Here is a 120304-nt window from a genome sequence, read left to right on the forward strand (position 1 = left end):
GGAGAAACAGGCCTCCCACGAAGCAGGGAGCCCGATGCGATGTGGGGCTGGATCCCAGGACCCTGGGATTGTGACCCAAGCCAAAGGCAGTCACTTAACCGACTGAGCCACCCAGGCGCCCCAACATATTTTTACTCTTGAAAAAAAGAGAAAGTATTAAATTCAATCCCCTTTATTTTGCTTTTAAACTAAATGCAGAACAGAATCAGAATATATTTATTGCTGGAACTGTGGCCTAATCTGGTTGTTTCAGGGGGAAAACTACTACTTCCTATGGAGATGTATAATAGCCTATGATAAACACACAAATTTTTTTTTCCCTAAACAATTTGAAAATAAGTTGCAGACACCATGCTCCTTTACTTTTACATAGTTAAACATGCATCTCCTAAGGATAAGGGCACCCCCTGCTCAACTACAATTACTACTGCTTATGAAAATTAACAATAATTTCATAAAATCTAATATTCGAAACACATTTGAACCCTAAGTTGTTTCCCCACATACCTTTTTTTCCAACCAGGATCCAATTAAGTTTCATGTATTTCATTTGGTTATTATGTCTCATTAGTCTCTTTTAATTAGAGCCAGTTTTCTTGTAGAAGGTTCCACATTTTGCATTTAAATTATTAGTATATATACTGTTTATTTAATCCCCTCCATGACATAGACTTAATTAAAATTTTTTTTTATGAACAGTTTTTTATTGTGGTAAAATATAACCTAAAAGTTAGCTTTTCAACCATTTTTAATTATATACTTCAGTGGCATTAAGTACATTCACATTGTCATGTAGCGATCACCATCATACATCTCCAGAACTTTTTTGTCTTCCCAAAATGAAACTCTATACTTATTAAACAATCACTCTCCACTTTCTCGTCCCTCGGCCCCTGGTAATCACTATTCTACTTTCTCCCTCTCTGAATTTGACCTCTCTAGGGACCTCATATAGACAGAATAACACACTGTTACCTCCTTTTGCAACTGGCTTGTTTCACATACTATAATAGCTTCAAGATCTGTCCATGTTGTAGATGATGTATCAGAGTTTCCTTTCTTTTTAGGATGAATAATATTCCATTGTATGTATGTACCATCTTTTATTGTCATCAGACAATGGACAGTTGGGTTGTTTTCACCTTGTGACTTACTATGAACATTTTAAGACATACCTAAAGGTAGAGAAAATTGTACAATAATAACATTCGATTAAACAATCATCAGGATTTTTGGATTTAACCCCAATGCAAAGTATTCATTGTTTAAAAAATTTTTAAAGGACATTTTCTTACAAATTCTCAATGCCATTTTCATGTTTACCAAAATAACAATTCTTTGGTTAGTTGGTATCATGTAATACCTGGTACATAATCTAATTTCCCTGATTGTTTCAAAAAGTGTCTTTTATAGTTGGTTGGTTTGAACCATTAAACAAGATCCACACACATTGCATTTGGTTGCTTTTTAGATTCGTGCAGTCCGCGCTCACTTCCATTTTTTAAGATGCCGTTATCTTACTGCGTAACAGACTCAATTATATTTGCATGTATTTACAGGGGACTCCCCTCCCCCCCATTTTAAAAGAACCAAACACTGTATTTTGAGGTTCTTGAACCGGTTTTTTACAGAAATACTTTTTTTTTTTTAAGATTTTATTTATTTATTTGAAGGAGAGAGAATGAGAGAGAGAGCATGAGAGGGGGGAGGGTCAGAGGGAGAAGCAGGCTCCTCGCTGAGCAGGGAGCCCGATGTGGGACTTGATCCCGGGACTCCAGGATCATGACCTGAGCCGAAGGCAGTCGCCCGACCAACTGAGCCACCCAGGCGCCCCTTATGGAAATATTTCAAGTGGTTATAAAAACACACTATTTCTAAATTCATATAAACCTCATACAGTAACGCGTAGCTCCATCCTTGTCGTAACGACCACATTACAATTTCGCAAACCGCAATTTTGGTCCCGGTAGATGCAGCTTCTACAGCAGAGGGCGGAATTACCTCTCCTAGAAGCCAAGAGCCGAGAAGCCTCTTCCCTCGGTAAACCGAGAGACTGGTTTTCAAGTGAAAAAGAAAACCAGAAGTTTCCTCTGAATAGAGACAAGGTGAATTCCCGGAGAACGTGGTGTTGAAACATTAGTGACTTAAATAATACAGACTAGAGATTCGGGTTGAAAGAGCAATCAGATTTGGATTAAATGAGGGGCAGAGTTATTGGAGGACATCGATGGAGTGATGGTGGGCAACTAGGGGACTAGGGTGAAGGGTCGGAAAAACAGCCTCTAAAGAACTGAAACCTGCTCAGGCACTGCCGCAGGAGAAAAAACCAAAAACCGACACCCGGGGGAAAGCCGTTAGGGTTACTGGAGTTGAGCGAAAGACGGGAGCAAATCACAGGGAGTAATTCCGAGGGTCTAAAAGGTAGTACTGGAGCCGGTTTTTCGAGAGACTGGAGAAATCCGATAAAAGGTACTGAGCACAGAGCAGGTGAACAAACCACTCCCGTCTACCTCTCCGCACCTAGGGCAAGACCGGCCCCAGCCGGCCTGCGCCTCTACCAGGTAACGATAACGCAGGTGGCGTGACGTATAGACGCGTCACCACCCATGCCTCCGCCGCGGGAAGTAGTTCCCATCGCGCCGGCTCCGAAGGGAGCTGGATGAGGGAGCCTCGAGCCGCTCAGGACGTGAGTTCCGGAAGCGACGAGCGCGCAGCCAATCTCTGGGGAGGAGGGAGGGGCTATCTTGGCCCCGCAGATCCCTCCGCCCGTGCTTGCTTGTGCTGAGGCTGAGGGAGCCGCCATTTTGGGTGCTGAGCTTTTAAGTGCCAAGTTCCTTTCACCCGTTTTCACGCCTGGACTCAGCCAGGTGAGTGTGGCAGTCTTAACGTCAAGGGTCTTTGTTTTTCTCCTCGCACTGCGCTCCGGATTTAGAAGTCCCAGTCTGGGGTTCAGACGACCCTGAGGTGGCAAGTGAGGAGAAAGGGAAGGATCCTGGGTTTGGGGTCGGGCCGGTGGTCAAGCCGGAGGTCAGGCCGGAGGTCCGCGGTGTGGGAGGCCGCTTGAGGCCGGGGTTGGGGGCGTGGCAGGGCCGAGAGCCGCTTGGATACCGCTGGACCTGGCTACCTGAGGCGGCGAAACTTTCCCGTTGTCCTTCCTGCCTCGAGGACTCTCCCCCGAGGCGGAAACGCCGCGGCCTCGGCTCCGGCTTCTGTTGGTGACAGGGTTTGGCCTGCGGTATCGGTAACACCCCTGTGCGGTTTCCCCTGGTCCAGAGAGACTTCGGGAGGTCGGGGTCTGCATTGACCGCGAGAGCCTGATCGCCTGTACCTGGCGGGGCGGCCTCCTGAGGTGGTGCCCCGTTTGGCCGGAGGAAATTGCCTTTCTCTTTAGCTTAAGCGAGCAGCGTCTTCTCCCCTTTCGCAGATTCCCCCGTGTCTTATGCGAGACCTTGTGAAGAGCCCGAGGCCCGGTCCTTGCCTTTCTCCTCTTTGTGTTCTCAGCGCTCCTCTTCCGCGGTGCTGGAGCTGAGGACTTGAAACGGCGGCGTAAACTTTTGCCAGGATCGGGATCCACGGGGGGTCCGTTTACAATCAGGCAGTAGGAAAGACGCAGCCGCTTTCATTCTCTGCAGTAGTAAAATTAAAAGCCGCTCGGGCGCCTGGGTGGCTCAGTCGGTTAAGCGACTGCCTTCGGCTCAGGTCATGATCCTGGAGTCCCGGGATCGAGTCCCGCATCGGGCTCCCTGCTCGGCGGGGGGTCTGCTTCTCCCTCTGACCCTCCTCCCTCTCATGCTCTCTGTCTCTCATTCTCTCTCTCTCTCAAATAAATAAATAAAATCTTAAAAAAAAAAATTAAAAGCCGCTCATAAATAGCTCTTCTCGGGGATTGTAATTTTTTGTTTTGCGTTATGCTTTTAACTTTTTTTTTTTTTTAAAGATTTTATTTATTTGACAGAGACACAGCGAGAGAGGGAACACAAGCAGGGGGAGTGGGAGAGGGAGAAGCAGGCTTCCCGCTGAGCAGGGAGCCCGATGCGGGGCTCGATCCCAGGACCCTGAGACCATGACCTGAGCCGAAGGCAGACGCTTAACGACTGAGCCACCCAGGCGCCCCTGCTTTTAATTTCTTACTAAAATTTCATACTGACTGAAGAGTATAATGAATTCCTTCCTCATCTCGCATCAACAGCGTTCAGTTCAGGGCCAGTTTTCTCTCTCTCTCTCTCCTTGTGCATGTATTTAACAAAATAGTAGTCGAGGTGTATGTGAGTGGGTGCGTATACACGTAGAAGCCTTTTGACTCCCTTACCTGCAATCCAGTAGTCCGTGGGAAATTTTGTTTTTACAGCTTTCTCAGAATCCCATCTTCTGGGAATAAAAGACTTGGTAATATCCTTTTCTTAGAAGATAAAAGAGTGTTTTGAAACGTGAATGTTAGCATTGCATTTTAAAGTCACCCAGTTTTCTAAATCCTCTCATTTTTAAAGTACTGTTACGGTTTTGTCCAAATGATTTGTTTTTACTCTCTGTGCCTTTGGTCTTTTAAGTGATCAGGAGCCTCCAGAAACCCCAACTTTAGTCCTACTTAAGTTCTCATTCCTTTAAAATTAGATTCAAGTCCCAGCTGTATGTAGTTTATTCTGATTTAAAAGATAAAACTAGAAAATAGGGTGTAGTCTAATGAAATAATTTCAAATGCAGGAAAAGTAGTATGCATATGAATACTAATTTCAGCATTATATGACAGATGTCAGAAAGTTGGAGAAATAATTTAAAAATTACTATGGAATATTAGGCAGCCATTAAAATAAAGCTAAAGACTAACAACAGATACTATGTCACGTGTTAAAAGGACTCAGTGTCAGAGTCCATGATTACAGTTCTATAAAAATATGAGGAAAACTCGTGGTAAATGTATACCGAGTGGCTTTTCTGTAATTTTTTATATTAATTTTATTGAAACAAGACAAAAATACTTTCATAATGTGTACACAGTTCAGTAGTTATAGCTTCTTCCAGGATATCTGATGGTCTCTGCTTTCTGTAGTCTGTATTTGTGAGTCTACACATGATGCTACTGGTCTTGTGGCCCTTCATTTTATTAACTTTTTAATCTTGGATTAATTTAGTCAGTGAAGATTTGATAACGGTTAGCAGTGTGAAAATACAGGATAGTTGACATTATAAATCAGAGGTTTTAAGGATTGGACTATATTAATTTGGAAATGCTCTCTAGCTTGTTTGTACTCTTATGTCACCTCTTCATAGCTTCATTACAGTGGTCATACCTAAATCTGTTCATATCATTTATTTTATAAGGAAGAAGTATTCAAGATAAGTAAAATAATACATTTCACATACAAAAGTTTTTCTTGATACTGCATAATATCATCCCGTCACTACTGACTTTGCTGCCTCCCTTCCCCACTTGGCACTTTTGGAGCTACGTACTCTAAAGCTTGTCTCTTAGGACTTCAGGATCTTTTTTTGCTTTCTCTTTTTTTTAATTAAAGATTTTATTTATTTATTAGAGAGGGAGAGCACAGGAGAGAGGGAGAAGCAGACTCCCTGCTGAGCAGAGAGCTGAGATCACAACCTAAGCCGAAGGCAGACACTTAACTGACTGAGCCAACCAGGTGCCCCCTCCTTTTTTTTTCTTTTTTTTCCTATTTTTAACTATAAATAGAGCTTTCAGGATTACTTCTGCTGGACAGCTTCATGATTTTGGGCAGCAGGTGTGAGCTGCAGCAGTCTCACCTTTCTCCCCCAAATAATATGAGGAATGACTCAATCCATGGTTTTATACCTTCCCTTATTCAGAATAAGGAGATCCTTCTTTGAAAGGCTCCTAAAAAAAAAAAAAAAAAAAGAAAGAAAGAAAAGACTGCTGGAACTGAATGATAAAAGAGGGACTAGATGGATTTGTTGTTCCAAAGTTAAGGATTGGGATGAAATGAGTTGGGAAGAGCCAAGAAGGGCACGTGGTGGTATGCCAATAAAAATAGATCATTACAGGCGTACCCTGGAGATATTGTGGGTTTGGTTCCAGACCACCACAATAAAGTGAGTCAAATGACTCTTTCCTTTTTTTTTTAAGATTTTGTTTATTTGAGATAGAAAGAGCACAAGCAGAGGGAGCCACAGAGGGAGATGGAGGAGCAGCCTCCCTTCAGAGCAGGGAGCCTGATGCACGCTCGATCCCAGGACTCTGGGATTATGACCTGAGCCGAAGGCAGACGCTTAACCCACAGCCACCCAGGCGCCCCTGAAATTTTTTGTTTTCAAAGTGCATATATTTAATGTTTAAACTACATTTTAGTCTGTTAGTGTGCAGTAGCATTATATCTGATAAAATAACGTGCATATCTTAATTTAAAAATATTGCTAAAAAAAGACTAACCATCATCTGAACTTTCAGCAGGTTGTAACTTTTTTGCTGGTCGAGGGTCTTCCCTCCATGTTGGTGGAGTGATCTGGGTGAAGCTGAACCTGTGACAATTTCTTAAAATGAGGAAATCGTGGAGTTTTTGCATCAGTTGACTTCTTTCATGAGTAGTTTCTCAGTATATGATATTGTTTGATAACATTTTATGCATCATAGAACTTTCTTTAAAAATTTGAGTCAATCCTCTCAAACCCTTCTGCTGCTTTATCAGCTAAGTTTATGTAATATTCTAAATTCTTCATTGTCATTTCACCAATCTTCACAGCATCTTCACCAGGAGTAGAATTCATCTCAAGAAACCACTTTCTTTGCTCATTCATTCATAAGAAACAGCTTCTCATCAAGGTTTTATCATGCAATTCAATCACATCTTCAGGCTCCACTTCTAAATTTAGTTATTTTACTATTTATATATTTATAGTTACTTCCTCCTCTGAAGTCTTGAACCCCTCAGAGTCATTCATGAAGATTGGAATTAACTTTTTCCAAACTCCTGTTATTGTTGGTATTTTGCCCTCTTGACATGAATCAGATGTTCTTAATGGCATCTAGAATGGTGAACCCTTTCCAGAAGGTTTTCAGTTGACTTTGCCCTAATCCATCAGAGGAATCACTGTCTATGGCATCTCTGACTATGTAAGATATATTTCTTTTTATTTATTTATTTGACAGAGACAGCGAGAGAGGAAGCACAAGCAGGGGGAGTGGGAAAGGGAGAAGCAGGCTTTCCTGATGAGCAGGGAGCTGGATGCCGGGCTTGATCCCAGGACTCTGGGATCATGACCCGAGCCGAAGGGAGGCGCTTAACGACTGAGCCACCCAGGCGCCCCATAAGATATATTTCTTAATAAGACTTGAAGGTTGAAATTACTCCTTGATCCATGGGTTGCAGAATGGATATTTTGTTAGTGGGCATGAAAACGTTAATCTCAGGCGCCTGGGTGACTCAGTCGTTAAGCGTCTGCCTTTGGCTCAGGTCAGGATCCCAGGGTCCTGGGATCGAGTCCCACATCGGGCTCCCTCCTCGGCGGGAAGCCTGCTCTCCCTCTCCCACTCCTGCTGCTTGTGTTCCTGCTCTTGCTATCTCTGTCTCTGTCAAATAAATAAATGAAATCTTAAAAAAAGAAAAGTTAATCTCATACCTCTCCAACAGAGCTCTTGGGTGACCAGGTGTGTTGTCAATGAACAGTAAAAGGAATCTTTTTTTTTTTTCTGAGTATTAGGTCTCAGTGGTGAGCTTAAAATATTCAGTAAACCATATTCTAAACAGATGTGCTGTCATTCAGGCTTTGTTTCATTTATAGAGCACAGGCAGAATAGATTTAGCATAATTCTTAAGGGCTCTAGGATTTTCAGAATGGTAAATGAGCATTGACTTCAACTTAAAGTCACAGGCTGCATTAGCCCCTAACAAGAGAGTTAGCCTGTCCTTTGAAACTTTGAATCCAGGCATTGACTTCTCTCCAGCTATGGAAGTCCTGGGTGGCGTCTCCTTTCAGTGTAAGGCTGTTTCATCTACATTTAAAATCTGTTGTTTAGGGGGTGCCTGGATGGCTCAGTCGGTTAAGCATCTGACTCTTGATCTCAGCTCAGATCTTGATGGCATGTGAGTTCAAGCCCCACGTTGGGCTCTGTGTTGAGCATGGAGCCCTTAAAAAAAAAAATCCGTTGTTTGGTATAGCCGCCTTTATTAATTATCTTAGCTTTACCTTCTGGATAATTTGTTACAGCTTCTGCATCAGTACTTGCTTTACCTTGCACTTGTATGCTCTGGAAAATGGCTTTTTTTTTTTTTTTTTTTTTAAAGATTTTATTTACTTATTTGACAGAGAGAGACACAGCGAGAGAGGGAACACAAGCAGGGGGAGAGGGAGAAGCAGGCTTCCCGTTGAGCAGGGAGCCCGATGTGGGGCTCAATCCCAGGACCCTGGGACCATGACCTGAGCCAAAGGCAGTTGCCCAACGACTGAGCCACCCAGGCACCCCAAATGGCTTCTTTCTTTAAACCTCATAAATCAACCTCTGCTAGCTTCAAGCTTTTCTTTTGCAGCTTCCTCTCCTCTCTCAATTAGTAGAATCGAAGAGTGTTAGGACCTTGATCTGGATTAGGTTTTGGCTTAGGGAAATTTGTGGCTGGTTTGATCTTTTATCCAGACCACTAAAATGTTCATATCAGCAATAAGGCTGTTTCACTTTCTTACCATCTGTTCACTGCGGGAGCCCTTTTCATTTCCTTCAAGAACTTTCCCTTGCATTCACAACTTGGCTAACTGATGCGAGAAGCCTAGCTTTTGGCCTCTCTCAGCTTTTGACAAGTTTTCCTAACTGAGTTTAATCATTTGTAGCTTTTGATATACAGTGAGAGACGTGTGACTCTTCTTTTCCTTGAATACTTCGAGGCCATTGTAGGGTTATTGATTGGCCTAATTTCAGTATTGTTTCTTAGGGAATAGGGATGCCCAAGCAGAGGGAGAGAGATGAGGGGAATGGCTGGTTGGTGGAGCAATCAGAACATACACATTTCTCAACAAAGTTCATTGTCTTACATTGGAGTCATTGGTGGCACCCTAGTTAAAATTGTACAATAGTAACATCAAAGGTCACTGATCACAGATCACCATAACATATATAATAATAATGAAGAAGTTTGAAATATTGTGAGAATCAGCAAAATGTGACAGATGTGGAGTGAGCAAATGCTTTTGGAAATATGGTGCTGATAAACTTGCTTTGCAGGGTTGCAAACCTTCATGTAAAAACAAAACAAAACAGTATCTGAAGTGCAATAAAAAGAGGTATGCATATATATAAACTAGAGAGAATACTGTAAGAACTAGTTTTGTAATCACTAGTTCATAATCATTTCATAGGGTTTTTGTTATAGTTGTTTACGTGTCTTACTTTTTTTTATGTCATTCTCATTAGATTGTGAACTCTTTGAAGCTTTAGGGTGAGGTCTTAAATGTCTGTGGTGGCTTAGCACAGTGCCTGATAGAAGAGCACTTAACAAACATTTGGTGAGTGAGTGCATGACCGTAAACGTGTTGAGGCATAACATCTTGGAATAACCTCTGAATCATAAAAGGAATTTTAAATGAGTTACTGAACAATATTAGTATGTGGTATGTATATATGTATTCATATATACCTACATTCATATGTTTGTTTTATGTATATAGATGTTTGTGTATGTATAAAACAGGAACTTGACCAGAATATTTTATTAACGTTCAGATTAATATTCTTAATCATGCCAGGTACAAAGGTTATGGTATTTAACTTTGGAAACAGGTTCAAGTCCTGAAATGGTAATTAAGTTGATACTTTGTATTAGACTCGTTTGGGGTCTAATGATTTATTTCATATATTGATAATTATTTAGGATAGATCTTTAGTTATTACCTTTGTGGTTTAATGTCATTGTCTTAAAATTTTTTTAATTTTTAAATTTTTTTTATTTTTAAGAGATTTTATTTATTGGTCAGAGAGAGAGCACAGGCAGGGGCAGTGGCAGGCAGAGGGAGAAGCAAACTCCCTGCTGAGCAAGGAGCCCATGTGGAACTTGATCCCAGGAACCTGGGAACATGACCTGAGCCGAAGGCAGACGCTTAACCGACTGAACCACTCAGGCATCCCTAATTTTTTTTATTTTTTTGAAGATTTTATTTATTTGAGAGAGAGCAAGCACAAGCAGTAGGGAGAAGCAGACTCCCTGCTGAGCAGGAAGGTGGATGTGGGGCTCTATCCCAGGACCCTGGGATCATGACCTGAACTGAAGGCCGATAAGGCCCTTCACCGACTCAGCCATCCAGGTGCCCCATGTCATTGTCTTTAATTATTCATTTTTTTTTGTAGAATAGGAATCTAATTTCTGAAAGTTGAAAATCCTCGAAACTTAGGTGTGCCTGACTGGGTCAGTCAGAAGAGCATGCGACTCTTGGTCTCTGGGTTGGGCGTATGAGCCCCAGGTTGGGTGTAGAGATTACTAAAAACATAAATTTAAAAACTTAATTGGGGCACCTGGGTGGCTCAGTCGTTAAGCGTCTGCCTTTGGCTCAGGTCATGATCCCAGGGTCCTGGGATCAAGCCCGGCATCCAGCTCCCTGCTCATCAGGAAAGCCTGCTTCTCCTGCTCCCACTCCCCTGCTTGTGTTCCCTCTCTGGCTGTCTCTCTCTCTCTGTCAAATAAATAAAATCTTAAAAAAAAAATTAAAAACCCTTAAATCTTAACAAAATACTTTGGCAAATTATTTCCTTAAATTTAAAACAAAACTAAATTATGTAAGTCAGTGGAATTAAAAAAGAATGTTACTTTTATTTTTCTTTTTCCTTTGGGATGGATTTTAATTTTAGATTCAATTTTTGTTATATATGTGGGGTAATTACATTTTCTATTTCTTTGTGTCAGTTTTGGTAAGTTGAGTTTAAGAGATTTGTCCATTCTTGTTTGGATATATAGGTGTAAGTTGATAATGTCCCCTTTTAATTAATGTCTCTAAGATCTGTAATGATATTTCCCTCTTCATTCCTGATAGTTTGTGTTCCCCCCCCCCTTTTTTTTGGCCAGTTTTCTATAGACTTACGAGTTTTTTAAAGTAATCTTTACGTACATCATGGGGCTTGAACTCACCACCCTGAGATCAAGTGTCATATGCTCTACTGACTGAGCCAGTTGCCGCAAGATTTGTCAATTTTTTAAAAGATTTTGACAGAGCACATGAGTGGGGGGAGGGGCAGAGAGAGAGAAGCAGGTTCCCCACCGAGCAGGGAGCCTGATGTGGGGCTCTAAATCTTGGGGTGCCATGGTGGCTCAGTCGGTTAAGCATCTTGCTTCAGCTCAGGTCATGATCTTCGGGTCCCAGGATCGAGCCCTGTGTTGGGCTCCCTGCTCAGTGGAGAGCCTATTCTCTCTCTGCCCCTCCCTCCTGCTCTGCTCTCTCTCTCGCAATCTCTCTCTTTGTCAAATAAATAAGTAATTAAAAGAAATTTTTTTTTCTAGATAACCAGCATTTGGTTTTGTTGATTTTTCTGTAGTTTTCCTCTTCAATTTTATTGATTTTTTGCCTTGTTTTTATTGTTTCCTCCTGCTTGCTTTGGGTTATAATAATTCTTTTTACAGTTCATTATGGTGGAAGCTTAGATTACTAACTTGAGACCTTTTCTTCTAATATAAGCATTTGGTGTTGTAAATTTCCCCTTAAGTACTGCTTATTTATTTATTTATTTTTTAAAGATTTTATTTATGTGAGAGAGAGAGAGAGAGAGAGAGAAAGAGAGAGCATGAGAGGGGAGGGTCAGAAGGAGAAGCAGAGTCCCTGCTGAGCAGGGAGCCCCATGTGGGACTTGATCCTGGGACCCCAGGATCATGACCTGAGCCGAAGGCAGTCGCTTAACCAACTGAGCCACCCAGGTGTCCCTTAAGTACTGCTTTTTAAACTACACCCACATATTACAATACTTTCATTTTCTTGCAGTTCAAACCTTTAAAACATGTTTTTCCTGCTTACAACTTCCTCTTTGTCCCATGGATTATGTAGAAGTGTGTTTAATTTTCAAGTGTTGGGAGATTTTCTGCTATCTTGTTCACTGATTTCTAGTTCATTTCCTATGGTTACAGATCATACTCTGTGTGACTTCCGTTCTGTTTTGTTAAGATTATTTTGTACCCTGGGATATGGTCTATATTCAAGTATGTTCCATGTGTGTTACTGTGTTGGGTGGAGTGTTCTGTAACTGAGGTACAGTCGGTTGTTTGTGGTGTTCAGTTCTTGTATATCCTTGCTGATACTCTTATCAGTTTGAGCAGTTACTGGTGAAGGCATGTTGAAGTCTCCAGCTATAAATAGGGATTTGTTAATTTCTCCTTTCCTATCTGTCACTACTTGCCTCATGTATTTTGAAGCTCTGTTTGTTAGGTGCATTCACTGATAGGATTGTTGTATTTCCTTGGTGAATTCACTTTTATCATTATATAATTACAGCAGTATATAATACTCCTTTTTTATCCCTGGTTTTCTGTGTTCTGAAATCTACTTTGTCTAGCATTAGTATAGCCCCTCCAATTAACTTTAACTTTCTTTTTTAAAATTGAGTTATAGGGTGCCTGGGTGGCTCAGTCAGTTAAGCATCTGCCTTCAGCTCAGGTCATGATCTCAGGGTCCTGGGATCGAGTCCCACATCAGGCTCCCTGCTCAGCAGTGAGCCTGCTTCTCCCTCTGCCATTCCCACTGCTTGTGCTCTCTCTCTTTGTCAAATAAATAAATAAAATCTTTAAAAAATAAAATAAAATTGAGTTATAATCGACATAAAACATACTAGTTTCAGATATACAGTGTAATGATTAGATGTTTGTGTATATTGTGAAATGATTGCCACAGTAAGACTAATAAACATCCATCACCATACATAGTTAACAAAATTTTTTTCTTGTGATAAGAACTTTTGTGTGTGTGTGTGTGTGATAAGAACTTTAAGATCTACTCTCAGCAGTGAAAGTGTACAGTATGATTAATTTGTACATTTACATCCACATGACTTACTTACTTTATAACTGGAAGCTTGTACTGAAATGGGTGGAGGCGTGCAAAAAATGTAAACTTCCAACTTCCTTTTGGTGAGTGTGTGATAGACCTTTTTCATCCTTTTAAAAAAAGTCTTGGGCGCCTGGGTGGCTCAGTTGGTTAAGCGACTGCCTTTGGCTCAGGTCATGATCCTGGAGTCCCTGGATCGAGTCCCGCATCGGGCTCCCTGCTCGGCAGGGAGTCTGCTTCTCCCTCTGACCCTCCCCCCTCTCATGTGCTCTCTCTCATTCTCTCCCTCAAATAAATAAATAAAATCTTTAAACAAAAAAAAAAAGTCTTATTAGAGAGTGCGTGTTCATGCACAAATGGGGGGGGGCAGAGGGAGAGGAACAAGCAGACTCTCCACTGAGCAGGGAGCCTAATGCGGGCCGATCCCAGGACCCTGGAATCATGACCTGAGCCAAAGGCAGATGCTTAACCGATTGAGCCACCCAGGCGCCCCAACTTGCTTTTTGTTAAAGCTTTCATTTATTTATTTATTTTTAAAGATTTTATTATTTGAGACAGAGAGCACAAGCAGGGAGGATGGTCAGCGGGAGAAGCAGGGAGCCTGATGTGGGGCTCAGTCCCAGGATCCCGAGATCATGACTCAAGCTGAAGGCAGCCATTTAACTGACTGAGCCACCCATGCACCCCTTAAGATTTTACTGATTTGTTTGAGAGAGAGAGAGAGAGGGAGCGTGTGAGTGATGGGAGGAGCAGAGGAAGAGGGACAAGCAGATTCCGTGTTGAGTGCAGAGCCCAGTGCAGTGCTTGATCTCATGACCCTGAGCTCATGACCTGAGCCAAAATCAAGAGTAGGATGCCTAACACACTGAGCCACCCAGGCATCCCTCATCCTTTTACTTTTAACATACTCATTTTATCATATCAAAGTGAGTTTCTTGTTGATAGTATATAGATGGACCCTTTTTTGGACAGTCTCTTGTCTTTAAATTGTTTTTAGACCATTTCTATATAATTTTTTTATGTAATTATTATATTTGAATTTAGGTCCACCATTTTATTATGTTTCCTGTTTTTTCCTCTGTTTTTCATTTCTGTTTCTGCTTTTGCCTTCTTTTGGGTTATTTGAACACTAGTATTCTAGTTTAAATTCTGGTTTTTGGTTTTGTTTTTTATAATATGTTTTACAGGTCACTGTAGGGATTATAATGGATGTACTTTCACAGTGTACCTAGAGTCAGTATTTTACCCCTTCCCCCCCCCTTTTTTTTTAAGATTTTATTTGACACAGAGACAGTGAGGGAAGGAACACAAGCAGGGGGAATGGGAGAGGGAGAAGCAGGCTTCCTGCCGAGCAGGGAGCCTGATGTGGGGCTCAGTCTCAGGACCCTGGGATCATGACCTGAGCCGAAGGCAGACACCTAACAACTGAGCCACCCAGGCACCCCAGTATTTTACCACTTCCTGTGGAATATAGAGACATCCTATAGATCACTTTACCCTGCTCCCTTTTTTCCATTATGTTTATCTTATGTATATACATTGAAAACCCCATTAGACAATGTTACTAGTTTTGCTTTTAACTATAAGAAATGCATTTAAAGACACTCAAGAGGAGTCCTCTATTACATTTCCCAGATGTTTGTATCTGTAATGTAAGTTATAGATATTTTCCATTTTTTCCTTTTTTTTAATATTCCAGATTTCCTTCTGGTATCGCTTCTGCTTGGAAAACTTTTTTTTAAAGATTTTATTTATTTGAGAGAGAGAAAGAGCATGAGAGGGGGGAAGGTCAGAGGGAGAAGCAGACTCCCTGGCTGAGCAGGGAGCCTGATGAGGACTCGATCCTGGGACTCCAGGATCATGACCTGAACTGAAGGCAGTTGCTTAACCAACTGAGCCACCCAGGCACCCCTGCCTGGAAAACTTCTTAAGAGGTTTGTTGGTGACAAATTCTTTTATTAGTTTTCCCTCATCTGAGAATGACTTTATTTCACCTTCATTTTTGAAGGATATTTTCGGTGGATATAGAATTCCTGCTTAACAGTTCTTTCAGCAATTTAGAAATACTGTTCCAGAGGTGCCTGGGTGGCTCAGTTGTTTGAGCGTCTGCCTTCGGCTCAGGTCATGATCCCGGGATCCTGGGATCGAGCCCTGCATCAGGCTCTCTGCTCCGCGGGAGGCCTGCTTCTCCCACTCCCACTGCCCCCTGCTTGTGTTCCTGCTCTCCCTGTGTCTCTGTCAAATAAATAAAATCTTAAAAAAAAAAAAAAGAAATACTGTTCCACTTCTCTTGAGCCTCTATGATTTCTGATGTGAAATTCATAGTCATTTGAATAGGTCATCTATAAGTAATGGATTTTTCTCTGGCTCCTTTCAGTATTTTATAAATTTATCTTTAGTTTTCAGCAGTTTGATGATGATAAGTCTGGGCATACATTTCTTTGGGTTTATTCTGTTTGGAATTCCCTAAGCTTTTCCAGTCTGTACACTTATGCCATTTGCTAAATTTGGGAAGTTTTCAGCCTATAGTTTGCTCTTTTTAAAGATTTATTTTATAGAGAGTGTGTGTGCAAGCTGGGGGAAGGGGAAAAGGGAGAGAGGGAGAGAATCTCAAGTAGACTCCCAGCTGAGTGTGGAGCCCTATGTAGGGCTCAATATCATGACCCTGAGATTGTGACCTGAGCCAAAATCAAGAGTTGGATGCTTGACTGGCAGCCAGCCACCCAGGTGCCCCCTCAGCCTATAGTTTTTCACTATTTTTTGGTACCACACTTCTGGGACTCTGAGGACACAGATATTAGATCCTTTACTATTGCCCTACAGATCTCTGAGACTTTGTTCACTTTTTCAATCTTTTTTTAATCTCTTTTTCAAATTTGATACTTTTTATTGATCTATCTTCAGGTGCCCTGGCTCTTTCCTCTGTCATTTCCATTCTGCTATTGAGCCCATTAGTGAGTTTATTACCTTGGTTATTGTTTTTTTCAATTCTAAAGTTTTATTTGTTTTTGTATCTTTTATTTCTTATTTCTTTTTTTTTTTTTTAAAGATTTGTGAGAGCACGACTGCGGGTGGGGGAGGGGCTGAGGGAGAGAATCTTCAAGGAGATACCCCACTGAGCATGGAGCCCGCCGAGAGGTGCGATCTCCCCACCCAAGAGATCATGACCTCAGCCGAAACCAAGAGTTGGACACTGAATTGAATGAGCCGCCCAGGCACTCCTTGCTTGTTTTTTAAGGACTACACATGTTGCTCTAAGTATAGCTAGTTCATTAATTCTGACTGCTGTGTAGTAGTCTGTTGTATTATTTGTCCTCTTGTAATGGACACATAGTATTCTGCCACCTCCTTACTACCATAGGATCCTTTTTTTTTTTTTTTTTTTTTAAAGATTATTTATTTGACAGTGAGAGACACAGCAAGAGAAGGAACACAAGCAGGGGGAGTGGGAGAGGGAGAAGCAGGCTTCCCGTGGAGCAGGGAGCCCGATGTGGGGCTCGATCCTAGGACCCTGGGATCATGATCTGAGCCGAAGGCAGATGCTTAATGACTGAGCCATCCAGGCGCCCCACCATAGGATTCTTACACATGTGTCTTCATGGCCCTTTCTACAAATTTCTTTGAGGGTATATGTTCAGGAATGGGATTGCCAGCTACTAAGGTATACATTTACTTTACACATTAAGGCATACATTTTATCAAATACTACTAGACAAATAGAGTATTATTCACCCTTGTAAAGGAAGGAAATCCTGTCACACGCTACAACATGGACTCAGACTTTACTAATACTCTTATATATGTCAGGATACATAAATATAAACAGCATGTTTTATTTATCCATTCATCTGTCAGTGAACATTTGGGTTACTTTCACCTCTTGACTATAGTGGATAATGCTGCTAGGAACATGGGTGTGCAAATATCTCTTTGAAATTTTATTTTCAGTTCTTTTGGATATATACTCAGAAGTGGGATTGCTGGATCATAAGGTCATTCTATTTTCAGTTTTTTAAGGAACTACCATACTGTTTTCCATGGTGGTACTCCACTTTACAGTCTCACCAACAGTGGTACACAGGGGCCCCAGTTTTTTCCATATCCTTTCAAACACTTTTTTTTCCTTTTTTTTTAAGGTTTTATTTATTTGACAGAGTACAAATGCGGGGGGAGCAGGAGAGGGAGCTACAGAGGAGGAAGAAGCAGGCTTCCCACTGATTAGGGAGCCCGATGTGGGACTCAATCCCAGGATGCTGGGATCATGACCTGAGCCAAAGGCAGACATTTAACTGACTGAGCCACTGAGGCGCCCTTACCTTTTTTTAAAAAAAGATTTATTTATTTTAGAGGTAGCACACAAGTTGGGGTGGACAGAGGGAGAGGGGGAGCAGACTTTGAGTGTGGAGCCCCACACTGGGGTCAATCCTGTGACCCTGAGATCATGACCCCACCTGAAACAAAGAGTTGGTTGCTCTACCGACTGAACCACCTGGGTGCCCCAGTTTTCTTTTTTTAGGCTATTCATTTAACTTCAGTTTTCTGGTCTGGTTAGCCGAAATCTTAACTACAGTGTAAATCTGGGGTTGCTTTGTTAGATCTAGGTTCCTTCTTGTTTGGTCTTGTGTGTGTGTGCGCGTGTGTGTGTGTAACCTTTATGCTTGATAACTTCTCCAGAGCCACATAGCATCATTCCTCTGATGTATGTCCCTGGAGGCTCACTCTTGTACACTGTGTCTCTGGGCCCCTTTACTTTCTGCCTTCCAGTTGGGGGTAGATGGGAGGTACCAGGAGACCAGAGGGCAGGAGGAATGAGGGCTAGCTATTTATTTCCCTTCTCCTTTCCTGCCAGGTTGCTGCAAATTGTCTGCATGCCTCTACCAATGACCTTGATTCCTGTCTGGAGACCCTCTTCATATAGCTACTCATGCGAGGTGTCAGTTCCTCTTCTTTCCCTTTGAGGCCTGGATGTTAGTGGTTCTGGGGCAATACACTATCCTTTGTTGGTTTCTCTAAACCTTAGCCACACCTTTGTACATAGTCTATTAAATTCTTCTCAGGTTACCCAGGTTGTGGATGCTAATCTGTTTTCAGCTGGAATCCTGATTGTTAGAGTCCCTGAACAGGCCCTGTGATTTTACTTGTTGTTCTAGATTTAAACAAAAAAATGTTATTACTGAATGATAAGATTAGTAATTTGGGTTTATTTTTATCTGCCTTCCACAGGTTTACAGTAGGCTTTTGGAGTTTCTCTTTCCCAAATATCCCCAGCTAAAAGATGAAGAGTGAAATATAAACAACTTTGCCACACTTCAGTATTTTCAACTTCCTTCACAGAATTGGATTTCTGTTAGCAGTATAAAACATTTGTTAAGCACCCCTTTCAGGGAATTTTAGCACTTTTCTTCTTCAAAGTCCCTTTTCTTATGATTTGGGATCTTTTCCTTCCCAGGCTGTTTCAGCAGTCCTAAACTAGCATTTGTGGACACTGGCCATCTTAGGCAAATATGTGAAATAAAGATGTCTTTACACCCTCTAGCATTTCATGTTGCTAAAACCACTCCTTTGTTACCCATTTCCTCTGTTAACATGTGTCTTTCAGTGTCTGGCTCACTTTACCTATTCTGATGAATTAATTTTTTTGGTAAACTTAATTTTCCTAAATATGTATTAATGTATTAATCAGCTCTACTCTTTTCTTTTCATGTCCTCATTAACTTTTGCTTTTTTTTGAGATGGGGAGATGTATTGTGTTTGCTTTGACTTTTTTTTTTTAAAGATTTTGTCAGAGAGTACAAGCAGGGGGAGCGGCAGGCAGAGGGAGAAGCAGGCTCCCTGCTGAGCAAGGAGCCTGATGGGACTTGATCCCAGGACCCCGGGATCATGACCTGAGCCAAAGGCAGCCGCTTAAATGACAGAGCCACCCAGGTGTCCCTTTATTTTATTTTATTTTTTAAGATTTTATTTATTTTTTTGTCAGAGCAAGAACACAAGCATGGGTAGTGGCAGGCAGAGGGAGAAGCAGGCTCCCTTCTGATCAGGGAGCCCGATGCAGGACTCGATCCCAGGACCCTGGGATCATGACCTAAGCTGAACCTACTTAACCTACTGAGCCACCCAGGTGTCCCTCCTTTGACTTTTAAAGAAAGTTTCTTGGGGCGCCTGGGTGGCTCACTTGGTTAAGCGACTGCCTTCGGCTCAGGTCATGATCCTGGAGTCCCAGGATTGAGTCCCACATCGGGCTCCCTGCTCAGCGGGGGGTCTGCTTCTCCCTCTGCCCTCTTCCCTCTCGTGCTCTCTGCCTCTCATTCTCTCTCTCAAATAAATAAATAAAATCTTAAAAAAAAAAAAAAAGTTTCTTGTTCCTGACAGAACTCTCCCTTTGCCCCTTTTCCCCTTCAGCATAGTTTTCTAAAGGGCTCCTCTCCCTTCCTTCTAAAATTCTTCTCCCCCAGGCATTCCCTTTCCAAGACTTCATTTGTGCATTTCAAATGCACTTTAGTGTTCCTTCTTAGGAGTCTGGGCATTTGTCTCTGGCCGTAAAAAGCTAGGGGACTTTTTATTTCTGGTTGTGGTTTTACATCCATAGTAGACGTGTTGCTAGTTTTTCTCTTTTGTCCTCCACAAACTGTGTTGCCTCTTTTGCTTTCTGCTAAGGCATGTGGCTGTTGCTTTGTGCATAGGAGAGTGCCTGATAGGAATTGTTAGTTTGTTCTTATGTTTGTTTAGTTGTATTTGCTATTGTCTTCATCTTAAAGGTAAGGAAAATGATGCTCAGAGTAGTTAAATGGCATGGGCAAAGGCTATTAAGAACAGAAGTTAGGATTGATAATCAAGCCTCTGTTAACCTTTGCTGCATTGCTTGTCTATAGAGTCCTCTTTACACTGAAAGCCTAGTGCACATCCCTTCTCTTCTTGGAAGCTTCCCAGAGCTCCATGGCAGAATGGATGTTCTCCTTCATAGCTCTCCCCTTGCGCTGGCCCTCGATGGAAGAGCATCTGAGTTAGGAGGGTTATCAAGACCATGTTTACATTTTTAATCACAGTTGTAATATTTTTGCTAAGTGGTCACCCTGTGTGGGTAATGTTGCATTTGGGCTTTGAACCCAGATCTTGCCACTCATCTGTGGTGAGACAGATGAGCTGATGGATATGAAGGCCAGGACCTGGCACGCAGTGAGATTTCTCCTCTGTGCTCCTTTTCTTGCATTAGCTCTTCATCATAGGCCTTGCACACAGTGTGCATGTACTTTCTTTTTATTGTTTGTTTATTTGTCAAAGGAGATGGTCATAAATTACTGGACAATTGTAAGCACTTTTTTGGTGCTCAGGAATGCACCATACTTATTTTTCTTTGTAGTTTTTGACATTCTCTGCCACCCACCTCTGGCAACCACCAGTCTGTTCTCTGTATCTATGAGCGTGTGGGTGGTTTTTTTTTTTTCAGATTCCACATATATTCCACTTACGATAAGGTGATCTTGGTTATTGTTTTCTGATGAGTTAATACTTTGTTTTTCTAAGGAGGCAATGAATTTATATGATTATTTGTCTTTTTTTTTTTTTAAGATTTTATTTTATTTATTTGACAGAGACACAGCGAGAGAGGGAACACAAGCAGGGGGGAGTGAGAGAGCGAGAAGCAGGCTTCCTGCCGAGCAGGGAGCCCGATGTGGGGCTCGATCCCAGGACCCTGGGATCATGACCTGAGCTGAAGGCAGACGCTTAATGACTGAGCCACCCAGGCGCCCCTATTATTTGTCTTTTAATAGAAATTCTAAATTGTTTGCTTTCTGAGGTGGGTTTGGTTTTTAATATTAGCTCTCCTGTTAGTCTTAACTCACTGGGTTTGGAAAGAGTTTACGTACAGTAATAATTAAATCTTTTTTCTTTTTAGTCCAGCCTTTGTTTATATGTATATTTGCTTTTTTAAACTCAGAATTGGGGTCATACTTCATATATGTAGTCCTGCCTTTTCAACTAATATCATTGATATATTTTCACATCAGTAAATACTTTTTAAATATTTAATGGCTACATAAAATTCCATCACAAATATACTATAGTTTAATAAGCAATATTTCATTATTCTAATTTTTTGGTCTTAAAATGTGCTGATAAATATTTTTATATAAAAGTCTGAATGAAGTTCTGTTTCTTTAGGCTAAGTTCCTAGGAGTAGAATTAATAGGTCAAAATGTATATGTTCTTAAGCCTTTTGAAAATATTTATAATACTGAAGTTTAGTTCTCATATATATTGATGCATCACAAAATCAATGCTTATAGATTAGTTAAGAACCACAGAGAAATCATGACATTTTTCTGTCATACCTTGTGACTCTACAGTAACCCCTGATTTTGTTGTCTTTTATCTTCGAAACAGTATCCAAGTAAATGGCCAAAGAAGTTAACCCCTTATAATAAACTCCAGAGCAACACTTATTTACTTACTTGTTATTTTATAGTTACTGAGGTGATAGTTTTCTCTAACTAGACTGTGAACTCCATGAGGGCAATAACCATGTCTGTTTTTCAGTGCCAGTGTATCTAGCTCCTGTCACAGTATTGTAGACAATCAATGAATATTTGTTGAAAGGGATTGAAAAATATATAGTATAATTTTTTGTGCTGAAATGCTATAGGAGCATATGATTAAGATTGTTTACTTGGGTTTTGAGTTTAGATTCACTTAGATTTTATTCTTCATTCTGCCACTTAGTTGCTGGTTGATCCTGGGCCAGTGCCTGGTACGGCAAATGATAGTACTAATTACTGTTTTTCTGGTTGTCCGATCCATCTCTGGTTATGAAGGCCTTGAAAACAAGGATATTGTCTGGATCTAGTTAGCACCAGAACCTACCACAGCACCTGTTCTCTTATAAATAATTGTCAAATTGAAGTTTTGAATTTATGATTGTGAGAGATGTTACGGCATGAACTGTAGTTAATGCCATTCTTCACCTGTACTGAACTTGTGTTCTTCTGAAAGTTTCTTGTTCTCTCTGGTACCTGGAGTTTAGATACAGCACTTCCTCTGCCTGGGGTAGTCACATCCTCTTTTTACCTTATACTTAATTTGTTTGTCCTTTAGGACCCAACTTAGACTTTCCTTCTCCTGGAAAGTATTCTGTAATGTCTCTAAGATTGGGTGTCTTTTCTCTAGAATTAGGTTTTTTAATCTTGGCACTACTGACATTTGGGCTGGATAATTTTTTTGTTGTGGGGGACTGTCCTGTTGATTGTAGGATGTTTAGCAGCAGTATTCCTGGCATCTACCCACCAGATGCCAGTAGCATCCCTTCCAATCGTGACAACCCAGCATGTCTCCAGTCATTGCCAAATGTCCCATATGGGACAAAGTCTCTTTCAGTTGAGAACCACTCTAAAATTACACTTTTTACCAAATAGTATTATAGTTGCCAGATTTTCTTAAGCTGTTTTTTTCCAATAGAATATAAGTTCCTTTGAGGGCAAGGACTGTACTTTTTTTTTTTGTAAATCTTCAGCATTTAGCTATTGTTTGATGTAGAAATATTCGGTATTTGTTGAGTGGGTTGAATATAATTCAGTGTAATGGTTCCCAGATATTTCATGACATACAAGCCCCGTTGTAAACTGAGACTTAGGTTAATTATTAAATATATAAAGGCTTCTGGAGGTTATTAGTGGTTTATGCACAAGCGGACAAATATCCCTAGTGTTTTTCCTTACATTGGATATCTTTTTTGGTTTCTGTTTATTGATTAGTTTATTAGACCTAGCTTTTGTTTGGATGTTGTATGTTTTGAAGTTCAAGTCGAGAATTCATTGGGAGACATAGAATTTGCACTGTCTCAATATGAAATGCACAATGGTATATACCCCCTTGTGGGTGGAAGGGAGTAGTTTTGTTGACTATAACTTTGCTGTTCATTCAGAGTCTTGGTAAATAGCCTTCTGTTGTTAAATTTTATAGAGCAGTTTTTTTCTTGGATTTTTCATCCCTTTGTATATTTCTTTGCAAGTCAGTAAATATTAATATTTTTGTGATCTTGGGCACTGGCTTTTTCCCACAGGCTGAGACTTAGTAGGAGGACTTGAGGAACTAATGGGAGACTATTTTTGAATTTGGTTCTAAATATGATAGTCTTTCCTCATCACTGCCCTGATGAGATTTTTGGGACAGGTAGGAGTCCTTCCTGCTGCTGCTTTGTCTTTTTATCAACCCACTCCTTTTTTTTTTTTTTTTAAGATTTTATTTATTTATTTGAGAGAGAGAGAATGAGAGAGAGAGAGAGCACATGAGACGGGGAGGGTCAGAGGGAGAAGCAGACTCCCTGCCGAGCAGGGAGCCCGACGTGGGACTCGATCCCGGGACTCCAGGATCATGACCTGAGCCGAAGGCAGTCGCTTAACCAACTGAGCCACCCAGGCGCCCCTATCAACCCACTCCTACACCAATATATAGATACTCATTTTATCCATTACCAGATTCTTTTAGCTCTGCCTTCAAGCTAGATCTCAAATCAAGTCATGCTACCCTAGTCTAAGGTATTTCCATCTCGTCTGGACTATAGTAATAGCCTTCTCTCCTTGGTCCTCTTGCTTCTGTTATTACCCTCCCCCAATCAGTTCTCTACGCAAACCAAAATGATCTTCAAGAAATGTGAATCAGATCATGTTGTTTTGCCTGTATTAGGAAGCCATTCTGGTTTATACTGTCAGCTAATCCACCCTCTAACTGGAATAATTTCAGCTTGAAAGTAGTAACTGTGCTTATCTTTTTCCAGGAGGAACAGCACAGCATGCTGGGCTCTGGATTTAAAGCTGAGCGTTTACGAGTCAATTTGCGATTAGTCATAAACCGTCTTAAACTATTGGAGAAAAAAAAAAGTGAGTAATGCATGATTGCCGTATATTTTCTTTCCCAAAATCACTGGGGTCTCCCATCCTAATATTAGCTCTGTGAGGCTAGTACTGTGAAGTCTTAGGGATCCCATATCCTTTAAGCTTTAGATAATTACTGCTGCTCTTTGTGACAAGTTAGATTGAATCATTCTGTTGCAGGGAATTGGTAACATGACTCCTGAGGTAAATTTGTGGCTATAACAGCAATATTCTCACCTAGACAAAGGAGCAAATTCTGGAGACTAGATGAGTTGGGACTAGATTTGGTAAAAGACAAGTGAGCTAGGCATGTACTAGAAACACCCAGTTCACTCCTGGGGTAGAAGTCTCCTGCAGGCCAGGGCCCAGTGTATTGCTGCTGTGTGAGTGGACGGGATTTGTGCCTTAGCGGAACTGGCCCAGAAAGCAAGGAAAGAGATTGCTGACTATCTGGCTGCTGGGAAGGATGAACGAGCTCGGATCCGGGTGGAGCACATTATCCGAGAAGACTACCTTGTGGAGGCCATGGAAATTCTGGAGCTGTATTGTGATCTGCTGCTGGCTCGGTTTGGTCTCATCCAGTCTATGAAGTAAGATAATTTTGTCTTTTTTTTTTAAACTTAATTTAGGTATGATTTATAGAGAAAAACTGTATATATGTATACAGTTTGATGAGTTTGGACATATGCATACGCCTGCATACCATCACCACAATCAAGGTAATAAACATTTGTTACCTCTAGAAGTTTCCTTGTGTCCCCCACACACATCTTTTTTGATAAGAACACATGACATCAGATTCCTACCCTCTTAACATTTTTTTTTTTTAAGATTTTATTTATTTGACAGCACAAGCAGGGGGAGCAGCAGGCAGAGGGAGAGGGAGAAGCAGGCTCCCCGCTGAGCAAGGAGCCCAATGCAGGACTCGTTCCCAGGACCCTGGGACCATGACCTGAGCCAAAGGCACTTAACTGACTGAGCCACCCAGGCATCCCCCTCTTAACATTTTTTTAAAAGATTTATTTATTTATTTTAGAGAGAAAGAGCACGCATGCACCAGGAGGGGAGGGGGTGGAGGAGCAGAGGGAAAGAATCCCAAGCAGACTCCGCGCTAAGCGTGGAGCCTGACAGGGGCCTTGATCTCACAACCGTGAGATCATGACCTGAGCCGAAACCAAGTGTCAGACATTTAACCAGCTGAGCCACCCAGGCGCCCCTCTACTCTCTTAACATTTTTAAGTGCCTAGTATAGTATTGTTAACTGTATGCACAGTGTAGTTCGGTAGGTTTCTAGAACTTCATCTTGTATAACTGTAATGAAATGAAATAAGATATTTTGAAGACCTAGATCAAATCACCTTTTTGAGAAAGGGATTTTGAGAAGGGAGTAATAACCGGTCTACTGCATGTGGGGGGCTAGAACTAGGGGACTACTTCACATAGCCAAGGACCTTTTTCCTAATACCTTTGCTGGAAGGACTGATCTCCATGTAAACAACTGAAAAGAAAATAAAGACTCTGAAATCAGAAGGTCTAAGTTTGGGGCGCCTGGGTGGCTCAGATGGTTAGGTGTCTGCCTTCAGCTCAGGTCATGATGCCAGGGTCCTGGGATCGAGTCCCACGTCGGGCTCCTGGCTTGGCGGGGAGCCTGCTTCTCCCTCTCCCTCTGTCTCCCCCCCCCCGCTCATGCTCTCTCTCTCTTTCTGTATCTCTGTGTCTCAAATGAATAAATAAAAAAAATCTTAAAAAAAAAAAAAAGTCTAAGTTTGAGTCTTGGCTCTACCATTTCCTGACTTTGTGACCTTGGCCTTGTCAGAGATTCCCCAGAAGTAAAATAGGATGATGAAAATGGCTAGAAGCCCTAGAATTATTTGTGAGAATCCAGTGAGATTTGTGAAAGAACTTGAGAGGCTATCAAACATATGATACAAATTCTGGGGTTTTGTTGGTTTGTTTTAAAGAATTTTTTTTTTTAAAGATTTTATTTAGGTGTGCCTGGGTGGCTCAGTCGGTTAAGTGTCTGCCTTCAGCTCAGGTTATGATCCCAGGGTCCTGGGATTGAGTCTGATATCAGGCTCCCTGCTCAGTGGGGAGTCTCTTTCTCCCTCTGCCTCTCCCCACTGGCTTGTGCTCTCTTTGGCTTACTGTCTCAAATAAATAAAATCTTTAAAAAATTTTTTATTTATTAGAGAGAGCACGAGCAGGGGAGGAGCAGAGGGAGAGGGAGAAGCAGACTCCCCACCGAGCAGGGAGCCCAATACAGAGCTTAATCCTGGAACTCTGGGACCATGACCTGAGCCACCCAGATGCCCCTGTTTTCTTTTAAAGAATATTAAATTTTATTAATTTTTTTCCTTAATTAGGGAACTAGATTCTGGTCTGGCTGAATCCGTGTCTACACTGATATGGGCTGCTCCTCGGCTCCAGTCAGAAGTGGCTGAGTTGAAAATAGTGAGTACAGTGAGTTTCAGTGATGTCTGAGGTTTGTCATATTTTTAGGTTGGTTAACAAAATTCACTTCTGCTTATTTGACCAGATATTTTGTACCCTTTTCATGGTATCTTTGAAACAGGCTTTATAAATTTGTCTCTACCTCCTTTTCAGGCCTTGTATAATGCAACAGAACAGTGTTTTCAAACTTAAATAATTTTTTTTAAGGAGCAAAGTTTTGTGTATCTCCAGTTTTGTCTTGTTTTTATTGTAATGTTAAGTATATTCAAATAGAAAAGTTCTTAAGCAACTGTAAACCAGTAAAGTTAAAATAACATTAACTTAAGGTGACAGATGTTTTGCTTCATTCATTAATTTCACAAATACTCATCGGGTGTATGTTACAAGTTAGGTGGGCACTGAGGGTACAGTAATGAGCAAAATATGACACCAACCCTACTCTTGTAGGTTTAAAATCTAGCAGAAGAGATAGACGTTAAAAACTTCCCCATCACAACATGGATATGGCACTGACTGCTAGGATACAAATTCAGTTGAGTTGTTCCCTCCTATTTTCTGCATCTTTGCCTTTTTTGTTTTATTCTCTAGATTGTCTCAGTCATCTCCTGACCCATCTTTTGAGATTTCCTGGTCTTCTGTATGTTTTTATTATTAAGAGCTCTTTCTAATTCTTTATTTGAATACTTCATAGTCTGTTGCTTTTGTTTCATAGCTGCATTAATGTCTTTTAACTGAGAATTAGTTTCTTATTAACTTTTCTTCCTTTTTTTTTTTTTTTTTAAGATTGTATTTATTTGCGAGAGAGAGAATGAGAGACCGCATGAGAGGGAGGAGGGTCAGAGGGAGAAGCAGACTCCCTGCTGAGCAGGGACCCTGATGTGGGACTCGATCCCGGGACTCCAGGATCACGACCTGAGCCGAAGGCAGTCGCTTAACCAACTGAGCCACCCAGGCGCCCTCTTGTTCCATTTTCTTGTTCTATTTCTTTGTTTTAGACTATTTTGTAGTAGAGGCTTTTCACAAGTTTGGTGACCCTTGATTGTTGGTTTATATTTGAAAGTGAGGCATTTAAAAAGCGGCTTGGAACCTCTTGTGTGCCTGAGTGGGGCTTATTGCCAGATGCCTTCACTGTTGAATGATCTAAGCCCTTTCTTAAGGGAACTCCAGAGTATCAGGAACTAGTTTTTTTCCTCGGTATGGTCATTTCCTTCAGAGAGGAATCCTCTTTTTTTACCTTGAGGTTATAAGCTGGCAGAATTTCTGAGAACCAGAGGAGAAGGAAGCCAAAGGTCTCATTCTTCTCTTTTAGAAGACTTATACGTAATTTTTCTGTTGTCATTATGTGTCTCTGCTCTCTGCTATGCTTGGAGTTCAGAATCCCTTTAGTCTAACCTCACCAGAGAGTAAGCCTCCTGTATTCTGATCTGGTAGGGCTGGGAGTCTGAGTTGTGTAAATAGAGGAATGGTGGGAGAGTAGAGGCAACTGCTCCTCCTTGTAGCTCACGACCCTGAGATCAAGAGTCCCATACTCTACTGACTGAGCCAGCGAGGTGCCTCAGAGGCAGCTGCTGCTTATATAGACTTTTAACCTCAGTCTCTGTCTCTCTTTTTTTTTAAGTTTTTATTTAAGTAATTTCTACACCCAATGTGGGGCTTGAACTCGACCCTAGATCGAGAGTTGCATGCTCCTCCAGCTGAGCCAGCCGGGCATCCCAACCTCAGTTTCGTTGTAACCTCTCCTGTATTTTTCCTTTATATTAAAATTTATTGAAGATGAAACACATTTACATGATTTTAAAAAGGTGAACTCATAAAGGAACTAGAAGAAAACTAGGCAGATTTAAAAAAATGATCTCATAGGGCGCCTGGGTGGCTCAGTTGGTTAAGCGACTGCCTTCAGCTCAGGTCATGATCCTGGAGTCCAGGGATCGAGTCCCGCATCGGGCTCCCTGCTCAGCAGGGAGTTTGCTTCTCCCTCTGACCCTCCCCCTTCTCATGCTCTATCTCATTCTCTCTCTCAAATAAATAAATAAAATCTTTAAAAAAAAAAAATGATCTCATAGTGGAAAAGTCCATAAAACCCAAAAGCCATAAACAAAGAGCAATAAATTAAGAAAAATAAAAAATTCCTGCATAATATAAAGCAACCAAGAACTGTTATTTAAAAGACAAATGACAACCTTAAGTCGTAAGTACCAGGTCTACATACTGAACAATGAGTGCCTCCTTACTGAACTCTCAGATGTTGGGGCCACTCTGGTTCAATGCCTGCCTGGATTTTTTTAATCTTCTTCCTACACATACTTTGGTTTCTTTTAGTCTATTCAGCTTAGGGTTTTGTTCAGAACACAGATCTGATTCTGTCACTACCCCTTGCTTTAAAGCCCTTTAGTAGCTGCTGTTTTTATGATGGAAACAATTCCTAATATGGCCTACATAGTTCCGCATTGTGTGGCCCCTGTGTGCCTTTCTTTCTTCATTTCTTTTTGTGTGTGTGTGTGTGTGTTTTTTTTTTTAAAGATTTATTTATTTATTTGACAGAGAGACAGCTAGAGAGGGAACACAAATAGGGGGAGTGGGAGAGGGAGAAGCAGACTCCTGGCTGAGCAGGGAGCCCGACGTGGGGCTCGATCCCAGGACCCTGAGATCATGACCTGAGCCGAAGGCAGACGCTTAACGACTGAGCCACCCAGGCGCCCTCTTTCTTCATTTCCTATCACACTTCTCCCTGGGGCTCAACACTGACTTTATTTCAGCTTGAGGATTGACCCAGTTTTTCTACCTGAGGCCTTTGCACATGCTGTTTTCTTTTCCTAGAATGTTCTTCCCTTCCTCTTAACTCCTAGTCATCCTTTACATCTCAGTGAAGCATCATCCCTTTCTTCAGGAAGCCTTACTTTTTTTTTTTTTTTAAGATTTTATTTGAGAGAGAGCGTGAACAAGTGGGAGGGGCAGAGGGAAGGGAGAGGAAGAGAGGATCTCGAACAGACTCTGTGCTGGGCAAGGAGCCCAGTTCGGGGCTTGTTCCCACAACCCTGAGATCATGACCTGAGCTGAAACCAAGAGTTGGACGCTTAACCGACTAAGCCACCCAGGCTCCCCCTTACATGACTTTTTTGATCAGATCTGATTTCACTGTTGTAAGTTATTGACAGTGTATGTACTTTCACTTGGTGATACTTAACTGCGGCTACATTTGTATCTTTATTTGTGTGACTGAGTAATGACTGGTTTCCTCAGAGATTCTAAGACTTTAAGAGTAGGAACAATGTCTGTTTTTGTTTATTGTATTTAGAGCATATGTCATAATGTCTGTGAGAGAATTTGGCACATAGTTACAGCTCGATGGATGGATAAACAAATATGAACTAACAATGTATCCCTTAAAAGTTTTACAGGCCTGGGGTTTTTTGAAATCCTGTAATAGAAGCATGGTTACTGTTGATAGGAAGCTTGAAGCAGTCTGTAAGAATGGTTTCCACTTTCATTTACTGTTCTTTTTTCTCTATAGGTTGCTGATCAGCTCTGTGCCAAGTATAGCAAGGAATACGGCAAGTTATGTAGGACCAACCAGATTGGAACTGTGAATGACAGGGTAATGAACATACTTAACATGATGCAGTAGACAGGGTGTGGGCATGTTATCTTGGCTTGATTGTAGTGGGTCCTACTGTATGGCTGAGTTAATCTAGGGTTGCATATTTTATAGTGAGGGTGAGAAAGCTCTCTGGCTGGCTGTGCAGTCTACTCCTTACCCTTCCCTAAACCTCTGATTGTGAGGCCCCCAGTCCTTTGTGCCCCTTCTGATTTGTGCATGTAGAAGCAAGGTGATGAAGAGTGGGTGAATTCAAATGTGGAAGGCAGCATTATCAGTCTTACCAACAGCTGGGTCATGTGTAACCAGAGACCATGAGAGGGGCATGGGTTTGAATAATGCTTTGTGACTGAAAAAAAAAATGATTTAACCGGTCAGAACCTCCTTTTTCCTCAATTTACCTGTAAAATAAGAGGAACAAAGTTTAAGAGTGAGTCAGGTTAGGCTGATTGGCATAGATTTTTTTTTTTTTTTTAAAGATTTTATTTATTTATTTGAGAGAGAATGAGAGAGAGCACATGAGAGTGGGGAGGGTCAGAGGGAGAAGCAGACTCCCCGCCGAGCAGGGAGCCCGATGCGGGACTCGATCCAGGGACTCTAGGATCATGACCTGAGCCGAAGGCAGTCGCTTAACCAACTGAGCCACCCAGGCGCCCTGATTGGCATAGATTTTAACCCTGGGTCTTTTACTTACAGCTAATGCACAAACTGAGTGTGGAAGCCCCACCCAAAATCCTGGTGGAGAGATACCTGATTGAAATTGCTAAGAACTACAATGTGCCCTATGAGCCTGACTCTGTGGTCATGGTGAGTAGAGAGTCTTTCAGAGTACAGAGGGGGAAATGAGTCTCTGGATATCATTTTCTTAAAAAATAATCCTATCCTTTGCACTAAAGTTTGTATGTGGGAGATTAAGCCTTTGTCCAATTAGTGCCTTTTTGGGTAATGATAAATATGCCTGCATTTCTCAAAGAGTATTTAAGGATCAGATGAGATGAATGACTGGAAGGCACTTAGAAAAGGTACAAACCTTGATGCAAATACAGAATGGCACTATTGCTGCTTTTTGATGAAGTTCAAGGAATTGAAGCAAGAAATGCCCCAAGACCCCGAATGGATTCTAAAACTATTAGGTGCCTGCCGTGTGTTAGACAGTGCACTGAGACCTGAGAATACAGAGATAAAAACAAGTTCCCTGTCCTGAAGAGGTTTACAGTGTAAGGGGGGCAAATATGCAAATAGTAATCCTTCAATTAAGGTCAGTGGGGTGTAGTGGGTTCTTTGCTGTGCTGCTTAGACAACACTCCCCCATCCCAGATATACACACCTAAGGATAAAAGCATTTATTTCCCCACCTCTTGAGAGTATTGATGACTGGTGGCTCCTAACACTCCAGCAATGGCCCTCAGAAGAAAGCTGCTTCATCCACAGTCTTTTCTGCAGGACAGCCTGTATTCAGTAACTGGGTTTTAAAGACTCTGTCCCAGTCGGGGGTACATGTTGCAGGCCCATTCCAGCTCAGAGCTCCTTAAGGAATCGACTGAGCAGTTGTTGTGACTGTATAGCAGCCTAGCCCGGCTTCCTTCACTTCCCCACGGGTCTTTATCCCAAGGGACCACGCCAGTACCTTCCTCCACACTGGTCTCCATCTCAGAGTCTGCTTCTGGGGGAACCTGGCCTGCAATGTGGGTTAATGATACGGGTTTCTCTCTCCTTCTCAGGCAGAAGCTCCTCCTGGGGTAGAGACAGATCTTATTGATGTTGGATTCACAGATGATGTGAAGAAAGGGGGTCCTGGAAGAGGAGGAGGGGGTGGTTTTGCAACACCAGTTGGTGGGCCTGATGGAACAGTGCCAGTGCCTATGCCCATGCCCATGCCCTCTCCAAGTACTCCGTTCTCCTACCCACTTCCAAAGGGACCAGTAAGTATACATAGAAGTGTGGGTGTAAACTGTAGAAAATGTAACAAGATGACACATTGGATGTATGAATACACAGGAGTTGTAGGTTGTTAAGATTCTGCAGTAAGAACATTTGGTATTAGGGATCATATTGTGGAAAAAATACTGGGATTTGGAGAAAGTGTTTTGTTAATGATGTGGGAAAATATACAGAGATCGTGCTAGAGAAACTTTTTCTTGTAGCTTTACTGAATACCTTTGGGACCTGTAGCAGGCAAACTAGTAGTTCTTTCCAAAAATGAGTACAACTTATTACCAGGTAGAAAAACCTCTTTTGTAGACAAAAAGGTGAAGGTCATTACTAGTAATAGGAAAGTCTGATTAGAATCTTCCCCTGTAGACATCCAGGCAGTTGATTAGTAATTTGAAGACTAGCCTTTGGCTTTAGATCTTTAAAAATCTGGGATCCTTCTGGGCATTTTTTTTCTTTGGGAGCTCTTGAATATATATACATATTGAATATATTTCTTGAATATTCACACTGAATACGTGTAGGTATTGCTCCCTTACCATACACAAACCTCAGAAACTGCAAAACGGGGCCGTGTCTCTGATGTCGCCTTTCTTCTCTTGCAGTCGGATTTCAATGGATTGCCAGTGGGGACTTATCAGGCTTTTCCCAATATTCATCCACCTCAGATACCAGCAACTCCCCCATCGTATGAATCTGTAAGTGCTTGAGCCTCTTTTGTAAGCAGCAGGAGAGTGAATCCCATGAAGAGAGAGAAATAATGGCCACAGGGAAGGCAAAGTTCTGATCATTTCCTAGTTACCAGCATTGCTCTTGCTTTGGATTTTTGTGTTGCTTCAACATTGCCCTGGCAGTGGGGTGGTGGGGCGGCATCACGGGTGGCAGGGCTTTGTTTGCAGTTAAGCCAGGAATCAGGAAGGAGCTGCAGGTCTCCTAGAAAGTTCTAGTAGGGCACTCACCTAGTCTTTTGGGGGGGTTTTTGGTGGTTTTTGTTTTTTTTTAACTAGGCAGAGAATGGTATTGAGGTGGTGTAGTCTTACTGCTAGAATATCGTAATTAAAATACCAGATTTTTATGTTAAACAGAAGTGTCCAGTTAGTAAACTTCAGCCTATAACATTACTTTTACATTTTCATCTTATAGATGAAACTCGTTATAAATATGGTAACCGTGCCTTGAATTGAATTGTTGGTGATTGCATAGCTTTGATTCAGGATTAGAGGGCTCCTTTTCTGTCAGCCTTGTTTCCTCAGCTGGTATATGCCTTTTGAGACCTATTTCCATCTGATGCATTACAGTCGGTAGGGCGTTTGCTGCGAGATCGCCCTGTTCCTGAACTTGCTTAGTGTTCTTTCCTTTGGTTTTCTCTTGGGCCTGGGTTTTCTTACGTTTCGGTCTTGCATGCATTGAAGCATTGCCCACAACTGTTTCTAGGAATGAGGTAGAAGATCTTCAGTATTAGAGGACTTGGTTCTTGGAGATGAATTCAGTGGGTTAGTGCTTTCTCTCTGCCCAGAAGGTGAAGGTATCAAAGAATTTTCTTTTTCTCTGCTTGGTGGTTGAGTTTAACATGTTATCTGATTGGAAGATCAGGAAGGAGTATAGGGGGTGGAGGGGCAGTTTCTTTGGAGGAGGTTGTGTTGCTTCTGCTGAGCAGCTTAGCTTTGGGAAAACACAGGGGCTTATACCAATATTAGTACTTTGTCCAGTAATGCCATTGCTTTCTCCCCTAGTAACAATCTTTGTGTTTCAGGTTGATGACCTTAATGCTGATAAGAATGTCTCTTCTGCACAGATTGTTGGTGAGTGTAATCAGAAACCCTCAGTGCTTGAACCCTTTGCTGTTTTCTCATTACCGCTCCTGCCTCAGAGATAGTGTTCATGTTTGTGGCATTTTACCCACATGCCCTGTCTTCTCCCAGAGTGTAGTAGGATGAAAATAGAACTTCGGATTTCTCTCATCCAAAAAGAAAATACCTTTCTTGGTTGCAGAGAATCTCCCAAGTTCCTTGTTGCTGTTAGTGGTATCATCATTCTTTCAATCTCAAGTTCTTTATGGTCCTGCTGCTTCAACTTCCGTTGTACCTAGAAATAGCAAAAGAGATCAGTCTAGCTATTTTTCTATCTAGATATAGATAACATATTTTTAAGCTTGAGCATTAAAGAGGGGGCAGTAGATAAAACCATAAATGAATAGCTCAGTGACTTTTCATAAAGCACGCATGATCGTGTGATCATCTGCTCAGAAAGTAAAACACTACCAGCACTATGGAAACCAGAGGGAGGGGGATACTTTTTAAATTGGAGATCGTTTTATTGAGGTATATTTTGATGATACTTCAGTAAAACTGGTGTAGAACATTTCCATCACCCCAGAAAGTTCTCTTATGTTCCTTTCAAGTCCATCAATCCACTCTCTACTTTGGAGGCAAACACTGTTTTCTTTTTCTTTTAAGATTTTATTTTTACAGAAAGAGAACATGAGCGTGCATGGGGTAGGGGGAGGGAAAGAATCTCAATCAGACTTCTCTCAGCGTGGAGCCTGACATGGGGCTCAGTCCCATGACCCCGAGATCGTGACCAGAGCTGAAACCAAGAGTCGGATGCTCAACTGACTGAGCCACTCAGGCACCCCACTATTCTTACTTTCTAAAAGTAGTTGAGGTTTGCCTTTTCTAGAACTTAGATACAAATGGAAACGTACAGTAAGTAGAGACAGGGATGATTTTAACTTATAAAATACAAAATGGCAGACTGGTAATTCAGATCCTACTACATCAAACAATAAGGACGTTAACATTCCTCATAAAAAAATTTTTCCCCCTGAGCCTTAAAGAGGGGCTCATTCCAACAGAATTTTAGTACCACCCCTTGGACTTTGTCGTGATAGGAGCAGACCTCTGTGAAAGGGGACAGTCTGAGTGCATGCTCTGTGTACCTAGTCCCAGGTATCACACTTTGAATTTCCCTTAATCTTTTTTCTCACCATAGTAAAGTAAAACAGATAGGAGTCAGCTGTATTAAGGAAATGTAGATTTGGGCACCTGGGTGGCTCAGATGGTTAAGCGTCTGCTTTGGCTCAGGTCATGATCCCAGGATCCTGGGATCTAGTCCCGCATCGGGCTCTCTGCTCCTTGGGAGCCTGCTTCTCCCTCTGCCTCTGTCTCTCATGAATAAATAAATAAAAATCTTTAAAAAAAAAAAAAAAAAAAGAAATGTAGGTTAAATTGTCCTGAAAATTTTTATTGACTTTTAGAATTATTTTTTAAAAACCAGTGTTTTCTCCTGTATTTTTGTTTCTGTCAAAGGGGAGTTTGTAACACTGTGCTCCTTACCCTAATTGAATTAGGTCCTGGGCCCAAGCCGGAAGCCTCTGCAAAGCCCCCTTCCCGACCCGTGGATACCTACAACAACTTTGTACTGCCGGAGTTGCCGTCTGTGCCAGACACACTACCAACTGCATCTGCTGGTGCCAGCGCCTCAGCATCTGAGGACATTGACTTTGATGATCTTTCCCGGAGATTTGAAGAGTTGAAAAAGAAAACCTAGTTCTCTTCAACCAGGCAACCTCCAGGCTCTGAGATTTGAGACTGAGCTTTTTCTCCTTGTAACAAAGAATCTCCATGAAATTCGTTTTCATCTCTTAACCATCACTGAGCACACTCTTCCTCTGGGTTCTCTTTCTGCTCTAAATTCTGCTGCTTTCCAGTTCTCTGTTGCTCCTAAGAAACTAATGATTAGAGACTATGAGGCCAGAGCAGCTGACCCTGGGCAGCCGAGCTTGTCCATTTCCCTTGAGTGTGAGCCCAGGTTCTCCCATCACCTGTCCTGTTCCTCCACAGGGGAGTGGAAAGGTGAAAGCATTATGGGGAGAGCTGCCAAAGATGGCTGGACACGGAGAAGAATACTTCATGAAGTCTCTCAGCCCTGTGCTGAAGTCCTAGACTTCGAAACAAACCCCTCTGTCCAGAGGGGTTTGTAGTGAGCAAAGGTGTGCCATGAATGGGAGAGACGGACTCTGGAAGCCCCTTTAACAGTTCTTGGAAGCTGGGTGCTCTCATTGGCTTATACACTACTCACTGCAGGCACTGTTCCACCTGGATCCAGTTGCAGAGTTAATTGGGAAAGTTGAAGGCTTCTCTTGGATCTACTGGATTCTCAGGGAGCCCTCCGTGGCCTTTTGCTTTGAGTGCTGTGTTCCCCTCTTACCAGAGGGCAGCACTGCATAAACTCCTGTTTCCCCCAGGGCATGTTCTGTTGGACTGCATTTACTGGTGAACGAAGGACAGGTCACACACTGGGCAGAAGTCACCAAGGCTAGGGTGGGCTTCCAGTTGCCTTAACAGAAGTACTCAAGTTTCTTGGGTAGTGAGCTGGAATGCCTACAGGGGAAGTGGCGTTCCTGTTTTCATTTGAAAACTTTATGATTAAGAGAACCTTTAAAAACTGATTTCACATAAGTTTTGGGTGCCCATAAAAAATGTGGCTGCAGTTGTTGACTACTTTCCTAGGTGGATGAGACTCTTTACTATTGTAACTTAACAGTGTTCCTTTAACCCCTAGCTGAGGCCATCCTTCCCCAGAGGGATGGCTTTGGGATCAGAAGATAGGACTCTGGCTTCTGTGTAGTGTAAATATACACACCTGTTTCAAGCAACTTAAATGTTTTTGATTGGTTTGTATCTCCTAGCTCAGTAGCTGATAATAAAGTTAAAAATTCTGTGCCCTGCTTTTTCCACTGGTTTGGTCAAGTGATGAAGTGCAAATTGGATTTTAGTGGAGAGTATTTTAAGCAAGTGACCCATGCTGGGCACAAGCCAGACCTTACCTTTGGTTCCTTGGGTAACGTGGATGCCTGGAGCAGCGAGGAGTCCATTTCTATTTCTGTATTTAAGCCTAGATAGCCTTTGGGAGTTTGCTTCGTTAGTCCTCTGGGACAGGGCTCCCCATTAGCCAAACCTCATGCTTATATCTTTGATTTTAATAAGCTGCATGAGCTCACCTCTGACTCATACATACTTCCCACAGCCATGCTGAATATATTGGTGGTAGGTGTTTGGCAGCAGAGCTGGTTTATCCTGTATCACTCTAGTAGTGTTAACCCTTTCTTGACAGTGATCCATAAACCTAAGAACTTACTGCCACGGGGATTTTGATTCCTCAGTGATTTACAAAATTAATGGTGTATTATAAACCGGTAATTTTCTAAACTATACCATGCAAAGATAATCTTTTAATTTTTAAAAGTATTTGAGAGAGCACAGAGGGAGAAGCAGGCTCCCCACTGAGCAGGGAGCCCAACATGGGGCTGGATCCCAGGACCCTGGGATCATGACTTGAGACACTTAACCGACTGAATCACCCAGGTGCCCCCAAATAGCTCATCTTTTAAAGCCTTAGTGTTACTGCCCACTGCTGTCATGGCTGTTTGCTCACGTGTTCCGGTGCCACTGGATTCCTAGCAAACTGGAGAGCTTCTGTGGCACCACATCTGTCAGTGCATCTTCTTTCAGAGTCTATTCAAAGACAAAAGGAGAAAAGTTAGGGAATTAAAATTGATGCTAATGTTGGAGGGGAAGACTGCCAACAGATTAAAAAACTAGTGTAAACACTGTTTCCTTTAATGATTTACTGTCAGGCATTGGAGTGTTTCTGCTACTTAATAGTTGAGGACCAGCTATTTATAGGACTGCAGATGTCCTCTAAACTGGGTGTCCGATGAAAATGGTTGCCAGAGCTATGGAGACTAATAAAGGGACTACGCTGCTACTGTGCATTATGTCCATCTGTAATCTGAAGAGCAGCAACAGTTGAGTTTTTCTAATGATAAAATGATGGCAAGTTTATATTTCAGTTACTGAGTCGGAGTTACTTACCTTAAGGGACGTTCGTTCTTTACCAGAGGCCATGAGAATGACGGAAACAAAAAGGTTAATGATCACAGGTACCATCAAGAAGACACTGGTGAGAATCAGAAAGGATCCCAGGACTGGGTCTAAATCAATAACCTGGAAAGAGACAAAATATTTTGATTTTAAACACTGACAGTTTAACTTCTACTTTAAAATGTAAGTTATATGCTAATGTTTAGGATATACTCACATAAAATATTTGATGGAAATTAGGGAGAGAAGCAAAACTATTAAAAAGGAAAATGCTTTTGAGTGGACAGAAGAACATGAATGACAGGCTTGATGGGTATAAAAATAGTTGACTTCAGGGCTTTCACAAGAAAACCGGTAAGTCACAGTGGCACTAAATCACTAAAATGATTTAAAGCCCATGTGATTTGACACCTCTAGAAAATATAAGCACAGAAGCTTGAAAGTAGCAAAAGCATATGGAAAGAATAAACATCAGAAATCATAAAAATTGTTTCTGCCATTCTAAGAACCTCTATAAACCGGAGCATTCCAATAAAATTTAACAAGTTAACCATAAAAAAACTGGCTTTTACTTTGTTTTTTGGGGGTTTTTTTGGTGTTACCTTTTCAAAGTAAGTACTGATTTTTGCCATTCTTTACTTTTCAGCATGAAGAGATCATTCTCAAATACAGGACCTAGGGTGGTTTCCGTAAGAGTAGTTTACATGTTCATTTTAACAAATGATGTTTATTTTCCCTTGGTATTGGCTCATTCACTGTTGCCATTAGGGTACTGTTAAAAAACAAAACCAAACCAAAAACCAGCAACAGCCCAACAACTTAGAGGAGGAATGCTTAAAATAAGTATCACTGATGGAAATCTGTATGACCAGATATTGCTTAATTATAACTACTCTAGGTCAACCAAGTAATTTGCACCATTTTTCTTATACTAGTATACTCCATTTTCCTTCTCATTGTATTATGATTAGAGGTTTTTTTAAGTCAAAAAGGAGGTGTTAGCAAAAGCTCATTGTTCTGTTACTTCCTTAAGTGTCTTAGTATATAAAGTGTTCCAAGGGTGAAGACTTCATTCCCTAATTGAACCTAGAACTGTAACAAGTCTTTTTCAGATCTTAGGAAGGTGAGAACTTTCCACGTTAGAAACTATGTTAAGAAACTATGTAAACTTGCCCATTTTAATTACTAACATTTGAGGTCTAGATTTTCAAAAGGTTAGACTTCATGAAAATCTTAACAATTTCACTAATTTGAATTGTAGTTTTTTCTGTCCTGATCAAATCTATATATGCTAGGGCCCCAAATCCTCATCTGGGTTTCCTATTTAATATAGAAGAGAGATTTGTGTTGGTAGTTCTTGGGGGAGAACAACAGCCTCTCTGAAATAAGCATTGATTAACTATGAACAGAAATATTGCCCTTCTTTCTGGAATTGTACCGCCCTAATTTTTTTTAAAAGGCATTTTCATTGTACACTTCAAAGGGCCACTGAGAAAGAAGCAGCAAATAATACTAATCTGGCCAGGTTATGAGAGCATAAATTCAGGCCGAGCATCCTGAAAATAAGACTAAGAAGTGAGGAAATTGGGACTAGGTGCTTGAAAAGGGGACACATTTCTGAAAGTAATAGCCCCTCAAGTTGTATGCAGATAGCACAGGTGTGCAGTGGTACAGACGGGGCTGCTGTTGTAAGCAATTCTCACCTTGTAAACAAAATAGAATCCTGCAGGGAAGCCAGGATGGGGTTTTCACCTCCTCGTGATGAGAGATTCCCATTAGGAGACCAACAACAGTCACTGTTGAGCTGAAGAAAGTCCGGTAGTCAGAGACGCTCCAGCCGAACAGCAGGTTAAACTGAAAAGGAGAAATAGTAATTAGAGGGTAGAGAGCAGTAAGGCTGAAGTCACCTCTTTCCCTCCTGGCTAGATAAGGAGGCCAACACAGGACCAAAGGGGCTGGAAATCAAAGAAATGCCTTACTGGCCATTCAAGTCACTATGCCTTAAAAAAAAAAAATTCCTTTGTAATTACATAGCATTTTCCTATCAATTTATTTGACCTTCACATCACCCTGTGAGCTAAATTTGAGGAGATGAGACAGATGTCTGCGTTTAAGTCGTACTGCTGGTTAAGTATGGAACTACAACTAAAAACCAGCTTTCTTACTCCACTGTTTTTTCCAAAACTCACTGCCCACTTGAACTGATGGTTTTCCGTATATAGTGCTTTCTTGGGAAGCAATGTGATTCCAAGGCCACAGCATTTGGGAAAAGACACTGGGAATGAGGGCTTACAGCAATGGCGTAGCCTGTGAGCAGGATCAGGATGACCAGCAAGAAGCCCACCACCTCGTCCCAGGCTTTGCTGAGTGTTCTACCGATGACCTGCAGCCTGGGGTGATGGTGCAGCAGGTTCCACAGCTGAACAATTGCCAACAGAACCAGGAAGCCGATGAGGTGAACGACTGCTGAGTTGACTTTTATTACCTCATAGAAGCTGATGAACCTGTACCAAGGAAGGCCGACAGTTACTCAGCTGGTGTCTGCCATCCATTTCTCCAGTGCTTCCCCTGCTCAAGTGTAGCAGCTCTGTGAGTCCCATTAGGTCAAATACTTGTTGATGCAAGAACTCTCCTTTCCAGTGTGGCCTCCAGTACTTGTGGATGTGAGAGCATTGGCCAGAGGCCATGTATTTGGTTGGGAGATCTTAAGAAACCCTGAAATACAACCCCCAGCAGATTACTCAAAATTCATTCTGCAAATCAAGGCCAGCCTCCTCCGCTACTCTGGTTTGAGTTAAATGCCCAGTCTCGAGAGGAGTTAGCCTCATGAGATGTGCCATTATGCTAGTCTGTTTTCTGTAGCACTCTAATCTTGTATTCTCTGGGGATAATTGATCTCATAGGTGTAAGAGTGCTAAAAGTAGAAAGATGATTGATAGGGACGCCTGGGTGGCTCAGTCGGTCCTGGGATGGAGTCCTGCATCAGGCTCCTTGCTCAACACGGAGCCTGCTTCTCCCTCTGCCTGCCACTTCCCCTGCTTGCGCTTGGTCTGACAGACAAAAATTTTTTTTTTTTTCAAGATTTTTTTATTTATTTGACAGAGACACAGCGAGAGAGGGAACACAAGCAGGGGGAGTGGGAGAGGGAGAAGCAGGATCCCCACGGAGCAGGGAGCCAAATGCGGGGCTCGATCCCAGGACCCCGGGACCATGACCTGAGCTGAAGGCAGACACTCAACGACTGAGCCACCCAGGCACCCTGACAAATAAAATCTTAAAAAAAAAAAAGACTGATAAACTAGAAGTGAGTGTTATGTGTGAAACATATTCATAATCTTGTGTTGCAGCAACTAGGTTACGTGGAAAGACGCCCACAGGTAGAGCAAATTGGCACTTGATCACAACTGCTTTAGTGTCTAAGACCTAGGCAGTGCCATATGGCAAGATGGACCTCAACTGTCAACATCATTTAAACTGCACACACTGTCCCTGCATAAATGGCCCTCTGTAAGGATGACCTGGGGTATTTTCTCATTATGCAGATCAGCAGTCCAGACTACTGGCCACTGAAAAAATAAAGTACCACGTGGCAATACTTGGTCTGGGAAATAGATGCTCTTCCCCATGGGAAAGACCACAGAAGGTGTCCAAAGGGGCACCAGAATGTCTCTTAAGTATGGATAAGCTAATGGATGGACATCCCTACCCAGAAAGCAACCCCCTTTGGTTTTAAAAAATGCACTGGGTTGTGGTTTTATTTAAAGGATGATCATTTGTCATGCCTCAGCCTTTAGTCTTTGGCCAGGGTGCAAAATAGGACTAATTCCAGGTCCTTGCTGTATGAAATTTAAATGCATTACCCTTGACAAGCACATACCTAAGTATTATGAAGGCAGAAGAGATTTTTCAATGTGATAAGCAGTATAAACAGTTTCTTAATTATTTTCTCAGTTGTGGACATTCATCTGAGTTCTCTATTTAACTCTGGTATTATACAATATAGGTCTGATAGAGCAGTGGAAGAGGAAGGAGAGTTTGAAAGAATACTTGTTTGTAATCAGGAGACTTTAGACATTGAACAGGAAAAGACTGTGCTCCTCAGGCCCCCTCTTACCTGTCCTGGGCATAGTGGTATTGTGCCATGTTTTTCTCATGCAGAGAAGTAAGCTTCATGTCAGGACCCAGGAGGACAAAGCTAATGAGGATTATGCTCGTGTCCAGAGTGTTTCTTTTCCTAGTGAAGAACCTCCACCTCTGCTGTTTCCGCCGATGACCCTAAACAGAGACCCCACAGTCACTACTGCTTGCCTTAAAGATTAGCCAGGTCTTTCCCTAATGAAGTATTTTAACACTGGCAAAACACTAAGCTGGGGATCTGTCAAATCTAACTTGGACACAATGGGTTATGGTCTTGGTTCTGTACGATAGTCACTCAGCTGCTGCTTATAGAAAAGCTGGCTTTCTCTAATACAACTTGCATTGGATATACTCATTATTTCATTCTTGTTGCTTAAATTTAAAAAGGTTATCAAATTACTTATCAAGCCTGAAAATAAGATATGTTGTCCTAAGATACAGATTCTTTTATTTAAAAGAAAAAAAAATTTTTTTTAAGATAGATTCTGTTTTGGTGCCATTACCTGTACTTTTGAGTACTTGCTCTGTTCATCATATTTTCAATTCTTGCTGTTACCTTATGTAGGGATAATACAACTGTACAAAAAAAGTAATATTCTTTTTACAGCCTTAATTCCTTAACTCTTGAAAACTGGAAGAGGTACTTGGTGGAAAGCCAGTCAGCCTTTAGCTGAATTCAGGCTCTGGAAAGGACCAAAGTCATAGCCATAATTCTTGTAATAGCTCATTGTGGAGCTCCCCTGATGACACGGGAAATCTTGAGAATTTCTTACATCTGACGCTTTCAATTCACCTGTACAAAGGCACAGTAACAGACTAGTAGGTAATAGATGACTTGTGAGATGAGAGACCAAGCAAAGTCCTTCTTTGATGCCTGAAGGGAAGTTAAAGTGTCCAGTCTCAGCGAGGGGAAGAACGCACCTGAGAACAACAAAGAACACCTAGAGTCAAGAGTCTTCAAAGCTTGTGCCCTCTTCCTTTCAAGTTCTGTCTTTGAAATCAGTGCAACTGTTCCTGGATTATCTCTCTCTTTTTTTAGATTTTATTTATTTGAGCGAGAGAGCATGTGTGGGGGAAAGGGCAGAGGGAGAGGGAGAGAATCCCAAACAGACTGTGCTGAACATGGAGCCTGATGTAGGGCACAGTCTCACAACCCTGAGATCATGACCTGAGCCAAAAGCAAGAGCCAGTCACTTAACCGACTGAGCCACCCAGCTGCCCCACGTGGATTATCTATTTCAACTGTTCCGGAATCTCTACACTTCACTTGGTATTTCCTCTAGAGCTCTCATGGATATTAACTGAGATCACACATGCATAACTATTGGAGAAATGCACTGTTTGCACTAGTCAGTAGAGGGGAAGGATATACTTGCGATCCTACCTCGAGGGTACTGTCTGTGACTTCAGAGCTGTTAACAGGTGTTGCCCTTGCCAAGCGAGAACAGGTGCAGAGATGCACCGACTAGTTGTACTCTTGCCATATGATGTTTGGTAGAGAACTGATGACTGCAATGTAAAGTGTGGGGAGAATGGAATTTAAAGCTCTTTAAAATTAGTATGACGAAAGTGCTCTGAGCCATTTCAAATTTAGTTACTTTTTAAAAGTAACTGAAGTAATATCCCATGAATACTAATAGTATCCTGGGGATACTCAGACATTTATATAAGAGTAGACTAAAAAGGCTCAGATTCTACCTAGAAGGACAGTGAGTTGTTTATAAAATCATGAAAGGTCTTGTGAATATAAACTTTCATAAAGCCCCAAAATATTAGAATTAAGATGTGTCCCTTATAGTAGAAAGTACATTTAAGAATAAAAGGAATTCCTACTTCACATTTTTAGCTCTTAAGACTGGGACTTTCCCATGTTTACTTCAGCCCTCTTTGTTTTTTTGTTTTGTTTTTCGGTAGTTACTAACAATAAAAAACCCTATGAAGACCCACAGGAAGCCTTCATGCTTCATTTAGAAGTGTAGAAGTCTACTCAAAGTATACAACTCCTGATCAGAAGTAACACCTGGTGGTAAATGGAAGGATACTAGTGGGCAAATTCTGGGGAAGAGAAGACAAAGGAAGTTTGATTAGGAAAGACTTCCTGTTAAAGGTAGGAGAATTGAATATACGAGCTTCCCTCTAATCTCATAAAATGCCACTCTAATGATAGTGACAGGATAAAAAAACAACCCAAAGAAAAAGGAGGGTAGATGACAGCAACAAACTACTGGAAGCTGGAAAACAGAAGAATGACACGGACAGCAGATTCAAGAAAGCTAAAGGCAAAGTCAGCTGTATAGAAAACGCAGAAGCAAACCCAGAAAGGCTGGAAAATTGCCGGCATTAGGTACTTCTGAATGTAAGGTCGGATGAAACTGAAAATATAACTGATTGCAAGTGTGAACATAAACAATTAGATCCCAGATTGCCTCCCTCACCATTCACAACTAAGTATTTGCTATTCATCCTGCCTTCCACCACACTAAAACTAAAGGTTTATTACCTATTGTTGAACTAGAGAGAATCTGAAGTCAGGAGCACCAGGTCTATTTGCAAGTAGTGGTCTACTAGGAAAGAATTCCGAGAAAGCTTTTTATTTTTATTTTGAGAGAGAAGAGAGAAACAGAGTGCTCACATGAGCAGGGGAGGGGCAGAGGGAGGAGGAGAGAGGAGAGAATCCTAAGCAGGCTCCCAGCTCAGTGCATAGCCCAACTCAGGGCTCTATCTTAGACCCTGAGACCATGACCTGAGCTGAAATCAAGAGTCAGACACTTAACCGACTGAGCCACCCAGGCGCCCCTAAGAACAAGTTTTTATACTGCATGGTGAGATGCCTCCCAGCCCCTTTTCTCAACAGGCTCTGAGAGGTCTAAAAGGCAGACATCCTCAAAGCAGGAGTTTGGAGGGTCCCTCATTGTGAAAACTGTCCGAAAGACATTGATAACAGTCGACAAGCTCTTTCCATGAACAAAGAGCTTCTAACTAGTATTTATTTGCTTTTTACTGTCTCTGTCTTCAATATGAAAAGACAGCCACATACTGAACCTCAACACTAAAACTGGAGACCAAATAAAAAAAAAAAATAAAAGAAGTTCAGAGGCATTAGAGAAAGTGAAAGAGCAGGAGGAAAAAAAAAAAAAGCCTGTAACATTCTCAGACAGTTAAAAGAGGATACCGTGTCCATAAAAGAACAGGATACTATGAAAAAAATATTGTGAGGACAAACACAATTCTTGAAAATTAAATTATCAAGATGAATACTTCAAATTTCAAACCACTTATTGAATTTGTCTCCCAGAAACTAGAAGAAAAAGATGGAAAAGCAAAAATAAGAAAAATCAAAGGATCAGTCCAGGCATCCCAGTGTCAAAATGTCAGGAATACCAGAAAAAGAGAACAGAGAAAATGGAGAAGAAATTAATAGAAATCTGTGAGAAAATTTCTCAGAACCTAAGGACACATTTCCAGGTTAAAGGACTCACTATGAGGAGAGAGAAAGTTCTAAAAACTTTTGGGAGTTGGGGCATCATCATCTTTTTTTTGACAAAGAGAGCACAAGTAGGCAGAGCGGCAGGCAGAGGGAGAAGGAGAAGCAGGCTTCCCAATGAGCAGGGAGCCCGATGGGGCTCAGTCCCAGGACCGCAAGATCGTGAGCCGAGCCAAAAGCAGACACTTAACCAACTGAGCCACCCAGGCGCCCCCCCCATCATACTTCTTAACAACAACATGAGAAGCTAGAAGGCAATGGAGCTATACTTTTCAAAATTCTGTAAAAACAACGGTATCCAGAATAATTAGCAATCAAGTATGATGGCAGGTAAGAACATTTTTGGACCTTGAAGGCTTAAAAAAATTTACTTCTTCTGCACCCTTGTAGTAATTTCCTGGGGGATATGCTCCAGCCAAATGAGAAAGTAAACCCAGAGAGGAAAACATGGGATTCAGGAGAAAGAAGATCCAACAGAGGAGAGATGTCAGGATAATCCCCAGGATGATAGGGAGAATCCAGGATGAGCGTTGTACAGCAGACCCAAAGAATAACCAATCTGAATTGTACCAAAAGGATGGAGGGCCCCAGAGAGGGCCTTTTATCTTTTAAAAGATAAAATAATAGGTTGCTTGATACTTTTTGAACAGAATGAGATTTTTACTTCTAGGAGGAGTTTGCAAACCAATGCAAAACCAAGCAAATGAAATAAAGGTAATTATAAACTCTAAGGAAAATGTTGTAGAAAAAAAGAAATTGTAATACATTACATGGCTCATCTTTGAGAAATCATTTAGATAATCACAATAATGGAAATAAATATTAAACTAACCATAAATTATTACTATATTGGGAGAACAAGGTAAGAGAAAAGTGTGTGTGTGTTATGTGTGGGTTTAAGAAAGTTAAATACTCATCATCATAGGAAGAAATAGATAATATCTAAAACTGAAAATTCATGAAATAAGTAATAACCATGTTAATTTTTAAATTTCAAAGAACCCATTAAAAAAGCTGGAGGTAACTGTCTCTAGGGAAGGGGAGTGAGGTGGGGAGGAAGAGAGGACTGCTAGTTTTTGCCTTGAACTACTTAACTTTTTAAATTATATTTAATACTTTAATTAAAATATTCTTTTAATGGTATAAAATAAAGAAACTGAGCCTTCTCCAGAAATACCCAGGTCAGAGAGAGAAGACAGAAGAGACCTTCGTACCCACATTGTTGGACTCCAAAATCAGGGTCACTACACAGAACAGGTTCATATTAGCACTGAACACCACAAATTCCACAAAGAGGCTTTTGGTACAATGGTCAAGCCAGTGGCTCTGTTCAAGATGCTGCAGAACTCTAGGAAAACAGAAGGACAGGGTCAGCTACTTTCTCCATTCAATCCTGCAAAGGAGAAAAATGCCCTGGCATTTCCAGTATCACATACCAGTTGCAAAGCTACATTTCCAAATATTGTTTGCCTAAGAAGTATTATTACTAATGCCCAAACTTTCACTAGTGTTAGTTAACACAAATATAAATTTAGAAGACTATAAAGATGAAAGTTCATAATAGCATTCACATCAGGGTTATATGTTCAAGAAAACGTATTTGGCGTTTAACATCTAGGGTAGAATTATTTTATGTCAGCTATCTCTATTACTCTACTTCTACTTCTTTTTTTTTTTTTTTAAAGATTTTATTTATTTATTTGATGGGGCGCCTGGGTGGCTCAGTTGGTTAAGCGACTGCCTTTGGCTCAGGTCATGATCCTGGAGTCCTGGGATCGAGTCCCGCATCGGGCTCCCTGCTCGGCAGGGAGTCTGCTTCTCCCTCTCACCTTCCTCCCTCTCATGTGCTCTCTCTCATTCTCTCTCTCAAATAAATAAATAAAGTCTTTAAAAAAAAAAAGATTTTATTTATTTATTTGAGAGAGACAATGAGAGAGAGAGAGCGAGCATGAGAGGGGGGAGGGTCAGAGGGAAAAGCAGACTCCCTGCCAAGCAGGGAGCCCGATGAGGAACTCGATCCTGTGACTCCAGGATCATGACCTGAGCTGAAGGCAGTCGCTTAACCAACTGAGCCACCCAGGCGCCCTCTACTTTTACTTCTAAATGTTAAATGCCACTCTTTATTTATTTTTTAAGATTTTATTTATTTGATAGAGCATGAGAAAGCACAAGCAGGGGGAGCTGCAGAGGGAGAGGGAGAAGACGACTCCCCATGTTTTTGAGTAAATTCTTGCTATAAATTTAAATGAAGAGATAATTTAAGCCTTTTCATATACAATGATTAAAATTCTTATCACATACACATACAAAAACACTCTAAACTCTCTGGAAATTTGACTATGAATTTTGGACTGATTATGGTTCATGAAGGGCAATGCATCCTCTTAAATTTGAAGATACAGTTTGTCTAAACTAGAGATACCTGAGTTGAAACTGCTAGGTGTTTTCCCAGACGAGGAAAAAAAAAAAAAATGAGTTTTGGCAAATTGCCAAACCAAAAACATACCTGTGGTTTGAGGTTGAACAAGGAATTTTTAAACTAAAAGATACATTTCCTTAAAAGTCTAAGAAGTGTCACAGACAAGGGCGAGTAGCATTATGGCAGGTGTAACTGTCCTAAGAAGGGACACACCCTGGTTCTCTTGTCCAGGGCTCAGGCTTGCTCACCTGATTGCAGTACGCGAGCTTCTTCCAAGTCTCACAACATACCCTCCTCCTGAGTAAGTGGCAAATTCCCCTTGGATAGGATAGCCACCCAGCATCTCTTGATTCTGATAATGCCAAATGCTGTCTGATTTTGTGATGTTTGTATCAGAGGGGCCCCAGTTTACTCCATAGTTCTCTGTATCCTCCTGATCTTGGGGAGATGGCTTTGCTTGTTCTTGGGGAGACACTCCAGTTGGAAGGAATAGGGCACTGGGAATGCGAATCTGACGAAGCAGAACATTGCCCAAAAGAAAGGAGTTCCCATCAGTAATAAACCCTAACAAAAAGAGTACAAGAAACCGTTTTTATAAATGCTTCATTAAGTTAGTAACAAAATGCACATTTTCACCACTATTTTAAAAAATATATTTGGAATTTCTAGCTAATGCAACCAGGTAAGAAAAAGAAATAAGAGGCATAAAAATAAGGAAGTGAAATGATTGTAATTTCTAAATGATACATAGATGATCTAGATAAATCATGAGAATCAACTGAAAGGCATCAGCAATGTGGTGAAATAGGAGGTGCCCTGCTTGCATCTCCTCTCGGCAACAGTAATTTGGCAGCCATCCACAGACTAAAGTGCCTCTGTGGGAGCCTTGGGATCAAGGGGATTGTGAAACCCCGGTGGAGTCCAAGACTGACAAAGGCCATTCTGAGACGGCAGGTCCATGCCCAGATGGCTGACTCACCAACTGTGGTCCTGACAACAGACCCAGAAATAGTTCTGTCCCCCTGTGGACTTGGCTACAGCACCTTTTGGTCTTGGTCCTGCCAGCAGCACCATAAAGCAAGGGACCCAGGAGTCACTTCTGCCTGTGTCTCAGATAACAGGCCTGCAGACCTTAGTTCTGAGTGCTAGTCCCTCTCAGCCACAGTCCAAAAGTCCCTGGAGGCAAGCTCACCAAACTCTGTCTGTAGATCCTGAAATAGCCCTTAACTGGACTCCAGCTCCTCTTGGTTATGTAAATGAGCAGACCAGCTAGTCCAGAGACTTGTCAGTGCTCCTGGAGACAAGCCTACCAACCCTGTCTGACTTCAGATCCTGAAACTTCTAACTTGGCTCCAGGCCATCCCAGCCATGGTCAGGGAGCAGTCCTGGTTGGGGACACACTTATCCATCCCTCCAGAACCAGGTCTGTAGACACTGGTCCTGGCTGTGGATCCTGAAGAGCCTGGAGACTCAGTTCTAGTCCTTCTCAGCCACAGTCTAGGGCTCATCCTACCTGCCCAGGGACCTACCCAGTGACCCAGCAGGAGCCCTCTCAGAAATCTGGTGGGAGCCACACTCATTCTTGCAGCTGGTAATAGGCCTGCTCTACTCCAACCCTCGTCCCAATGCCAGCCCCACTGAACAAGGTTCTGCAGTCAATCCTGTCCACCCAGAGACCAGACCAGATCCACAGCCATCTGAGCCCCTGGTAACAGGCCTACAAATTGTGGACCCCATTGTGGACGTAACAACTGCCACATGACCTGGCTGCATCCCAGATCAATTTAGATTCTGGAGGTAATCTCATGAGCCTGGGGAACTGACAGGAGAAGGTTTTTACTTGCCAAAACCAGTCTGTAAAGACTGGAAAGGGTGTTTGCTCCTTCAAATGCAAAAAACACCAATGAAAGACTATATGGATCACAAAGAATCAAACATGACACCATCAAAGGAAACTAATCAAGTTCCACTAAATGACTCCAAAGATATGGAGCTCTGGGGACTGCCTCAGAATTCAAAATAATCTTTTTTTTTTTTTTTTAAAGATTTTATTTATTTATTTGAGACAGAGAGAATGAGAGACAGAGAGCATGAGAGGGAGGAGGGTCAGAGGGAGAAGCAGACTCCCCGCCGAGCAGGGAGCCCGATGCAGGACTCGATCCAGGGACTCCAGGATCATGACCTGAGCCGAAGGCAGTCACTTAACCAACTGAGCCACCCAGGCGCCCTCAAAATAATCTTCTTAAAGAAACGCAGTGAAATGCATGAGAACACAAATAAATGAAATCAGGGAGACAATGCAGGAACAAAATGGTAATTTTAATAAATAAAAACCATAAACAACTGAACAGAAAATCTGGAGCTGAATAATTCAATGATAGAACTGAAAAATTCAATACAAAGCTTCAACAGTAGACTTGATCATGCAGAAGAAAGAACCAGTGAAGTTGAGGATAGGTCATTTGAAATTAGCCAGTTCAAGGAACAATGACAAAGAGTGAAGAAAGCCTATATCGATTCTGGACACTGTCAAAAGAACAAATATACCTATCAGGGGAGTCCCAGAGGAGGAGGAGAGAGAAAGAGGCAGAAAGCTTATTTAAATAAACAACAGTTGAAAACTTCCCAAATTTTGTAAAGATATAAACATCTAGGTACATGAAGCTCAAAGGATCCCAAGTCAGATCAACCCAAAGAAGAGTACTCTGAGATACATTACTGTTTATCAAATTGTTAAAAGTCAAAGTCAGAGGATTCTGAGAAAAACAAGAAAAAAACAAAACAAAACAACTTTACACACACAGAGAAAACCTCCCAGGCTATCAGATTTCTCAGCAGAAATCTTGCAGGCCAGAGGGAGTAGAATGATATATTCAGAGTGCTGAAAGAAAAAAAAAAAAAACCCAACCCAAACTACTATAACCAACAAAACTGTCCTTCAGAAGTGAAGGAGAGATAAAAAACATTCCCAGACAAACAAAAGATTAGGGAGTTCATCACCACCAGATCTGTCTTACAAGAGATGCTAGAGGGAATTCTTATAGCTGAAAGGAAAGGATGCTATGTAACAACATGAAAATATAAAAGTCACTGGTAAAGATAAATAGTCTAATTCAGAATTTGGTAATACTGTAATGGTGTGTAAGTCACTTTTATCTTTAGTATAAAAGTTAAAGACAAGAGTGTTAAAAATTACCACTACAATAATATGTTAATGGATGACAGCATAAAAAGAAAGGCATCAATTACATAAAGCACAGGGAAAGGAGAAGTGTAGAGTTTTGTTTTTTAATGTACAGGCAGCACAATCTTGTTTATTTTTATTTTTTTTTAAGTAATCTCTATGCCCAATGTGCTTGAACTCACAACCCTGAGATCAAGAGTTGCATACTACTGACTGAGCCAATCAGGCACCTCAAAGTGCAGAGTTTTTGTATGTGATTAACAGTAAGCTGTTTTCAGCTTAAAACAGACTGTTGTAAGATATTTTACATAAGCCTTATGAGAACACTAATGCAAAATCTTTAATAAATGCAAAAAAGATGAAGGGAAGAGAATTAAAGCATACCACTACAAAAAGTAAATCACAAAAAAAGGTAGCAAGAGAATAAAAGAGGAACAAAGGAACTGCAAAACAATCAGAAAATAAAGTGCCAAAAGTAAGTTCTTATCAATAATTAAATGTCAACAGATTAAATTCTTCAATAAAAAGACAGAATGACTGAATGGTAAAAATACAAGATCCAATAATATACTGCCTATAAGAGACCCACTTTAATTTTAAGTACACACACAGGCTGAAACTGAAGGCATGGGAAAAAAATATTCCATGCAAATGGCAACCAAGAAAGAGCAGAAGTAGCTCTAACTTTTAACAGATAAAATAGAATTTCAGCTAAACTCAGTCACAACAGACAAGGAAGGTCATTTGTGGTAAAGTGATACAGGGCTCACTTCATAAAGAGGACAAGACAATTGTAAGTATATATGCACTCAACACTGGAACATCTAAATATGTAAAGTAAATGTTACCTCATCGAAGAAATAGATAGCAATACAGTAATAGTAGGGGACTTCAATACCCTACTTTCAACAATGGATAGATTGTCTAGACAAAATCAATAAGGAAATGGCAGACTTGTTAACACTATGGGCCAGATGGACCTAAAAGATATATACAGAACACTCCATTCAACCAGAATACACATTCTTCTCAAGCGCACATGGAACATTCTCCAGGATAGGTCCTACGTTGGGCCACAAAGCAAGTCTTAAATTTAAGGAGACTGAAACCATATATATCAGGTATCTTTTCTGACCACAATGGTGTTAAATTAGAAATCAGTAACAGGACACAAATTGGAAAATTCACAAACACATGGAAATTCAACAACACACTTCTGAACAATCAATGGGTTTAATTAGGAAATTAAAAAGTACCTCTTGAGACAAACAAAAATGGAAGTAAAACGTCATATCAAACTTATGGGATGCAGCAAAAGCAGTTTAAAGAGGGAATTTTATAGCAATAAACACCTATTTTATGAAAAAAGATCTCAAATAAACAAGCTAACTTTGGTCTTCAAGGAACTAGTAAAAGAAGAACAAACTAAGCCCAAAGTTAGCAGAGGGAAGGAAATAATAAATATCAGAGCAGAAATAAATGAAATAAAGACTAAATAGAAAATACAAAAATAAAAATGTTTTGAAAGATAAACAAAACCGATACACCTTTAGACTAAACCAAGAAAAAGAGGACTCAAATAAAATTACTAATTAAAGGGTAGACATTAACACTGGTAACACAAAAACAAAGGATTATAAGAGACTACCATGAACAATTGTACACCAACAAACTAGACAACTTAGAAGAAATGGATAAATTCCTAGAAACACACAACTTATTAAGTCTAAATAATGACAAAATAGAAAATCTGAACAGACTAATAACAAGTATGGAGACTGTAATAAAAAACTTCCCAACAAAGATAAGACCAGGACCAGATAGCTTCATGGGTGAATTCTACCAAACGTTTAAAGAAGAATTAATATCCATCCTCAAACTCTTCCAAAAAATTAAAAAGGAGGAAACTGTTCAAAATTCATTTTATGAGGCCAACATTATCCTCATACCAAAACATACAAGAAAAGAAAATCACAGGCCAATATCCCTGATGAGCACAAATGCAAAAATCCTCAACAAAATGCTAACACATGAAGTTCAAAAGTATGTTTAAAAAGATCATACGCTGTAACCAAGTGGGATTTATCCCTGAGTTGCAAGGATGATTCAACATACACAATTCAATAAACATGATACACCACATTAGCAGAATGAAGGATTAAATTATATGATGATCTCAAAAGATACACAAAGAATATCTGACAAAATTCAACATCCTTCCATGATAAAAACTGTCAACAAATTAGGCACAGAAGGAATGCTCCTTAACATAATAAAGACCATGTATGTCAAGCTAACATCATAATTGTGAGAAGCTTAAAATCTTTTCCTCTAAGATCAGGAATAAGACAAGGGTACCTACTCTGGCCACTTCTATTCAACATACTATTGGAAATCATAGCCAAAGAAATTAGATAAGAAAAAGAAGTAAAAGGAATCCAAATCAGAAAGGAGAAACTAAATTGTCTGTTTACAGATAACATGATCTTATATACAGAAAACCCTATAGACCACCAAAACAAACAAAAAAAAAGACAAACCCGTGAGAACCAATAAATGAGTTTAGTAAAGTTGCAGGATATAAAATCAGTACACAAAAATCAGCTGCATTTTGTTACAATGACAATGAACTACCAATGAAAAATAAAGAAAATAATCTCGTTTACAAGAGCATCAAAAAGAATAAAATACTTAGGAGTAGATTTAACTGAGAAAGTGAAAGATCTGTAGAATGAAAACTGTAAGACACTGATGAAAGAAATGAAGACATGAATAACTGGAAATATCCCATGTTTATGGGTTGAAAGAATATTGTTAAAATGTCCATACCATCCAAAGTCATCTACAAATTCAGGGCAATCCCCATCAAAATTCAATGGCATTTTTTTTCCCCCACAGAAATAGAAGAACAATCCTAAAATTTGTATGAACCCCACCCAATACGCCAAATGGACGAAGTAATCTTGAGAAAGAAAAAGATGGAGGCATCACACTTCCTAATGTCAAACTATACTATGAAAGCTACAGTAATCAAAACTGTATGGTATTGGCATAAAAACAGATACACAGAATGGTGGAACTAAATACAGAGCCCAGAATTAACTCATGCATATACGGCCAACTAATCTATGACAAGGGTCCCAAGTAGATACAATAGGGAAAGACAGTCTCTTCAACAAATGGTGCTGGAAAAATTGGATACCTGTATGCAAAAGAATGAAACTGGACCCTTTCCTTATGTGACATACGACCATCAATTCCAGATGGATTACCAACTTAACTATAAGACCTGAAACTTTAAAACTCCTAGAAGAAAACAGGAGCAAAGCTCCTTGACATTGGTCTTGGCAGCCCTTTGGAGAGGACATCAAAAGCAAAAATTAACCAAATGAGACTACAACCACTAAAAACTTTCTGCACAGTGAAGGAAACCAACAAATCAAAAAGGCAAACTATTAAATGGGAGAAAATATTTGCAAATCATGCATCTAATAAGGGGTCAATATCCAAAATACATAAGGAACTCACAAAACTGAATACCACACAAATGAACCCAAATAACCGATTTAAAAACGGGCAAAGGACCTGAATATACATTTTTTTAAAGACGAAAAATGGCCAACAGTATATGTAAAAATCACTAACCATTAGGGAAAAGCAAATCAAAACCACAACGAGGTATCACCTCACACCATTCTCTGGGATCATGACCTGAGCCGAAGGCAGATGCTTAAAGAGTGAGCCATCCAGGCGCCCCAAGGGTCTGCAATTTTAAGTATGATGGGAATCTATCGGGAGGTTTTGAACAGGGGAAGAATACAGATTTATGTTTGAAAACAATAGTACAGGGAGGATGGAATGAAGAAGGCAAAAGCAGAGGCAAGGTTTGCCCAAATGAGAGGTGGAAAATGGTGCCTTCCTCTAGTTTTGACTTGCATTTTCTCATGAAGGCACTTGCAAAGCCTTTCATCTATTCCATAGCTCGGGTATTGTTTGAAAACACCGGTTTTCACTGGGCTTTGGGGGATGTGGGTAGACTCAGACATTGCTCATGGGAGTGTTAAATGGTATAATAAGGAGAAGACTGGAAATACCTTTTAAAGATTTTATTTATTTATTTGAGAGTGAGAATGAGAGACAGAGAGCACGAGAGGGAGGAGGGTCAGAGGGAGAAGCAGACTCCCCGCCGAGCAGGGAGCCCGATGCGGGACTTGATCCCGGACTCCAGGATCATGACCTGAGCCGAAGGCAGTCGCTTAACCAACTGAGCCACCCAGGCGCCCCTGGAAATACCTTTTAAAATTAAGAATGTATACACACTTTAGCACATTCAAGATATTCATCTTGCAGATATATCTGCATGCTCTCTCTCTCTAAAATAAATAAATAAATCTTGAAAAAAAAAAAAATAGGGGCACCTGGGTGGCTCAGTTGGTTAAGCATCTGCCTTCAGCTCAGGTCTTGATCCCAGGGTCCTGGGATCGAGTCCCGCATCGGGCTCCCTGCTCACCGGGGAGTCTGCTTCTCCCTTTCCCTCTGCCCCTCCCCCTGCTCATGCTCTCTCTCAAATAAATAAAATCTATAGAAAAAAAAAAAGAAAAACATAAAATTTTGAAAACAAAGATTTGGTAATAGTTGAAGAGATAAACCATGTTAGGGTCAATTTTTACTGCTTTTCACCTCAGGTCTACTTAATTCTATTTCTTTATCTGTATCTATAGATTGCTGTTGTTCTTCCTTAGCATGTCCGGTAACTCACGGATGCTTTGTGTTTCTAGCAGATTAGCCAGAGCCCCAACTGCCCCCGTTAATAATAATAGTGAACACTTACCCAGTGTATACTATGGGTCAGACATTGTTTTAAGATCCACTGAGTTTTTAATCTTCACATCAATCTTATAGGGCAGGTCCCAAGATTATCCTCATCATATAGATGGGGAAACAGAGGCACAACAGGTTGTAATTTACCCAAGAACACACTGCTAATAGGTAGAGCACCAGGATCTGAACCAGGCCAGTCTGGCTTCCGAGTCTGTGCTTTTCAACACTGTACTGTAGACCCAAGGAGACGGAGAGGAGGACGAAGCCCATGGTGATGGCACTGGGTACCCATGGCTCGATTCACTTTTTCTTCAGTCAGTACTTTATTCAGCACAGAGTTACAGACTGCAAAGAGAATGTGTGCTGAACCTAGAACCGTCACCATCCAACACTGAACTAGAAAGAATCAACACGCAGGGCACCTGGGTGGCTCAGCCTGACCCTTGATTTCAGTTCATGTCATGATCTCAGGTTGGGAGATCAAGCCCCTCAGCTGAGCCCTTGTTTGGGCTCCGTGCTCAACGTGGAGTCTGCTGGAGATTTACTCTCCTTCTCCCTCTGCCCTTCCCCCCACTGGTACACACACTCTCTAAATAAGTTAATAAATATCTTAAAAAAAAAAAAAAAAGAACCAACACGCAATGCATAGGAGTTGCCATCTGTAAAAGCTCTCCTAAATGCACCAAAACACCTTTACTGAGATGAGCATGTCTTTTAGGTTTCTTTCCCCAGGAACCTAGGAGATGTTCTAAATCCCAAAAGGAAGCCACCAATCCTGAGATAAATGAATGCAACAACTTTCAGAATACAGCTTACTTACGATCTAAAGTTACAACAAAGTGTTGGTAACTGGTAGAAAATACTGACCAAGAAGCATCCAAGAAGCTGGGGCCCAGAACTGTGTCCGTATCTCTGTAACCCCATAAAGGTTAGGAAGGTGCGATTGGTCCACGGGTAGAAATGCTTCAGAAGTCTGATCTCTGAGAAACAGTGGGAGAAACTCTTCTGGATAGCCTGATGGAGGTAAAACCTATTCGAGTTCTGTGCTGAGTAGACTGTCGTCATCAACAAGATAAGGAAGAGGATTTGTACGAGGATAGAAGATGAAAAAAAATTAGTTGAGTGGTTAGCTTATGAATTCTCTACACCCTCTCCTTCATGACATATTTAAAAGGTGAAGGCAATTCCATACGGTTCAACCAAACAGCTGTAAACAGACGAGCCAATGTATTTGGCATGCAGTGGTACCCACAAACATTGTTATATTCCTTCCCAGAATTATTCTGCCGCTAATCAGAAAGTTTACTTGAAATAAGGTACACAAAACCCCACATGAAAATTGCCGTATTTTAGTTCTTATAAATGCACCCCGCCCCCAACCTTTCTCTCTCTATGGACTATGTCCACAAGAAAGGGAAGGCCAATAAACACAGAATTGGTCTTCTTTGGCCCAGGAAATCCGATAACCCAAACACTGTATGTGCTGACCCAGTTCTCCTGCACTGAGAGGGTTGCCATTTAGAAAACATATTAATTTTTCCTCCAGCCTGAGAAGCGTACAGAGCACGCTCTGTTATTATGCTCTGTGCGCAGAGGAAGGGACTGATTCAAGCACACGCGGACATCTCATGACTCCTGAGTTCAGGTGTCTTCCCATTTACCACACTGCCTTGGAGTCCATATTTTTTTCAAGGTGAGTATTTTAAGATAGCTTTTCATTGTCCTATATTCTCACTTTCTTTTCACTCCCCCTCTGCTGGGAAATGTGCTGCAGGATGGACACATTGCTGTTTGCTCTCCATACCCAAAATATCTCCTGTCAGCTTGAAAAGCTTCTTCTCTTTCAAGGTTCTTTCTGGGCGCTTAATTGGACTGTTGATAGTTGGAGCTACATACACGGGGTTGTTCTTATCTCTTGAACCAGGTACTGGTGGACATTTTGCTGTCAAAAATTCAAATGTAGGCCAAAAAATAGTTATATTTCACTAAGCAGTTATTCATTAACAGCTGCTGAAACTCTACTGTGAACACCTCCTATTAAATGCCAAAAAAAAAAAAAGAATAAACCCACCTATGTGGGACTTCTCAAAAAGGACTTAAAGGGCGCCTGGGTGGCTCAGTTGGTTAAGCGACTGCCTTCGGCTCAGGTCATGATCCTGGAGTCCCGGGATCGAGTCCCGCATCGGGCTTCCTGCTTGGCAGGGAGTCTGCTTCGTCCTCAGACCCTATCCCCTCTCAGGTGTTCTCTCTCTCTCAAATAAATAAAATCTTTAAAAAAAAAAAAAAAGACTTAAAAATTCCAATCCACTGGGGACTTATACTTTTTTTTTTTTTTTTTTTAAGATTTACTTATTTGAGAAAGAGAGTGTGTGTGTGTGTGCACACGGCGTGGGGGGACGGGCAGAGGAAGAGACAGAGAAAGAATCTTAACCAGGCTCTGCCCTGAGCGTGGAGCCCACTGAAGGGGGGCTGGATCCCAAGATCCTGAGATCACACATGACCTGAGCCAAAACCAAGAGTAGGGACACTCAAATGACGGCACCACCCAGGCACCCTGGGGACTGATACTGCTATAAAATATAATAAAAATTGATTGCTAGAAAAACGAAGTAAAACAAGAGCATGTAAAATCCAAATCCCATCTTGAGAATTAGATACAATCTGTCTAAAATTGGTCCAATTGCTATAAAACTTTCTAAATGTTTGCTCTCAGTTTCTGCATTTATCTTGGACTAGAAACGAACAGTTCTAGTCAGGGACCCACACGTTGGGAGTACTGTTCTACAGCGGTGTTTCTCAAATTTCAATGTGCAAAGGAATCACCTGGGAATTTTGTTCAAATGCAGATTGTGGGGTGAGGCCTAAGACTGCTCATTTCTGAAAATTCCAGATATCAGTGCTGCTCATCTACAGACCACACTGTGAGACGTAGCCAGAGACACGCAAACCAAGATGGAGAGAGAGAAAGAATTAGAATAGGACATAAAACTCGCCAGCATGTACGTGCCTAGTGCTTGGGGAATCACCAAAGAGAAAATAAATCTCCTGAGGAAGTCAGAGAAGGTGTCACAGAGTGAAACCTGACATTTGTTTTGAAGGATGACTCAGATACAATTCTTCAGATGGACACAGACAAGAAAAAAAAAAGTCCTTGCTTTAAAAAAAAAAAAAGCCTTTTAGGCAGAGGGAACAGCTACTCAAGAGCATGGAAAACTGTTTGAAATTAGATTAATTTTTAAAGATCTTGTAAGGAATGGGTTGCCTACCCCATAGTAATGTCTCTACCACTCAGTTTAAGAAATGGGTGGCTCAGTCGTTAAGCGTCTGCCTTCGGCTCAGGTCATGATCCCAGGGTCCTGGGATCGAGCCCCGCAGTGGGCTCCCTGCTCCTCGGGAAGCCTGCTTCTCCCTCTCCCACTCCCCCTGCTTGTGTTCCCTCTCTCACCTTGTCTCTCTCTGTCAAATAAATAAAATCTTAAAAAAAAAAAAAAAGAAAGAAAGAAGTGATTGCATTGGGCTCCCCGCTGGCTCAGTCAGAAGAGCATGTGACTCTTGATCTTGGGGCCATGAGTTTGAACCCCATGTTGGGTGTAGAGATTATTTAAAATAAGTAAAAATTAGGGGCACCTGGGTGGCTCAGTTGGTTAAGCATCTGACTCTTGATTTCAGCTCAGGTCATATTCTCAGGGTTGTGAGATGGAGCCCTACATTGGGCTTACCACTGGGTGTGGAGCCTGCCTAAGATTCTCTCTCTCCCTCTCCCTCTCCCTCTGCCTCTCTCCATGGCTCGTGCTCTTTCTGTAAAATAAATAAATAAATTGATTTCCACTTAGAGTCTGTTCATCTGTGATGGTATCCTTTTCTTCAGAGAGCTAATCTAATCCTGAATTTATCATTCCCATGCACTTCTTCATTAAAAAAATACACACACACATATGTGTGTATTTATATATACATATGCTATTTCCCATGATTAAAGTATTAATTTTTTTGATTACCACTGTGTTTGTGTGGTTCATCTACGTGATAGGTACAGCTCCAGTCAGTTATTTAGAGGGTAGTGTCCCTCAGGCTTGGTGACTGTGAAGACTAAGAATTTAGGATTACTCTGACATTTTAAGAGAGGAGGGATATTCTTTATTGAAATGAGAAAACATAGGGGCGCCTGGGTGGCGCAGTGGGTTAAGCGCCTAACTCTTGGTTTCGGCTCAGGTCGTGATCTCAGGGTCGTGAGATCGAGCCCCATGCCGTGCTCTGCGCTTAGTGCAGAGTCTGCTTTGGATTTGCTCTCTCTCTCCATCTGCCCCTCCAGCTCTCTCTCTCAAATAAATAAATCTTTTTTAAAAAATGAGAGAATACAGTGAAGAAGTGGGTTTGCGGGGCAGGCCACCCCGATTGGGGCATGTTTGATTTGACCCCATCTATCCAGATACAGACGGTGAGTGGTCGCAAACAGCCTCTGGGGCCCGGGAGCGAGAAAGACTCGGGAGGAGATCTAGGACACGGACGAGAGGTGAGGCACTGAGGCAGCACGAGGGGGTGTTGGGAAGAACGCACGAGTGCTGGTGATGTACTGGTTGGCCTTGGGCAGCCGAGAAGGGGCAGCCAGCTAACCAGACAAGGTCCCTGCGTGCATAAATGCGAGGTGGTGATGTAGCTAGGGGTCCGCTACTCCGGCATCTGCTCTTTGCAAAATCAGATGTTGGTACTTAGAACTACTTGAATTACCCAAGAGTGCCAAGATCCTCCTTGTTTGTTGTTCCTTCTCTCTGGTAAGCCACGGCATCCGGTTCAGCATCAGGGAGCCGAACAGCGTGAGGAAGATCGCCTAGACGGGAAGATCACAGGGGAAACTAAGCAGCAGGTATCACAGGACCCAAGGTGATGCCCTTACGTAAAGCTGAAGGTATGATTAACACGCTTCCATTATTTGCCCCTCTACTATCATGGAAAACTGAGAATTAGGGAGTTCCATGATTGTTTTTGCATAATCGTAGGGACCTGGTTAATATAATGTTAATATTTGTATTTTGGCCTGTGGTCCTCAAGCTGCTTGTCTAGGAAAGCTTCAGCTATTGAATGATTTGTGATGATCTACCGACGTCACTTAAGAATAACCTGTCTTGGATGGCCTCCGAAGAGCTGGGCTGGAGAAGCTACACTTTTTAAAAGTCTCAAGGATTAAGTCTCTGTTTTTCCTAAAATCTTAGAACTGAGTAAGACCTTAAGTATTGGTTACATGTGCAACAAGTTTCCCCCCGTCCTTTAATTTCCACAGAGGGGAAGAAAGTGCTCCAATCCTCACGAGAATAAAGGACAAGGGTGCTATTTCCAGCCTGCTGCCGCACACCCCTTTTCGGAGATAGCAATTCTGGGTGTCTGCTCTGGAGACCTAAGGTCGCCCTCTGGTGGACAGTCCCTGGACCAGACTTGGGGGAAAAAGCCGCAAATCTGGTTGGCCGCGGTGGAACCAAATTCAACACTGTAGCGATACCAGTAACTTCCATCTCTTCTCTTCCTCTTTTTATATTTTTTCCCCAACACTCCCCTGCAACTTTTTTTTTTAAACTGAAGTGATACACGTTTATTATAAAAATTTGGAAAAAAAGAATTAGAGATTTTAAGAAAACTTTAAAATTTGGAATATATCCTTTAATCACTTTGTCTTAATATATCCAGACTAGCTTTCCACATCACTACAGTATTTTAAAGATTTTTAATGGTTGCTTGGCATTCCATTATATGGATATGGCTGTCTCATAAATTAAGCAGTGTCCTATTTTTGGATATTTACATTGTTGTCTTTTTTTTTTTTTTTAATAAAGTACTCTGAGTTTTCTAAGGATAGGTTCTTAGAAGTGAAGCTTATTTACTAAAGGGATGCAAAAACTGAAGATGAAGATGCCGCTTTTATTTATTTTAAATAATTTATTAAAATTTTATTTATTTAGTGGCGCCTGGATGGCTCAGTTGGTTAAGCGTCTGCCTTTGGCTCAGGTCATGATCCCAGGGTTCCTGGGATTGAGCCCAGCATCGGGCTCCCTGCTCAGCGGAGAACCTGCTTCTCCCTCTCCCTCTGTCTGCCGCTCTGCCTACTTGTGCTCTCTCTGTTAAATAACTAAAATAAATATTTTAAATAACTAAATAAAAATCTTAAATATTTTTTTATTTATTTAAGTAATCTATACACGCCACATGGGGCTCAAACTCACAACCTTGAGATCAAGAGTTGCAGTCTCCACTGACTAACCAACCCAGCCAGGCACCCCTGTTGCATTTACATCTTTGTTGGCCAATTGCCTCTTCTGATTTTTTTTTTGGGGGGGGTAAAATGTCACAGGAGTTTATGGCTGAGAGACAAGGAGATAACACAGCTATACATTTTGCTGTCTGTACCTCATCGGGGTAACAGGGGGCCGATCATCCACACACTTTGAAAGAAGTGACACGATCGGCCACTGATGATGATGCACGGCTGTTACTGGGGTAGCGATCTGTGGACTGCAGAGTTAGCAGCAAGCAGTTAGAACTTCATGTGATCGCTCGCAGGTAGAAGACCATGGTAAATGATACTTGAACTGTGTTGCTGGGACCCTGGTGTTATTTAACTAAACCATGTGACTAAAATTCATGTACGCTGAAAGGGCACAGAGGAGGACTGCCTGTAGGCAAGCATGTGTCACCTAAAAACCAGGATGTTCTCCTATCATTATCACAGTTAAGGAAAGTTTCAATAATTTCCTTGTATAATATCCTATCCATACTAAACATGTCTTCTTTCACTGAAGGATCTACAACACTCCATCTTTCTTTTTTTTTTTTTTTAAAGATTTTTATTTATTTATTTGACAGAGAGAGAGATAGCGAGAGCAGGAACACAAGCAGGGGGAGTGGGAGAGGGAGAAGCAGGCTTCCTGCCAAGCAGGGAGCCCGACGTGGGACTCGATCCCAGGACCCTGGGATCATGACCTGAGCCGAAGGCAGGCGCTTAACAACTGAGCCACTCAGTCGTTGCACTCCTCCATCCTTAATTTTTTTCATGATACTGACTTTTCAGAGAAGCTGTTAGTCAGAATGATACTACTCCAAGTGTGATCCACGGACCAGCTGCTTCGGTATCCCCTGGGAAATTGTCACGAATGCAGACTCGTAGGCCCCATTCTAGAACTATCCTCTGTTTCAGCATGTCTTTTAAAATTGACTGTGCCTGGAACTACTTGAGGCCTCTCAATATAAATTCAGGATTTCTTTGCAACAGTGGATTGTTTAATTATCACCAATCCTATTACCTGTATGCCAAGTACCCTGGATCTCCTAAGTCTCTTCTTTTTCATGTTTTGCATTATTTTGGTTTATTTGATTTTCCTGATCATTAATTTTAGTCTCATTAGGGACATCTCCTTCAACTCAACTACTGAATTTTAAAATTTGGTAAATGACATTTTTCATTTCCTGAAGCCCTTTGGGTGTTTGGTACAACTGAATATCCTGATAGAGATCTCGTTATTTTTTTGGTCTGTCTCTGCCAGCAGTTTTTTTTTTTTTAAGATTAAAAAAAAATTTTTTTTTAAAGATTTTTATTTAATTTTTGACAGAAAGAGACACAGAAAGAGGAATACAAGCAGGGGGAGTGGGAGAGGGAGAAGCAGGCTTCCCTCAGAGCAGGGAGCCCGATGAGGGGCTCGATCCCAGGATCCTGGGATCATGACTGAGCTGAAGGCAGATGCTTAACGACTGAGCCACCAAGTGCCCCAAGATTTTAAAAAATTTAGTAAAAAAACTTAAGTTCAACGTGGGGTCGAACTTACAATCCTGAGAGTACGAGTCGCATGCTCCACTAAGCCAGCCAGGTGCCCATCCTCGAGCAGTTTATCGTTAAGCTCTACCTACTCCTTGTTCTCCCCGGGGATGGGTGGGTCTCCAATGGGACTATACACCAGAATCACCTGGGAAATTTTAAATGAGTTGGGCCTTGGAACCCATCTCCAGAGATTACTGTTTAATTGGTCTGGAGTGAGGCCTGGATGTCAAAAGTTTCAAGAGCTCCCCAGGTTTGCTTGTGGGAGCTCGGCCCATCCTTGAGGTTCTTAAAGCAGAAGCAATCCTGTCAGCAAAATCCAGAATATTTTCAAAACTCTACTGGACAAAATTCGGTTTCTTCAACAAATGCCCTGTGATAAATACCAAGAATGGAGAGTGAAGGGAAGGGAGGGGGCGTCTGCAGACTTAGTATAAAAAGCACTCAAGAGACAGACCAACTAATGGCAACACATGAACCTTACTTGAATCTTGATTTCAACAAAGTAACCGTAAAATAAACATTTACGAGACAACTAGGAAAACTGGAACAATGACTTTAAAAAAAGTGATAAAATACACATAACAAAAAAGTTACCATCTTAACCTTTTCATAGCATGAGGTACATTCATATTGTGTAAATATTAAGACATTAGTGTGATAATGGTTTTTATATTTGTGTTTTCAAAAAAAGTGCTTATCTTTTAGAAATACATATACTAAAATATTTAGGGATAAAATGATGTAAAGTGAGACTTTTTTTTCCCCCCAAAATAGATGAAACAAGACTGGCTTGTTTTGGTAATAAAGTAATTGTTGAAGCTGGCTAACAGAAGGGTAGAGTTCATTAGACTATTCTCCACACATTTCTGTGGGCTTGGCATTTTTCTTAAAGTTTTTAAAAATTGGGGTGCCTGGGTGGCTCAGGAGGTTGAGCATCTGCCTGGAGCTCAGGTCATGATCTTGGGGTCCTGGGATCGAGCCCCGCATCAGACTCCCTGCTCAGCGGGAAGCCTGCTTCTCCCTCACCCTCTCCCACTCCGCCTGCTTGTGCGCTCTCTCATAAATAAATAAAATCATTTTAAAAAAAAGTTTTTAAAAATTAAATTTCCTGGTGCTTTTTTTTTTCAAAGTAGTCCACCGTTGATTTTTTTACTTGTCCTTTCTTGTCAACCCTTTTCTGCTCTGCTTCTACTAGTCTGTCAGTTCTCACTAGTTTTTTCTGTGACTTCACACATACCTGAAATTTCATTCTGCCTCTTTCTGTTTTATTTTTTGGGGGGGGGTGTCAAATTGTCCGAACCATTAGGCACTTTGAATTGACACCCAAGGGTCTCATTTTCCCAAGCGAGCTACCTGGAATGTGAGTGGGTCTGCCCCTACCCCCCATGCCCGCACAACCCGTTTTTCACCGACCTTGACTGGCTGCCTGATGAAGAGGTTGTGAAGCACTGATAACAGCATCCATGTAACCCAGCTGGTGGCTTTTGCTCTTTGGTCAGCTCCAGGCTATCAAGTGCATTAAAAAAAGGCTGCAGCCAGGCTAGTGACACCCAGAAAGAGCCAGCAGATGTAAGTCAACTCTCCGGGCAGGCCATGAGCGATGGGCTCAGGATGGGGAAACTGGTTGCCTCCCTTCAGAACAGAGGTTGGGACGCCTGGGTGGCTCAGTTGGTTAAGCCACTGCCTTCGGCTCAGGTCATGATCCTGGAGTCCTGGGATCGAGTCCCGCATCGGGCTCCCTGCTCCGCAGGGAGTCTGCTTCTCCCTCTCCCACTCCCCCTGCCTGTGTTCCCTCTCTCGCTGTGTCTCTCTCTGTCAAATAAATTAATTAAAAAAAAGAACAGAGGTTGAAGGAATCATCTGAAAGCCAGTAGCAGCTGAGAGAGAGGGGAGGATTGCAATTGGGAAGATGGCAGCGACCGGGGAAGGCCGGTGCCGTGCCTTACCTGGAGGGCCCCTGCTCTGTGGGAAGAATATGTGTTTCCAAGAGCTCCTGGAGTTTTTGCAGTCGGTTGGTGGCATCGAGGACGTCACGAGGCTGGTCGGCCTGGGCGGGACCCAGGGCGCGTTAAGTGCAATTGCAGCTGCTGCAGAACTCTGAGCAGGTAACAGCAGAGATGATGTGGCTGCCAATACAGGCCGGGGCTCACAGAGAGGAGCAACTCATTCACTGATGAGGAGGTTACATTTCCCAGTCCATGGAGGCGGGACCCAATAATTATGACTGTCTTCTCTGAGCGTGCTGGTGAACTGCTAACAATTTCTAAAAGTCTACACTTTGATCCAGAATAATAATAATAATAATAAAACGCTTTTGATCTAGAAGCAAATAAAAATTTAAACCTAATGGGGCTTTCTTCACCAGAACTGCAGTAAGTGCCCAGGGGCCTTGGGGTGCAAACTATATTCAAGATTCCATAAATCACCTAATCTCCTTATTCCAAAGAAGAAAAAGAATGACAAGTCCCAAGAGCCCCCAGCAAAGCAGATGGAGTATGAGGGGGTCTGAACGAGAGGGCATTTTTGTGGGTTCTTCCTTAATCCTTCCTTTTGTATCACCAGATACACTGTCGCGAAAGCTATCAGCTCTATCCTGGAAAGGTTAAGGAAAATGAAAACAAGCAGAAGGTTGTATCTTCCTGTTGGTTATGCCGAGAGGTAGGAGGGAGTAAGACGCAGGCAAGCGAGTGGGAGGCGGATAACAGATCAGTTACTAACACCTGCGGAGCTTTACCGTTTGCCTGATGGGGTCCTGCCTGCTGATGAGAGCCGGGACCCTCCAAGTGAGAACAGATGAGGCTGGCTAAAAGTGGTGCCATCTTGTCAATGCTGTGAGACATCCATAAAGATTGTTCCCGCTCTGAGAGTAGGTATGTGTTTCTCCTGAGCAGGAACCCCACAGTTTCCTTTAATTCCTGAATGTAGACCCAAGACGAGGAAAGTCAGTCTGACATTCACCCAGGACCGGGAGCAGTTACAGATGGTAAGGTTGTCTCTTCACTCGGAGAGGCAAATGCTTAGTGGAAAGAACCTCTGTTTTTCATTTTCTTTCTCTTTTTTCAGAAAGAAGTCACCTCACAGTAGCTTCAAAACTAGTTTTATGAGGGAATACAGAATGAAAGAAGGGACAGTTAGATAAAACGTCACCAACGAAAACTCGAGAGTGGTACCTTCTGCACTCACACCCAGTCCTCAGAATACATCAAGAAGAGAGACGAGGGGCATGATGCATCATGGCCCAGGGGACGGGAGTTAGGGAAAAGCTATCAAGGTTAACAGGGCCCGCGAGCCTTCCAGGGGATCCGCTCTACTGGCCTTTCTCACTACACGGGGAAGCAGAGCCCGCCATCTACCTATAAAATTAGACACCAAGCTTACTTCAGCCACCTTTGTGAGAGACAGAGGCTCAGAAGTAGCATCTGAGGGGCAGGAGGCTTGGCTGGGAGGAAAGAGAGGCAGGGGCTCCTGTGGCTGGATCAGCAGGAAGAAGCGCCCAATTACAAGATTGACAGGGAAGAGGAGGACAGCAGTTTGGACGCTGATGATCAGCTGGGACCAGGTCACAGGAAACGGACCCACTGGAAGAAGAGCATTACATCAACCTTCATCCTCAAGAGCTGAAGTCATCTCAGTCATTCCTCTCCCAGGTTTAGGTATTTATTTGGCAATTTAACCATGGTTATCTAAAGACAGGACATTATCATGGACATTATCTAGGGATAGGACATCTAAGGATAGGACCGATGTGTTCCCGAGGCTGCCTCACTCAATGAATGAATGAATGAATGAATGAATGAATGAATTTATGAAGGAGGGTGCACTAAAGTAAAAGGATTACACACCACAAACACCACACGTTAGGATCCTCCATACCTTGCTCATCTCTCTCGGCTCTGGTGCTGCTTCTCCAGAACATAAGGTTGACGACCATGGTGCACAGAAACAATGTCATGCAGCAAGTAAGCCTCTGGACTCTTGTAAACCGGTTCCAGGGATGCCGAGTTAGCACTGAGAGCCACAGATAATCCTGGGTGAGCTTTTCTACAACGATGGAGGAGAACAGGTGTCTAAGAAGATAAATTAGAACAGGACAGACGTTGAGTCTTCATCCTGACAGTGTCCTGGACGAAGATGTGGTTTGCCCAACAATAAGCTCACAGCAACAACTCAGCCACTATCCAAAACCTCTATAAAGATGCTGTCAAAGGACCTGGCAACGTGATTCTTTTGTGATTTTAGGACACAAGGTTTCTGAGGATAAGGTTAATTTATGAAAGTTTAATATTAAAAACTGTTTTTTTAAGCTTTCTAAGAGTTTTGATAAATCTTTTGCTCAACAAAAGTTTGCATCAGGCTTCCACTCAAGATAGTTTGGTAAATTCACACGTTGAGCACCTGCTCTACTCCAAATGTGGAGGAACTAGCAATAAGATACAAAAAGAAAGAATAAAACATATTGGCTGGGCTTAAAAACAGGATAAATATATCTGAGGAGGAGAAATGGAATTAAAAACAAAACAAAACAAAAAACGAACAGAGCTGCAGAGACCTGCAGAACACCACCATTTCCCACCAATACCTAAAGGAAAAGAGTTCTTTCTTTGAGACTGGCATGAAGACCCGGTCATGCTCGTGCTCTCCGAGGTTCACGGCCAGCCAACAATTGCATATGAAGTACCATTTCCTTTTACCTGCCATGTCACTGACAATGACCTGGTTTACATACCTACCGTAAAATGAAGATAAGTATGTTAGGGGGGTGGGCACAACCTGTTGCTGTAATAAGAAGTAATCTTGTGCTGTCAGTAAATGGATTCTTTTCATTGTGAGGCCAGAACTAAAGAGACAAGAGCTGATCCAATTTTTCCCTTCCCGACCTCTAAGGGAATTCATGTATCAAAACCAGAAGGCAGACTTCTATCACTTAGCAACGCTCCAGTGTGTGTATGTATCCCTTCTTTCCTTGTTCAAATGTGCCGGCGCCCTGCCACCTCTTTAAGGAGCCCATCTGCCTCTGTCGTCTGTCACCAGGGCCTGAGGGGCCATCCCTGGGGGTGGGGAGTGGTCTTCAACATTCATATTAATGACATCTCATCCTGTTGGGGTCTGTAAACTGTACAGTTCAATACATTTCGAGGAATGTAAACACTGTGTAAGTACCACCACCATCAAATTATCACCCCAAAAAGTTCCCTGTGCCCCTTTCTAGTCAGCCCCCTTGAGGCTCACCCTGGCCCCAGGTACCACTGATCTGCTTTCTGTCTCTTAGATTAGTTTGCTTTTTTTAGAATTTCATATATGTGGATTCATACTTTTGTGTCTGGCTTCTTTCACTCCGTATAATGTTTCTGAGATTCATCCACATCACTGTGTGTATCAGAAGACTGTTCTCTTTGTTGGTGGGTAGTATTTCTTTGAATGAACACGCTAACATTTGTTTCTTCATTCACCTGATGGACATTCATGCTGTTTCTAATTTGGGATTACTATTAACAAAGCTGCTATGAACGTATGTGTATAAGTCTTGGAAAGGACATGCGTTTTCATTTATCTTGGGTGAATACCTAGGAATGGAATTTCTGGGTCATATGGTAAATGTCTACTTAACTTCATGAGCCCTGCCAAACCGTTTGTTCACGTGGCTGCACCGTTGTGCGTGCCCACCCGTGGTGCGTGAGTTCCAGTGGCCCCCAACTTCACCCAAACTCGATTTTGTCAGACTTTATTCTAGTCATTCTAGACTAGATGTTCGGTGCTCTCACTGTGGTTTTAATTTGCATTTCTTGATGACTAGCAACGTTACATATCTCTTCAGGTGCCCATTCACATTACTCAGCTTTACAAATCAAGCTGGAATGATAGTGCACAAGTGCTTTGCAGATGCCTGAACAGAGGGGAAGTGGCAAGCAAATGCTTAGACTTGACTGGCCTAGTGGGCTCGCGTGGCAGGGAGAGACTTGTGTTGCTAACAGTTTCAGGCAGGCTGCAGACTCTTTGCAGGTGGGCAACACTCAGCAACTGACTTGTCTGAGTCCCTGGGCCTTAGACCTTTGATTCCATTCCATTCTTCTTTCCTAACCCCAACCAATCATCTTGATCCTCAGTTAATGTCATCATGACTCTCTCCATGCACCTCCCCTCGTTCTGAGTGTGGCGGCAGGAAGAACAGAATCACATGGACTTCACACATGTCAGATTCACCAGCTCATCGCTGACCCTTTCCCTCGCAAGCCCCCTGGGCCCGTCCCATATCATGATTCTGCCTTCCCTTCCCCTCTTCTGAAGCTCTTAATTTTGACCCGAAGTATATTTAGTAAATAGTCATTTATTAAATTTACTCTTTAAAGATATTTTTTGGGGGGTGGCTGGGAGGCTCAGTCGTTAAGCATCTGCCTTCGGCTCGGGTCGTGATCCCAGGGTCCTGGGATCGAGCCCCGCAGCGGGCTCCCTGCTCCTCGGGAAGCCTGCTTCTCCCTCTCCCACTCCCCCTGCTTGTGTTCCCTCTCTTGCTGTGTCTCTCTCTGTCAAATAAATAAATAAAAATCTTAAAAAAAAAAAAAAGATATTTTTCGGGGCGCCTGGGTGGCTCAGTCGGTTGGGCGTCTGCTTTCAGCTCAGGTCATGATCCCAGGGTTTAGGATCGAGTCCCACATCAGGCTCCCTGATCAGCGGGGAGTCTGCTTCTCCCTCTCCTTCTGCTCCTCCCCTTGCTTATGTTCTCTCTGTCTCTCACTTGCTCACTCTTTCTCTCAAATAAATAACATCTTAAAAAAAAAAAAAGATATTTTTCATGTTTAGAGATACTTCCTTTTCTTTTTTTAAAAGATGTTATTTAATTGACAGAGAAAGTGAGAGAGGGAACACAAGCAGGGGAAGTGGGAGAGGGAGAAGCAGGCTTCCTGCTGAGTAGGGAACCCGATGCAGGGCTCCATCCTAGGACCCTGGGATCATGACCTGAGCCGAAGGCAGATGCTTAACGACTGAGCCACCCAGGTGCCCTAGAGATACTTCTCATTTATAATACTTTGGGCAGTCAATTGTTGTTATTTGCTCTCTACAATCATGACAACATTAAATGAAAATAAAAGAAAAAATCATCTATCACTTTACCAGCCACACAAAATCATATTGTTAATTTTCCCGTTTTTCTCCAGGGTTTCCCCTTTGTAGATGCTTTGAAATTTAAATCTACTAGTCATTTGTTACGATTTAGCCCAGAGTGTTATTGTTCTGCGTTGTGGCAGCATGCTGGTCTCACCCCAGACTGGGGGGTCCACAGAGAAGGAAGGACAGGGCCACCGGACACAGGTACTTACCAAGAAGGGCCGGCCCCCGAGTTGTCGTGCCAGAGCCGCAGGCCATGCAGCTCCCCCAGGGAAGACTGGGTGTGAGGAGGAAGACGTCCAGTCCCCCTTGCTCAAAGACTGTCTTTTGAGGGTCACAAAGGTGATGGGGCTCACTCCGTCCGCCTGATCCATAAAGGGTGATAACCATCTAAAACACCACAAGAAAAGAGAAAATGCAGGACGTCCTAACAGGATCCTTTGGGTTTATCCCTAAGGGGAAAGAGGGAGACAGAGAGGACTGTACTGGGATGAAGTCTCTGGGGGGCTGCAAAAGTACAGCGGGCCGTGCAGACGTACAGTTTGGAACTAGGACCCGCGCTCCTAACGTGCTCCCGGTGACCCGGGGCGTCACCAGGTCACAGCGCATCTCGTGTGCTGGAAGACGCGAGGCAAGAAGCGAAGAGCAGTCATTTCACAAGCCTTAGCTGTTGTGGCAGCCTTTCTCCCATAGCCAGTGGAGACCTGAATAAGGTAGTGAAACTGACAGCTGGGGTCATTATCGGCCAGGACAGTGACCGTCACCTGTAGGAAAAGCAGAACCAAGGAGGATCTTCACCTAAAAAGCAGGAGGATGCACGGCTCCAGCTTTGGCAACTCGATGGAAAGCAAGGGTGACTGGCGGGTGGCAGGTAAACAAGCTGACCTAAGTGACGGAACAGGGGTGAGGGCTGGAAGGCCCGGCTTTATGCCTCTAAAATGAAAGAGTCACTGAATCCACTGATCAAGTCTTGGGCTTCCAAATCCTTCCACTTCCCTCGCACCCAGGGAGGGTTACTGCACAACACAGAGGATACCTAGTTAAATGTGAATCTCAGATAAACTATGAATCCTTTTACACTAAAAATGCACTCATTATTTACATGAAATTCAAATTTAACTGGGTGTCCTGTTTTTATTTACTAAAACTGGCAACTCTACACCCACAGCAACAAAGAAATGGACGGCGTGTGTTCTAGAATTTCCAAGGGTAAGAAAACATATGAATAAGAAAGCATACAATAGAAGCTACGAAAAGACTGTCATCAGGGAGCCTGGGTGGCTCAGTCGGTTAAGCAACTGACACTTAGTTTCAGCTCAGGTCGTGATCTGAGGGTTACGAGATCGAGCCCCGAGTAAGACTCTGTACTCAGTGCAGAGTCTGCTTTAGTTTCTCTCTCCCTCTGTCCCTCCCCCTGTGCACGTGTGCTCTCTAAAATAAGTAAATAAATCCTTAGGAGGCTGTCATCAAGGGATTTTTTTGTTGTTGTTCAAAAAAGAGATTCCTTGTAGGTTTCTTATACATCGCAGTTATGTGAAATTACCATTTCACTTCCACGTAACTTTCTTTCTTTTTTTTTTTTTAAAGATTTTATTTATTTATTTGACAGAGAGAGACACAGCAAGAGAGGGAACACAAGCAGGGGGAAGTGGGGGAGGGAGAAGCAGGCTTCCTGCCGAGCAGGGAGCCCGATGCGGGGCTCGATCCCAGGACCCTGAGATCATGACCTGAGCCGAAGGCAGACGCTTAACGACTGAGCCACCCAGGCGCCCCTTCCACGTAACTTTCATATCCAATGTATAAAGTGAGATAAACTTGCATTTGATTTTGGTTAAATTCTCTAGATGTTCCGGATGATTCCTAGCCTAAATGAATCACATGAGGGTTCAATCTCCACTAAAGGGAAAAAAAAAAAAAAAAAAAGGAGATAAAGTGTCAAGTTGCTAAGCCCTGAAACAAGAGACTTGAAGAGAAATTTAAGGGGAAAAGTACCCCTTGAATTTCTACACCACCCAGTACCACACTACCAGCCTCTTCTGGTCAAGGGATTTTTCCATCTTGTTCAACACACTCAAGGCACATGGAAAAGCTTCTGGAATCAACATCTTATCACCTTCTGCATGTCTGCTTGATCCTTTCTCCAAGCCCACACACATGTGAGTATATAGGATCCTGAAAGACTGACCAGCAAAGACACCCCAACAGGGTTGTTGGTCACGCGAAGGAACGGCTTGATCGTGTCTTTAACGTTCACCATCCGGGGCACAATGAAGAAGTTGCTGCCAAAGTAGGCCAGGCGGTTACAGAGACCCTGTGTCCTCAAAACTGTGCTCTGTGGCCCAACCTGTAATTAGAATGAAGACGCTGATTCTAACTGAGCAGAGTGCTAAGGAAGGGACAAACATAAAACACAAACACAGGCAGTTCAGAGAGGGAAAAACGGTGTCTGGGTTGCGTATTCACTGCTGGAGGTCGCGTACGGCGGGGTAAGCAGCGTGGAGAGCAAGCTGGCAGCCCCTGACTCCTGCCATTCCAGGTCTGAACACTGACCCCAGGGGAAGTCTGCACACGTGCAGGGGGACGTGAGAAAGAACGTTTCTGTCGGCATTGTTCTTAACGAAAAATTCGGAAACGACCTACATGTATATGTCCACTACCAGCAGAACAAACAAAGTAGAGAGCTACTCCTGTATACTGATGGGGGATACTCTATAGCCGTTAAAATGAATGAGTTAGAGCTGGATATAGCGACGTGCATAAATGCTAAGTGAAAAATACAAGTTAAAGGGGCGCCTGGGTGGCTCAGTCGGTTAAGCGTCTGCCTTCGGCTCAGGTCACGATCTCAGGGTCCTGGGATTGAGCCCCATGTCGGGCTCCCTGCTCAGCAGGGAGTCTGCTTTTCCCTCTCCCACTCCCCCTGCTTGTGCTCTCTCTCTCTCCCCTTCTGTCAAATAAATAAATAAAATCTTTAAAAAAATACAAGTTAAAGAAGAATATGGTACAGATGGTGCCATTTACACAGAAACCAAAAGCATGCAAAACGACACTCCTGTATCTATGTTTGTCAGTCCCCCTCCTTGGAACAGAAGCTCACGAGGATGCTATCGTGTCCATCTCTGTAACTCTAGTTCTAGACGTGGGCCTGGCGCGTAAATGATGCCCAATAAACATGTGCTAGAAGAATGAGTACACATGCCAACTCAGGACAGTGGTCACCCTTTGGTGAGAGGGAGGACAAAAGACTAAGGGAGATACAGGGGCACCTGGGTGGCTCAGTTGGTTAAGGGTCTGACTCTTGATTTCGGCTCAAGTCACGATCTCAGGGTCGTGAGATCAAGGCCCATGTCAGGCTCCATGCTCAGAGGGGAGTCTGCTTGAGATTCTGTCTCATGCTCTCTAAATAAATTAAATCTTTCCAAAAAAAAGACGGAGGGGATACATAAAGGGCTTTGATTATTCCTGAATGTTTTATTATTTTAAAAAATCTGAACTATTTTAAATAGAGCCAAATATTAACTTTGTAATAGAACTGAACAGTGTTTAATGTTTTTATTATATTATCCCCTATAACTTTCCATATGTTATAACATTTCTTCATAAAAAAATTTTTTTTAAATATCACCAGGCAATCAAATGGCAGGTACCAATTCCACGTTTGATGGTGCAGATGGAAAGCTGAAAATATTGTCAGGATGACTGACTGCTTTCCATGACACAAGGTCAAATTCTGGGTGCGGGGCTATCTCTTGCCCTGGGAGGAACTCTCATCCTGCTCCCTGCAGCTCTGTTCCTTGCATGGGGTCCAAGCGCTGCACAGGGCTTCCAGGAGGCAGGAAACCCCCTGGTACCTTTTGTGAGCAGCGGGGTCACTGCTGGGTGAGTCTTGCTACTCAGAGTGCTGTCTCCATGTCTGGGAGCACTGGTATCACCTGGGAGCCTGTTAGAAAGGCAGAGCTAAGGTCCCACCCTGATTTACTGCAACAGAATCCGCCACTGAATAGGCTCCCAGGTAGAGGATTTGCTAGAGAGGCACCGCTCCAGATCTTCCAGAAATCACTGCTGAGGCCATGAATGGTGGCTCAGTCGGTTAAGCGTCTGCCTTCGGCTCAGGTCATGATCTCAGGGTCCTGGGATTGAGCCCCATGTCGGGTCAGTGCCTTCCAGAGCATCCTCTTTCCCCCTACTCCCATGTGAATGACCCCCTCTCAGCTCTTTGACGAACTGCCTCATGATTTCCAGAACCTTGCACCACAGTCTTTGTGCAACTGAACCAGGACTTAAATCAGATGGGATCGCACACATTCACCAGTGTGAAAGTGAGGGGGCCATTTTAAAGTGGGCACACATCTGGAACTAGGTAACAACGTGAAGAGTCGCCACCTGGCCTGGAATGTACAAGAATCTGCTAGCTTATTTTTTAAGTTTTTATTTATTTGTCAGAGAGAAAAAGCAAGCACAAGCAGGGGGAGCAGCAGGCAGAGGGAGAAGCAGGCTCCCCGCTGAGCAGGAAGCCCGATGTGGGGCTCGATCCCAGGACACGGGGATCATAACCTGAGCCGAAGGCAGACACTTAACCGACTGAGCCACCCAGGCGCCTCTGCTAGCTTATTTTTAGAAAAGTTCTCTTTCATTGAGCAAGAAGTTTTCCTTTTACCCACAACATATTTAATACTTGCAGAACTTCTACATATTGCTTACTTCATCTGGAACTGTCCGATTCACCCTGGACTCATGTTTGAGAAAGAAATGACACATGAGGCCCAAGCCTGCTCCAAAGAGATGCACTCTCCTGGCCCACTACCCACGGTCCTTCTTTTTCCCAGGCTGACTTATTTCCCCTCCGATGAATTTTATTTCTGGGCCCGCCCAAATGAGGTAAAAGAAGCTCTGCGTTTCATGCCAGCTCAGGCGGGAGAGAAAGAGGAAGTGGCGTGGCTTCTTACGTGGCATCCACCGCTCTTCCACGTGCTGTTGTGGCTGTCCCAGAAATAACACTGCGTGATGGCCATCACCACCGAGAACAGGGTGGGCGTCTGCTGGGCACTCTCCTGGCTCTTGTCCAAGGCAGATGTTAGGTGGTAGGTACCGGTCCCATACTGCAGACTCTCTGGCGTCAGCACCCATGTATATTCCTCATCTGAGAACCAAGAACAGTGCTTAGTTGCCTTTCAAATGGGACAAAAGTACCGTGAGAACCTTCCTTATGAAGGATCTATTATTATCATTATTTTATTTTATAAATGGGGAAATGATTAAGCCTAGACTTACAAATGATTTTACTTTATTTTTTTTTAAGATTTGAGAGAGAGAGAGAGTGCATGAGCGCACATGAACAGGAGGGGCAGAGGGAGAGGAAGAGAGAAGCTCAAGCAGAGAAACTCTGTGCTGAGCACGGAGCCCGACACGGGGCTCGATCCCACAACCCTGAGATCATGACCTGAGCTGAAACAAAGAGTCAGACGCTTAACTGACTGAGCCACCCAGGCGTCCCACAAATGATTTTAAGGAAAATGACCAGTGATACAACCTGGGGCTCTGGATTACTCCTGTTCCAATAAGAAATCGTATTTTTTTGATAAATGAAGATTTAGGTCTAATGAATCGGAATGTATTATGAGTTTTAGAAAAATGAAATCGTCACCCATCAAAATGAGTAGCTACAAGACCTAGCTAAGAAAAAAAGCCCAAGATGAAGCAAGGATGGGAACAGAGCGGTTCCAGGAAAGAGCCCTGATTCCAGGCCCAGCTCTGTCACCAGGTGGCTGGGAAGGGCTAAGGAAAGTCCCACAATCTCCCTAGTTTTCTCACTTTCAAACAAGGACTCTGGACCAGAGGATGTCTAAGATCCCTTCCAGCTCCAACTGACATGATACTGGCAAGACTGGCAAGGAAAATGGGAGTGAATGCTCTGAATCGGGAGAGAGCCTGTTGGTAGCCCCATAGTGAGAGATGCTGCCGCAGGTGCTCTAAGAACAAGAAGAGTCTAAAAGGCGACCATTCCTGTGTTAGTGAGGCCTACACGAGAGCCAGAAGCAGCTCGTTCAACCCAGGCAGACCATAATAGGAGACTATAACATGATTTATCCATTCTGATGACTCCCCCGACCCCATTTTTTTAGATGCAAAGGGTAGCTCTGAAGACTTCCCAGTACTACATTTATTTATTTTTGTTGTTAGTTTTAGAATAATTTTTTTAAATTTAAATTCAATTAACATATAATGTATTATTAGTTTCAGAGGTAGAGTTCAGTGACGCATCCGTCTTATATAACACCCAGTACTCATTACATCACACGCCCTCCTTAATGTCCATCACCCCTTTACCCACCCCCCACCCCCCAGTACTACTTTTGAAGTTGATATCCAGTGACTATGTTTTTTGGTCAAGTATATCTAGGCCCTGTTTATGTATCACAGGAATTCTTAGCTATTCTAAGCTACAATGTAGTCTGTCTGGTATTACACCAAGACTTACTGAGACATCTCTGTCCTTATCCAAATCTAAGATTAGACATAAAGTTTGAAATATAGATATAACCCACTGTGCTGGAATTTTACTTCTCAACATTATGGAAATTTTCAACCATACACAAAGTTGACTATTATACAGTGAGCACACAGATAATCACTGAATAGATTCTATAATTAACATTTTACTAAAGTTGGAGCACCTGGCTGGCTCAGTCAGAAGAGCATGTGACTCTTGATCTCAGGGTCATGAGTTTGAGCCCCACATGGGGTGTGAAGATTACTTAAATGAGTAAAACTTAAACAAAAAAAATTCTACTAAATTTGCTTTATCACATATAAATCTTGATCCATTCAACAATTTATCTTTTTAAAAATGCATTTCGTGGTCATATATAAATTATACATGTGAGGGGTGCCTGGGTGGCTCAGTTGTTAAGCGTCTGCCTTCGGCTCAGGTCATGCGCCCAGGGTCCTGGGATCGAGCCCAGGCTCCTTGCTCAGCGGGAAGCCTGCTTCTCCCTCTCCCACTCCCCTGCTTGTGTTCCCTCTCTAGCTGTGTCTCTCTCTGTCAAATAAATAAATAAAATCTTAAAAAAAATTATACATGTGATAAAACTACATAGAACTGATAAACACACATAAATGAGTGCATGGTTGCATGGTGAATCCAAATGAGGTCAACATATGGTATCAGTGTCATTTCCCAGTTAGGATATTGTGCTAGAGTTGTGCAAGATGTCACCATTAGGATAAACTGGATGAAATATATGAGATCTGTTTTATTTTTCACAATTGCATGAGAACCTACAGTTACCTCGAAATAAAGAGTAAAAAAAAAAAAAAGAAGAAGAAAATGCATTTCAAAGTAAGTTTCTGTTTGGGGCTTTACCTTTTTGCCACACCTGATTCTTTGGAAGGGTGATGTTCAAGTCGAAGGGGGTGTGGTTAGGCTGATACTGGAACCCCAGATAGAGTGTCATTGAAAGGGGACAGGCGCCTGGGTGGCTCAGTTGGTTAAGCGACTGCCTTCGGCTCAGGTCATGATCCTGGAGTCCCTGGATCGAGTCCCGTGCATCGGGCTCCCTGCTCGGCAGGGAGTCTGCTTCTCCCTCTGGCCCTCCCCCCTCTCATGTGCTCGCTCTCATTCTCTCTCTCTCAAATAAATAAATAAAATCTTTAAAAAAAAAAGGGGGGGGGGACTTTCAGGTTGTATGCACAGGATCAGGGATTTCTCTAGGGAAGTCATGTCCACTATGATAATAAAATGATCTGAGCTCACATTGAGGCTGGTAGGATGGATTTCCATGCTAACATTTCTCCACAGTATGATCTGGAAGGAGACAGTTAATTAATCTTCAAGTTCAAAATGGTTCATCCATTGATGTCTTTCAGTCTCCTTTCTAGTGCTAATGGAATGTAACTTCCTAAGTCTTCCTCTCTGAGCTTTAATAGGTAACAGAGAGCCAGGGGTTAGGGGACAATATACAACCTCCGACCTAAAACACCTTCCCCTAAAGGTAAGGTAATCTCCATGCAGAAGTTCCCAAGTGAAGATGTGAATAATCAAATAACGGCACTGCCGCGATTCTAAAATGACTTTCTTCCATCCTGTTCTCCAAGAATTCCTATTCCCTTCTATTTCATTCCCTAATAATCAAGTCATACCTCAATATCTTCCATTAAATCATCAACTTGGAACAATTTATGATTAGAGCTTAGCAACACACTTCCGACGCTTCCAACAATGTTCTTGTCATCAAAATCCCTGAAGGGATTGAAAGATAGTCCTGTTACCTAGAGACAAGAAAACTCAGTTTCATCCATTGCTGAAATCTTTAGAAATAACACCCTGATAGGTAATAAGGTGTCAGATATAAAAAATTAAAGTAAATGTTGGGATTTTTCCCCTTGCTAATATCTCAAATGAAATAATATTTCTCATCAGAACATCATATGGGAAAGAATTAATTAAAGATGAGTCATTTACTTGGGACCCTCAGAATTATTATTTTTTTTTACATCTTCATACCTGGAGGATTCATGATTACTAGGAAGTTGAGAATTCTGCTCTCCAGGATAACGCACCAAACTTACTTCTGTTTGTTGGGTAAGAAATACAATATACTGAAATACAGTATACTGATATGGCTAAATTGATACATTGAGTGAATACTTATTCAGGTATTCCCAGCTTTGTATATACATAGTGAAGTGTTGAGAACAATTCAAACCATAACACAGAAACTGTCAAATCCAGAAGTCTGTTTAATGCTCCCAACTTCTACCATGGATCATTTTTAAGAGGCCTCCATTCCTGACATCGTAAAACAGAAATCCAGGGCACCCAAGCCTTCTCTTGTTTGGTCTGGTGAGCTTACATTTCATGGTGCATCCCCTTCATGGTGCATTCAAATGCCTGCAGCCACCAATCCCATTTCCATTTGGATCAGAATCAATTTTACACTCACTTGGACATTAACTCCAGGGTGTCTGTTCAAGAGCTCTTGCAAAGCTGAGGCTGATGGAAAGCCTAACCTCACAGGTGCTGGGGACCAGAGAGTGTAGGAGCTCAGAGGCCAGGTTGACATGTTTTGGCTAAGGAAAGAGAAATTAAAGGGAAATCAATTTCTGTGTATTTTCTAAAGATCCAAAACCTAAAATGAACCTCTCCCCACTCCTCCTGTTACCTGTTTAGCATCAGAGTAGCAACAGAAGAGGTCAAAGTCACTAAAGACTCAGAAAACTGGTTCTGCTGTAGAAACACTTCCTGGATCTTCCGAAGGGCCAGCAAGGCCATTTCCAGCATATTTTCTACCTACATTTAGAAGGAAACACCACGTGACCTGAGTAACCTCAGTGGATAATGGTTTTGAAGGGGTTAGACAGGGGACAAAGATCTTGATGGTGACATAAGGAAAGGTGACATTCTTTGGAAAGGACCCATAGAAAGTACTTCCAGTCTGGCTAAAGACTCAACCATCCTTTGTATCAACTAAGAGGGCCACCCAAGGACATATTTCTTTGTCCCATGATATAAGCTGTCCTGGATCTACATTTTTTTAAGAGAGGGAGAGAAAGAGGGGCAGAGGGAGAGGGAGAGTCTCAAGCAGACTCCCCACCCAGCACAGAGCCCAACAATGGACTCGATCTCACGACCCTGAGATCACTACCTGAGCCAAAATCTAGAGTTGGATGCTCAACCAACTGAACCACCCAGGCTTCCCAAGATTAAAAAGTTTCTAGAATGAAATCAACATCAGCATCTCCTGCACCTACCTGCTCAATGTCATGCTTGGATCTTTGTAGACTGGCTTCACCAGCTTCCATGACATTGACGAGGGAGTGAACGAAGCAGACGGTCACGGGGCTTTCGAAGCTCAGACTGCTGTTGATCTCAAGTGCCCTCTCAGGTAACTGCTCATTCAGGTCAACAAGGGGACTGAGGACACTGACCTGGGAGTTTTAGGAAGCAAACACACACTCCTGAGCTGTTTCTGCCTGTTTTAAATTTGTGTTCTTCTTATCAGGAGTTCAAGGTTCTTTATGCATTTCAAACACATTTTTATAAAAAGCACTATTACAACTTGGCAGGAAATGAAAATATGTTAGCTATGACCTATAGGGAGCATTTGTCTTTCACGTTATTCCAAGGAACCGACAGAACCCTCCTGGAGTGGTAACTATCAAATAGCTAATTCACAAAACTAAGCTAAAAAAAGGAAAAGAGCAGTACCGGCTGGAACACTGAGTATACCATCCCTTGAAACTCAGGCCTCAAAAGCCTTCAAGACTGACTTAACATAGAGAACAAGAAAAATTCTAAATGAAACAGAAAGCCCCAATTCTCCTTTTGGGAGACTGTTCTCATGCAAAACAAGTAAGAAGGTTAAGCAAATTGACAGAATATCCACTATAGGTACAACTATTTTGGTTTTGAAATGTTTTTGTTTCAAAGTAACACTTACGAAAAACTTCTGCATAAAAAAGATCCAATAGACAAAATTAAAAATAAGACATGAGCACAAAATATTTGCAACACATGTAACAAAAGGTCAACATCAATAATAAAGCTCTCTTACAAACACCTAAGAAAAATGACAAACAACCCACTGGGGGGAAAATGGACAAAGGACATGAAAAAGCAATGGAGAGGAGAAATACACATGGTCAATCAAAACATATTATGATGTTCAACCTCCTTAGTAATCAATAACATGTTCCCTCCTCCTTTTCTTTCTTTTCTTGCCTTTGAAATTGGGAGAGTGTGGGGCAATGGTTGGTGGGGATGTAAAACAGTGCGTGTTTATTTATTTGAGAGAGAGAGACAGACACACATGGTGGGGGGAGGCAGAGGGGGAGAGAGAGAGAGAGAGAATCCAAAGCAGGCTCCATGCTGGCTTGATCCCATGATCCCAAGATCATGACCTGAGCCAAAATCACGAGTTAGACGCCCAACTGAGCCACCCAGGCGTCCCCAAACAGTACCTCTTGAAAGACTATTTTGTCATCTCTTGAAAATGCAAAAGCCCCTGGGGCGCCTGGGTAGCTCAGTCATTAAGCAGCTGCCTTCGGCTCAGGCCATGATCCCAGGGTCCTGGGATCGAGCCCCGCGTCGGCTCCCTGATCTGCGGGAAGCCTGCTTCTCCTTCTCCCACTTCCCCTGCTTGTGTTCCTGCTCTCGCTCTCTCTCTGTCAAATAAATAAATAAAATCTTAAAAAAAAAAAAAAAAGAAAATGCAAAAGCCCCTCATTTCTATCTCTGGCACTCTATTCCACAGAAATAGTCGCATAAGTACTTAATGATGTAGGGACATGGATGTTCATGGGTATGTTATTTCCGAGAGTAGACAAATGAAAAATGTCCAAATGCACATGAAGAATTATTGGTTCATTTATGTGTACTGAAACAAAAAGATATCCATGACACAGCATTAAGTAAAAAAAAAAAAAAATCAACGGGCTGAAAAATGTGTATACTTTAACTCCATTTTTGTTAAATCGACAAACTTGTCTGTGCATAGAAAAAAGTCTGGCAGGCTATGCATGACAAATTAATAATAATCTGATAGAAGCGACTACATCTAGAGAATGGGATTAGCTAGAAGGACAAAGATGGTGAGGGCTTTTGCTTTATAAGTTTATATGCTTTTGTTCAGATTTTTTAATAACAATCATGCATTATTTCCGTAACTAAGAAGTCCAAATAGGGGCACCTGGGAGGCTCAGTCAGTTAAGCATCTGACTCTTGATTTTGGCTCAGGTCATGGTCTCAGGGTCCTAAGAATGAGCTCCCATGTCAGGGCTCAGCGCTGGGCATGGAGCCTGCTTAAGGTTCTCTCTCCCTCTGCCCCCCCACCTGCCCGCCCGCACATGTGTTCTCTTTCTCTCTCTCAAAAAAAAAAATAAGCCCAAATAAAATGGCACAGATTACATTTATAGGCTTATTGCAGAATATCTGAAAATACAGAGCATGGAAAAGAAAAAATGAAAATTCTCACGAATCCTAGTCCCTTAATTTACTTAGGTGTAGGGAGTAGAGACAGGCACGAAGAACAGTTGTTGTAGCCACAAATGCGAATATCATGGGGCACTGAAGGCCAATGTCTGTTTCAGAGCTGAACTGCTCTATCTTGGGCAAGGAGTGGATCTATTTCTGTCTCCTGTGATGTCGAACAAATATATCAGAAAGGCAATAACCTGATAAATGAACAAAAGAAAAGAAACAGAGCATATCTCAGTCATTACTGATTAATTTATTTGCAATCTTCAGAGTCAAAGGTACAGATACACTGGCTAAATATTATATTGGGTCTCCATAAAGTGGTTCATAAGGCTAAATTCTTCACAGGGCACCATCTCCAGATTTTGTATTTTCTGTTTTATACACTTTTTCTCTGTTTTGCTTCCCCCTTTCTCCTATCTCGTTTCCTCCCGATCATCCTCTGCTTACCTGAGCTGACTCAGAAAATCCTGGAATAAAGGCTGTCCATTTCTGGAGCATCTCACAAGCTGTCTGTAGTTTGCTGTGAGTTTGCAAACCATGAATCGGTTTGCTCAAGTTCCCTGCTATCTCGTCTATGACCTGTTGGGAACGAAGGATTTTGCCAGAATTATTTAAAGAAAATGATTGCACTTTAGTAGTTTGAGACATTGTTTTAACAAGAGTTGACAGAACAAACTTGATGAATCACAGGCTCCTCAGAACAGTTACTACTTTCATAAGCTTTTCTGCAAACGGATAGAATTTTCCCCTCTTTCACAGAGTAGAAGACTAGGTACCACGGTCATACAATGATTGATACAGGGACAGATGGGTCCGGAAATAAGATCTATGAGAGAGGTTTAAATCTCATGGCCATGATCAAAAGTGAGGGAAACACCTGGAAATCACAACAACAAAAACAAACTTTTCTATTCAGGAGTATGCTTATCTCCTCAGGTTTCCCACTGGTTTATGTCCCTTGATTCAAGAGTTCATGTTCTAGAGGGAAGTACCTGAATATGGTAGTTTCTGAGAAAACAAACCCACAACTCTGGATGTGGTCCCAAAACTTTTAAGAGGCTACTGCTTTTGAACCGGAAGTCCTGCCCTGAGATAATCTCTGTTTACACCAGCTACGTGGTGCCATTTCTAGAGAACAACCCACTGCAGCTTAATTCAGTCAGTATTCAGTAAATCTTTATTAAAGGCCTACTGTGTGCAGCTGGGTTCTGGAGTTAGAGCATAAAGTTAGTCATGATCCAGCCCTTGTGGGCCATACCATTGAATAGGGTTATTTGTAATTCATAGGGTTTGCAGGAGGTTAGATCAGTTACAGAATGATCTTAGAATTGAGGACCACCCAGTTTTGGTTTCATACTTTGGGACCAAGGTGTAAATAAGCAGGAATAAAGGTATGAGTGAGATCCAGGTACCACCCAACTGCATGTTTTCCAGGGGAGGTCAGGTCATATTTAATGCCATTCTAGCTATAGCCAGAAAGGACACTGATGGCTTATTTGATGTTTCAGAGCTGGGCTGAACCATGGTAGATCTCACCATTTTCTTCACCTTTCTTTAATGGCTCTTAATAAAGCTTTATAGTTGTCTCCATACAAGTTGTGCCCATCTTTGGTTAGATTTACTCCTAGGTACTTGTTATTCTACCTTTTTTTTTTTTTTTTAGGAAGAGACCCTGTGCAAGATGGGGCGGGGGGGGGGGGTCAGGCGAGAGGGGGAATCCCAAACTGGCTCCTCGCTGAGTGCATGGCCAAAATCAAGAGTCAGACACTTAACTGATGGAGCCACCCGGGAGCCCCTGCTATTCTCTTTAAAAAAAAAATCTGATTTTCTAACTGATATGTAAAAGTACAATTAGCTTTAGTATATTGATCTGGTATTCAGCAACACTGATAAATTCTCTTAATGTTTCTAATAATTTATCTGTAGGCCTTTTTGGGTATTCTACACTTCAGACTTCTCTCTATTTAAGGAAAACAAAGCACTCTGTGTTTAAGCTACTGGAGATGAGTTTTTCTGCCAGGAGAACACAGTGCTAACTGAAACAAGAGTGAACATCTAGTTCCAATTCATGCTGGAAGCAGATCCAACATAAACAGGATTATCTTTTAGCAAAGAAATGTTAGATTACATGTAAGTAGGGCTTGTTCTAAAAAATAATATATATATAGAGAGAAGCAGGATGATTTTCTTCAGTCAACATGATCAAAGTGGCTTTGCTTTTTTTTGAAGTTTGTGGGGGAAAAGGGAACAAAGGGGATAGGGGAACTGGGATGCTGAGTAGGAAGAACAGTCCAGAAGGGTGTGCCACTGCCGGAAAATTGGGGCAGGTGGACAAAACTTCCTCCCCATCTGAAGCACTAAATATAAGAGCATTAAATAAAAACAAGACATGAAAATCCTGAAGTGAGTATGGAACCCATTGTGGACTATTTCCATGGACTCACTCAGTGCTTGCTTTTCACTGGGGCACTTGCTCGCGTGTCAGGCATCCTGCGGGAGAGTTCTGCTCAGAGGTAGAGGGTGAACTGGGCCCCTTCCTTACATGGCTATTCTTAAAGCATCACCAAAATAGAAGGAAAGAATAGAAGTACTTTCGCAAGTTCACAAAGGTCCTCAGGGTGACCTCGGTTTTCTGTATTTACCTGATCAGATGCATCCTGAAGTGATGTTTGTAGGTGAGTGGTGAAGACCTCCGTCTGGGAATCCTCTTTGGGGCTTGAGGTCACCACTACCAGAGCTTGCCCAGGCTGTGTTTCAGGCGCAGGCCTGGTGAGCACTGGAGTACCAGCAAGATGCTGGCTGGTAGGCGCCGAGGTCACTGCCAGGACCTGCCGTGTGGCTTTGGGTAGTGTTGAAGGAAATGGGCTGATGGGAAGACAAAGGGTCTTGGACTGAAAGGTACATAAAGGAAGAGACCGAATCAGATTTTACCATATGAAAATTAAGGCAGTGTTTCCAAAATTATTCTGGCTCTCCCATGTCCCATGAGATATTAATGGGCATTTCTCTCAAAAAGATCCAGTGTTCAAACAGTTTTGAAAATGTGGCATATTACCCTCTTTAAGATTCACAATTTACAAAAAAAAAAAAAAGAGGGCACTTGCAATGGGCACTGTGTGTTATATGCAACTGATAAATCACTAAATTCTACCTCTGAAACTAAAAAATACACTATATGTTAAATAACTGAATTTAAATAAAAAAGATTCACAATTTACATTAGTGTATTTATTATCAACCATTCAATAAATTATAATTAAACATCTACCACATGCTAAGCCATGTCCTGGGGAACTAAGGATACAGCAATGAACAAAATAAGCCAAGTTCTTGCCCTCATGGAGCCTTCATTTTCGTAGTGGAGGCAAATTATACTATGTATTAAATCAGTGCCATGAAGAAAAACAGTAAGAGTAAGCAGATGAAAGGAAAGGGTGTGTTTCAGGTACGGTGCTCAGATGTATAAGACAGCATTTTTGCTGAGAGTTGAAATAAAGGGAAAAAGTTCTGACAATATATTAGAGATGGGCATCTGAGAAGTGCAAAGGCCCTGAGGTCACAGCCTGATGGGTTTGTCTGAGGAAGAACAGGAGGCCAGATGAGCAGAACTGGGACGTTGGGGAGATCAGAAAGGTCCTGGGGGTGGGGGTGGGAATGAGGGATGGGACTGGGGAGAGCATTCATATGTCAGGCAAAGGAGAAGAGAATCATTTTACCTTGAATGAGATGGGAAGACCTTGGGGGCTTTGAGGAGCCGCAGCAGGAGCTGACTTGTGTTGTAAAAGATCACTCCTCTGACTGCTGTGTTGAGAACTGAGCAATGGGCCAAGGGCAGAAGCAGGGAGATAAGCAGGAGGCAGATGCAAAGTTTGCCTGGGAGATGATGGTGGCTTAGATCACGGTGTGATAATGATGAAGATGGTGGGAAGTGGTCAGGTTTGGCTCTGAGAAGTCCTACAGTCAAAAACCTTTGTTTTCTTTCCTTCTGGAAACGTTTTAAGCAATGCTGGTTACTCTTCTGTAGAATATCACTTGGAAAATACTGATTTAAGGGATTTTGACCTTATCCTTGTTCTCTTTCATATAACTAGAAATGCTTATTTTTTGCAGTGAGTCCAGTAAATGTAAATGAATCTGTCTTTAGACATCCAGTGAAAGGTTTCTATGTAGGACACAGAGGCAGGAAGGCAGAGAAATTTCTTGAATTTGAAATTTTATACATTATGCAGTTTCTACTTTGATTTTCCTTCCACTCAGGTATTTTTCCTTTTTTATTATTTTTTGCTTTATTATTTATTTATTTTTAAAAAGATTTTATTTATTTATTTGTGAGAGAGAGAGAGAGCACAAGCAGAGGAAGCGGCAGGCAGAGGGAGAGGAAGAAGTAGGCTCCCGGCTGAGCAGGAAGCCCGATGCGGGACTCGATCCCAGGTCCCTGGGATCATGACCTGAGCCAAAGGTAGACATTTAACTGACTGAGACAACCAGCGCCCCTTTTTCCCCCCTTTTAAAAAGGAATTTGAATTTTATCGTATTGCATGTACTTCTGTAAGATATCACAAGTTCTTTTTGGAATGAAGCAGGGAATAAACAACCAAGCAACAAATGATAATTGTAACAACATGAAAGCCAGAGTCGGCTTTAAAAATGTCGTTACGACTATGGACTCTGAGAAACAAACTGAGGGTTCTAGAGGGGAGGGGGGTGGGGGGATGGGTTAGCCTGGTGGTGGGTATTGAGGAGGGCACGTTCTGCATGGAGCACTGGGTGTTATATGCAAACAATGAATCATGGAACACTACATCAAAAACTAATGATGTAATGTATGGTGACAAACCAAACCAAACCAGACCAGACCAGACCAAACCAAACCAAATAAAATAAAATAAAATGTCGTTAGTAAAATATCCATTCAACCTGGTTCTTTCCTGCATTTAAGTACTTTCCTTTCCTTATGAGAACACTATATCCGGGGCACTCAGTGAGCCAGAATGGCGTTCTGGCGGGACCTACCAGGCATTACAGAGATTACTAATCCCAGATGTGTGTTGTCAAGGGACATACTTACAAGATCAGCGTGAGCAGGGTGGTGACAGGAGGTTGCAGGATGAGTAGCTGCCACAGAAAGAACAAAGCAGACTAAGTTCAAGTAAAAGTCTAGGGTAGAAATTTATTTGAGGACGTCTTATTCTTGGCAAAAAACAGTGCGAATCATTTCATATAGGAAACTAAAGTGACCATTTCCCTCTGATGGTAATTCTGTAGACAAGCTAGGATTCCAGAGCTGAAGTGTCACAAATCACTCCTGTCTAATCTCTGCTTACTCTTCAAAGGCCCTCAGTATAAAAATATTTAAATCACATCAATCGTAAAGTTGCCAGTACATAAATATTACTGTGGAAGTATTTGCCTCATAATTTTACCAAAAGGAGAAGTTCCCTATTAATAAATCAGAGCATATTTCTGACAGTTTTAGATGAGATCGGGTGCATTCAAGGTGGTATGGCCATAATCTGATACTTTTAAAGAATTTTTTTTTTAATTTTTTTATTCATTTGAGAGAGAGAGTAGAGCGAACGAGAGAGAGAGCATGAGCATAGGTGAGGGGTAAAGGGAGAGGGAAAAGTAGACTTCCCACTGAGCAGGGAGCCTAATGCAGGGCTAGATCCCAGGACTCTGAGATCATGACCTGAGCAGAAGGCAGACACTTAACTGACTGAGCCACCCAGGTGCCCCCCGCCCTTTTTAAGATTTATTCATTTATTTGAGAGAGAGACACACACAAAGAGTGTGCGATTGGGGGGAGGGGCAGAGGGAGAGGGGAAGCTGATTCCCCACTCAGCTCAATCCCAGGAGCCCAAGATCATGACCTGAGCCAAAACCAAGAGTTGGACGCTTAACAGACTGAGCCAGGAGGCCCTGTAGTCTAATACTTTTAGAGAGAGAGTAGAAAATAATCATTGACAACATTTTAGCCGATCACGGTTATTGCTTTCATTCCCTTTCCACATTTTCCAGTAAGAAAACCATGATCTGAAGGCACTATCAGTGTTAACACCCATGGCTATTTGCTATTAACTTAGGCTGACTTCTTTCAAGGCATGTGCTCTAGACCCATTACAATTTATCTGGTTATAGCAAGCCTGCTTTATCTCTTCTTGTAACAGTCTCTCTGCTGTTGATAGGACTGATATGTATGTTTAGCAGCAGAATCATTCTAACCACTACTGCTGGGGGAGGACAGAGTTCTGAGATGTTCTTCTGATTAGTTGCCATGTCTTTCTTTTTTCTCTTTATTTTTTTGGAGAGACAGCCTATGTGCAAGCAGGGGCCAGGAGGGGCAGAGGGTGCCACCGAGGTGCCCTGAATAACTGGTATTTCTTAAGGATAAAACGAGAACTGATGAAATATAAGTGGTAAATATGTAAAAGAGAATAGAAAAATGTGTATATATAACATCACGTTCTAGGCAAAATCAGTGAAAAGTGACCTGGATACCTGCTAAGAAAATTTCCGTATTACAAGGATTAAAAAATTTTACAATCTGATAGAGGAAAAAAGGCTACCTATTAAAAAAAAAGTCTAACGACAGTCTTTTCCACGGTAACCATAAATGCCAAAAAGCAAGAGAACGGCCTCTGCAGAGTCTTGAGGGCAAGAGTGACAAAGGAAATAATGTTCCTTGTATTGCAGAGACTACTGCTTATTTCCCCCGCTGGGCCTTCCTTCCTTCGAAGGAAACATGGTAGCCCCACTGGCAGCAGTAAGGCCACGTGATCAGGTCCTGGCCAGCAGGATACGAGGAGTAACTGGTGCAATTTCCAGGCTGTGTCCTTAAAGGAAAGGATCAGGCTTCCCATTTTCCCTTCTCCCCTTCCCAGTTGATAGAATGGGAACACGGAGGCGGGGAGCTAACGCAGCTTTTATAGACCATGAGATGCAAGTCACAAGGTGACGACAGCAGAACGAGGCAGGAAGAGCTTGGGTCTCCTAAGCTGTGGAGCCTACTTAACAGCCCTGGTCTGCTTACTTACACTGTGATGTGGAAGAGAAAGGAAATTCCATTTGTTCAAGCTTCCATTCTGACTTCTGTTACAGCAGCTGACCCTATGTTTTTAACTTGTACATGCTGCTAAAACATGGCCTATTGGGAAGGGACAAGAAAGACATTTTGAGTATCCTTGAGTTGCCAAAATATTTCCACCAATGGATCTTTCTTGTAAAAACAACTGGAATAGAGACTATACAAACTTGAGAGCTCAAGAAGGGTAAAGTTATGGCATAAAAATGATTGGTGCTAAATGTGAAACCAGTTAAAACAGATATACGTTCTAAATTGTTGGAAATATGGCTTTGACAAAAGTTTTTTTTTAAGGTATTCTTAAGTTACATATAAAAAAACAGGGGCGCTTGGGTGGCTCAGTTGGTTAAGTGTCCAACTCTTGGTTTCGGCTCAGGTCATAATCTCAGGGTCTTGAGATTGAGCCCCACGTCAGGCTCCGTACTCAGCATGGGGAGTCTGCTTGAGATTCTCTCCCTTTTCCTCTCCCTCCACTCTCTCTCAAATAAATAAGTAAATAAATAAAATCTATTAAAAACAAACCAATATAAAGAGCCAAGATGTCCATCGACAGATGAATGGATAAAGAAGATGTGGTATATATATATACAATGGAATGTTATGCAGCCATCAAAAGGAATGAGATCTTGCCATTTGCAATGACGTGGATGGAACTGGAGGGTATTATGTTGAGCGAAATAAGTCAAACAGAGAAAGACATGTATCATATGACCTCACTTATATGAGGAATTCTTAATCTCAGGAAACAAACTGAGTGTTGTTGGAGTGGGGGGTGGGGTGGGAGGGATGGGGTGACTGGGTGATAGACACTGGGGAGGGTATGTGCTCTGGTAAGCGCTGTGAATTGTGCAAGACTGTTGAGTCCCAGATCTGTACATCTGAAACAAATAATGCAATATATGTTAAGAGAAAAAAAAAAAAGAAGATAGCAGGAGGGGAAGAATGAAGCAGGGGAAATTGGAGGGGTAGACGAACCATGAGAGACGATGGACTCTGAAAAACAAACAGGGTTCTAGAGGGGAGGGGAGTAGGAGGATGGGTTAGCCTGGTGGTGGGTATTGAGGAGGGCACATTCTGCATGGAGCACTGGGTGTTGTGCACAAACAATGAATCATGGAACACTTCATCTAAAACTAATGATGTAATGTATGGGGATTAACATAAGAATAAAGAAAAAAACAAACCAATATAACAATAGCCTGAATAAAACCCACAGACCATACTAACAAAACCTATGGAGGGAGGGTGGGGAAGGAAAAGCTAACATGTGCTATATGCCTTTAACCAGATGAGGGGGCTTGAAAAGAGACTGTTTCACTCCTGAGTCCAACCATCAGAGAAACACAGGTGCAGGAATGTGTTTTCAAAAAGAACAACTCCTTGAAGGCAAACAATTAAACAAGAGTATGGAAGAGTAAAATTCCAACAAAGGACAGAAGAAAGCAGCAAGAAAGGATTAGAACCCAAAAGCACAGAAGAAGGCAAGAAATGACATCAGCTATTAAAATACATTTAAATATGATAAATTCTACTATAAAAATATTCTCAGAATCAAATAATTAGACCCATTTACACAAAATTTAATAGGAACACGTGTAAAACAAAGTGACACAAAATTTTCAAAGGACCTTGGGGGGCACCTGGCTGGCTTAGAGAGAGGAACATGCAACTCTTGATCTCAGGGTTGTGAGTTTGAGCCCCACCTTGGGTATAGAGATTACTTAAAAATTGAAAAAAAAAAAATTTTTTTTAAAGGGCCATACGTACATAAATATAAGGCAACTCCCCAGATAAGGCAATGCCCTTCTTTCTCAATGAGGAGATTTAAAGATAGTTATTTGGGGGCAAACTTGACTATGTCATTTCTTTTTTTTTTTTTTTTAAAGATTTTATTTATTTATTTGAGAGAGAGAGCACATGAGAGGGGGGAGGGTCAGAGGGAGAAGCAGACTCCCTGCCTAGCAGGGAGCCCGATGCGGGACTCGATCCCGGGACTCCAGGATCATGACCTGAGCCGAAGGCAGTCGCTTAACCAACTGAGCCACCCAGGCGCCCGACTATGTCATTTCTAAGGATATAGGTGAAACAGTCAAATGTCTAGTTAACTTGTTCTACAAAGGCATGTTTAAAATCACATGTTATCTGTAGTCATGTGTTAACTTAGGCGCACTGCTCTCTGGAAACTCGCTTTCCATGACATGGCTTTACCGAAACTCTTCAAATGCATCCTCAGTCTCAGTGCCTTAATTATCAAGAGAGCGACTTCTGTAATTATTTAACAGTTTCAAAACTACACCAACTTTACCTTCATCTACTGCTATCACGAAACACTTCTTCCCCACCTCACAAGTACCCAATTACAAAAGCAGTTGGAAAAGCTGATTTTTATGTTTGTTTTTAAGATAGTTATTCATGTCTCTACAACAGCACTTTCTAGATTGCTCTTTTAAGGGATCCTTGGAGGGCTTGTTGACAAAGACATCTAAAACTTGGAAGTTGTGAGGTCATACCCCCCAGAATAATCACTACATGCACTTTAAATTTGTCTCTTTTTCTACCTGGTTGGTCAGGCGATCTCTATAATCATCCAACACTGATATTGATTGAGGTCATTTCAGGCTAATGCATCTTCCCCAAATAGTATTTATTTTTCAAAATTAAAAAAAAATGAGAGAGAATACCACAATGTGAAAGACTGCAAGGACTTGAAGAAGACTTAGGATGGAAATTTTGTGGGAGAAAACCCTGTCTTTTATTAGGACACATGTGAAAAGAAGATGGCCAAAGGCCCATCAATAAAGTAATACCTATAAAATGAGATCAAAGACTGCAATAAGATGAGACAAAACAGAACGCAACAAATATTGATGGGGTACATGTTATGATGACACACTTCAGCACTAAACTAATCTTGTACAACGTTTCAGGCAGGAATTGATTTCACTACCCATTACCTGAGGTCCTTCTGTTTCTTGGTACTGCAACTTCTCCTCTTATCTTTTCAGGTCTCCAGTGTAAATGAGAATTAATTCCAGGTCTTTCATCTTGGTCTGGAAAGGCCTCTATTTGGAGGCCAATGGAAAAGATAATTTCTAGTATATAGCTCTAGCTGTAAGTCTATAAATAGCTGTCACCAGCACATACATGATAATCAAGACAACACAAATTAAAGATTACTATCCATTTTGTTTTTTTTTTTAAAGAACGTAGGAATTCTCAAGGAGCTCTTCTGCTCTTGACATCACAACACCTTCTACTCTCCAACGTCACAAAATGAGGTCCACTGACTGGGTCAACACTAAGATAGAATTAAGTTCATTTTAAGAAATTACGTTCTAAGTGTAATATTCTCCTCGTACTGTGTAATTCCTATTGGTAGAGAGAAAAGAGTTCAGTAGTGAACAATAACATTCTTGAACGTGCCTCCTTATGTAGACTTGCTATTTCTCACACGTGCTGCCCAACGTGGCTTGACAAAATCATACAACCTCACTGACCATATCTCAGCTTAAATTCAGATCACAAGCCTAACAATCTTATTGTGTTCCCCGGGTCTCGTCATGCTTCTGCTCTCTGAGAGGACTTCTTCCTATTTCCTCCTCTACTGTACCTCCAACGACAAGGAAGTCCCTGATCCTCATTCTCAGGGCAGGTCATAACTTTGCTTTCTGCTTCAAAAAAACAATGGAAACAATTAAGCGTCCCTTCCACAGAGTCCTGCCACCAAATTTGCCCCCAACCAGCAAACATCTACACCCACAGATGCCGCCTTCTGTCCTGTTCCTACAAGCTCCCCGCGCTCCTATCCAAAGTGAACCCTTCTAGCTGCACACTAGCTCAGATCAAGGATACCGTCCTGGCTACTGTTTTTTCTGTCTTAGGACAAATCACCAATTGACATTGCCTCATGAACTAGTTCCTTCCTGCTCTTGAGCAAAATTAACCTTAAAAATTGTCGAAACTTGCTACATCCAATTCCTCTCCTGTTCTTCTTCCTTATTTTTAGGAAACAAAACAGTTTTTTTCTAATTATGTAAAACATTTAGAGAGTTCCAATGTCAAAATTATGAAACCAGGTACATTCAGGAAGATCTAAATTCTATCTCTGTCCTTTCTACCCTATTCCCTCCCTCCACCATAAGTAATCATTTTCATTAGTTTTTGTTTGCTTTTCTATTATGTTTATGGATATATGTGTGTAGGTTATCTATGCATATATATTCATATTATCCTTTTTAAAAAGCATACTATACATTGTTCTCCAGATTGCTTTTTCCCACTAAAAAAAACATAGAAATGACCCCACTGCAGTACATAAAGATATTCCTTATTTCTCTTTACAACTAGCATCCCCCTAGATGGGTATGTGGATTGTTTCTACCTTTTTGCTATTACAAAGAAACCTACAATAAATAGCCTCATGCGTGTGTCTTTTTATATTTTTGCCAGTGTAACTTTGGGATAGATTCCCAGCAGCAGGAATGCTGGGTCAAAGGGTAGATGTAAATGCAATTTTGCTAGAGACTGCCAAATATTCCTCTCCTTAGAAACTGTATCTTATTGCATTTCCATTAACTATTTATGAGAGTACCTATTTCCCTACCGTCTTGCCAACAGAGTATGTTGTTAAGTTTGTGGATTTATGCCCATCTGATGGGGGGAAATGGTATCTCAGCTTTAATTTGCATTTCTCTATTTTTGGGCAACAATATTTCATAATATGAAACCTTAGACTTCTCTTTTGAATGTTAAGGAACAAATTTACAAATACTTCTCCCACCAACATGTTATTTTGGAAGAGGCTTTTTTTTTTTTTTTAGGGAGAGCTTGTGCAGGAGCAGGGTGGGGAGGGGCAGAGGGAGAGGGAGAGAGTGAATCTTAATTAAGCAGGCTCCACGCTCAACAGTGCGGAGCTTGACACAGGACTCGATTCCACAGCCTTGAGATCATGACCTGAGCTGAAACCAAGAATCAGATGCTTAACCGACTGAGCCATCCAGACACTCCGGAAGAGGCATTTCTTAAGTTCACAATAAAATGTATAAACACTATGATAACAGTAGTCCGTCCTTCCTTCTTCCTTCCTTTCTTTCTTTTTCCCCTTCTTTTATCTTTCCTTCCTTCCTTTCCTTTTTTTTTTTCCTTCCTTCCTTCTTACATTTTTTATTTATTTAAGTAATCTCTACACCCAACATGGGGCTCAAACTCATGACCCAAGATCAAGAGTCACATGCTTTTCTGGCTGAGCCCCAACAATAGCTATTTCGGAACACTAAACAATTACATTGTGCCAATACTTTAGTTTTAAAGGTAATTAGCAATATCGGATCTCCAAGAGATCCAATGACCTTTGACATGAATGCGATACTATCTACAAGCAGAAATGAACTTTTCACAAAAAATAGAAATTTCATAATAGTAACAGTAATAACTGCCAGGCACTGTTCTAATACTTTACTTGTATTATCTTACTAATCCTCATGACAATCCTTTGAAGGGCTGCCCACAACAGGAAAGTCCCAGAATCAAGATATGAACTCAGAAGTCTGACTTTAGAGCCTGAGCTCTTAAAGATTTTTTTTATTTATTTATTTTGAGAGAGAGAATGAGAGACAGAGAGCATGAGAGGGAGGAGGGTCAGAGGGAGAAGCAGACTCCCTGCTGAGCAGGGAGCCCGATGCGGGACTCGATCCCGGGACTCCAGGATCATGACCTGAGCCGAAGGCAGTCGCTTAACCAACTGAGCCACCCAGGCGCCCGAGCCTGAGCTCTTAACTACAGAAACATTTAATCTCATTATGGGAAGGCAGGTTCAGAATTTGCTGAATTGGCTTAGATAACTAAATAGAATTCTTTTTTTTTTTTTTAAGATTTTATTTATTCATTTGACAGAGAGAGACACAGCGAGAGAGGGAACACAAGCAGGGGGAGTGGGAGAGGGAGAAGCAGGCTTCCCGCCGAGCAGGGAGCCTGATGCGGGGCTCAAACCCAGGACCCTGGGATCATTACCTGAGCTTAACCACTGAACCACCCAGGCACCCCTGAAGAGAATTCTCTTTAAAAACATTTTTTGGGGCGCCTGGGTGGCTCAGTTGGTTAAGCAACTGCCTTCGGCTCAGGTCATGATCCTGGAGTCCCGGGATCGAGTCCCGCATCGGGCTCCCTGCTCAGCAGGGGGTCTGCTTCTCCCTCTGCCCTCTTCCCTCTCATGCTCTCTGTCTCTCATTCTCTCTCTCTCAAATAAATAAATAAAAAAAATCTAAAAAATAAAAAAATAAAAATAAAAACATTTTTTGTTGTTTTTTTAAAAAAGATTTTTATTTTTTATTGTAAAATTTTATTTGTTTATTTTTAAAGATTTTATGTGTAATTTCTGCACCCAACATGGGGCTCGAACTCACAACCCTGAGATCAAGAGTCATATGCCTGACTCAGCCAGATGCCCCTAGAATTCTTTTTGCCCAAGATTATCTTCTGCACAAACATTTCATATTCCATAGCAGTAATCTCTTGCAAGTACTTGAGTGATAATATCAGAAAAATGCATTTTCACTCCAAAACCAAGAGTAGGTGAAAATGTCTAAAAACTCAACTCTTGGAGAGTGAAAAATGAATGGAAAATCATCATTTAGGTTGTATTAAGGGTTACTTTTCTGATCCTGGAGATGAGCTGGGCCAAATAACCTCCTGTCAAGATGAAAAGCAGTTCACCATTGTAAGGAGCCACACTCACATTTGTGATAATGAAACACAGGAACCCTTGATTAACGCAGAGATTGGCCTCACAACCTTGGTCTCGCCAACAACAGCGTGCTATCATGGCAAAATCGGGCAAGCGTATCACAGAGAGCTTGAAAGGGTGGAGAATGAGAAGCTGGGAATCAAAAATTTATTACCTTGATATATTGGGTTCTTTCAATGCCCAGTATTTGAGGAAGGTGATCTTTTTTTTTTTCTTATAACAGAGAAATATTACAATGTGTTCTGTTTTATGAAGAACCCATAGATGCTTCATATTTTACTAAGAATGTATTTGCGACTTTTTAAAGTGGAACAAAATTTTTGCTCAGACTGCGACATTGTAAGGTCCTCAAGAATTCAATGAACTAAGAATAAATGCTGGACACAACCACCATGAAAAATGTACATTGAAAGAAAAATCCCGCACCCAACTTTATGCACACAATTCTCATCGTGTACTCCTGAGGACGCAAACCGACACAACAGCCTCCTCACCCTTCACCTTCTCATCTTCCTACACCAATATCCTATTTTCCCCTTTGCTTTTGCAGTCTTCCCTCATAAGCCCAAGTGCCGAATGGGTTTGGGGTGCACATGAGGAAAATGGAGTTTACTGCTACACTTTCTCCCACATTCCATCCAAGTCAAGAAATGAAGGCGACACCAGGCACAGCAATAACTACCAGAGTGGGATGTATATGAAAGTCATTCCAGATGAACAGTTTCTCACTCTAATCAGTATCATGAAAATCAATATATAATCAATACCATCAAAATCCCTACATGCATCCTCTGCGCTATCACTCACAGACTGTGACAATAAACCTTCTTAAGCACATTCCCCCCACACCCCCATCCCCAGTTTTTCTTTTCATTTAACCACACCCTTAAGTAAACCTTGGGGCATAATGTCCTTGATCTGCCCTGGAGACAGGACTAGGACACACAGCTATTCTTAAGCATTTTCCTCTTGGGTGGTTCCCCCTTAATAAGCCATTTCTTGTCAAGCCGGACTTGTCAGCCTTTTTCTTTGGTCTGTTGCCTCCTTCAGTCTTTGGATGCCTCTTGGCATATACCTCCCTTTCATGGCACAGACTCTTTAACCAATACTCTCACATGCCGTCCTTATGTAGAATCAGTTTCTAGATATTATGACTTTGGTGGCATGTGGCTTTATCACTTACCAGCCTGGCAAATAAAAGAATGCCCCAGGGAGCACAAGTCCACTTTTGATGAGATCCAGTTGGAGTTTCGGGACATGTAAGTGCAGTTGGGGGGCTCTGGGGGCCAGGGGGGGCACGACACCTGCTGAAAGAGGAACAGACCCAGATGAGCCTCAGATTCCAAAATCAACCTTTTTAAAAAGTAAATATGAAAACCAAATTTTGCTAGCTTCTAATAGATGCAACTTAGGATATCTCCCAGATGTGATGTGTTGTTGGGGGTCCAGGAGCGAATGGTCAAGAAAGTCTTCTTGAGATATCTTTGGTGCAAAAAGGTGGTTTTATTAAACATTGGGACAGGACCTGTGGGCAGAAAATGCTGCCTGGGATTGTGAGGAGTGACTGATTACATTCTTTCCAGTTGGGAAGAGCTGAGGGATAGCGGAAATCTCTAAGGAATTTGGAAGCAAGGTTTCCTGGACCTTGAGGGGTCATTTTCTACTGTCTAGTAAACCTTAGTCACAAGACCCTTCAGATGGATATCACTGGGCCATATGTTTGAAGGATGATTGCTAACATATATCTTGCGGGGAGGGGAAGAGATAAAGGAAGTTTCCAAATGGATTTTTATATGTTAAAGAAGACTTGCAGGATCCTGGAAGTTGGGCTAATGTCAAGCTAAGGTTGCCTTTTGGCTCTAGCAAAATATTAACACTGAGGCAGGTAAGCTTCTGGAGGAAGGTCACCCTGCTTGTCTCAAGAATTTGTCAATGGGCTGTAAGTTGTAAGGAGATTTAATTTTTTTCTAGATTTCTTTTGCCTTTGTTCTCCACACCATGCCCACACATTACAGATTATATATTTTTTCATATTATGTGTTTTTTTTTTTTTAAAGATTTTATTTATTTATTTGAGACAGAGAGAATGAGAGAGAGAGCGAGCACATGAGAGGGGGGAGGGTCAGAGGGAGAAGCAGGCTCCCTGCCGAGCAGAGAGCCCGATGTGGGACTCGATCCCGGGACTCCAGGATCATGACCTGAGCCGAAGGCAGTCGCTTAACGAACTGAGCCACCCAGGCGCCCCCATATTATGTGTTCTTTATCACAAGGCTTCGTATTAATTTACCTAGACTTCAGTGAAGATGATGGTGATATAACAGGGCCTTGGATATTTCTCCAAGACCACAATATTATGGTGCATGATTTTGAAAATATCTCTGTAAGAAAGGTAACAGGCAAATCAATGTCTCTCCTGGTTTCTGAATTAGGAAGAGATATTTACCAGGAACAAAGCGGCCATAAAAGGTTTCCCACTTCAGAATCCTACACATTACTTTCAGTGAAATATCAGGTGTTAGCTTTTGATAAACTGAGAAAATCTCATCATCTATGCTACACAGACAAATCAAAGGTTGAAGCCCCAAAATATAAATACTTCAGAGGAACTGTGGTAATGAAGTAAAGCGACTGATTTTTCTATGTACAAAAGCAGAAAGATGGAAAATTTTTTCTTTCTCCTGTTCCAGAATAAAAGGAAAGGACTTTTCCTTTGTAAACACTTGTCTCAGAGCCTTACCTGGGTTGTTTTTTTTCTTGACGTTTTCCCAGCTGCTTTAGATTTTGCCCAATCCACCACTTACTCCCTTCTTCCAGAGAGTCCCAGAGAAGATCCCGGACCCTCAGGTTCCAAGTATAAGCAAGGTGTCCTCCCTGGACACGACAGTAATTTTCTGCCTCCTCGTAGCTGCAGTGAAACCTGTTAAGCTGATAACAGTTATTTTTACCATGTCGCTCTGGGATACTTAGCTCACTTCCTCGAATGATACCTGTTCTGATGGGTAACCAAAGCCAGATTCTTCCCCTGAAGAACATTTTCTCTGTGAGCTGTGAGCAAGAACAGTGTGGGGGCTCAGCAGCTGCCTGGTCCTTTAAATATATTCTTGGTGGGTTTGTCATATTTATTAGTATCATTCTTTTAGGAATAGGGAATAATTTGTCAAGGAGATAAAAGGCTTTGTGTTTTCCTGTTTTTGTTTTTAAGAACCCAGGTGGAGTCCCTATAAGCTGAAAACAAACAGCAAAGATCAATAAAGCAATGGGCATTTACAAGGCACCACCACCTGTGTCTACACAACCGGCTGTGCGTTCAGCTTTAGAATAGATCTTTATTTGCTAAGCCTAGGCTACAAAGGAGTAGAAGATGATGAATATCTAAGTCAGTGCTACTAAAAATTGAGAAATGTATTATGCGTGTGTGTGTGTGTGTTTAAAGGAAACCATTCTTACAGACCCCCAGGACATATTTAAATTATTGTATTCTGTTTTTTAAATACATTCAAACATAAAACTAGGGATGAACTATATGCTAAAGCTCTTACACAATCATAAACCAAAAATCAAGTATCAAAACCGAAAAACAAATATCTGATGAAAGAATGCAAATTAAATACAAACAGAACTGAAAATCAATGAAATGAAAACGTGCTGCACTAAATAGCTATCTGACAGATAAACACGGTACTAGCTTATGACCACACAGGTTGTTTTGATTTGGCATGCACACTACTTCATGCTGTAGGGAAAATCCATTCTCTCACCACTTTTATTTAACTTGCTGAAAAACCTTTGTTTATACAGCATGTCATTTATCCTTCACCTGCAGGACATCCATCGTTTATTTCAGCCACTTTTCTTTCTTGGTACCAAAATATGATAATGAATACAAATAAATGTGGGCACTGAAATAGCTTGGTAGGTTTCAGGGTTCAGTTGGTTGTCCAAATGGCCCAAATGACGCCTATATTACTTTAAAAAATCGTTACAGAAAGACACCAGTATCAAATATGCTCTTAAGTGTCTATGCCAAGAATACACTCCCTCAGTTTGAAAAACACTGCAGTAATCAAATGAAAGAGGAATATGGCATGTTCCCTACTTTCAAAACGTTTACAGTCTAGTTAAGGGAAAAAAGACCTAACAATTGTAGTTAATAAATACAGTGCCACTGGACAGGTACAGCAAATATCTATGAAGGCTCAGATAAGGAAGAAATTATTTCCAGCACTTGGCCATATTGAGATGGAGGAAACAGTCATCCTGGCAGGAGTCAATGTGAGTAAATGCATACAAGTGGAAAGTATTTATAAAGAGAAATAATTCTGGGGGTAGGGGTGGGCACTTGGGAGACAGTAGTGGGAACTGAAACTAGAAAGCTGAAATGTCTTGAAACGCCAGGAAAAAGAGTATCCAATTAATTTGGAAGGTTTCTAAGTAGGAGTCCAAGTCTTCGCCTCAATGGAACCGTTCGGGTGCAGGAGTTCGCTGCAAAGTCTAGATTTCCCAACACCTTCATTAGCAGACATACTTACGTACATACACACGTTTTAGGCATTTTTAAGTGAAACCTGATGCGAGGGAATCTTCTCTGAGGTCAACTCGGGCATCTTACACAGTGCGGTAATTCATTCCAACCCTTTTTAGGGTGTCTGATATATACTCTCAATACATGGTTTACCGAGAGCACAAGCATATCAAATATTCTGCTTAAATGATCAAGATATTGGTGAGACTGTTGCTTAGAACTGAAGATCTACATAGGCGATGTCTCTCCCCCACGTCGCTGGACCAGAGAGCTGGGGCGCACACCACCCAACGCCAGCGCCCCGCAGCTCCACACAGCGCAGCGGCGGAGCCCAGAGCCTGGGGCGGAAGGGGCGTGGCCGCCGTGATTGCGCGCGCCGGCGTCCAGACACACCCTCGGGGCGGAGCGAGGCCTTCTCCGCCGCGGGGAGGCCCGCCCCACCCTCCTGCCCCACGATTGGCGAAGTGGCAGCTGCAGGGGCGGTGATTGGAGGGCTCACCTCCATCTCCTCCAATGGAAATGAGCCAGAGGCGGGTCTAGTGGCGGAAGGAGCATGGCGTGGAGACAGCTCAAAGTGAGTTCGCAAAGTGGGCTGTGCGGCTGCGAGTAGCGTGGGCCAGGTGGGGGCTAGAGGCGAATAGTGGGCTAACCTGGGCGAGGTGTGGACGGGATTCGGCTCCGAGGTCGTGTGAAAACTGTGCGTGGGCGGAGGCACCTGCAGATGCGTGCGTGTGCATTAACACGTGTAACGGCACGTTCCAGTCTGGATAGATGCAGGTCTTTGCCAACGCACGTGGGCTGACTTTTATTGAGCCTGGCACACGGGCGTTTAATGAACCCATGACCGCCTAACATCGTGTGCTGGATCCAACGTGCAATGAAATTACACTAAGACATGGCCTCAACCCTTCTGGATGAAATTTTAGGGCAGGGGCTTGTGTAACCGCGTCCAGATACTTGTTGATTGACATTAAGGGGCGTTCCTACAGTCCGCTGGAGACTAGAAGCAAGACAATAAATACTTGCTCTATATTTAACAGCTGGGAGTGATCCTCAAGGGCAGATCTGATCACGTCACTAACTTGTGTAGGGAGCAAAACTCAAATCTTTATTCTGGCCAGGGTCCCTGCCTATCTCCCCAGCTCCTTTTTAAGCCGTGCTTTTCCTCATTCCTTGGTTTCCAACAAGTCTTTCTTCTTTCCCTCTTCCTTGGGTGCATCTCTTTACCCTCTGCCACTGAGAGCGCCTTTACACTTTTTCCTTACCCCCACTGCTTCCACTTAACTCCTATTTATCCTTTGGATGTCAGCTTTAAGTCACTTCCTCAAGGAAGCCTTCCTCTACCTCTGAGATTGGTTTGGGTTCTGTTATTACCCTATACATTTTTTTCTTCATGGCAGTCCTCACAGTTACATATTTGCGTGATCACTGACTAGTGACTGTCTCCTCCTGAGAGGCAGGGACCCTGCTTAGCCCACCTCAGAGTGCTCTATCACTGTTGGGCAGATGATTGAATGAATGAATGAATGAATGAATGACTCATCACCTGGCAGTGATAACTAGAGAAAAGCATTATGAAGCACGTTTTGAACAGGATAGTGATTCTTGACTCAATAAGACCTGATGCTCCTTTTTAAAAAAATATTTTGCAACTGCTTTTATTATCCTGAAGTAGAATTTATATATAATGTAATCTGTCTTTGTATAATTTTAAAAGTTCAACTAATATCCTAACTGGAATATAAAAGAGAAATTAAAGGAATTTATAATAAAATAACATGCATTTCAGCATGTAAATGTTACAGCATGACTCACTTAGTGAGATATAGTCAGGTGTTTAAGCCTCTGTTTAGAAATTCTAGAGCCTCAGGGATGCCTGGGTGGCTCAGTCGGTTGAGCATCTGCCTTAGGCTCAGGTCATGATCCCAGAGTCCTGGGATCTAGCCCCGCATTGGGCTCCCTGATCAGTGGGGAGCCTGCTTCTCCCTCTGCCTGCCGCTCCCCCTGCTTGTGCTCAAGCTCTCTTTGACAAATAAATAAAATCTTAAAAAAAAAAGAAATTCTAGCGCCTCGGGTATGTTTTATTGTCAAACACCCAAGCAAAGCACTATGCCATTCCTGAGATCTCTGAAATGGGGAACAATCCTTCGTAATGTTCTGTGCAAAATAGTGCAGTTGTCCCTCAGTTTAGAGGGAGTTGCATTCCTGGAAAAGTCAATGTATATGAAAACTGCAGGAGATAGTTTGTGTTTATGTGGTGGAATATAGGCTCAGATAATATAAAGAGATACATACAGATTGTAAGATGTTCAAAAGTCATACAGGACAGGGACAATTCATCTGTCAGATAGCCTAAAACAATGCAGGATGTCTGCCTTTACTGAGTCCTGCCCACTAAATCTCTTAGCATTCCTCCAAAATACCTACCACAGGTCCCCTAGGAGGCAATACTGCCTCTCGTGAGACCTCTGGCCTGGAGTCCTTCAGGGCACGATGACTGTCAGAAGTGTGGATACAGCCGCTGAAAGTAGAGGCCAATGTGTGAGCAGAACTAGAAATGAAGGAGGCCAGTGTTAGCAGAAGGCTAGGGACATTGCTTCATGTGACATGTCATTATGTCCTGTGTGCATGGGTGTAAAGGGCTCAGAGAAGTTACTGCAGTCTGGCCTGGAAGGAATCTCAGTGGGCCTTTTTTCCCCCCCAGAAGCGGGCCCAGGATGCTGTGGTCATCCTGGGGGGTGGAGGACTTCTCTTCACTTCCTACCTGACAGCTGTGGGGGATGAACATTTCTACACTGAACACTTGATGCCGGCTATGCAGAGGCTTCTGGACCCTGAGTCAGCCCACAGGCTGGCCGTTCGCCTCACCTCCCTGGGGCTCCTTCCTCGTGCCACGTTTCAAGACTCTGACATGCTGGTAGGTGCTCTCAGAACACCTCCTGATTAACAAGCTCTGTAGGTAGTTCTGACCTAGACGCGCTGTGGCCTGCCCTTGGACAAACACCGGGATAGCCTGTGTACCTCTGGTTTTGTTTCCTTCTTCCTAGGAAGTGAGAGTCCTGGGCCATAAATTCCGAAATCCAGTTGGAATTGCTGCAGGATTTGATAAGCATGGGGAAGCTGTGGATGGACTTTACAAGATGGGCTTTGGTTTTGTTGAGATTGGCAGTGTGACTCCGAAACCTCAGGAAGGAAACCCCAGACCCAGAGTCTTCCGCCTCCCTGAGGACCAAGCTGTCATTAACAGGTAGATGAATAGCCTGCAGGTAACAGGGGAGGCCTTCCTCCCAGCAGGGCACTCAGCGATGTAAGATCTGCCGGGTATTTTTGTCCTACAGTGTGGACATTTTTCTGCTATTTGGAATGTTCGGGAACCATGTTGAGCATCTCCTGTGTGCAGGCATAAAAGCGGGTTTTGGTATTCTAGTTTAATGCATATACACGCTGAGGCTCAGAGAGCTACATGACTTACCTATAATCATGGCATCATAAGCGAGAGAGCTTGGGTACGGATTTAGACTTAAATTTGACTTTAGAGCTTTTGCGCTTTCCACATTGTTACTCCAGTGCCCTTGCCCAGCACTGTCCAGTAGAAATAGAATGTGAGCCCTGTGTGTAAATTAAAATATTCATGTAGCCACAGTAAGACAGGAAAAAGAAATGGGTGAAATTGATTTTAATAACAGTCTATTTAATTATTGTTTATGATTATTATATTTAACTATAAATACTTCATGTATTCTAAATGTCATTTTACCATGTAATCAAAATAAAAACGATTAATTAGCTATTTACGTTTTCCTGGTACTAAGTCTTCAGAATCCAGGGTGCACGTGACTTGGAGCGTACTGGACTGGCCCATTTCAGGCGCTCAGCGGCACATGTGGCTAGCAGTTTTTGAATTGGACGGTGTAGCCCTGGCCTTTAGTAAACTGAAAAATTTAATAATCCACATGTACAGCTGCTTTTAGTAAGAGAGAGCCTTCTAGATCGTGTAAAGCCCTTCTCTTTGTAATCCCTAGGCAATATTCACTGCAGCAAACCCAGAAAATGAAAAAGTTCCTACTTTTTGGTAACAGAGGTTTGAGAACCTCCTTAGGAGATTCTGATAGGCACCTTTGGGCCCAGTGATGGCCTTCTGGAAGACTGCCTTCTGGAAATTTTATTTGGCCACACATCCTGCTTTATCGTGCTTGTTTCAGGGAAATTTTCCAGCATTGGAAATGAAGTTATTGATCTTTCTGCTGCATTGCAGGCTGGGATTGGTATCTTCAGAATTTCCAGGCAAAACAGATTTAGGATTTGGCTTCCCCAAGTAACTGCAGGTACCAGGACAACGGTACTCAGCAGAATCCGTAAGCGAGAAGTGGTTGAGGGAGGAGAGCCTGTGTGTTCAGCCTCCTTGCTCTGGGAGGCACGGAGTGGGTGCCCAGTAAACACCTGCTGAATGAATGGAATAATTTATTAAGTCCACAAAAACAGGTGCCGATGTATCTGTTCGGTGGTTTTGGCTGCAAGTAACAAAGCAGCTTAGCCAAAAGGCGTTGGTTATTATTTCTTCTCCGGGAGGGCGTTAGTGGAACGCCGGCAGGAGGTGGAAGATGGGGTGGTCAGAGAAGCCACTCCGGGTGGGAGGAGTACGTGAGTAAGGAGTGGGGGCCGATCCAGACAGGTCTGGGGCAGCTATGTGGCGTGTCTGGGCTGTTGCCAGTGCTAGGTACCTGAGCAGCTTGTTTACAAATTTAAATCTTTCCCTCTATGTTTGATGGTGTTCTGGCAAGTTCTCTAGGAGTTCCAGGGGTGTTTAGACTTTGGGAGTCTAAGAACTGACTCTGATTTTTTTTTTTTTTCTGTTTCTAAAAGTCAGAAGTATAGTGGAAATGACCATGAAGCCATCTCTCCAAAGTCTCTGCCTTTGGCTGAGGGCTCTAACCTCGTCCCTCCCTACCCACTTCTGTGCTATAGATACGGATTTAACAGTCATGGACTCTCGGTGGTGGAACACAGGTTGCGGGCCAGACAGGAGAAACAGGCCAGGCTCACAGAAGGTAAAGCGGGGGTGCTCTAGAGGGGCTTTCTTCATTTATTGGAAGGAAACCTGTGGGAGAAACGTCAGGAACATTCCTAGTGAAATAAACCTGACTGAGTAATAGGAAAAAAACCACTATGGAACTCGGGAATTTTCCTGGCTTTACCACAGCCACCAAGATTTTAACTGAATTTCACAATTTAGCGAAGACTCGCTTAGTTTCTGCCTCGTTATATAACCTGGGTTATATCATAACTGGGGCAGCTTGGAAGTGAGAACAGAGCGGCTCCTCTGTGGTCACATGGGTGGTTGAGATGTGAGCGGGCCTGGAGCGCCATCTTCCTGTCTTGCTTTGTTGTCCTTCTGTGTGTATGTAAATAATGCATGTTAATTACAGAAGCATTAGTAAGTACAGCGAAGCATAAAGAAGACAATTAAAATTACTCATACTCCTTCCTACTTCGGGAGAGCTGATCTTGGCATTTGGGAAAATACCCATCATGACTTGCTCAGAAACACCATGCATGTCGGGAGGCTACCTTCAGGGATGCTGCTGAATGTTCTCTGGGGGCTCTGCTTTGCTGCCCCTCAGGCTGCACATAAGTGCTTGTTGCACTGTTTTGTCCTCACCACGCCTTCCCAGTTGCCCTCTGAGATTGTGTGGGGCTGTGGCCATTTTCCTCATTGGGTCCCTCTGGACCTCTTTCCAGGAGTTTAGTCTCATTAAATGGCTTGGTAGTGAGATGAGAAAAACCTGTGGACATGAGCTTCACTCGAGGAAGTGAGGTTGAAAGGGCCAAGTCAGTCGGCAATCTCTGATTTTAGGAGGAAGTGACCTTGTTTGGAAATCCCAGGCAGCAGACCTTGAGTACTATAGACCTTCCTATTTGGGGAACTTTGAGCCTTATAATAGGACCTCCATGGCTTGTGATACTGTCCTGCCTTCTTGCCTTCCTTTCTTTTTTTTTTTTTTTAAATCCTTTCCTTCTTTGTTCCCAGTGCAAGCTTTCTCCCCTGTTCTCCCTTGCCCATCCTCTCACCCCACTCCAACACGCACATTGATTGGAGTGAAGCAGAATCTTAGAGCAGAGTTCTGCACATGTTGTTTTCCAGCAGCTAGAAGACTTGAAGACAGCTTATTGTGAGCACAATAAGGAACATAATTGACAAAAGCTTTGGTGTCCTTTGAGGACAGAGTAATTCAGAAATTTCTAACTTCAAAGTCTTGGCCCTTTGGGCAGCTAACTGCTGATGGAAGACCCATTAGCTGCATGAAAGGGATGCTCTTTTTAAAGCCAGCTTACCCGTGAGGGAAGAATCAGTTTACAGATGGCTTGGCCTGGTGGAGGCTGGACTTGGGAAGCTTGGAGGCCTTGTGGAGCTTTTGTCTAATTGGGCACTAACCCCCTCTTCATCTCCCCCCAGGGAATATTTACTTTCAAGGGGGTGGTTAAAAGGGTGACCAGTTTAGGGTAGGAGGAGGTGGTTAGCAACACTAGATGCTGCTCTTTGATCCCACCGACCTGACACACGTTTTGGGGGCTCACTTGCTGTTCCAGGTCTTTTCCCAACCACCAGCTGCAAGAAAGCAGCCAGCAGCACTGACATACCAGTGAGCTTTGCAGATAGCGCGGTAGCTTAGAAGTACAGACAACCTCGTGCTTTCACGCATAGCATGTTTCTGAAATGTATTTTTCTAAAAGAGCCCTACCTTTTTATGGCTAGTATTTGCACTCCTAATTTCACCGTTTTCCACTAAATTTTTAAAAAAGAAAAAGGGTACAATGCAGTAAAACATCCTAGTAGTTGCCCCGGCACTGCTGCGCGAGGATGATGAGCTCCTCTCGGTGAGCAGGCAGCCGCGCCCGCAGCTTTCGTGGTGTTGGCCCCTCCGACCGGGAAGGTCCCGTGCCGAGGTGCGCGGGGCATCCTGAGCATGTTGCACGGGAAATGGCGTTTGGGGACAAAATCTTGACGAGCGATCTTCACAGAGGGGCTGCCACTGGGAATAAACCTGGGGAAGAATAAGACCTCGGTGGACGCTGCTGCGGACTACGCGGAGGGGGTTCGCGTCCTGGGCCCCTTGGCGGACTACCTGGTAGTGAACGTGTCCAGTCCCAACACCGCTGGGCTGCGGAGCCTTCAGGGAAAGGCGGAGCTGCGCCACCTGCTGACCAAGGTAGGCAATTACAGGTCCGGGCTCCGTTCGCCAGCCTGTCCGGTTCTTTCTCTCCAGGGAAGGAAGCTTCAGCGTCACTGTCGAGGAGCTGTCCTTAGCACCTGGACCGATAGGACCCCCTTCTATACTCGTAATCCCCTATCGTAACCCTGATTACGCTCAACAGTGATTAATGGCGCAGTCACCTGTCCCTGCTGTTAAACCAGAATGTCTGAGAGAGCAGGGGGCTGGGTCTCGCTGTCCCTAGCAGTGAGCACACTGAATGAATGAATTGGAGGACTCTTTATCAAATAGTATTTGTGACAGTATTTCCTTGTTATCTCTTTTAGGAAAAAAGTCTAACTAAATAAACCTTCATATATTAGCTCATACCAATGACAACATTAGGGACTTAATCTTGGGGATCCCTTGGTTCAAGATAATCAGACCCATCTTGGTGGTGTCTGTGGCATAACTGAGAGCTGTATTTCCGGAAAAGGAAATGTTGCTGTGCTTACGTGTGAGAACACGCTGATCTGCGGCTGCAGGTCAGGGGCACTGGGGGCTGTGGCCTCAGGGGTCCCCATCTCTGGCCACGTGTTGCTCTAGGTGCTGCAGGAGAGGGACGCCCTGAAGGGAGCACGCAAGCCAGCCGTGCTGGTGAAGATTGCACCCGACCTCACAGCCCAGGACAAGGAGGATATCGCCAATGTGGTGAGAGAGGTGCGCGTTGGGCTGGGCCCTGGGACGCCCCTCACTGCCGGGTTGGGGGGGGGGCATCTGGCCAGCTGGAATAGCCCATGGCTTCCTTTCTGTGACAGTGAGAGCTGGTTTAGTGTCTGTCACGATGTAACTCATCACAGAATACAAAGCGAATGTTGGGATGCGTCATTTTCCTGTACTTCTTCCCTCCCCTCTTTGCTCACATTCATCCAGCAAGGGCTCTAAGGCTAGTGCTTGCATCCTGGGTCAGACTAGGGTATTCTGTCCCTCTCTCCAGTCTGACCCCAGGTCCCGGTGTCGTAGGAGAGTAGTGAAACACAGACTGAACCTGGAAGTCCTGGGTTCAAATCCTACTCCACCACTTACTACCTAGGGACCTTGGGCAGGACTAAAGAGAGTGGTTCTAGGGATTAAACCCTGTCCTAGTGGAACCTTATGGGTAGTCGATATGTGATGGCTGCTCTGGTTATGTTGAGGCTCATCCAGAACCTGTTCTAGAAGCACAGTGAGCTCTGTTACGGCTCTTGCTTCCAGGGGCTGTAGTGTGGGCACCTGGCCCGGCTCCTGGCTCAGACCCTCAGGGAAGCTTCTCCAGCTCTATCTGTGCCTTGACTGGAGGGCTCTTTCTCTGTCTCACACTGCAGTTGGGCATCGATGGATTGATTATCACCAACACCACAGTGAGCCGCCCTGCCAGCCTCCAGGGTGCCCTGCGCTCTGAAATAGGAGGGCTGAGTGGGAAGCCCCTCCGGGACTTATCAACCCAAACCATCCGGGAGATGTATGCACTCACCAAAGGCAAGAATTTGGTCCCTGTGTCTTCACATTTGCGTGCGGCTTGTCGGGCTCTGGGGTTTGATCCGAATCAGCGTTCCCTGAACTGCTGCATTCACCAGGGGCCGGAGGGCGGAAGGCCAGCTGAGGTGCTCGCGTTTCCTGCCCTTCCTCACGCTGTTGCATGTGTTCCGGTGCAGGCGGAGTCCCCATCATTGGGGTCGGCGGGGTCAGCAGTGGGCAGGACGCGCTGGAGAAGATCCGGGCGGGGGCCTCCCTGGTGCAGCTGTACACGGCCCTCACCTACCGCGGGCCGCCCGTGGTGGGCAGGGTCAAGCGGGAGCTGGAGGCCCTTTTGCAGTGAGTGGGGCCACGGGTGGCTTGAAACAGGAGACGTTCAGGTGGTATCAATTCAGAATGACTCAAGTGAAGGAGATGCTATTCACCTGTCTCTACTTATTCCTCATTCAGAAAGGATTCAAAAACACAGACAGACTGACAAAGGACAAACAGGGCCAAGGAATTCAAGATTAACTTCCAAGACGGTGGTGTTTATTGGCCTGAGGAGTTCGGGCAGCATCCCTGTTGAGTAGCATTGGCTTGAGGTCAGGGAGCTGTTAATACTTGACATTGGTTCCCTTCCCAGTGTGAAGACCTAGGTGGAGGCACGAAGCATGCTACGGGGGAGACAGGCAGGTGCAGTTATGGCGTTGACAGCCTAGGTGAACGTGGGCTTCCAGCGAGAGCAGGGCCTGTCCTTCACCATTTGCTGAAATTGCTTTGTTTTCACTTTTTTCCAGGGAGCAGGGTTTTACCAGAATCACAGATGCCATTGGAGCAGATCATCGGAGGTGAGGACGTTGTTGGTGGCAAGCCTGATCTGGAATCTTCTAAAGCAGGCGGGCCTTTGTGGCTGAATTGAGAGAGGAGAGCGATATTCCCCAACCCACAAGAGCCCTTCCTCCGGCCCGACTTTTGTCAAAGCCAATCATGAGTGTCACCGGAATCAATACACGGCTTTCTTTAATCGCTTGTCGGACCATGAACTGCATTCATGATTCTTTCTAGACTCAAATCTCTTTAATAGTGCAAGGACATTAAAATACTTGAGGGAAATATAAAGCCATTTAAAACCTGGATTTAAATCCCAGCCCTTTCTGGAAGGCCCCCGGGCTTTGCCCCGATGCTGCAGGTCCTCGCAGGCCTGTGCTGCCTTGGATCTGCACCGGGCTCCCGATGAGCTTGACTCTCTTTCATTCTGTCTTCACTTTTATTTATTTAAAGTTTTCACTTTATTTTGAAAATATTTAGAACAGACAAAGTCGCAAGAATCGGGCTCGTGGGTGGCCATCCTCTGTCTTCACATCGTCTTCCTTCTGTGAGTCCGGGTCCTCATCTTTTCTTATAAGGACGCCAGTCATGTCGGAGTGGGCCCCACCCTGATGGCCTCAATTTCATTTGATTCCCTTGGTAAAGATAGGATCTGGAAAGACCCTCTCTGCAAATAAGGGCACGTTCTGAAGTTCAAGGGTTTAGGATTTAACATAGCAATTTGGGGGAGACACAATTCAACCCGTCACAGGAAAATGTGCTTGCTGTCCCCTTTCTTTATTATCTGTGACTTGGAGTGCCATCGGGCAGACAGGGTTCTCAAGGTGCTTGAAGACAATAGACAAGATGCTAAAGAGGTGTACTGTTAACTAAAGAGATCGAGCAACACCAGTTTTTTCAATACCGAAAAGCAAATGGCAGAGAGAAGCTGGAAACCTTGTCTGGGCAGTGTTGTTGGGGTCTGGCGTGCCCTCACAGCCGTCAGAAACTCCCTTTGTTCCCATCACCTCAATACGAATTTTATTCTAAATTCGATTTCTCAGAAGCTCTGCGAGAGGCCCAGGATGGTAACGGCGCTGATGTATCCCGTCGCCTCGTGGTTGAATCTTGGCCTCAGCCCCGCCCTCCTGTATCTGCTCACTCTCTGTCACGAAACCCTCAGCCAGCCTCCTGCTCTCCTTTTCAAAGACCTTTCTCTTGTTTTTTGCTTTTTAAAAAATAGCCCCCAAATAAAAGTTGTGGACCTCTTTTCCCCCTTAAATAACTCTGTTTCCCAGAGGTAATCACAGGTAACTTTTGAATCTATCTTTCTAAATTTTTCCAGATATTTTTCTTTTTATATACAAACACATGTGTCTATAGCTATCTTTTTTCTCTCTCTGCACACACATGTATAGAATAATTTCAGGAAAATAATACAAAGAACTGTTTTTTAATACCAACTCATATGAGAATAAATTGCTGGTCTGGTGCTCCATCATCCTGAATATTGTAGTGTGGATTTCTTGCAAACAAATACATTCTGCTACACAACCACAACACAACCATCAAAAATCAGGAGATGAGCACTGACACGTCACTTCATCTACGGGCTGTGTGGTAGGCAGCATTTCTGAAATGTCTCCCCCTGGTTCCCGATGCCATGTCCTAATCTCTGGAACCTAGCAACATGATGAGATATCCCTCCCATCACTGTTGTGTGGCTTAACGTTGGACCCGCCTTGAAGATAGATTATTCAGGTGGGTCCAGTCTAATCACATGAGCCCCGTTAAAAGCAGGCGTTTTCTCTGGGGGAAGAAGACATTAGATAGATTTGAAGCATTGGAAGGGATCAAAGTGTTGCTGTTTTGAAGACTGAGGTGGGGGACATGAGAAGGAAGGCATTGGCCCCTGGCTGGTAACCAGGAAGGGAATGGATCTCAGACCACAAAGACCTGGATCTTGCCAAAGACTTGAGTGAGCTTAGAAGCAGATTATTTCCAAAGTGTCTGAGTAAGAACCTAACCTGTCCAACACCTTGATCCTGGTCTTGTGATACCTTGAACATAAACCCCAGTGGATAGGATGCCTGGGAGGCTCAGTCAGTTAAGCGTTGGACTCCTGATCTCAGCTCAGGTCATGATCTCTGGGTCCTGGGATTGAGCCCCTCAGTGGGCTCCATGCTCAGTGGGGAGTTTGCTTGAAGACTTCTTTCCCTCTGCCCCTCCTTCTGCTTGCAGGCTCTCTCTAAAATAAATAAATCTTAAAAAAAAAAAAAAAAGACCCAGCTGAGCCTCAACTATGGATACAGAACTGTGAGCTGGGGCGCCTGGGTGGCTCAGTCAGTTGAGCCTCCGACTCTTGGTTCCGGCTCAGGTTATGATCTCAGGGTGGTGAGATCAAGCCCCATGTCAGTCTCTGTGCTCAGTGGGGAGTCAGCCTGGGGATTCTCCCCCTCTGCCCCTGCCCCACTCACACATTCTCTCTCTCAAAAAATAAATTAAAAAAAAAAAAAAAGGAACTGTGAGCTAATAGTGACTGTTTCAAACCGCTGAGTTTGTAGACTATGCTGCACACGAGAAAATTCGCACAAGGGAAGGGATCAGGAAGGGTTACCCTTTGGAAGGTTCTCTGTTGGAGACTGACATTCTGTCTCTTAGCACAGTTGCAACAGGCTGCTCTTTCTCCCTCGAGGACCAGAGTAAGTAGTTGGCTTGCGTTCAGGGGCCATGTGGGATAAGGAGTACCAATTCTTCTTAATTCTCAAAATGATGCCCAGAGCCCAGAGAAGCCCACAGTGCTAGGAGACATAGACTGATGATGCCCAGGTAGCCCTTTGGGGCCCAGGATCGTTGAGTGGAATCACCATTAGCAGAGTTGCTAATACCATTTGCTAATACATTGCTCACTCTTATGTTTTGTGTTCTGTGCATAATTGGCCTGGCCAATTTCCCAGTAGTTAAATATAAGCAGTTAATAAGTTAAATCGTATTCTGCAACTTGCTTTTTTCACATACCATCATGGAATTTTTCAGGGTTCTTCTCTTAGATCTACCGTGCGTTTTCTAACAGAACTGTGGTTTTCCACCGCACAGACGCACCAACGATTACTGATGGCTGGGCGTGTGTAGGCTGTCTTCACTGCTTCCATCACAGGCTGTGCTGTAGTGAGTCTCTTGGTCTCTGTATCTCTTGCTCTTCTGGTAGAATTTCTGTAAAATTGACTCCCAGAAGTGTTATTGCTTGGGCAAAGGTTACAGGCACTTAAATTGTTGGTAGTTAACTGCTAAATCGTCATTAGACAGAGGTATGCCAGTTTATACTTTCTCTCCAACTTGGGTAGGGAGGGTCCCCTTTCCTCTTATGTGGCCCCACATGGGAATTTCCAAGTATGGGTCAGGAATAAGCTGTTCTTCCTTCTCTACTTTCTCCCTGGGAGTAGCTTACATTATGACTCTTCCTTGTGGAAAAAGAGAACAGGAACTGTCGCTTTAGCAAGCCACATTGGGCTGCAGCCAGAGTGACTGCCACATCTATTTCTGTGTGTGTGTGTGTGTGAGAGAGAGAGAGAGAGAGAGAGAGAGGCTTCCACTAAGACCCCAGGGAAGGAAAACAGACGGGGAATAGTTTTCCCTGGGTTCTCCCATTCTTATCTGTTCAGGTCAGCCTCCTGCTGGTGGAGCCGACAAGTGGGCACAGCGCTGTATCCGAAGGGGCTAGGGTTCCTTCTGACAGTGGTTTCCCCTGAAGGGGTAGGTCCATCAAGTCACAGCCACTGTTTTGGAAAATAGCCATTTCTCTGCCGACCTTCTGATAGGCTGCTCTGGGTCAGGTTCTGTAGCCAATACTTTTTGTCCGGTCATCCATGAGGATGGGAGCAGGAAAATATCCCATCAGAACGGTGTTCTCAAGGTCAAGCAGGCGACTGAGACACAGAGCTGAGATGATTTGCTCACCTTCATTTCAGGGCCAATGATGTGACTTGGATAGCTCAGGAGGTCATTGGTGGTGTTCAATCAGTGCCTCTTGGCAGGAAAATCGAGTGTGCAGGACACTGGGGGCCCTTCAGCTCTGCTCTCGGTGGCAGATGGGAAGGCACAGGCCCCGTCTCGAAAGAGACTGTACTCTTCTGTTCCAGGTGGCTTGCCACCCAGGAGGGCCAGCCAGCATGTCATTGGCTCAGAGAAGGCAGAAATCTGCATGTTTTATGTGGCAGCTCCAGTGTTTAAAATCTGAGCTGATGCTGTACCAGTCCATCAAAACTGGGTTGTGGACCAGATATGAATTAAGGTCTCCGATCAGGTGTCTGGCCCATTGCATCCTGTGGCAGCAATTAGAAACTCCTGTGAGCCAGGAGCACCAGCGGGGGGGGGGGGGGGGGGGGGGGGGGGGGGGGGGGGGGGCAGTTTGCAGGGGTGGGAATAATACCAGGAGAATGACCACCACAGGGAGCTCTGTTCACTCCATGACTCGCTGTGCTTGGGCGGGGGGCGGGAAAGAGTGCAGACTTTGGAGTTCGACCCTGGGAGACCCACTAACCCTGCTGATGCCACATTTTTTCACCTGGAAAACCAATGGTTTGGAGGATTAAATGATATCCTAACTGCAACTTTTACAAAGATGTGTACTATGTGTCAGGCACATTAGGTACTTATTATCTGTGGGCAGTCATGTTCATTTTGTGTGCCTCAGTTTCCCAAGTGTAAGAGGAAGAGAAAGACATTATCTATCTCAAAGGGTTGGATAAGGATTAAATATAAAGTGTAGTAGAGCTTTGCACATCCTACCTGCCTAATGAACATTATTTTAAATATTTCTCATCATCATAAAAGTCCTGTAAATAGGCATTATTATGTTTGTATTTACAAATAAACCCAGGGATTGAGAGATTAAGTAACTTACCCAAACTAGGCAGCCAGGAATCAGCAGAATTGGGCCTCAGGGCCCAAGTATCTCCTTCTGATGTAGGGAAAGAGCCTCACAGGACCTCAGAAAAGTATTACTAGTCCTCTTTCCCTTTTTCTCCTCAAAAGTTCCTCTTCTTTTGGGGCTCCTGGTTGGCTTAGTTGGTGGAGCATATGACTCTTGATCTCAGGGTCCTAAGTTTAAGCCCTATGTTGGGTATGGAGCCTATTAAGAAAAGAAGTTCATCTTCTTTTAACAGATAGACTTCCTACTATTTTAAAAAAGCTTTCAGAAATACTTGACCTGGGCACTTGATTGGTCTGAAATAAGGCGGTAGAATGGGGTATGGTGACCAAAGCTCAGAGACCGGGAAAGGTGGGGAACCTTCTGTAGACACCTCAGTGCCAGTCAGGGTGGAGCCTGAAGCTCCAAAATGTAGCAGCTTGAAATACCAATCATTTATTATCGCACATGGTGTCTCTGGGTCAGGAATTCAGGAGCAGCTTAGTAGGGTGGTTCTGGTTCAGCGTCTTTCATGAGATAGCAACCAGGACACTTGCTGGGGCTTCAGTCAGCTGAGGCTTAACTGGGGCTGGAGGATCCACATCCAGATGATTGACTCCTGTGGCTCGGGAGCAGGTCCTGGCTGTTGGCAGGATGTGTCAGTGGATCTCTCCATAGGACTGACCAAGGATCCTCAAACCATGACATCTGGCTTCTCCCAGAGTGAGTCATGCAAGAGAGGAATGCAAGGTGGAAGCTACAATGCCTTTTATGACACAGTACTGGAGTCATGTACTGTTACGTATACCACTTCATTCTGTTCATTAGAATAGGGCTGCCACTTCTAGCAAAACTAATGAACACAAGCAACAGGGTGCCCAGTTTAATTTGAATTCCAGAGACACAGTGAATAAACGTTTAGTGTAAGTATATCCCATGCAATAATTGGGACATACTTACACTAAAAATTATTTGTTGTTTATCTGAAATTCAAATTTAATTGGGTATCATGGATTTTATCTGGCAACCCTATGTTAGAAGCAAGTCACTTAGTCCAGCCTACACTCAAGGGGAGGGGGAAAATGGTTACATTTTTGAAGGGAGGAAAACCAAAGAATTTGTGGAGATACTTCCAAACCACTGCAAGCAGAATTTTGAAAAATTTCATTTGGTCCGGGTGTCTGTGGATAATTGCATGGGAGCCTAATGAAGAAGTTCTAGACAAGAAGGTCACCTTCCTAATAATCTTGTACATTTGTAAGTTTACAGAAAATTACACACAATATATTCTTTGGTCCTCAGACAGCCCTGTGAGGTAGGGGAAGCAGTGATCATGATCCTCATTTTATAGAGGAGGAAGCTGAAATGCTCCACAGATGTTATGAGTAGAAATGGTGGAGGGAGGACAGATTCTTCTGGTTTTAAGTCTAGCATTTGTTGTACTCTACCCAGTAGTGTCCTGATACACCACTGATGCCTTCACAGTATAAGATGATTTAATGTAGTAGATTCATTTTCTACCCTCTGCCATGTTGTTATCTCAAATGGGTGATGGCCTTCGTGGATTCTTGCTGCCATGCTGTATCCTGGGTAATGGAGGAAGGTCCTTGCAGAAGCTGAGGGCCAAGATGTCATCCTCTCTCTCCACACTCGTAAGCTCTGGAATCCACCCTGGCTGACTGTGGGGAGCCAACCCACTAGCAGACCCTCTGAACTGAGTGACTCATGAGTGCCCATAGGAACATCATTCCCTTTCTCCAGGCGGCAGCTAACCTCAGGTGAAAGACTGGGATAGCCAAACCAAACGGGGAATTGCTCTAGCCTAATTTTTATCATAAGAAATTTAGACATACAGAAAAGTTGAAAGAATAGTATAATAAATATCCATACCCCCTCCACTTAGGCTCGGTAATTCTTACTATCTTTTCCATGTTTTCTCTATTGATATTTTTACCTATTGATATATTGTGTTTTGATGTACCATTTTGAAGGAAGTGCTAGATGTCAGGGCATTTCATTCCTAAGTATTTCATAGCTTGCATCTTCTAAAAATAAGGACATGCTCCTGTGAAACCATAACTCTATGATCATACCTAAGGAAATTAGCTATGATTCTCAAATATCATCTAACATTCAGTCCATACTCCAGTTTACCTTATTGTCTCCAAAATATCTCCCACTGTCAATCAAGCCTCGCCTATGTGGCTCTTTTTTTTTTTTTTTTTAAAGATTTTATTTATTTGCGAGAGAGAGAATGAGAGACAGAGAGCATGAGAGGGAGGAGGGTCAGAGGGAGAAGCAGATCCCTGCTGAGCAGGGAGCCTGATGTGGGACTCGATCCAGGGACTCCAGGATCATGACCCGAGCCGAAGGCAGTCGCTTAACCAACTGAGCCACCTAGGCGCCCCGCCTATGTGGCTCTTTAGTTGTTTTTTTTTTTTTTTAAGATTTTATTTATTTGACAGAGAGAGAGAGACAGCGAGAGCAGGAACACAAGCAGGGGGAGTGGGAGAGGGAGAAGCAGGCTTCCAGCGGAGCAGGGAGCCCGATGTGGGGCTCGATCCCAGGACCCTGGGACCATGACCTGAGCTGAAGGCAGACACTCAACGACTGAGCCACCCAGGCTCCCCAATGGCTCTTTAGTTTTTTAAAATCTAGAGAACAGTAACCTCTGAAGAGATCAGGTCAGTTGTCTTTTTTTTTTAATTTTTATTTATTTATTTTTCAGAGAGAGAGTGCAAGCGAGAACAAGCAGAGGGAGCGGCAGGCAGAGGGAGAAGCAGGCTTCCCACTGAGCAAAGAGCCTGATGTGGGGCTCTGATCCCAGGACCCTGGGATCATGACCTGACTGAAGGCAGATACTTAACTGACTGAGCCACCCAGGCACTCCAGGTCAGTTGTCTTATAGATAGGTCTACATTCTACGTTTATTCCCCAAATAAAGGTTATATTTCTTTTAGCCTTTGAGCTGCATTGCCTCTTGGTGTGGATATGTGACCACATCCTACTGAAAGAGATATAAATGAAAGTATTGTGTGCAACTTCTGGGAAGTCTTCTGCTTCCTGGAACATGGGTATGATGGCCCGAGCTCTGGCAGCCATTTTATACCTGAGAATCAGGGTCACTCTAGAGGCAAAAGCTGGAAAGAGCTTCTTTGAACTACCAACACCAGCTTTGTCAGCTTACTTTCCCACTTCTTTTGAGAAAATAAAACCTTGTGTGCTTAAGTCTCTGTTAACTGGGGTTTTCTTTCATATGTAGCCAAATTTAATCCCCGTTAAAGCCAGATAAAGGCCTACTGTAATCTTGTATTTGCCTGTCAGATATGTTATCCACTTTCTGCTTGGCTAAGACACATTTCAAGATTTCTCTTTCCTCCAGGTGTAGATCATTGGTGCCAGCACCCAGTGAGAATGTGCTCAAACTATCATGTTACCTAACCTCTAGTGTTGATTGAATCTTGGCAGCGAAATTTTCTGTAAGAGCCTTGTGGTTATAAATGTGAGAAATGACATTAGTGTGGCTTGTTATGTGTAAGAGAATGTCAGGGGAGAGGTGTGTGTGCAGGAGCAGAGCAGGGATGACCTGGAACTGGCACGCAGCAAGCTTGTGAAACACAAACCTGAGCAGCAACTCAGGGGCAAGGCTCCAAAGGGCAGGGCCTTTAGGAGAGGAAATGCAGTAAGCATGCCAACTTGGCATTCTTGCCAGCCCAGGAGAGGTTTCCTGGGGGTTGAAAACTCCATTTGGGAAGTGTCCCACGGGAAACAAAAGGAGTCACAGCATGTGAAGGCAATCTGATAGCACCACTTGATCCTGGTTAATTGCTAGGGTTGACTTGGGTCCAGGAACAAAGCTGTGCCTGGAGGATCAGAATGCTTCCTGGGTCAGCAAGACGCCCCCTTCCCCTCCAGGCATGGGGAAGATACATAACCTTGGTGTTGCCATTTTGGTCCTTGGTTATTTGAGAAGCTGGCCAGCCTTTTGAGCTTTGACCACTCTGTTGGATGTTGAATTTATAGTCGTATAATGAATACAGTCACATCTTCTTACATCAACAGAGCAAAAAGTATGGATTCCAAGTCTGGGAACCCCAAAAAATCATTCTGATTAGGGCAGAATTTCAACTCTATTTGAGATTCTGATATAACCAATGAAACACACACACACGTATGCATGCATGAGAGACAGACAGACAGAGACAGAGATGGAGAGACAGACAGAGAATAAGGTTGACCCACGTTCATTTGCTCTTTCACTTATTCATTCTCCCAACAATCATTTATTGAGATTCTGCTTCCTGCCAGTGGTTGTGCTGCGTGCTGGGGATGAAGACAACTGAGTTTTCTTACCATCTCCCCTTGTCTCAGAAGAGACAAATACAAACACAACCGACAAGAATCCAGTGGGACACACTGTACAACAGTGGAAGGAGCCCAGTGCTTCCCTAGGAGAGAGGAGAGTCACTGCAGTGACTCAGGCAGCTGCAGTGATTTCTCTGTGTGGATACACAAATTTCATACAATTTCCTGGGGCCATAATTCTGCAAATCCCTAACTTCTTGCAGCTTAAAGCAGAGTTTTAACACCATTCCTTCTAGAGAGATCTGTCATTGGACCAGAATGGATGGCTCAACTCTTTCCAGAACCTGGCTGGCACTCTGAGGACACTGTTCCCAAATGCTTTGCTAGGCAGTTTCCTTGGTGTATTTCCTAATGCGTTTTGCAGCTGTGGCCCACGTGGTCTTTGCCTGCTTCCGGGAGGTGATGCCCCCAGGGCCTGGCAGGATCACATAGGGGTGCTGGGGAGGGGGGTGGGAAGGCCGTGGGGCTGTGGACTGCTCATACTCAAAAGTAGCCTCCACTTTGCTGCATCAGGCTTCACCTGCTTTGAGTGTCAATGCTTTAGGGTCTTCCCTAAAAAACAGA

The 120304-nt window shown here is 42.8% G+C and overlaps 3 protein-coding genes across 5 annotated transcripts; 2 read left to right on the forward strand and 1 right to left on the reverse strand.

The window, feature by feature from the left end:
* The first annotated feature begins 2788 nt into the window (after positions 1–2788).
* On the forward strand, positions 2789–36551 carry IST1 (IST1 factor associated with ESCRT-III). 2 transcript variants are annotated; one of them, XM_035024854.1, is made up of 10 exons: positions 2789–2867; positions 23744–23846; positions 24250–24430; positions 26204–26291; positions 29803–29886; positions 30583–30693; positions 31608–31808; positions 32424–32516; positions 33572–33620; positions 35168–36551. In XM_035024854.1, the coding sequence occupies exons 2-10, from the start codon at positions 23759–23761 to the stop codon at positions 35365–35367; spliced, it is 1095 nt and encodes a 364-aa protein (XP_034880745.1). In that variant the 5' UTR covers positions 2789–2867; positions 23744–23758; the 3' UTR covers positions 35368–36551. The 2 variants fall into 2 exon arrangements, with proteins under 2 accessions (XP_034880745.1, XP_034880746.1); XM_035024855.1 differs by having other exon boundaries at positions 33614–33620; positions 35168–35367.
* Positions 36552–37132: 581 nt separating this feature from the next.
* PKD1L3 (polycystin 1 like 3, transient receptor potential channel interacting) lies at positions 37133–101302 on the reverse strand. The gene is given in 39 exon segments (XM_035024515.1): positions 37133–37253; positions 37255–37334; positions 37695–37826; positions 39456–39557; positions 39997–40207; positions 41818–41978; positions 42634–42761; positions 46539–46672; positions 47992–48307; positions 56582–56847; positions 57561–57690; positions 60477–60576; positions 64963–65031; positions 65034–65075; positions 65077–65156; positions 65159–65181; positions 65496–65617; positions 65619–65675; positions 66270–66464; positions 66928–67127; positions 67423–67616; positions 68129–68275; positions 70866–70932; positions 70935–71043; positions 71316–71417; positions 72767–72997; positions 75597–75790; positions 78014–78121; positions 78325–78454; positions 78790–78918; positions 79593–79719; positions 79812–79939; positions 80401–80577; positions 83075–83206; positions 85270–85518; positions 87696–87742; positions 92663–92770; positions 97634–97803; positions 99188–101302. Coding segments are annotated over 39 exon segments (5730 nt in total). The 5' UTR covers positions 99715–101302; the 3' UTR covers positions 37133–37147.
* Positions 101303–101507: 205 nt separating this feature from the next.
* Positions 101508–111974, forward strand: DHODH (dihydroorotate dehydrogenase (quinone)). 2 transcript variants are annotated; one of them, XM_035024856.1, is made up of 9 exons: positions 101508–101546; positions 103677–103889; positions 104020–104219; positions 105938–106020; positions 107993–108180; positions 108769–108882; positions 109527–109680; positions 109857–110016; positions 110457–111974. In XM_035024856.1, the coding sequence occupies exons 1-9, from the start codon at positions 101526–101528 to the stop codon at positions 110509–110511; spliced, it is 1188 nt and encodes a 395-aa protein (XP_034880747.1). In that variant the 5' UTR covers positions 101508–101525; the 3' UTR covers positions 110512–111974. The 2 variants fall into 2 exon arrangements, with proteins under 2 accessions (XP_034880747.1, XP_034880748.1); XM_035024857.1 differs by lacking the exon at positions 109857–110016.
* Positions 111975–120304: the final 8330 nt, after the last annotated feature.

Source organism: Mirounga leonina, unplaced genomic scaffold (assembly GCF_011800145.1).
Source record: "Mirounga leonina isolate KUSES-001 unplaced genomic scaffold, KU_Mleo_1.0 Mir_180, whole genome shotgun sequence".
Classification (NCBI taxonomy): Eukaryota; Metazoa; Chordata; class Mammalia; order Carnivora; family Phocidae; genus Mirounga; species Mirounga leonina.

Excerpts from the sequence above, each read along its gene's own strand:
- IST1 (XM_035024854.1), top strand. The coding sequence starts at position 23,759 with ATGCTGGGCTCTGGATTTAAAGCTGAGCGTTTACGAGTCAATTTGCGA. Across the intron at positions 30,694-31,607 it reads AGCCTGACTCTGTGGTCATG|GCAGAAGCTCCTCCTGGGGT; the intron begins GTGAGTAGAGAG and ends TCTCCTTCTCAG. Across the intron at positions 32,517-33,571 it reads CTCCCCCATCGTATGAATCT|GTTGATGACCTTAATGCTGA; the intron begins GTAAGTGCTTGA and ends TTTGTGTTTCAG.
- DHODH (XM_035024856.1), top strand. The coding sequence starts at position 101,526 with ATGGCGTGGAGACAGCTCAAA. Across the intron at positions 106,021-107,992 it reads ACAGGCCAGGCTCACAGAAG|AGGGGCTGCCACTGGGAATA; the intron begins GTAAAGCGGGGG and ends CGATCTTCACAG. Across the intron at positions 110,017-110,456 it reads GAGCTGGAGGCCCTTTTGCA|GGAGCAGGGTTTTACCAGAA; the intron begins GTGAGTGGGGCC and ends ACTTTTTTCCAG.